Source organism: Muscardinus avellanarius (assembly GCF_963383645.1).
Source record: "Muscardinus avellanarius genome assembly, chromosome: 4".
In the NCBI taxonomy this organism is placed as follows: Eukaryota; Metazoa; Chordata; class Mammalia; order Rodentia; family Gliridae; genus Muscardinus; species Muscardinus avellanarius.
The window spans coordinates 126,915,786-127,021,290 of record NC_137789.1 but is presented as its reverse complement, the minus strand read 5'-3'; the positions used below and the strand labels follow the sequence as shown (position 1 = coordinate 127,021,290).

At 41.0% G+C, this 105,505-nt stretch overlaps 2 protein-coding genes across 4 annotated transcripts; one reads left to right on the top strand and one right to left on the bottom strand.

The window, feature by feature from the left end:
- Positions 1-7,862: 7,862 nt before the first annotated feature.
- On the top strand, positions 7,863-38,618 carry LOC308262053 (protein FRA10AC1; the record flags this gene model as incomplete). 3 transcript variants are annotated; one of them, XM_080694384.1, is made up of 13 exons in its annotated part: positions 7,863-7,939; positions 9,476-9,571; positions 9,696-9,741; positions 12,579-12,655; positions 13,622-13,705; positions 14,258-14,342; positions 20,153-20,198; positions 23,760-23,873; positions 25,322-25,364; positions 28,789-28,907; positions 32,212-32,247; positions 36,951-37,026; positions 38,576-38,618. In XM_080694384.1, the coding sequence occupies 13 exons, from the start codon at positions 7,863-7,865 to the stop codon at positions 38,616-38,618; spliced, it is 942 nt and encodes a 313-aa protein (XP_080550510.1). The 3 variants fall into 3 exon arrangements, with proteins under 3 accessions (XP_080550510.1, XP_080550509.1, XP_080550511.1); XM_080694383.1 differs by having other exon boundaries at positions 36,948-37,026; XM_080694385.1 differs by lacking the exon at positions 32,212-32,247 and having other exon boundaries at positions 36,948-37,026.
- Positions 38,619-42,140: 3,522 nt separating this feature from the next.
- On the bottom strand, positions 42,141-92,368 carry PDE6C (phosphodiesterase 6C; the record flags this gene model as incomplete). Its single annotated transcript, XM_080693685.1, has 22 exons — positions 42,141-42,202; positions 44,217-44,373; positions 44,744-44,827; positions 44,942-45,016; positions 47,093-47,156; positions 47,243-47,350; positions 50,754-50,854; positions 58,083-58,170; positions 62,452-62,561; positions 62,946-63,053; positions 63,294-63,440; positions 68,130-68,198; positions 69,432-69,575; positions 70,511-70,660; positions 75,697-75,744; positions 77,752-77,818; positions 78,153-78,217; positions 79,340-79,414; positions 82,625-82,765; positions 83,156-83,245; positions 83,348-83,500; positions 91,889-92,368. 22 exons carry the CDS (start codon positions 92,366-92,368, stop codon positions 42,141-42,143), a joined length of 2,586 nt encoding a protein of 861 aa, XP_080549811.1.
- Positions 92,369-105,505: the final 13,137 nt, after the last annotated feature.

The window sequence follows — 105,505 nt, the reverse complement described above, 5'->3', positions numbered from 1 at the left end:
CAAATATGAGGTTCTTGCTTATACCCTATGTTGGAGGAGCTGTTAGGGAGTCCCAAGAAGACATTCACAAACTCCCCATCCTTTAGATGCAAAGTCAGCACAATGTGGAGCAGGTTTAAACCCTGTAGTTTAAGCATTTTGAACAGAAAGTTGTCTATTTCTTTTTTTCTTTTTCTTTCTTCCTTCCTTCCTTCCTTCCTTTCTTTCTTTCTTTTCTTTTGGTACTGGGAATGGAACCCTGGGGCATTCTACCTCCAAGCTACATCCTGAGCCCTATTTTTTATTCTTTATTTTGAAACAGGATCTCACTGAGTTGCAAAGGGCCTCACTAAGTAGCTGAGGCTGGCCATGAACTGTTATCCTCCTGTCTCAGCCTCCCGAATGCAGGGGTTAAAAGCATGGGTCACCATGCTTGGCTTAAAAGTTGTCTATTTCTGAAGTACTCTGGTCTCCCTCTTTCAGGATTAAGGCCCCTTACTGGTATTCCCCAAGCCATTTGGGCCCATTCCTATTACTGTCCACTCCACTGTATTGTAATCATGTCTGAGTTCCCCCTAGGGGTGACTTAATGTTGGAGATTATGGTTTTTTCATGATTATAGCCCCAGGCCCAACAGCCCTTGAGTAAATATCAGAGACACAGCACCCATAACTCTTCATTACTATAGTAGTTCTCTCCCCCTTGCAGTTCCTGAGTGAGGCATTTGATCTTTATAGAATATATTATATAACAAGAAAAAATCAGCACATCAGTTTTCCGGTGACATTTAGTATTGCTGGTTTCTGCCTCACATCTTATCTGTCCATTAAGTGTCTCCCTATCTCTTCATCACAAGGCTCCTACCCACAATTGTCTCAAAGAAAGATTTTATAGACAGCCTGTCTCTGTTCTTGACTCCAGGGAGCAGGTGTAAAAATGACAATCAGTTCATTTGGCTAATTGGTATACTGCTGTCTCTCCATTTTGCCCTCCAATGTCTATTCCAATTATAGTATTTGTTCAGTGCACCGTCTCTGGCATCTTATCCAAGCTTCCATACAAGCATGCCCTCAGCCTTTGGCTAGATTGCAAAAGATAGATTCTGGACTGTGCCTCTCTCTGTCCAAGGGCCGAGCTTTTCCATGGAGATGTGTACCTGCTTTCTTCAAGGTCTGGGCTTAGAAATGGGCAGGAAGTACAGGCTGACCTTGCCAAGTGTTCAAGGCCTGGGCACTTCCAGTCCTTTGGAAACTGACCAGAGTCTTTCTCAGCACTTACAGAGCCCCACCTGCCTCTGCCTCCGTGCCTATGTAAGCACTTATGTGGTATGATTTCTGAGGCCCCAGGAAACTCTACCTATCTACTATCTGATCTCTTCTTTCATGTCTGAAATCATTTTAAGGGTTTTATTCTTTTTGGTACTGGGGGATGAACTCAGGGGCATTCTACCTGAGTTCCACCCTCCTGGCTCTATTTTATTTTTATTTTGAAACAGGTTCATACTAAATTGCTCAGAACCTTGCTAGGTTGCTGATGCTGGCCTTGAGCCTGCCATCCTCCCATCTCAGCTTCTCAAGTACTGTGTTCACAGGTATGTGCCACCATACCTGGCTTGCGTCAAAGTTTTTAAAACCCTTAGGAGCAATTAAATTTTAAAAAAGTTTAAACTTATAAAATACAACACATATACATAAAAGTGTACAAATCATAGCCACTCACATAGTGGAGAGCAGGATAAGAAGCAGGGCATTATCATTTCCCAGAAGCCCCTGAATTCTGCCTTGGGCCCCTTCTGTCACTTTCCCTCTCCCCCACCACAGAAACCACTATCCTGGCTTAGAACAAGATAGATTGCATTTGTTGTTTAAATCCATGAATAAAATTTATGCACTTATTATGATATATTGCATGTACAATGTCTAATGACTAAATTTAGCGAATTAGCATATGTATTATCTCACACAGTTATTATATTCACTTGTTTTTGTCCTTTATGTAAGTGGGATCACGTACAAAGTCTTTGCATGTACAATCCTGCTTTTCCTCAGCATTCTGTTTTTGAGATTCATCTATACAGCTGCACACAGTTCCAGCTTGTTCGTGTTCCTTACTGTACAGTATCCCAATGTGCAAATAAACCACAATTTCCTTAACTGTTCTGATGCTGATGGACATTCCTATTGCTTCCCATCATTTCCTTACAAAGAGAGTGGGGATGAGCATTCCAGTTCAGGTCTTTCAGTAAACATATGGACACATCTGCCGGCGACATGCTGAGGAGGGGAATATATGCACATAAGATATGTATATTCAGTGTTAGTAGGTACTATTAAACATGTTTTCAAAGATGACTGGAAAACACTTTATACTCCCACCATCAGCATATGAAAGTAAAAGTTCTACCACATCATTGCCCACACTGAACCTGTCTTCTCACTTAGCCCTTGTGGGGGGCATGGAGCAGTGTGCACTGTGTTCTTAATGAGCATTTCTCTCCTGATCACAGCAAAGATGAGCATTTGTTTTCTACCATTGCCAGTTTAGATATCTTTGTTGTGAATGGTCTGTTCATGTCTTTTGCCAATTTTTCTATTGGGTTTCTGCACTTTGTACGTGGATTTTACAAGTTCTGTGTATGTTCTGATATTGCAAAATTTTTTTCTACTCGGTGGCTTAACTTCTTTCTAAATAAAAAGTCTTTAAAATGAATAGAAGTTCTCTTTTAACTTAGGCAGGCCGTATCACATAGGTACTATTATTAACCAATTTTATAAATAAGGAAATTAAGACTCAGAGAATTAAATAACTTGCTCAAAGTCTCCTAGCTAGCGAGTGACAGGAACGCAACACCAATGCAAGTCTGGTTGACTTTGAATCAGAGCAGCTTTTGATGGGGAAAAGGGGGCAAAAATGTTGTGTTGGAAGGAGTGATATACCGAGAGGGACCCACAATAACATGAACAGATAGAGAAAGACCAGGCAGTAGAGAGTATCTAAAACAAAGTATACAAACATCATAATTTGAGGAAGAGGTATTTTAGTCTTTTGTATGTTTTGCTATAGTTGTAAATAAATGCCCATCCAAATCCAACCTATGCTTCCAGTAAGAAGATGTCATTGTTTAGTTACTGCCTCCATTTGGATTAGGGAACTTTGTTCTTTCAATATCCTCAGCTTTGGAAGCACCTTTCACTTTTCTAGGCCCAAATGAGTCACAACTTCTATCATTTATTTTTTAAACTCACTTTTAAAGTCTTCATCTCCAATCCCAACAATTGTGCTTTCTGTTCTCATAAACCTCTTCCCTGCCTCTCTGTATCCAGCTGCTCTTGCATTTCTACATTTCATTAGCAGGATTTATTTATTTACTGGAGATTAAAGCCAGAACCTCACACATGCTAGGAAAGCACTCTATCCCTGAGCTACACACCCAGCCTTTTGTTGCTATTGTTTTTTGTTTACTTGTTTGATACTGAGACTGAATTAAGGGACATTTTACCTTCAAGCTATATCCCAGTGCTTATAATTTTTTTTTTTACTTATTTGGAAATAGTCCCACTAATTTGCTGAGACTGGTCTCAAGCCTGCGATCCACCTGTATCAGCCTCCCAAGCGGGGATTACATGTGTGCACCACCAGGCCTGGCTCCCAGTCATTGTATTTTATCTATTTTATTTTGCTGAGACAGGGTCTCACTAAGTTGCCCAGGTCAGCCTCAAACATGCAATCTTCCTGCCTCAGCTTCCAAAGTAACTGGGCCTGCAGGGACCACGTGCCACATGCGGGGCTCAGTACTGTTTAAAATTCAGATCGTGTGATCTATCTTTAACGTATAGTTTCTACTTAATTCCTTTCGACAGCTGCTGTCTCAAAGTGAAAACTGGAAATCTTTGCTTGAATGGACTGGTAGCAAAATATATGACATTCTTAGAAATGTTGGAACCAGAAGTGACTTCCCACACAAACTTTGAGTGGGGGTAGAGGGAAGCTGGAGCTGGTAGAGACAAGTACTGACATTCTAAAGCCTTACCACATTTGTGGCTTTCGGTTCTGTGCCTCTCTTCATCATGCTTCCTTCTTCTCCATTAAAGAAATGGGGACAATAACAGCAGCACAGGGTTGTTGGAAGAGTGAAATGAAGCAACAGATAAGATACTAGGAATGGAAGGGAAGTGCTAATAAATGTCAAATATTGGTAAAAAAAAAATTGGATGCCAGGTACAGATGAGTTTGGGTTTATTAGCAATAAGTAAAACAAAGTATTTTTGGATATTTACCTAAAAGGTTTATGATATACTATAACATTAAATTTTGAAGCTTCTGATTGCTTTAAATTTCGGAGCAAGCATTTTTTGTATTAAAGTATAATCCAACTGCATTATGAAATAATGGAATTTATAATCATTTCACTTACCTTACAGTTTTGCAAGATCACATTAACTGAACTGGGTAGAGCTGAGTGTATCTATAATTCATTGTCAGGGACAGAAGGAGACTTGAACTGATAAGGATATTGTTATCTACTGTTTAGGATAAAAGATGTAAAATGAACGTGCATCAAGTCCTAAGGTTTTTTTTTTTTTTTTCTAAAAAGGGCCCGCTGCAAAAGCCAGAGGCATGACAATTCAATTCAGCAAATATTTAATTAGTGCTTGTGATTTCTAATGGATGGTGTTGGGTACTGAAGAGGAAGCAAAGATGAATAAAAGCTGATGCCAGAGGGAGACAAGTCCTGAATCCATGAATTAGAATGGAAAGCAGAATGGGACGTCATGATGCAGGGGAAGGCGTGATGCAGGAAGAACCTGGTGGAGCTTAAAATAATTTAACTTTAGTTTCTTCCCTTTTATTTTTTTAAGGTTCTATTTTGGATCCCTTTTCGCACGTGCCAGGTCGCTGGTTGGCAGAAAATCGCGACCCTGTGAAATCTTCTCGCTGCTCCCTCTTCTTTCTTTCCTCACAAATTTCATGAGCTCTTCTGCCACCAGCACTGCATTTGGAACAAAACCTATTGTGTGGGAGGTGAAACGATGGGAAGTTATTTTTGTTCTAATTATGAGAACTGTTTTGGGGGGAGAGAGGAAAGAGAGAGGCTGATCTGAGGCTGAGATGCTGGGCGAGGATGCTCTGAGGAGGCGTTACTAAGGTTACTAGAGAGAGGACGGCAAGTGATAGGCAAGCTGGGTTTTTTCTAAAGCAAAATGCATTTTCAAAAGAAAGGCGTGGGCTGAGCTGCGGGCAGTGCCACACAGTACTACATGTTGGATTCCCTAGAGGGGAAAGGAAGGAGGCCCGGAGGGTGGGGTGGGGGGAATTAGGAACTGCGACTTCGCGAAATCAGTTTTTGCTTCCCCTTCCGGACCTTTTCTCTTGCTAATCTTGTTTCCCGGAGCTGTTCTGCCTGTTGCACACGGTCCGCGTATCCGGGGACGGCGCCTTTTAGGTGTGACGCGCGTTCGAGTCGGACCGGAAGTGGCTCGCCTTCGGGACCCGTAGGGAGAGGCGGGAGCGGGAAGGCGGCGATTCAGGGCTGCGCGGCCCCGGGGTGGGCCTTGCAGCGGCCCTCTCAGCTCTTGGGTGGTCGCTGCAGCTGCCACGATTCACAGGCGAACTTGGCAGAACTGGGAGGAAGGGAAGGGGTATTTCAGAAGGGCCGTAGGCATATTGGCTGTCGGAAAGAAGGACCTCAAAACTTGTTCCTCCTACCAGTTGCTGGTGACTATTTGGAGGCAAGGGGCGGGTACCAGATCCTGGAGACACCCGAGGTCTCCGTTCTGGAGCTTTCCCTGGTCTTTCTCAGTTTGTTCGTAACCTGATGTGAGCGAGAGCTTTTATTGAGTTAAGGTGGGTATGGGGTACACGAAACGTCAGAAGTAAAAGGACCGGGAGGGTGGGAGCCAGGGTTCGCGGGTGAGGGAACGAGATTCTGACGCGCACAGTTAACATTTTCAGGGCTTACGCCAACAGACACTCTTCTGAAACCCTTTAGATGTGCTAGCTCGTTTAATCCTATGAAGTCAGCGCTCAGCCTCATTTTATAAATAGGGGAATTGAGGCTCAGAGAGGGGTTAAGGAACATGCCCAAAAAAAGACAAATGAAAAGCGCAGAGCCAGTCTTTGAATTTTGGTAAGCTGATTTTAGAACATATCTCCAAGCTCTGTTCGATGGTCTCTTACCATCAAGAAATGAGGATGTAGGACCAGAACAGATGTGGTAAGATCACCCTAGCCAGAAACCGAACTAGTAAAGGGTGTAAAATCCAGATAGGTAAGGCAGTGATTGATGTAAGCCAGGGTAGGGTTGGAACTTTGGACTTCTAATATTTATCTCTAGTCTTGGCTGGAGTCTTCCACTCTATAGAATTCAGTGGGGCAGGGAAAAGACCTGAGTTTGAAAATGGAATTACAGAAAGATCACTGACTCAAAATTTGAGGATTATTTGGTGTAGCTATCTTATTTAACAGGTGAAGCTCAAAGGGGGGGATGATTTAGTAAGGCACATAAAGACAAAAAATCTTAATGTTCTTAATCTAAATTAATGTCCTAGGTCCAATGTGTGAAGTTCAGGGAGTTCTTTTTCCTGCTATACTGTCATGAATCTTAAAGTAAAAAAAAAAAAAAAAAAGTTAAGTCATTTGATCTGGACTGGTTCTTTTCAGTTATGTGAGTTGAGTGTTTATGACATCATCTTTACCCCTTAAAGTGTGTCCCAAATTCAATGCAGTGCTGGAACCAGGAGCTTCCTCCAACAGAACTGTGTGACTGCTGTGGTCTTTCAGCATTTCTAAGACTGTCAATTTAAAAATGAATTGAAACAAAACTAAGCCAAAGGGAAGGTTACTTACCTTGAAGAAAATTAAAGAAAAATGGGTATCTTTACATAGGTTGAAAGAGATATCAGGAAAACTTTCACCAATTAATAGGGCATCTTTCACAAAAACTGTAATTCTGATGGGATAGAGTTAATCGTATTTGAGAGAGGTAGTCTGGAATAGTTGAAACTGCGTGTAAGAATTGAATCAGTTTAGATGCTTATTTTCATTGTATGGCTGATTTACTTAGGTTCTCTTAATTTGCTTTTTTTTTTCCTCCCTAAAATGGAGATAACCATTCCTAATTTGCAGAATCACAGGCATTGTTTGTAAAGTGTGAAGCACAATGTCTGGGATAAAGTTAGTGATACGTATAGTCATCCACTGTTTAATGATAGGGACACTTTCTGAGAAAATCCTTGTTTCATCATTGTATACACATCACGGTATACTGACATAAACCTAAATGGCATAATCTACTACATGCCTGGGCTGTATGATCACATATATAGTATATATGGTAGGCTTCAAATCTGTATAGCATGCCACTACTTAATGCTATAAGCAGTTGTAATACAGTGGCATTTGTGTGCCTAGACATAGAGAAGGTACAGTAAAAATACTAAGCAGTAGGAATTTTCTAGCTGCATTATAATCTTCTTGGACCACTGTTATATATGTGGTCTGCTGTTGACTGAAACAGTTATGGGATGCATGACTATACACAGTAACTATTCCTGTGAGTCAAATAAAAGTGAAGCACTGCTAAACCCTGTATGCAGTCACTTTGCACTTCTAGACCTGATTTTCAATAGAAAGGCCAAAGGGTAACCTCCTTTGTTCCCCAAATGGTCATTAAAGGTAGAAAATAATGCATTATCTGAAGGGCAAGTCTGTTATTTCAAAGTGATCGAAAGTTTAGATGGCTGGATAGCCCGTGGACAATGCTCTTTCTACCACAGTTCTTAAAATTATTGCGGTGATATAAGATCTTTTACTTTCTAACCTTTCTGTTTCCTGAGCAATTTGCAATTTAAGTTGTAAATAGCTGACATTATACTCCTTTGCAGATGCATGGTCATGGAGGCTATGACTCTGATTTTAGTGATGATGAACATGGTGGAGAATCTAGTAAAAGGAAAAAAAGGTAAGTAATTTTTTTTATTGATCCGTATTTTACAGCCTTTCTAGATTGCTATGAGGTATAAATAATAGAGTTTTTGGATTGGGTTTGCATGTGAAGACAACTGCTGTAGTGAATGAATATTTATGCACTAAACTATAAAAATGGAGTCAAAATTGGAGACCACTTGGAGAGAAATAAGAAGAAAGTTTGTGTTGTGAAGTTTATTGGAAGGGAAGGGGGGAAAGGGAAAGAAATGAAAAGTATCAGCTTTCTCTGTTGCAGGTATTTTCATTCAACTGTTAAGGACTGTGTCCTTGCAAATGTCATAGCTCAGAAGGGCACGGTGCTCTCTCCTTAGCACTTACCTTCAAAGCAGGGTTAGTGAGGAGGGTGAGATTATAACACAGAACAGTCCCTGTGTTTACATGAACAAGCAGGTCAAGGGAAGAAGCTCATGGAAGGTTTGATTGAATGAAGGGGAAAAGAACTGCCAGCACATACAGCCTGGGCATCATAAGGATGCTTCATTTTGTCTGAACTGATACTCTTAGGGACACTACACTCAGCTTTCTGTGCTTCGAAACTCAATTTTATCCATTAATTCAGGAGTGGTCAACTGAATCATACGAACCAACTTTTAGAAATTGGTTACTTATTTCACAGTGAGAGCAATATATTAGGCAAAACAGGGACAGAACATTTTTATAAGATATTCAGTCTTTATAGATAGCCAAAAGAATAGTAATAATTATAATAGGTTACATTTTATGGTAACTTATGTTTTCTAATTTTTTATTCAAAAATATTAATTTGTAAGAATAGAATTTGAGTAAATCTAGTTGAGCACTCTGCTCTAGGGTTATATTTATCTACATAACCAGGGCTGATGATCTTTGGTCTGTAGCCTTTTTCCATATTATTTATTACCAAAAGCTTCCTTATTCCTATTTTGCAAACAGAGAACTTAAGCAATTTACCAAATTGAGATTAAAATGTAAATGACTGAGTCAGGATTTGAATTAAAAACCTGAATGGTATGACACTTGAACTCAAGCATTTGTTAGTTTCATCTTTTCCATTTTATTGGAATTAAAGAGATGCAAAATGTCTCATGAAAGGTCATTGAGTCTTTTTTAACACTTGAATTATTTGGGCTGGAGATATGGCTCATTGATAAATGGCTTGCTAGCATGTGTAAGGTCCTTGGTTTGATCCCTAGCACAGTAAAAACAAACAAACAGTAAAAACAAACAAATAAACAAACAAAAAGAGACTTGAGGCTGGGCACAGCAGTGCAGGCCTGTAATCCTAGTACTTGAAAGGCTGAGATAGGAGAATTATAGGCTCATGGACTACCTCAGCAATTTAGCAAGATCCTGTTTCAAAATGAATGCCCCTGGATTCAGTGTCCAGTACCGCCGCCTCAAACACACATATACACACTCAACACACAACAATAACAAAAAAAAAATGCTCAATTATAAAAATATAAAGAATTAGAAAATACTTTTTGAGAAAAGTCAGTGCTTCTAATAATTTTTATTATTAATTCACCAGGACAGTTGAAGATGATTTACTGCTCAAAAAGCCATTTCAGAAAGAAAAAGATGGAAAGGTGGTCCATAAGCAAGTTGCAGCAGAATTGCTGGATAGGTATGATATTTCAATATAAATTACATTTTTGGCTTAAGATGTTTTATAAACTCAGGGATTAGGGGATTCAATTACGTTAATTAGTAAACATTTGAATTTGCTTATATAAAATTTTTTTAAACAGGGAAGAAGCAAGAAATAGAAGATTTCATCTCATATCTATGGATGCTGTATCCTTTTTAATATTTCTGGATTTCATAATTAGGATATTTTAAATTTTGATTTTTTATTTTTTTAGTCATAAAATCTTATGAAATCAAAAGGCCTTTGTATGTTTCTGATAAGTGTGTATTAATGTAGAATTTGCCATCTTGGGGGGGTATTATTCTCTTAAACACAGGAAAGATTTAAAGACAAAAGTCATAAAATATTTTTATTATTTTATTATTAATTATTATGGAGCCTGTGAACCTGCAAATTTTTTCCATCTTGCTTTTGTCAAACTTTTAACATTTCCATTTTCTATCCTTCTCTTATCTTTAATCTTATTTTAATGCATTCATTTCTTCCTAGTCCTTGGCTATTTAAGTTCTCTATAAAACTTATATTTAAAATTAATCTGTTTATGAACTGCCCTCCTCCTACATGGCTTTAATTCTCAGACATGACTGGAGGCTGTCTGTTAATTATGACTTGCTTCCCTGTTACAGTCATGTCTTTACTCAGCTTTTCAAGTAAGACCAGGGCTTGTGACACTGACTGCGACACTGGCCATGCATCTCCTGCAGGACATATTGGAGGATGAAGGAGAAGCCAAACAACACCTCAAGTATTTCTGGGCATCGATTGCTGTGGGTAGGACTGGGAGAAGGAGACAGTCTCCATTTCATATACCCCTTACCTGTGCTCATCTGTTTTACTTTGTATTCATCCTACTCCTTTTCCACTAGAGAAGTACCACTGTGTCTACTTTAGTCATTCCTCTTGCCTCCTACTTTCCCATGGACTCACCTGCCACTTGTTCCTTTGGCATCTGAACATCTGTGCGGCCTCATCTGACACCATGGGGCATTAGGGCATTTAGTTGCAGTTTGGTGAGAGTGAAGATCCATCCCTTGTCTTAAATGGATGAAGGAGGGAACCACAGGTTTTTTGGGGGGGTGTTATTGTCTAAAGTTATCCAGTTTGCTAGGCTGACTCTGGGTTAGTTGGTTAGAGAGAATCAGCTTTTGGTTGAGGCTCTTTTAGTCTGTGCCTATTGGTGTTTCCAGGTTGCCAGTTTGTCTTCCAAGTCTGGGATATAAAAGACAAAAAGAACACCTGGGAGCATACAACCTAAGGTTTCTACCTGGTGTGCCTTTTCTCCACCTTCCAAAATCTTTTTCTATCTGTTTTACATATAATTTCCAAGGTTATTGGTTGTTGTTAGTATAAGGAACAGGGAAAAATACATCTTCGTCTACTCCATTTTCCTGGAAGCAGAAGTCCCAACCACCAACAGTTTTTGTACATAAAAAAAATTGTATCGGAGCATAGCCATGCTTAGTAATTTATATGTCGTCTATGGGTGCCTTCATGCTAACCTGACATGGCTGAGTAATTGCCACAGAGGCTAAATGACTTGTGAAGCTTGCAATATTTACCATCTAGTCCTTTACAGAAAAGTTGCTGATCCTAGCTCTAATAAGGCAAGTGACTTGCTGCAGTCATGTAACCAGTTAGTTGTAATTGGGGTAGAACCCCAATATCTGGCTGGCTAGCCTGCCTGCTTGTGTGTCTGTCTGTCTGTCTGTCTCTTTCCTGAAATGTTAATGGGTTTGTTACTAGTTTTGAAAGTGTCATATTCTGATTAAACATTCTATTAGAACATGTGATCGATTAAATCACTACATATTTTAATAGGATATAGTCACAGTGTTTTAGAAGGTGAGGTCAGCTCTGCTGTGTGCACATTTGGCTCTAGACAGAGTGCTACTGAGCTTTTTAAAACACTGCTTTGAAAATAAAGGTGTTTATGTGGATTCTTTGAATACTAAAAGTAGCCGGGCGTGGTGGCGCATGCCTGTAATCCCAGCATTCAGGAGGCTGAGACCAGAGGATCGTGGTTCACGGACAGCCTCAGCTACTTAGTGAGGCCCTCTGCCACTCAGTGAGACCTGGTTTCAAAATAAAGAATAATAATTAAAAAAAAAATAGGGCAGATAGGGCAGGGGGTATAGCTCGGAGGTCAGATGTCCCTGGGTTCCATTCCCAGACCCGCAAAAACAACAACAACAACAACAACAAAAACCCTAAAAGTAGAAAAAATAACATCTGATTTCTCATATTCGCTTTTTTTGAAAGTTTAATGTTAGGACTTAATATTATGAACATTATCTTCTATTTAGAGGCTTTATCATGACTAAAACAGCTGTATTAATAATGAAAGATAATTTTTTCTATTTTTAGAAGCCATTATTTCTTTACTTTTATTTATTTGTTACTGGGGGTTGAATCCAGGAGGTTCTGCCTCTGAGCTACACCCCCAGCCCTTATATTTTAGTCTTTATTTTTAAAATGCTTGAAGGATAAGATTCAAGGCTCTCACTAAATTGCTGAGACTGGCCTAGAACCTGTGATCCTCCTATCTCAGCTTCCTAAGTACTGGGCTTACAGGTGTGTGCCACCATGCCTGGTCATCATTTCCTTATTTTCCATGTTATGATTATTAAAATAAATGGTAGTATATGGGTACATGCAGTCCAGCAGTAAATTAGGAGGCATTCTTTCTCCCTTGACAGGGATGTGTTTTATCATAGTAGTATGTGCTTGGAAAAGTATTTAGTAAAACGTGAAAGCCCTTGTAATTTACAGTCTTCATTCTTAGTGGTTTAATATATACCCCCCTAGATTTTTTTTAAATATATAAGCGTATGCGTATATTGATGTATGCATATACACATATATATGCATATTTTTAAAAGCTAAGTAGACCCATTTTAAACTTTTTTAACTTTTTTTCTCAGTAATATAATACAGTACAACTAATAAATAAAATGAATAAAATCCTTAATATTTTGCATTTCAGTATCAAAGGCATACAAAGTTTGTAAATGACTATATTTTATACTATGGTGGCAAAAGGGAAGACTTCAAGCGTTTGGGGTAAGTATCATGAAGTTTCCATAGAGGGAAAGTGTAAAGTGTGGATAACTTTTTGTGTGTGTGTGTGTGGTACTCGGGGGTGGAACCCAGGGGCTTTCTATTTCTGGGCTATATCCCCAGCCCTATTTTATAATTTATTTGGAAACAGGGTCTCACTAAGTTGCTGAGAGCCTCACTAAGTAGCTGAGGCTGGCTTTGAACCTGTGTGATCCTCCTGTCTCAGCCTCCCAAGGACTGGGATTACAAGCGTGCGCCACCACGCCTGGCGAGTGTGGATAACTTTAAAACCCCACAGCTACCGTGTTTTCCTATTCTGTCACTGTCCTTGCGTTCTTGTTCCCTCATGTTCCCTGGACATAGTAAGGTAGAGAGGCCGTCCACGGCTTCCAGCTAAAGTAGGTCTTCTGAATCCCATTTTCTCAGCAAGAGGCCTCAGCCTCCTCACCCACTGAGCCAGATACCACCCTGGCAATTAAAGGGAATGTGAGGAATATTCACATTCATGTGTCTATTGACAAAGATGTTTGAAACAATGACACCTAAGATCTTAATGCTTCGGATGGCTTTTAAAAGGTTGGGTAAACAAGAAGGCTCACTCCAGAATATCCACACATCTGAGTCTTTCCTGTATGAATGTCAAAACTTTATTGCCTTACATGGAATTTCTTCCTCTGACTTAATTTTCTGAGTTGGTATTGCCCTAAAAACTTACGACCATCTCATCTCCAAATCTGAAAGCTCATCCCCTTCACCTCTCTTCCTCTTTTACTCAGTCTTTTCAGAAACTAGTAAAATGAGGTACTTCCTATATTTCTAAAAAATTAGATCTCAGTGGAGTAGTATTAACTTTGGTTAGTTTCTGAAACTTACTTCCATGCAAATTTTCTTATTTAGTGTTTTATTTTGTTTCTCATCCTAGCTTTGATGAATTTTTTCAAATTAAATTGAAATTGCTTTATTTTCTAGGGAAAATGATAAGACAGACTTGGATGTTATACGAGAAAATCATAGATTCCTGTGGAATGAGGAGGATGAGATGGAGATGACTTGGTAATTTTAGTCTTCAGAATTGTAACGCTTAAACGCTTTAGTCCTGTCTCTCTTGTTCTTTTGTTTTCTTAGTTGTCATTTATCCAAGGCATTCAGCCCCTTCATACAACACTTCTGGAGAACATAAAATCATGTTTAGGATTCTCTAATCTGGTTTCATTCTTTTGGTAATCTTTGGCGCTTTTAACTGTCTTCTTGTTTGACTTGATCGTTAAAAGTTTTACAGTATTGTGTCCTGTTTTGTAATTTGCTATTTTAGGCTTCTTTACAATTTTTTTAAAATAATCTGGGAAAAGTAATACCAGGAAATGATTTAAAGGATAAAAAATGAAGAGTCATTTTCCTTCTCATTTCTGACAATTCTGATGTTTCCCTTCTGGAGAGAACCACTTTTAATATTTGACATCTAGAAATTCTATACATACACAAGTAATGGGTCTCTTTAAAAACATTAAGATTTATATCATATGCGTTATTTAACATCCCTTTCAAGTAGCAAACTATGGTTGGATTTCTAAATGTAGAATACTTACATTTTTCTTCTGGATTTAGGGAGAAGAAACTTGCAAAAAAATACTATGATAAATTATTCAAGGAATACTGCATAGCAGATCTCAGTAGATACAAAGAAAATAAGGTATGCCCTTTAAATATTTATAGAAAGAAGTTCTTATTCACTACAGTATTAATTTTTATTATACTGCCATGACCCACATTATTCTTTTAATGATGCTATTTCTGGTCTTAGTTGTCTGGTACCTGTGAAGTATCATTTGACTATTTAACCTCTGTAGCCATGGGACTTACAAAGGGCCCATCAATTTATAAAGGACAAGGGTGCTTTTTCTTTTGTGCTCTAAGACTTGAAAAGTCTAAAATTAAACACAAGTGGCTGCTGGATCCTGTTTGATCCTGATCCTGGTCTAGAGCCTCTGGTGATTATGATGAGTGATTTAACACCTCAGAATGATGTCTTGTTTCCCAGGTGATGTTTCCAATTGATAGGTGCTTTTTAATTGATTATATGGTAAAGTTAACTTTTCAATCAGTGCTACTTAGTGATGGCAGGTTTCCATCCCCATTTTACATTTTGCTTTACTTAGTTTTAAAGTTATTTTTATTCCTATTGCAAATTTCAAATCAGTACCTAGGTAGGTGATCCAAACAACCTCAGTTGGAAGTATGAGAGAAAAAATATTGCATAAAAATGTATGTTATGGCTGGGTGTGGTGATGCATGCTTGTAATCCTAGTACTTGGGAGGCTGAGACAAGAGGATTGCATATTCATGGTCAGCATTAACTACTTAGGCCCTTTGCAACTTAATGAGACCCTGTTTCAAGATAAAGAATAAAAAAAGAAGGCTGAGGGTGTAGCTTGGAGGTAGAATGCCTCTGGGTTCAATCCCCAGTACCGTAATAAATAAATAAATAAATTAATTAATTAATTTTTAGTAGTTATTTTAATGTGTTTTTGCTTCCCAATTTCTTATAGACAATATAAGGAATTTTTAAAATAACCCCATTTATAAGCTCATGTACTTTGTGTAGGCCAAATTTCTGTTTCTTGTAAATTATCATAGATTCTCATTACAGCTTTTATCTCTTTACCAGCTGATAACCATATCTAATCCACAAAGCACCATAACAGTTGGAGTTACTTGAGGCTACCAGGCTGCACATTGAATATGACATACTGTCTTTTTAGGAGCATTTAACAAAGCAGGTTTTTAACCCTGACTCGTTTATAAATTTTTCTTTAGTATTTTTTGAAACTGGGCCAAATATTGTGGATTATACACTGTTTCAATTATTGTAGCTTTATATGGTTTGAAATCAGAAAATATACATCTTCTAACTTTGTTCTTTTTCGAGATTGTTTTGGGCATCTAGAGTCCATACTCCATATTAGGATAGATTTTTTTTCTGAAAAATAAATATATAAATTTATGATAGTTTCACCTAAAAAAAAAAAAAGAAAAAATATTCTCTGGTAAGAAAGAAAGCAAAAAGAAATATTGAAATGTTATCTTTAAGTTATCAAAAGCTTGGTATCAGACAAATGAAACTGTTATGTGAGATTATCATTTTTAATTTTGGATAAATAGCTATAATACTAGATGTCAACCACTAAGCCAAGCATGGGAAGGAGGGATGGGGAGGGAACGGGGTGGGGATCGAGTGGGGGTTGACTGGCGATGTGTGCATGTAAGTCTACAGAAGTTTTTTTTTGTATCCCACTATGATGTATGAATACAGTGCACCAATAAAAAATTAAAAAAAAAATAAATAAGAGGTGCCCTTCTGAAAAAACTGCAGTCTAGTTGAGGGAGAAAATGTATGTAAATAAAAATCAAATACTTGAATTCTGCATTAAAAGTCATTACTGGAAATGAGTTGAAGGAGAATAATCTTGAAACAAATTGTATTTTCATATTGCATATGAGAATAAGTGCTAGTAAGAAATCAAGGATGACACAGATTTTGAGTGGCTACTGAGAGAAGTAGGGCATTTGGAGGGACATATTTTGGGGAAGGTAATAAATTTGGGTTTGGGCATACCATGTTTTAGGTGTTAGAGAAAGTTGAAGTAATGCCTTGTTTAATGTTTAATTAACTTTTCGTTAACCAACTCCTAACTTTATTCCACATATATAGCAAGTATGTTGGCCCTTTTTAGTGAACTTCTTTTTGCTCATATTCTTAATTTTCTTTGAAGAATCTTTTATCATTGAGAATATATTTGGATATTTGTGTCAATTAGGATTAGATTCAGCTGCAAAGGCCAGAACAATTAAAAAAAAAAAAAGTCCACTGATGTAAATAAGCTAAAAGTTAGTTTTCTGCCGGACATGATAGCCAGTGCCTATAATTTCAGTACTTGGGAGGCTGAGAAAGGAAGATGGCAGGTTTGAGACCAGCCTTACATAGCAAGACTCTCAGCAACCTAGTGAGACCCTGTTTCCAAACAAAAACAAAAAGAGCTGAGTATGTAGGTCAGAAGTAGAATGCCCCTGTGTTCAACCTCCAGAACCGCAAAAATAAATAAGTATATAAATACATAAATGTATGTTATTTTTCTCTCATGTAAATGTCCAAGAAAATAACCATGGGACTTTGTGTTGTCAGGAATTTCAGGTCTTCTCTCTTATTGCTTGCGTGTGCAACCTCTCTGTGATAAAGGGCAGCATGAGAAGAGGAGAGGTTTGATGTGAAACCTTGAGTAACTCTAGCTTTAATCCAATTCACCAGCAAGACATTTATGTCAGGAAGGGATATAGGAAATACACATTTGTTAACTAGAAAAATATAGTATAGTTGTTCTGTTATATTTCTTTCTTTCTTTCTTTTTTTCTTTCTTCTTTCTTTCTTTCTTTCTTTCTTTCTTTCTTTTTTTTTTTTTTTTTTGGTGGTACTGGGGTTCCTGGAAGCCCTTCTACCTCCGGTATACACTCCCAGACCTATTTTTAACATCTATGTGGAAACAGAGTCTCTTAAGCCAGCGAGGCTGGCTCCGAACCAGCGCGATCCTCCTGTTTCCACCTCCCAAGCGCAGGGATTACAAGCGTGCGCCACCACGCCCGGCTGTTATATTCTTATCCCCCCAGAAGATATAGCCTCTTGGGTGACAGACATTATTTTAATAATGCTTTTTTTTTTTTTTTTTGGTGGTACTGGGGGTGGAACCCGGAGGCTTTCTACTTCTGGGCTATACTCCCAGACCCATTTTATATTTTATTTGGAAACAGGGTCGCACTAAATTTCTGAGAACCTCACTAAGTAGCTGAGGCTGGCTTTGAACCTGCGCGATCCTCCTGTCTCAGCCTCCCAAGCGCGGGGATTATAAGCGTGTGCCACCATGCCCGGCTTAATAATGCTTTTTAATATCAATTGAATTCCAAGCCCAGTAAATAGTCACTTAATAAGTGTTTGTTGAAAAGATTAATGAATGAAAGAAAAGGTTGGAAGCTATTACTGTTATACATTTCACAGTGCAAAATATGTTTAATAGCAGCATATACATTGAATGTGTATATAGGCTTAAAATAAAAAAGTTGTTTGAACTTTATTTCTTTTTTCCCCTAGACCTGGAGGATTTTATTTTCATTGGTTTTAACCAGAATATTTTGAAACATTTTGAGCTTTTATTTGCATTTAAGATAGGAAATTGCCAAATTCAAGTAATAGGTGATTTTTAAAAAAATATTAAACAAACCCGAAGCTAACCAGGCACTAAACACTTACCTGAATTCTCTCCTAATACAACACTTCCATGAGGTTAAGATTGTCAATTTTCTCCATTTTTTTAGATTTTAGGAAAAAGAATAGTTGAATACCTTTTCCAAGGTTACGTATGGAACTAGTTAATGAACGATACACTTTCTTGAATTGGGTACCAGGCTGCAAGATTCTGGAGATGAATGGGTTCCTTTGTTTTGTTTTTGTCTTTTTAAAAATAGACTATTTCTTAGAGCATTTTTAGGTTGACAGCAAAATTGATTAGAAAATACTGAGTTCTTCCTATATTCCCACACATGCACAGCGCCCCCTACTGTCAATATCCCCCACCAGACGGGAACATTTGTTAGAATTGTCGATCTTGCATTAGCTCTTCGTTATTACTCAAAGTCCGTAGCTTACTGTAGGTTTCGCTCTGAGTGTTGTACAGGCCTTGGATTTTGGCAGATGTATAACGTGTATCCAACATTGTAGTATCACACAGAACAGTTTCACTGCCCTAAAAATTCTTAGTGTTCCTCCTCTTTCATTTTTCCCTAACTCCTGGCAACCACTGATCTTTGTACTGTCCATGGTTTTACCTTCCCTATAACGTCATGTAGTTAAAATCATGTGATATGGAACCTTTTCAGATTGGCTTCTTTCACTCAGTAGTATGCACTTATGCATATTGTGACATGCAGTTATATCTTTGCATGCCTTGATAGTGTGTTTCTCTTTAGCACTAAATAACATTACACTGTCTGGATATATCAATTTATCTGATTGCCTAATGAAGGACATTGTGGTTACTTCTGGGTTTTGCCCATTATGAATAAAGTTACTATAGACATCTTACATTTTAGTTTGGACATAATTTAGCCGTTCATTTGGGTAAATACCAACCCTGGCTCATTTATAAATTGTTCTTCAGGATTTTTTATTGTTGGGAACTGAGCTTTTAACTATTATGTTAAACTGAATAGAAGCTTAAACCTGCTACTAAAGCTGATAAGTTAGTAGATGGATATAAAATAGTTTAAAAGATCACTTTTTTTGGCAGTACAGCTAAAACAAAATTATGTTTAGGAATTCAGATGGAAGTGTAACACACCTTTTCACTTTAAGCTCCAGACTGGCTCCAGTTCCTATTTTGTTTCTGAGTGAAACTTGGCCAGTGGCACAAACCTGAATAATATTGGATTTTAGGTCAGTGAGTGACTTCTTAGATTAGGCTGCTAAGATCAGAGGTGCTGAATCCTGTGCTCTCTTGTTCTATATGGGAAATAATTTTTTATGAAGGGCCAGATAGTCATGATTTTTTACTTTGCTGGTTATGTGGTCTCTGCCACAATTATTGAACCCTAATGTTATAAAGTTAGGCATACATAAATTAATGGATGTGATTGTGTCACAGTAAAACTTATTTATAAAATTAGGGAACAGACTGTTATGCCATAGTGTGCTAATCCTTGATCTACTATGCATTAGTTACTATTCTAAGTGCTTTATATGTATTATCACATTTAATCCTCTTCACCCAGAGAGGTAGGTACTCATATCTCACTTTATATAAAAGGAAACTGAGGCCGAAAGAGATTAAATGACTTGTACAATAGTGTGCAGTTGTTACGTGGTAGACCTAAAGCATGTACCTAGATAATCTAACTCCGAAGGTCGTTTTTCTTTTCTTTTCCTTTTTTTCTTTTTACTGGGGATTGAATCCAAGGGCATTCTACCTACAAGGTACATGTCCCAGCCCTTTTTATTTTTTATTTTGAAACGAGATCTCACTAAGCTGCTGACACTGGCTTTGGCCCTGAAATCCTCCTGTCTCAGTACTAGGATTTGGGCACAGTCACACCTGGCTAAAGCTGTCCATTTCTGCTCTGTAATGTATTGGCTCTTTGCTGTACCATAACCTTTTTTTTTCTTATCAGTATCACAGAACAGTGTATATTACTTATTAACAAGTATTTTGTAACCTGGCACATAAAATTTAGGATGATTTAAAAGTAAAGAAGATTGTCCTTAACAGGTAAATAAGTATTAGTAAGTGTATTTTCCAGTATCTGTAGTCCTATGAGAAGAGAAAATGCTTTCATGATGAGAATTAAGATTTTATTTTTAGGTTGGTAAATGTCATGGTTTGTACCATGTTTACATTTATATGTAATTTAAATTTAATATCCACATTTACTTTGGCATGAATGTAATTTTTTTCTTATCAGTTTGGATTTAGGTGGCGAATAGAAAAAGAAGTAATATCAGGAAAAGGTAATTCTTTTTTTAAAATTTCACTTTTTTCATAGACTATAGCTTTTTTTTTCTTTATTTACTTTTTGTGGTACTAGGGATTGAGCCCAGAGGGATTCTACCTCTGAGCTACACCCCCAGCCCTATTTTTTATTCTTTACTTTGAAACAGGGTCTCACTGAGTAGCAGAGGGCCTCGCTAAGTAGCTGGGGCTGGCTGCAAACCTGCAATCCTCCTGTCTCAGCCTCCCAAATGCTGGGATTACGAGCATGCGCCACCATGCCCAGATAGAATGCAATATATTTTGTTACAATATTGAAGTCATTGGTTAAGATTCTTCCTAGCATATACAATAAATCATCATTCATATAAATAAAATTAGAGATGCACTTGTGATACCCTGTTAGCAAAGGTCAGAATATGTGCTTTAATATTTTTACCTTTATAATGTTGCCTTTACAACATGCAGTGGAGGATAAATAGAAAATCTTTAAAGAGTTAAAGGTTTAAACTAGTAACAAGTGAAGGCTTGATTCTTTCCCTTTACTTATATATTTGTGTGTGTGTGGCACTGGGGATTGAACTCAGGGTCATTCTACCTTTGAGCTATACCCCCAGCCCTATTTTATTTTTTTATTTTGAAACAGAATCTAACTTAGCTACGGAGAGCCTCACTAAATAGCTGACATAAACCTCCTTGTCTGAGCCTCTCAAGTATTGGTCTTACAAGTGTGTGCCACCATTCCTGGCTTTCCTTATTAATTTTGAAGTAATAAGTTGATAGTGCTGCATTCTAGCCAAGCCCACTCCCCCCATACTGGGGCATTCTACCTCTGAGCTATACCCGCAGCCCCCTATTTTATTCTTTATTTGAAACAGGATCTCACTAAGTCACAGAGGGCCTTACTAGACAGCTGAGGCTGGTGGCAAACCTGTGATCCTCCTGTCTCAGCCTCCCAAATACTGAGATTATAAGTATATACCTCCATGCCCAGCTCAAATTCACATTTTGAAAAATAGAAATTACGTATCACTTTGTACCCAATAGAATTTTTGAACAGGCTAGTTCTCATTTTGGAGTCTCTGAAGTTGAACCCAAATGTTTAGTCTAAAAGCAAAAGACTGGTTGGCAATCAGTAAATGCTTTTTTTCTTATGTATGGATTTAATCTATTCATAAAGTTTTTTATACTGTCTTACTAGCTCTTCATAGAATAATTGCATTTTATGTGTTATTATTTCTGAAAACTATCTGGAAATCATTTTAATTTTATTTTAAGATCTTCTAAACTGAAAGGAAAGGTTACTGTGTGTGTGTGTGTGTGCGCGCGCGCGCGTGTGTGCGTGTGTGCGTGTGTGTGTGTGTGTGTGTGTGTGTGTGTGTGTGTGTGTTACTGGGGGTGGAACCCAGAGGCTTTCTACCTCCTGGCTACACTCCTAGACCTGTTTTTAGTTTATTATTTGGAAGTGGTCTCATTACATTGCGGAGAGCCTTGCTAAGTGGCTGACGCTGGCTTTGAACTTGCAGTCCTCCTCTCTCAGCCTCCCAAGTACTGGGTGTACGCCACCATGCCATGCTGAAGGTTACAGTTTTAAATGATTAAACATATGTTTTATGTCAGGTATGCAACTGGAAATGCAATAAAACAAACAGTAAGATTTTTTTCCTATAATTCACAAAGGATCAACACTGAAAGTATTTAAAAGGAGAAGGAAAGAGAATAAATTTAAATCAATTTTTAGCTTTTCTTAGGGTTACATTTAGTTTATGCCTTCAGCTAAAATAACAAGAGATCCTGTAATGTCTATCAGTAAAATTTTGTGGTTTTATTGATGGGATTTTTAGGCAAGTTTAGAATGCCCCCTTTTAAAAAACTGACGGACATTCTCTAAATTCATGTAACTGAAGGAAGGATTAGTTGAGAAGGGGAAAGCAAGTTACTGTGCTAATTTTATTTATAATTCTGATGTTTCTCTTTTAACAAATATTACGAAACATGTTTAAACATTTGGAATGAATAAAAGGACTGCTTTAGAAATTGGCCTTATTTTAAACCTGGGCATGGTGGCCCACACATTTAATTCCCAGTACTTGAGATGCTGAGACAGGAGAATTGAAGGTTTGGAACTGGCCTCAGCTACTTAGTGAGGCCCTGTTTCAAAATAAAACATAGGGCTGTGAGTGTAGCTCAGAGGTAGACCACCCCTGGGTTCAACCCCCAGTACCACAAAAAATAATAATAATAAATTGGTCTTTTAGATTAATGTTCTAAGATCATTTGGGGAATTGCTTACATTTCTATAAAAATAATGTTCTGGTTGCAGATTGGCTCCTATTGGTGCCAATTATTGCAATATAAATTATTTATGTATACATAAAAGTTTGATTCCTGTCTTTTTCTGCCAAAGTAATTGTTGCATAGTTTTTTTTTCCCTCCCCCTCTTAGATCATTAGTCTTCATTTTTTTTTGGAAGTTTTAATGTAGTAGACACAATGATGTGGTAAAATCAGCAACAAGTGTTTTTAATTTGGAGTATCAGGTTTAATTTTTTTTTATTGTACTTTATATCAAAGGATAAGAATATTTATTCATTTATTTATTTATTTAGTGGTACTGAGGATTGAACCCAGGGGCAGTCTACCTTTGAGTGATACCACCAGCCCTTTCTAATTTTTTGTTTGGAGACTGTGTCTCATTAAGTTACTGAGATTCTCACTAAGTTGCTAAGATTGTCCTTGAACTTGTGATCCTCCTTTCTCAGCCTCCCAGGTACTGAGAATACAGGGTGTGCCAGCTGCAAAGTATTTGAATTTTTAAATGCGTTTTTTGTGCTCACTTATGCTAATAATTTAAATAAATAGCATTATGTTAATTATTTTATAATATTAATTCAATATTATAATGAAACATGGAAAGGATGTACTTTTGAAAAATGTACTTCTTCTTTCAGGGTTGTAATGAGTGCACTCAGTGGTCCTACTTTACAAAGTATAAAATTCCCTGACAGAGAGTCACTAAAACTCTGTAGCTACGTATAAAAGGTCAATTTCTCAACCAAGGATTCTGATTCTGTGATTTTTTTTTTTTTGTATGCTAACAGTTTTCAGCTCTTTGATTTGACGCTTATGTACACATTTGTTGAACATGCTGTAATTATTGTGGTCAGTTTTGTTTGTTTGTTTTGTTTTGTTTTGGTGGTACTGGGGTTCCTGGAAACCCTTCTATCTCTGGGCTACACTCCCAGACACCTACTTTATATATTTTTATTTGGAAACAGGGTCTCTTAAGCCAGAGAGGCTGGCTTCGAACCTACAGGATCCTCCTGTTTCCACCTCCCAAGCGTGCGCCACCACGCCTGCCGTGGTCAGTTATTTTTTAATGCTGATTTTATATAGCTTTTACTTATTTTTTTAGATAAACTTACTTTTAAATTTTTTATTATAATTAACATTAATTTTTAAAACAATTCTCACTGTGATATTTGATTTTGCATATTTTAAAAGTAAATTTTAGAGTTAATAACTAGTCATATGGATGAATACTGTTAACTACTAGAGTTAATATTCCTTTTCTTTTTGCAGGACAATTTTTTTGTGGAAACAAATATTGTGATGAAAAGGAAGGCTTGAAGAGTTGGGAAGTTAATTTTGCTTATGTGGAGCATGGTGAGAAGAGAAATGCACTTGTTAAATTACGTAAGTTGACTTTAGGAGATGAGATTTTCCCAAGTTTATCTTTTAATTTAGAATTTAAAACATATAAACTATTTAAGACTTTAAAAAGTTTTGTTTTTTTTTTTTTTTGATACTGGGGATTGAACCCAGGGGTGTTCTACCCCTGAGCTATATCCCCAGCTGTATTTTATTTTATTTTTTTGAAACAGGGTCTCACTAGGTTCCTGAGAGTCTCACTACTTGCTGAGGCTGTCTTCGAACATGAGGTCCTCCTGTCTGGAGCATCTCAAGTACTGGGATTACAGGCATGCCCAACCATACTCCACCTACCTGAGAAATTGTTAACATTTCTTCCTGGAATTAAGATCTTCCTAATGCCTCAAAGACTTTTGGCCTAAAATTGTTATATTTTTAACATTTTTGTGACATTTTAGTAAACCATTTCTAATGTCAAATGTAAGCTGTTAATTTGTAGAGTGAAGATCTCTTTCCATTAACTTGAGAATGTCACTTAAGTGACATGTCTGAGAGGCAGAGTATTAGAAAAGGCAATGTAGAGCTGGGTGTGGTAGTGCACGCTTGTAATCCCTACACTTGGGAGGCTGAGACAGGAGGATCGCATAGGTTCGAAGCCAGCCTCAGCTACTGAGTGAGGCTCTCAGCAACTTAGTGAGACTCTGTTTCCAAATAAAATATAAAATAGGGCTGGGAGCATAGCCTGATTATGTAGCCATATTTTTGCGGTGTAGATAATAAATCTACTCTCTTTGACAGGCAATAAAAAATGTTTAGGAAGGTTTTTTTTTTTTTAATATACCTGTCTTAATAGCTGCTCCTCTCCCTTGTCATGTGAATAGCCTTCAACTTGCTCTAGGTTTTAAGTAATTGCATCTTCAGAGTTTTCTGTTCACTCATGATAGAAGTCACCAATTTACTCAAATGCCATCAGTAAAGACTGGTTCTGAGTTCATTCTGGAAGTGCATATCAGGGAAGGTCAACCAGTGGGGACTGAAACAAAGGAAATGAAGAGGCCACAGTGATGGGACTATTTGAAAAGCTCCTTTCCATTTGAAAGTTCTTAGAGCACTTCAGAGTAAATAACTATACCCAAATTATTGTTAGTACATAATATATATTTGCATAACATATTATCTATCTTTGAGATGTGGTAGTGCTATCTATAGAACACAATTAAACTTACAACATTTTTAAAGTAAAGATATTTTAAATTCCACAAGCATTCTAATACATTATTATAAATATGTATATACACAAGTATATATGTGTGGGTGTATGTCTGCATTTTTGAGGTGGTAAAGGTTAAGATTGTTTTCTTCAGATTATTTGTTTCCCCATTTATATTAAAGGAATATAAAGAAGATGAGAATTTGTGATATTAAAAGTAGAGTAGCAGTAGAGCTATTCAAATTCAGTGATACGATTTGTTTGTTTGTTTGTTTGCTTTTAGGGTTGTGCCAGGAATGTTCCTTTAAGTTAAATTTTCATCACAGGTAACATTGTTTTTTAAACTGCCATTTGTCGTTTCTTAGTAATCTTGGGCATAGTCATATCTGCACTCCATGGCCTGTTCTAGGCAAGCAGTTTTAAATGTGAAGGTCTAGCTATGCGGGGTGGTAGATGAATGTTAGAATTCTTAATTTGGAGCCAAAGTTCAGGTGCCGTAGTAATATTCTTCGAAAATGTGTGATGATGCGGACTTTATGAGATGGTTCTTGTAACTTGTTTAGACAGTGTTAACTGGAGTTTGTCATTGATACCAAAGATGAATACTTATTTCAAATATTAAGATCAGTCTCCTATTGAATGAGCCTTATCTGGCATATTGAGTTGGTGGCCTATGCTGCAGTACACACGAAGTTGCTGGCTTTGAAAGCAAACCTGTTTCTGCTAGCTGCTCCACTTAGGAGCCTGCTTCTTGGGCAAGCTGCCTTAATCTCTGTGAGCCTAATTTTATTATCTGCAAAAATGAGGATACTGGGGGCATCATGGGGAGTAAATGAAAGTGCAGGTAAAATGCTTGCCACGGTGCCCGGCATAGTAAATCAAACATAGCCCTGATACTGACAGTGTTCAGACTCAGTCTGGTGACTTGATATTACTAAAGTGGTCAAGACGCATGTCCTGAATAATAGTTGAAAGTATAATGGCAGAATTCTGCAGCTTGATAAAATATGTTCATAAATGCTGTTAACCCTAAATTAGCTTTATTATAAGTGTGCCTAACCTAGAGTTTCAGCTGTTAAAAATAAATATTAATTGCCAGGCATGGTGGCTCAGACTTGTAATCCTAGTACTTGGGAGGCTGAGATAGGAGGTTCACAGGTTCGTAGCCAGCCTCAGCAACTTAGTGAGACCCTCTTTCAGAATAAAAGAATAAACCGGGCATGGTGGCACAGGCTTGTAATCCCAGCATTCGGGAGGCTGAGACCAGAGGATTGTGGTTCAAGGACAACCTCAGCTACTTACTAAAGCCCTCTGCAACTCAGTGAGACCCTATTTCAAAATAAAGAATAAAAAATAGGGCCGGGGGTGTGGCTCAGAGGTAGAATGCCCCTGGGTTCCATCCCTAGTACCGCAAAAAAAAATTATTTTTAAATTAAAAGAATAAAATAGGGCTAGGACTAGTGTAGTTTGGAGGTAGCATGCCCCTGGGTTCAATCCCCAGTACACACACACACAAAAGTACATAACAAATAAATATTAAATAACTTTTTAATTCTCAGAATTTAGCAAACTAGCTTAAACCTTTATTTCTCATTTTCTTCACTGACACTGAAAAACTGGTTAGGTTTTTTGACCTTGACTTTTGAGCTTCATTTCAAAACTGAAACAACTCTGATGACAATAACAAAAATGGTTATTGTTCTGAGTATTACAATATTTGGGCCGGGCGTGGTGGCGCACGCTTGTAATCCTCCCGCTTGGGAGGCTGAGACAGGAGGATCGCACAGGTTTGAAGCCAGCCTTAGCTACTGAGTGAGGCTCTTTTGAGACCCTGTTTCCAAATAAAATACAAAAATAGGTCTGGGAGTATAGTCCAGAGGTAGAAAGCCTCTGGGTTCTACCCCAGTACATATATATGTGTGTGTGTGTGTGTGTGTGTGTGTGTGTGTGTGTGTGTGTGTGTGTGTGTGTGTATTTGGTATAAGTACTGTAATTTGGAAGATGTGTTAAATAAGGTTTTTGTCTCTCTGTCTTCCTTGTAAATTCCAGGTTCAGAATTGCCACCTCTCTCTTTTTACTATTTATTTTTTAACCACTTAAAATTAATTGCTTGCCAACTATGGTACTGACCAACTTGTATACCTGGCCTAGAAGAGAAAAAGCTACAGCAATATGGATAAAATGTAAATGGTCCGAAGTTGACATATGAGACAACAATAAGACCTTTTCATCTTCATTTTATTATGCTTTTACTATACTACTCGTTCTTGAGAGATTAAAAATGTTCTATTTACCCGGCGTTTGGGAGGCTGAGATAGGAGGATCCCACAGTTTTGAAGCCAGCCTCAGCTACTTACGCTTTAAGCAACTTAGACCCTGTTTCCAAATAAAGTATAAAATAGGTCTGGGAGTATAGCCAGAGGTAGAAAGTCCCTGGGTCCCACCCCCAGTACCACACACACACACACACACACGTGTGTATATATATATGTATATATATGTATATATGTATGTATATGTATATATATTCTATTTATTAGTGGTTTAGAACTATTACACCAACTTTTTGTTTGCGTCTTTTCAGTGTATACAGAGATATGGATTACACGGAAGGAAAGGAAATTTGTTTTTGTAATTTGCTTGGGTTTTTTTTCGGTACTGGGGATGGAACCCAGGGACATTCTACCTCCGAGCTACACCCCCAGCCCTATTTTGTATTTTTTATTTTGAAACAGAGTCTCATTGAGTTGCAAAAGGCCTCACTAAGTAGCAGCTGAGGCTGGCTGAGAATCAGGATCCTCCTGTCTCAGCCTCCCAAATGCTGGGATTACAAGTGTGCACCACCACGCCCAGTTTATTCTTTATTTTGAGACAGAGTCTCACTGAGTTGCAAAAGAACAAAAGAAATCACTAAGTAGCTGAGGCTGACCATGAACTTGGGTCCTCCTGTCTCAGCCTCCCAAATGCTGGGATTACAACCCTGTACTACCATGCCTGGTTTGTAATTTGCTTTTTTTTTTTCAGTTCTGGGGATGGAACCCAGGGGCATTCTATCTCCAAACTATACCCTCAGCCCTATTTTTTATTCTTTATTTTGAAACAGGGCCTCACTCTCACTAAGTAGCTGAGGCTGATTGTGAATTTGCTTTTAAATGACTAAATGATAGAATATAGAAAGGAAGAATCGAAGCCGGATGTGGTAGCACACAGTTGTGATCCCAGAATTTGGGAGACTGAGACCAGAGGATCGCATATTGAGGACAACCTCAGCTACTTAGTGAGGCCCTTTGCAACTCAGTGAGACCCTGTTTCAAAATAAAGAATAAAAAATAGGGCTGGTAGTTTAGCTTGAAGGTAGAATGCCTCTGGGTTCCATCCCCAGTACCAAAAAAAAAAAAAAAAGGAAGAACTGAGTAAAATGATGATTTATATTTACTAATGTTGTGTATAGACTTAGAAATAATTCTTTGTCTCAATGTGTTTAGGTTTCACTATTGTGCATTTCTCAATATATTAGTATTTACAGATTTATTTAAAGTTCCTGATACACAAATTACCTTTAAAAATAAGTACTCTGGCCACTCTCACACTCTCTAGTTGGCTTGCATGAATCCCTTGAATGTGTGTTCTCACTTTCTTAAATAAACTTTTTTATCTCTGAAAAAATAAAAATAATTGATTTTATTTTTGTTAATTTTTTGTAAGATCAGTTGAAAAAGTTAACTTTTAATTTTTTTATTTAACATAAAGGAGAAAAGAAATTAAGTCAAAAAAAAGGAAGGCTAAAACCAAAAATGGTTGTGAAGAGTCATCACATAAAAAGTCCAGATTGTCTTCTGAAGAAGCGGACTCCAAGAAGAGGGATAAAGGTAAAAGGAAGTTAAGTTGTAATTCCTGGGAATAAAATACAATATGCCATATCTCCAGTGTAGAATTTAGTTGGTGAAACCGGGCATGTGACACATACCTGTAATTGCAGTACTTGGGAGGCTGAGACAGGAGGATCACAGGTTCATGGCCAGCCTCAGAAATTTAGGGAGACTCTCTTCAACTTAGTGAGACCCTATTTCAAAATAAAAAATAAAGTAATATAGGTTTGGGGATGTAGCCCAGAGATAGAATGCTCTTGGCTTAATCTCTGTTACTACACACACACACACACACACACACACACACACACCTTAATTGGTGAATACATTTAGAATTTTGTTTTATTGTAGTGGAAAGCAAACTGGTTGAGAATTTAGATAGGAATTGATAGAAAATTAGAGAAATTTTACAAACAGGATTGGTTTTGATTTTTTTCTTTTTCAATTTCTTTATATTTCAAAGTGCTGGAGCCTCGCACTTGCTATGCAGATGCTCTGTCATGGAACTCCGTCCCCAGCTCTGTGCTAGGATTTGTGTGTGGTGCTGAGGACTGAACCCAGAGCCTTGCCCACGTTGAACCAGCCCTCCACCACTGAGCTGCATCCCCAGTACCTTTCAATTCATTTTGACAGATAATATAACATTGCATAATATTGCAAATAACGTTTTATTTCCTGGCTTTATAAGACTTGTTACCTTGAATGAGACACTGAACTTCTTGAGCTTACTTTTCTCATGTGTGTTTGGGTAATATGAATATATGGCCTCCATACTCATCACACGTATTGTGGAGAATCAAGGCACTTTGAATGTGCTAACAGTTTATAGTCTGACAGTATAAAGTTATAATGCTATTTTTTAATATAATGGTTTGTTCAGTAATTTTATTTTATATTTTTGGGATTTAGGTTTTATTTGTTTGTTTGTTTTGTTTGTTTTTTGGCAGTATGGGGGATTGAACCTGGGGGCATTCTACCACTGAGCTTTTTATTTTTCACTGTGAGATAGAGTCTCACTAATTTGCCCAGACTTGGCTCTTGTGATTCTCCCGTCTCAGCCTCCCCAAGCTGTTGGAATTATAGGTGCGCACCACCAGGTGTTGATGAGCCTTTTGATATGAGAAAGGTTGATACATAACTGCCCTTAGAACCTAATATGGTGTTATGCACATATACTTAGTAAATAATTATCAATTCAAATCTGTCAGGTGCTTACTATTTTCCCAGCAATCCTTTAGCTCTTTATACTCCAGGTATATATATTGGTCTTGATAGCAGTACCTACCTCATAGTATTATTCAGGAGTGGAAGTGAGATCATTCTAGCTGGAACATAATTAGGTATTATGAAGTTTATTTCTAGTTACTTTTTCAGCCTATAATGGGTCAAATTGGCTGTAACTTACAGTGAATCACCTTAAAACTAGGTAGGTAATGCTAAATTGGGTTAGCATTGCCTGTGTTAATATATTAGCAATGTTAATATAATGTTCAAACAGGAGAGGGCTCCCTTGTTCCAGCTGTAAAGATCATTAGATATATTGCATTCTTACTTGCATTTTTTCTTCTTGCATAGCATGATATATTCATTATTTATAATTCAAGTATATAGTATCACCAGGTTTTAGACTTGGTAAAATTGATAGATGATAAAAGAAGATATTGTTATTCTATTGTTTACAGAGTTGACATTTAAAATAGAAAGCCTTTTCAAGCCGGGCGTGGTGGTGCACGCTTGTAATCCCCGCGCTTGGGAGGCGGAGACAGGAGGATCGCGCTGGTTCGGAGCCAGCTTCGCTGGCTTAAGAGACCCTGTTTCCACATAAAAAAGTTAAAAAATAGGTCTGGGAGTATAGCCCATGGAAGTGTAGCCCGGAGGTAGAAGGGCTTCCAGGAATCCCAGTACCACCAAAAAATAAATAAATAAATAAAATAAAATAAAATAGAAAGCCTTTTCATCTCTAGTGTCATTATTTCCCAACTCTAAAGAAATTTTAACTGACAAATGTAAAAAATCTCACTTGAGTTTTAAATTTTTTACATATCCTGTTATGCTAAGAAAATGTTTAGTGTACCATTTGAGGATTTTGTTGCACCTGTTAATGCATTTGCATCATAATTGTGTCACCATATTAATCACTGCATATACCAGATTGAAGATTTGAGCTCCACTTTGTAAAAAGTTATTCAGTACATTCAAAACAGAAGACTAGGTAGGTGGCTGGATACTCAGGATCAGAGATGAGTTGAACTCTTCAAGTTATACACGCGCGTGTGACCTTATCCATGTTTTTCCTTTAGTGTTCCATGTTTGAGTAGATGGACAGCTGTATCAATCTGAAACTAATTTTGGAAATCTGAGAATTAGCCGTAATACTCTCCTTATTCATGTTTATTATCAAGTCCTGTTACTTGTACCCCAGCGTATAGAGTTCTCAAATCATCTCTACCCTACTGTGTAACACGGTTTTTTCTCCTCAAGTCTACTGCTCCATTCTTCTGTATGGTTCCCCACTGGCTCACCATCTCCACTCTCTACCTTCCTTTCACACTCCGTAGAGCCATCTGGCCTTTGATGACGGGAACAATAGGTTTCCATGTCTTCACCCTTTAGCTCTTGCCCCCTTTTGGCCATACGCTGGCTGAAGAGACCTCCTGTCCAGAAATGTTGGAGCAATTGTTCTCTACATCTGTTACCTTTCCTGTTTTAACTCATTAGCCTTCAGAAACATTTCCCCAGAGGGCTTATTATGGGAGGCTCAACATAATGGTGATTTTTAAAGAATTACAGTAATCGGGTCTTTGGTGTTTTTCTCCTTCTGTTTCCCTCAATAACTGCTGTAGAGTAGAAGACTTGTTTTATGACATAATTGTGTGTTGTTATTGGCTTTACATGAGTGAAGTCATGTTCTCATCCATATGTGATCTTGGAAGTATTGTGGAAAACAAATAATTATTTGTAAACTGTTTTCAGATGCTGAACATCTCCACAAGTAAAAGAAATTATTACTTACATTGCAACCAGCGAGGTGTTTCTTTTTAGTAATATATTTCTTATAAGCCCTCATTATTTTTAAAGTTATGTTAGCTATTCTAGGCCAAATGAAAGCAAAACTGTGAGCCCTGCCTAGAAGGACCTAACATTTTAACTGGGGAGATAATCAAAGAAGCTGAAAAATTAGAAAACAATGAAGTGCTTATCTATAAGATTATAAGCAAACTACACTCTTGGGAAGAATTATGATTACAGCTACAACTATTGAACCACCCCAATGTGATACTTCTTAACTGTACTGTCTTTTCAGGACATTCATCAAAGAAATCAGAAGGTTCCATAAATAGTAAGTATCAAAAATTGCTTTATTAAATAGAAATAAATAGTTTGAGGTGTTTTCAGTTTGGGTTTCTCATGAATTGTATCTTGCTCTGATGTGAATTGTTTTTTGTTTAGTACTATATGAGAAAAATAATAGAAGACCCAAAATGAATGTTTATTCCCCAATTTAGAAGAATGAATGCGAGGTGTGGTGCCACAATCCCAGTACTTGGGAGGCTGAGATAGGAGGATCGCAGGTTTGAGGCCAGCTTCAGCAAGTAGTGAGATTTTTTTATCAACCTGGTGAGACCTTGTTTTAAAATAAAAATAGGGCTGGGGGTGTAGCTTGGAGCTAGAATGTCTGTGGGCTTGCTCCTTAGTAACACACACACACCAATGGAAAGTTTCTTATTTTAATTATAAAGAGCATTAAGTATTTCTCCAGCACATGCAATAGGCACATATTTCAATTTCACATTGTAAAATGTGAGGAAAGAGAGATCAAAGGTGAGGTTGGAACGGGAAGGGATTTGGGGCTGGCTAAGATTTCAGGAGAGTTACTTGTGTCACATGAGTCTGGTGATCACTTGGTGACTTTGATCGGTTGGATGAAGTGTGTGCCTTGTGCATGGAGAGGAAAATGTTGGCCGCAGGTTGCTACTGGTTAGTATTTTAATTAGTCTTAGTGATCACCCGCTTAGATGAAAATAGATCGGGTTTTATTGAATAATCGTTATAAACTCATTTTTGCTCGCAACATTTCAAAAACCTTTCACAATGAGCCGGGTGTGGGTGGCACATGCCTGTAATCCCAGTACTTGGGAGGCTGAGACCAAGAGGATTGAAGATTCAAGGCCAGCCTCTAACTTAGTGAGACCCTCAGGTACTTAGCAAGACTGTGTTTCAAAATAGAGAAATAAAAGAGGACTGGGGGGGTAGCTCAGAGATAGAGTGTTCATAGGGTCAGTCCTCAGCCCCTCCCCCCAAAATGATCACAGTGACTTACAAAAATATATGTGAGATTTCCAGAGGCACACAGATCAAATGGTCAAATGAGGTAAAACAGCAGTGTACAGAGGTACATTGAGGCTTATTTTTGGTGACAGAAAAATGCATATCAAAAACTTCCTGCATAATTCCAAAGGTAGACAACAAATTTGTCGCTGTTCTTCCTAATAACCAAACCGAAGAGTGATACCATCAGTAGAATGATTAGTAGTACCCACTAGATAATAAATAAAATTCAGTATTCAGCTTTTTTTCTGGCAGTTTTGAGAGAAGACTCTGTTTTGGGTTTATGAAAGGGGAAATCCATTTATGATAACTTACAGTCTTACGCTACGTATCAGATCTCACGAGAATCAGAGAATTTAAGTAAATTGCTCAGGGTCAAATAGTTAATGCCAAAGCTAAGATTAAATAAAAGTGTCTAATTCCAAAGTCTGCTCCTTTTTTTTTTTTTTCCCTCAGTAGAACTGTACTTTATGGAAGGGAACATAAGGAAAATCTTAAATTACATAATAATTATCCTCTGTAGAACATTTTGATATTGTAATTGAAAACAGCTGGCATTTGCTGTCAATAACTGTATCAGTGAATCAAAAGTCGGTTCCCTCTGTATACACTAGCGTTGGCAAGTGTATTATACAGATCTCCATTAATGACTTGATCTGCAACTCCTATTGTAAAATGGGTGTAAAGAGACCTACTTTGTTGGACTATTATCAGAATCAAATGAGGAAACGTGTAGTGGAAGGTTTTCTCGTTTGATTTGATTTGTGTGACAACAAAGGCAATCTTTGGTAACCTACAGCTATTATTGTTGTTAAGAGAAAAGGAAAACAAACATTAAACAGATTTGTTTTGATCCGATCAAAAGGCAAGTCTGTAAAAATCTGACCTGTACATTTGTTATCATGATTATTGGAGACATTTGCCATTTTTTCCATAGAGTGAGTTTTCAGATATAATATCCACAAAAACCAAAATGATAGGCCTGCTTTCAATCAGTGCATCTGGGAAAATTGTGTGCAGCTCTCGGCGCCACACTCGCAGGAGCACTGAAGACTTGAGGCAGGCCAGGAGGACGGCCGTGTCTCTGTGGGCTGGGAATGTGCCGTAGGGAGAGTGTTGGCAAAGGCAGGCGCTGCGTTGGAGTCAGTGGGTGTGGGCGCGGAGGTCGAGGGGAACTCTAGGTGTTTGGGAGGTGGCTGCTGTGTTGGAGACTTATTTTAGATGACCCTGGTTGGCAAAACTAGAGTCTGTCGATTTAAAAAATTGCCTGAAAACAGATTTTTGCTTCAGTTCATGGAAAAATTTGTCACTTACAAACGTCGGAGGAAATGAAGGAATTGGGCTGCCTCGGAGGTGGTGGGTCCAAGCATAGATGGGGCAGGAGTTTATTCTTTGAGATGTTACAGCGAGAGTCACTCTGAGCTGGATTAAAAGACCTCCAGCTCCCCTTCCACCTCAGAGAGCCAGTGACTTCAATTCTGACCCCCACTCACCAGTAGTTACTGCAGAGATTTTACAGTGGTGCCGTAAACATCGTTTTGTATTGACCTTTCTCCCGGTTTCTTTAGCAACACTTCTCCCTCCTCTGCAGCTCAGAGCAGTTATAGCAACGATTTTGGTGACTGTCACCTTTAGGGAACCTGAATATTTTAGATTCATAGGATTGTAAGGGACCCTCAAGATCATTTATTTCTGTCGTGTAGACTTGATTTTCTCAGGGTATTTGACCACTTTTTCAGTGGATTTTTTTTTCAAGAGAAATTATGTTATTCTAAACTGATTTTTTAAGTAAAATTGGATTGTCTGGTATCAGAAAATTGGGGTAGGAAAGCTTGCATGTGGGAAGTGCTCTTGGGAGGGAACAAAAGAGCAGACAGTGGTTAGGATTTTTTAAATTAGTTGCCCACTTTTAAGGGTCTTATAGGTTTTGTTCTTTGACATCTTACCAGTAAAACCATCGTGATAACTTCATTAGACCTAATTAGTTTTTGCTCTTGCTTCATCTCATGTTGGTGAGTTTCCATAAAAATTGAGCCAAGAAACTTTATTATTCTTACCTTGCAGTTCTAGTGATGGCTGTCACAAAACTAGAATCATCATCCCAGGACTTTATAACCATTTTTTTATAAGGCAATAGAAATACAACAACTCCCTCCATTTGCCTTTTTTGTTAAAATTGGTGCCACAACAGATTCAGTGAGGACCAAAGTTCAAATACACATATTGATTCAAGGTTAAAGTCCAACAGATAAAAGACTAGAACCACCGTGGCAAATCAATGCTGTTTTGTTTTTGTGTTGTGCTGAACTAAGGGACATTCTGTGTCGACGGGTCAAATTCAATTCCAGTATTAACTCTTATAAGGGATTATCTCTTGAAATATAGTTGTCTTTGATTTATTTTCTTCTTTTTCTTGGTCATACAAAAGATACACAAACTAAAACTTTTATAGGGAGCATATTTATATTGGGACCAGTACCTCAAGAACAGTTCTTTTTAGAGTAATGGTCATTACTGAAGAAGAATTATTTACTACTCTAATTACTTCATTGAATATGAATTTATTACCTGATAATACATTTTTCAGTATTTAATAATTTTTAGTTGACTGATAAAAGTTAACTCACTTGAAATATGTCTGTTTCATTACATTTTCAAAATGGAAGCATCTTTATATTTGTCCTGATATTAAAAGTAATACATACTCATTGTCTAAAACACAAACAGTGTGGAAATATTTGAAGTAGAAAGTAAAAGTATCCTAGGCCCACAGGTGATATAATTACTGGTAGGTTTAGTTGGTTCTTATAAACCTATACAAATATTAACTTGCATGTAGGTATTTAATATATATATAATGCTTTTCACATAGACTATACTTTCAGCATATTTTCTGTAACTTTTTGAACTATGGATATTTTTACTGGTAATACATACAAATATGCTAAGGGTTTTAAAACAGCTGTATACATTTAATGATTCCTTAATCCCTAATTGGTAGGGATTTGGGTTGTTTGTTATTATACAGTGTACTTACATATCTGATGGGCTTATTTATTTTAAGTAAATAATCAAATTCCTGAAAGCAGCATTGCTGGTCAAAAGCTTTAAACTGCTCTGCATTGCAAAATTTACATTGTCAGATTTTCCTCAAGAGAAAATGTGATAGAATTTTCATTGATCAATATGTGAATACCTGTTTCTTTGCCAAAAGTGGCTTTTTCTAAGTAATTAACAAGCATTAGTTTTATAAGATATCTGACAAGTATTTTCTCACAACTGGCTTGTCTTAATAGCAGCTCAGTTCTTCAGGGTCAAGTCCTAGTATGAAAATGCTGTTTTGTGTATCCTCTTCTACCCAAGAAAAAGAAGAAACTAAATCAAAGGCAACTATATTGTAAGAAGTAATCCCCTAATAAGAGTTAGTGTTGGAATTGCTGCTTTCACTCCAATGACCTATAGAAATTTTTCATAAGACATTAAATCTTTAGCCTTTTTGCTGAGACTCTGGTATTTCTCAGATTATTTATTTGTTAAAATAATTTATTGTACATGAAAGGGCGAACTAAATTTTGAGAGAATCATAAAAGTTAAAGATGAATTATAGTTAAATTCAAAGGTAATTTAATTGCATTGGTGAGTCATTCAAAATATTTTTTTCAAAATGTGTTTTAAATATAATACATTTAAAAAAAACTATCTTTTAAACAGGAGACTCTGATGATGAAGAAAGTGCTTCAGAATCTGAGCTCTGGAAGGGTCCACTGCCAGAGACAGATGAAAAATCACAGTAAGTGCTGACATTTGTACAGGCCCTGTGAATCAGTTAGATAGCTAATGTCCACAACCATTCTTGGTAATGTTTAATAAGAGAGGCTTCACATCAAGGAGGTCTCTTTAATGCCAAGGACTACCTAGCTGGTAAGAAGAGAGTTTATTTCCAGCCATTGTTTGTGGCCATAAACAGCCAACATGGCCGGCTTCCTCCTGGTAAACAGGCCTTTCATATCTCATCTGAACAGTTAAGCCTCTGGTCCTTGCTTGGATTCCTTCAGAGAGGGCTCTTAGTAGCTTGCAGGTAAGTCTGGTTCCTGTTGTCATAGACCCATGTTAAGGAGCTCCATTTGGTGCATAAGTATACTTAACCCCCAAAAGACAGAGAACTTAGTGCACTCAGTGTTCATTGCCGTGAGGTGGAAAAGGGAACACTGTTTGGGTCTGGGCTGGTATGTTTGCCACTCTTGCCAAATACTTGGCTATTCACCATTTGAATTTTATCTGTTGAAACAAGATAAATACCTAAATTTTTACATTAAACATAGAGTTGTAAAAAATTAAATTGAATACCTAAATGTAAGTGCGTGTGAGTATCATGCTAACTTAAAGGCAGCATATGGAGAATTCCAAATTACAGGTGATTTCTTAATCAACTGCATTTGATTGCATAATTTTTTTCTTTATATTTGAATGTAGTTGTGATGGCTTTATGCATTCTCAATTATTTAAAGCCAAATGATGGAGTCCTAAGGTGAATATCTGACCTAAAAGACTGTTTAATACTTATTATTCATCTTGATTCCCTGTTCCTAGAAGAAGAAAAGCAACTGCTATTCATTTTATTCTTATGACAACTCTTAAGAGAGAGGATAAATTATCTTCACAGAGTGAAGTAACTTGCTGGACTCATTGCTCTGCAGCTCAAAAGCCTGCGCTCTTTCCATGGGCTTATGCTGCCCCCCCCCCCCACCGACTTTTACTCAGGACTTTATACTTTTCATAGTATTTTATACATTGTTATCTTATTTAATATCCCTTTCAGAGTTCTAGTGTATTCTTTGTTTTAGATAGAACCTTACTGCTACAAATCCATAAATATTTGCTGTTCTCCGAATAATAAACTACAGCAGCCTAAGCGTATCTTCCCCGTTCCTTGGAGTAAAGACTTGTATATTTCCTTAAAAAAAAATTCTCTTTTATTCATTTCTTGAGCAGACTATAGTTTGAAATGATAATGATCTGAGAAGATATAATGTAAACCAAAAAAGTAAAGAGAACCAATGACATTCCACTTAAGCAAACTTTTAGGTAACACATTTTGGGAGAGATGCCAACATGTAAATTATTTTAATTTAATCAATCTGAATATAGTTTTTAGATTATTCTAGAAACTAGGAATTATTTTATGGTTGAATCATGGAAATTATTGATATATAAAACAATTAGCTAGTACATTTAATTAAAATATTTTATTTGTATTAATCTCATGTAAAGTGTCAGCTAATAATTTTTTGTTATAGTCATTGATTTTAATCAATATGTATCCTTTTAATTTTAAATAGGGAAGAAGAATTTGATGAGTATTTTCAAGATTTGTTTCTGTGAGATGGAAGAAAGCAAGCCTGCATTCCTTAATGTGACTCTGAAATTTCATAAAAGTTTTTTTCTACAGTTGAAGCTTGAGTGGTTTATCCTTGGAAATAAAAATCCAGCCATTCCCGGGATGTTTGATACTTTGGAAGTTTATCAGGTGTGTTAGAAACACTTTTCATTTCCTTGTCAGTTGTTTATCTGCAGTTCTGTTTCATCCATGGCTCCTTAAAATACAATATACTATTTTAAATGACATTTAAACATAAAATGATTAGCCGGGCGTGGTGACGCACGCTTGTAATCCCAGCACTTGGGAGGTTGAGGCAGGAGGATCGCACAGGTTCGAAGCCAGCCTCAGCTACTTAGTGAGACCCTGTTTCCAAATAAAGTATAAAAATAGGTCTGGGAGTATAGCCTGGAGATAAAAAAGCCCTTGGGTTCCACCCCCAGTACCAATAAATAAATAAATAACATGGAATCATTGGCATTAAACTGCAATATAAGTAATTAAGTGTCTTTGTGTGTGTGTGTGTCTGTGTCTGTGTGTGTGTATGTGTGTGTGTTACTGAGGATTGAACCCAGGGGCATTCTAAACCCCCATCTCTATTTTATTTTTATTTTGAAACAGGAGCTCGCTGGGTTGATGAATCTCACTATTTGCCAGTGCTGTCCTCAAACCTGCAATCCTCATGTCTCAGCCTCTCAAGAACTGGGATTACAGGTGTGGGCCACCCTGCCCAGCTTAGTGTCTTATTTTAAAATGGTTAGTATCAGAGACTTTTCTAAAATAGTTGTTATTCATTAATCCACAAATATTCATCAGGTTTCTGTTATGTATGAAACACTGTTCACTGTCTAGGAAATAGTATGCAATCATTTCTGTACTTGGGTCAGAAAATATATTTATGTGGTACTGGGGATTGAACTCAGAGGCATTCTGCCTTTGAGCTATCCCAGCTTGATTTTATTTCTTATTTGGAAACAGGGTCTTACTAGGTTGATGAGAGTTTCACTGCTTGCTGAGGCTGTCCTTGAACCTGTGATCCTCCTGTCTCAGCCTCCCAAGTACTGGGATTACAGGTGTGTGCCACCACACCTGGCTACTAGGGGTAATATTTTTAAGGAGTATTTGTAAAGCCTTCCAAGATGATGAGTTTAAACATTAGTTTTCCTGCATACCTGTCACAAACTTTGCCTCACTGTGGTCAGCGGCAGTCAGAGGACCCTAGGTCTGGAAGGCTTGAAGTTACACTTTCTTGCACTTGCTCCGAAGCAAAGTTCATGTATTTGGAGACCTTCAATGGCCTCACATCGCACCCTCAATTCAGTTTCTGGTGACTAAGAAGGGGAAGTTGTTTGAGCTGATTTGATGTTTAGGAGTCAAAATTTAAAAGTAATTTTAAAAGGGACAGAGTTACTGTGTGGTTCCTAAATTAATAATCCTGGAAGCAGACTCTCAAAATCATTTTAAGTATGGACATAAGAGCACAGGCGCTGCTTGCCCATAGTGATGCTTTAGTCACTCCCCATTCACACCTGTTTGTTGTAACATCTACTCACAGCACCATCCATTCATAGCAGGGTCCACCGTGGGTCAGGCATTATTCTGGATGCTAAGATAAAGTTGTGAGACAAAAATCTTCCTCATGAACTTTACATTCTAATGTGAGCGAAAAAGTCTCTGACTTGTGAAGGTATAATCAATGATGATTTATTTCACGGCTGCTCAGAATTGAAATTATGTATAACAAGATACAGATTAAGTTCATATATCTTCAATGTATTATAATTTAGATTTTTTACAAATTGTGGCAAAGTAAATGGCATTTGTTGTTGTTCTCTAATTTTGTATGTGACTCTAGATAAATAAAAGAAGAAATCTTAAATTTCTTGGCTATCCAGACATTTAGCATGTAGTAGATGTAGTTGGTTATCCATAGTTTTTCTTGACAACTTAGTATTTAGACCGCCTGGTAGATAGTTTAGTAATCATTTTAAAGAAGTGATCTCATTGAAGTCTTTCCAGATTGATTTTATAATGAAATTCTTAGATAATCAAAAACAAGTTTCTTAATAATGCTAAATATTTATTAACTGATTTAATTTATATTAGGATTACCCAGATAGTGTCTTATAAGTGGATAATTCTTTAGAATAGTTATGAATATTAAAATATTCCCCATTGTAAATAGCAGTTACTGATTTTAAGACTTCAAATTAGGGGCTATATAATAAGTTATATTTTATAAGCTACTAAGAATGGTGTGATTTTCTTTTTATTTATGATTTTTAACTGCCTTTAAGACATATTTACAAAGAGAGATACCAAATAGTAACAAATGTCTCCACATTACTTTGGTTTTTATTGTGGTCCTGGGAATTGAACCCAGGGTTCTTGCACATGGGAGGCAAATGCTCTCTCACTAACTACGTCCCCTGGTGTGGTCTCCATCGTTCTGTTATCAAGAGTAAAAAAGTAAGGAGATGATAACCATTTCAGATGGAATAATACTTGATATCCTTTTGCCTTTGTTTCCTGAATTTACAGGTATTACACTAGTTCTAAAATGTAAATGCTCTTAAATTAAGACAAGTTGAAAGATTTTTAGTTTAGGAAGTGTTTAAGGTATGAATCACAGTTACTGAATGTTCTGAGATGAATACCCCCCACACTACCACCAGTCATTTGTTGAGGTCCTAGGCCCCAGTTCCACATACTGAGGAGGGTGGTTAATGAGCTAATTAAGATTAAATTGAGGTTATATGAGTGGGCCTAAATCTAGTAGCACTGGTCTCCTTTTAAGAAGAGGAAGCTAAACTGGATGTGGTGGCGCACGCTTGTAATCCCAGCGCTTGGGAGGCTGAGACAGGAGGATTGCACAGGTTCAAAGTCAGCCTCAGCTACTTAGTGAGGCTCTCAGCAACTTAGTGAGACCCTGTTTCCAAATAAAATATAAAATAGGTCTGGGGGTGTGGCCCAGAGGTAAAAGGCCCCTGGGTTCCATCCCCAGTACCACCAAAAAGAAAAGAAAAAAAAGAAGAAGAAGAGGAGAAGGAAACTAGGACACAGAGGGACAACCATATGTGAAAACACAGGAAAAAATAGCCACCTACAAGCCAGGCTGAGGGGCCTCACGAGAAACCAGCCCTGCCAGCACTGTGACCTTGTGCTTCTGGGTTCTGGCATCCAAAATTGTGAGAAAGTCTTTGTTCTGACAGCCTTAGCAAACAAATAGAGTTAATAACATTTAAAATGTTTGTGACTAGTTTCAGAATGACATATTTTTTAATTTAAAATAAATCGGCACCAAAAATGCACCTCTTATCTAATTTTGCGCTTGAGTTAAACTTTATTTTTCTCAGCGTTTTTAGGCCAGCAGTATATATTTTCTTGGGAGTCACAGGATAGTTTTTCTGAAGATCCTCTTACTGTTACTTGATGGCTTGTTGAATGATAATTGCTGAAGTTATTTTAAATTTTTTTCTTTTATTGAAACTAAGATGATATTTGAAATTTAGACCAATTGTCTTATCTTACAACATTAAGCATGTTTTGGACTTTTTGTCATCAATGCCACCTCCCGAGTCTTCAGCAGCTAATAAAAAAAATGAGAAAAGGAGTTAGGGGAAAATTATACTGTAAATACAGTCCTTTTACTCTATTATTCTCTGATTTGCACACATTGTAGTCTAATTGGTAATGTAAACCTGTAGCCTGGGCTAAGGGTTTAGCCACTTAAAACTCACTTTTGTTCATAATTGGTTCATTTAAAAATATATAATCTAATAAGTTGTTAATCTGTCAGTTTCTCCCTGAGACTATGCAGGATGGGAATGAGCTTGATGCACAAAGGTTGATGCCTAGGAATACAAAAGAATGTTCTTAGTACACAAAGAATTCTGTATGTACTAGAAAAAAATCCCAAAATTTTTATACAAATAAAATAGAGATGATCTATATCCAGTATATTGAAGAATAAAATGTCTTTATTCAAGAGCCACTTAAAGGACCAGTTTCTTTATCATAAAATTGAGATAAATGTAAAATTTAATAGTATTAAGAAATACCCTTGCAAGTGTAAGTCACACCTCACCGTTCTCCTGGACCACTCTCCTGACCGGAAGTCGGTGGCCAGGTCTCCGGCTTTGCACACAGCTGCCTGTGCTGCTGGGGTCAGCTGCTCCCTTGGCCTCCTTACTCTTTAGACTCCAGCTATACCAGTTTTCAAATTCTTCAGCTACACTAAGCTGCTTCCCACTTCGGCCTTTTTGCATATTATATTTTTCTCTCCTCCACCACCTTTTCCTTTTTGTTGGAGCCAGCTGACTGGAAACTTCAGCCTAGGCCTCCTTCAGGAAAGCCTTCCTCGTGTCCCACGCACACACCCACCCTCTCCGGAGCCTCGAGGTTAATTATGCACGGATTGCTTAATATCAGGCTTTGCCTCCAGATGGTGAGCTCCTGGAGATAAGGCCCCCAACTTTCTGCAGGGCTTGCTGAAACCAGGGCCTTTTACAGAACAGACATCCTGTGGATACATCAGTGAATGGGATCCAGAGTCAGAACTCTTGCTTTTACTCTGTTGAAAGGTCTCTAACCTTGTTGAGGAAAATATTCTTGGCCTCTATCCATTGTTTAAGTTGCCACCAAGCACAACACAACCATCTCAAATGTATCCCCTTTCCACACATAGCATTTCTTTAGCACTAAAAAATCCTTACAAAACCTGTAGAGTGCTAAGTTTTTAAGACAGCCTTCCACTTTCAAGATGACATTTCAATCTTTTGACAAAATTAATAGTTTGATCCTAAACTTTTTTTTTTCCAGTACTGAGGATTGAACCCAGGGGTATTCTGCCTCCAAGATACACACACAGCCCCAGCCCTATTTTTATTTTTTTATTTTTGAAACAGGATCTCACTGAGTTTCAGAGGGCTTCACTCAGTAGCTGAGGCTGACTGCAAACCTGCGATTCTCCTGTCTCAGCCTCCCAAGTACTGGGATTACAAGCGTGCGCCCCTACACCTGGCTAGATCCTAAGCATTTTAACAGGCTTTCTGCAAATAATGTTAAACCTGGTGAGTGACTACAGGAGCAGAAGTTTCAGGCCAGGAAAAGTAGCATCATGTGGAGGCATTGAGGGAACAAGCGTCTTGGAGTATCCATCAAGTCACTCCACTGGGCTTTCCAGCTTTACCTGTAGCCTTTTTATTATATGGAGAAAATTAATAAGCTCTGAGATGCTAAGCAAATTGTCCAGTGTCTTACAGCTGATGCAGTGTCAGGCTAGAGCTGTATTCTTATCCATTCCTGAATCTACAGACTGTGTGGTTTTCTTCTAGTTCCTACAAATCCAGTGGTCTGCAGAGGATGTCAGGCACCACTTTGTAGAGGGATGAAAACACCTAGCTCCAACCTGTGTTTCAACTAGACTAGACTAGTCAATTCTATCTGGAGATACACGTAAGGCTTTGTTTGGGATGGAGGAGAACCCTGAAAGCCACTAATTAATTTCTCCTCATTATCTGCTGGGAAAGCAGGTTTCCTGCTTGCATTGACTCTGAGTCTGACTGCTCCCCTGGGGCGGAGCTGCAGCAGGTGCCCCTCACCTTCTGCAGCCAAGGTCCCTTCCTCCTGCTTTCTCTCCTCCTCTTCCAGTGCCTTCATCTTCGCATCGTACTCATCGGCCAGGGATTTCCACTCCACCCTGTTGTTCTGAAGGCCATTCAGCATAGGTGTGATTTCTTCGTGAAACCGTGAGAATTCCTGCAGAGAATTTTACACTGGAAGCCACTTGAATCAGACAAAGCTGGTTTTGAGTATTTCTCACATGCGGACAGAGCTGCTAGGCATTCTGCAGTGCTCTGGCTGCGAGGCTGAGCGGCCCTGCTGCCTGCCTGCCTGCCTGCCTGCTAAGTACGTCTGTCCCTGTGGCTCGCAGCTGAGTTCTTGCACATTTTATTCCTCCCTGAATGAGATTAGAGAGTCATGCCTCACACTACAATGGAGAAACAGTGATAGATACTTGTCATTGTTTCCCCCAAGGGTGACTTTTTCACTCTGGTCACGATTTGAAAAAGAAAATTCTCTAGAGCTAAATGATTATACAGCTCATTTGAATAATTGTTTTACTTACCTTATATACAAAAGTACAAACAAAATCAATAAAACCGACTTGAAGTTTAGGTAGCTCATCTTTCTTGTTTCTGTCCATCATTGGCTAGAAAAATAAATAGGTGCTTTTAAGATATTTTTGCTAGAGTTGGGGAACAAAATAGACCAATTTGCACGGACGGATTTTACTGAGTAGTGCACTTTAAGCCAAGGCCTTTACAATTGGTTGTTGCTGCAGCACTGTTCTCTCCAGATCTCCTTGTTCCCAAAATTCATTTGCAACCAGAAGTGCCACCTGCAGAGGAGAAGGCTCGGTTCACTACAGCCACCCAGTAACAGAGGACTTGCGCCCTATTAGCTTGTGTGGCGTTCAGGCGCAGGATTTGCAGCCATTGCTTGAGGTTTATCAAACTATATGCTCTACGTTTTAAGAATATGTATCACATTAAAATGAGAAAGGAGAACTTTTTCTTCCTGTGTCAGTGCTTTAGACGAATTCTTGGAGTGTCTTTGCCATATTAACATTGCACCACTTCTCAGCAGTAAAGTTTAGTTCCATAACACACCATGCCTCAAACTCCAACACGTCCCACCTCCGTTTTTGTCCTACTTACCTGTAAGCATCTAGCACATCTGTGTGTACGTGGGTACACACACACAGATTAGTCCTTCCAGCACTGGGCTGGAAGCTTGAATTGGCTCCCAGCCAATGGCTTTTACTCTTGGAGCCCTGGATTTCCTCTGAAGTACAGGAGGGACCCATGAAGGTAGAGGCCAAGGGAGAGCGAAGCTAAAGTAACTTCGTGTTTCTTTTGTAAATCTATTTTTGTACAAGTTTTTTTATTTTTTCTTTTTGAGGGGAGGAGATGAACTTATTTTTTTAAAAGGGTAGAAATTTTAACAGTGGGGATTTTAGGTAGCTTTTAAGTGATGGAGTGGCTGAACAGAGCTCTGAATAATGCCACAGCAGGTCAGAGGGTGGCCTGGGGCATTAGCGAGAGGCCATTTGGGAGGCTGCCACTAGACGTCTGATCAAAGCCTGGGTCAAGGCATTTGAGGCCATAGCAAGCGAGCCAGAAATGATTTTGAATTGGAGAAGATAATCAAGACCCTAGGTTTCTGCCTTGGGTAATGCAGAAATAAAGAATATAGGAGGAAGAGCAGGCATGTGAGTGTTTGGTAAGGTAAGTGTTTGGCTCTGGACTTGCTGGTGATGGAGTTCAGGGCATGCTGTCCCAAAAGATTTGAAGCTGAAATAATCTGAGAAAACTGCAGAAGCAGGAAGGTGACTCTTCCCCTCCACCCTGAATCAGGTCATAACACCTAGGAAGGATTGCTTGGCTCTTAAAGCCAATCGTAGCACCCTTATTAAGACCCCACACACACATCTGAAGAAGAGAAGTCAATGACGAGTATAAGAAGAGTGTGAATGAACATGCTTTTCTAAACACCCTAGTTACTTTCTAAAGTAACTTCGTGTTTCTTATACTTATGCTTATGCTTATACTTATACTTTTCTTATACTTATGCTTTTATAACACCCTAGCTGGTCACCATCAGCCCACCCCGCCGCTGTCCAGTCCTGTGCCCCAGGACTCCACCCTTCCTCAAGCCAGACACAAAACTCAAAACCTTAACCGTTTTTTCTTTGATACCAGGGATAGAACTTGGGCCTCACCCATTGCTAGACAAGTGCTCTACCACTGAGTAATCCCCTAATTCTTCATTTTCTTATTAAAAAAAAAAAAGGTTATTCTGTTACAAAGAAATTTCTATGCTTCTCTTTTTAATCTGTCTTTTGTTTTAGGGGCCTCAGCCATAAACCTAGGATGGGTGAGAAAAAGGTATTTTTCTCCCTACAATGAGTTCCAATTACTCTACTGATGCAGAACCTATTTATAGTCGAAACAACTACTCAGGAGTACACATTTGTAGTGTTTTGTTTCGGTAAGGAACAATTTGTCCTGGTCTGGTTCTGACTTTCTTCCTTTACTAAAACACTCAGACATGTTCTGAATAAGTTTATATAATCTTTATTGCCTGCTCCGTGAAAAGGAATTTTTTCAAGAAAGCATTTTCTTTTCAAAGTTTCCTGTATTTGCTATATTCTGGGGCCTGATCAGGTGACTCATTGTCTTACTAATGTTTATAATTTGTCAGAATAGAGTCCTGATCCAGACGCTGAGACAGAAGGATTGCGTTTCTCAGAGAGTCTCAGCTACTTAGGCCCTTTGCAACTCAGTGAGACTGTTTCAAAATAAAGAATAAAAAATAGGGCTGGGGATGTAGCTCGGAGTTCCATTCCCAGACCTGAAAAAAAAAAAATAGAATCCTGAGAGTGGTGGGGGAGGGGCAATGCAGCTGGACTTGCCTGACTTTGGACCTCCCAGGGCTTGGTTATAGCAGACAAGTCACACGCAGTCATCATCATTGCCCTTGGGAAGAAAAATAAAAATGTCAAAAGAGAAAGAAATACAGTATACATGCTCACACCAAGTGACGTGCAGTTCTGACAACTCACATGATGACCTCTTTTTTGGTTGGGTCAATGGTCACATACTTGGTGGCCTCCTCTTCTGTTTTCATTTGCTGACAGGCATCTACAATCTTTTGAAACATGGTCCTCTTCCTAAAAAAAAAAGATACAGCTGTGCAACAATTTTGCCATATAAAAGCAGAGGGAAAAAAGTGCCTTAGTATGTGCTCTGCACATCTCCTGTTCCCACTTTCATTGGGATATCCACATAGCCATGTTTAAGGGGCCACAGGATAAGGGAACAGACAATGGCTAACTTTAGCACAGAAAAGGCTGAAGACAAAGCACAAATCATAAAGGGGGGATATAAGTTTGAAGGCATTAAACTAAATTAACCCAGTGGGGTAGAACAGTCTTGTAATCCCAGTACTTGGGAGGATGAGAAGGGGGATCACAGGTTCACAACCAGCCTCAGTAACTTAAACCCTCCACAACTTAATGAGACCCTGTTTCCAAGTAAAAATCAGTTAAATAGGGTTGGGTGTAGCTCAAAGGTAGAATGCCCCTGGGTTCTATCCGTAGTACCACAAACAAAACAAAACAAAAAAACTGTTAGAAAAAAAGAAAAACATAGAGCCGAGCATAGTGGCACACACTTGTAATCCCAGCATTCGGGAGGCTGAGCCCAGAGGATTGTAGTTTGTAGACAGCCTTAGCTACTTAGTGAGGCCCTCCACAACATAGTGAGACCCTGTTTCAAAATAAAGAATAAAAAATAGGGCAGGGGGTGTAGCTCTGAGGTCAAATGCCCCTGGGTTCCATCCATAGACCCACCCAAAAAAATTATATTTCTAAGCCAATAACTGAGCGCTAAATATTTTTCCAGTACACTGGAAAAATGAAGAGGCAAAAAGTTAAGTTATAGCCAGGTGTGGTGACACATGCTTGTAATCCCAGCATTTGGGAGGCTGAGACAGGAGGATCGTGGTTTGCGAAAGCCTTAGCTACTTAGGCCCTTTGCAATTCACTAAGACCCTGTTTCAAAAATAAAGAATAAAAAATAGGGCTGGGGGTGTACCAGGGTAGAATGTCCCTGGGTTCCATCCCCAGTACTGAAAAAAAAAAGTTATAAATGAAAAGAGAGACCATAAGATAAACATAACATGCCACAGACTGTATTAAGATACCACAACAGATTATAACCCCAAGTGCATGGTCTCATTGGTAATCAAAGAAATATAAAATTGAACAAAATATCATTTCATACAGCAGTGGATTAGCAAAGATTCAATATGCTCAGGTCCAGAGTGTATCTGATACAGGTCACTGGGCCTCTTGTGCACTGCTTCTGGGAATGTAAATGGCACAACTACTCAAGAGTACAGTTTCACAAAGTAGCAGACTGGGCTCCCAAAGCCGACATCACTCCCATTTCTAGGTGCGGAGATATACAATGTGACATCATAGGAAATGATGAAAATTTGGAAATAATATAAATGTCCAAAACCTGGTGTGTGGCAGTGCACACCTGTAATCCTAGTACTTGGGAGGTTGAGGCAAAAGGATCCCGACTGGTGGACAGCCTCAGCTACTTAGGCCCTCTGCAACTTAGTGAGACCTTGTTTCAAAATACAAAAGGTTAGCTGGGCCTGGCGCACCCTTGGGAGGCTGAGACGGGAGGAGTGCGCAGGTTCGAAGCCAGCCTCTACTACTGAGTGAGGCTCTCAGAAACTTAGTGAGACCCTGTTTCCAAATAAAGTATAAAATAGGTCTGGGAGGATAGCCTGGAGGTAGAAAAGCCCCTGGGTTCCACCCCTAGTACCAAAAAAATAAATAATAATAATAATAATAATAATAATAATAATAATAATAAATAGGGCTGGGGGTGTAGCTCGAAAGTAGAATGCCCCTGGGTTCCATCCCCAGCACCACACACACACACAAAAAAAAATCCATGCATAAAGAAATGGGTAGATTAATTATATATTCAACAGTCTAGTGCTCTGTACAAGTGAGTACTAGAGTCTATCACATAACGGACTTATCTTTTATTACTAAGAGTAAATGTTTAAAACAGTGTTGAATGAAAAAAGCAAATTGCACAAAGGTGTATATACACACTAACGAAACCATATATGGAAGAATATGAAGCACAAGAAGCCATCAGGAACATGATTGGGAAAGATGAACGCACAGCGTGCGGTCGTGATGTCTCTGGAAGAAGGGAAGGAATTTTCATGGTTGAATAGGGACAGGCTGCTTTAGCTGCATCATTCATCTTTTTCTCCTTAAAAAATTCTGAGGCAAATATGGCAGAACTTAATATTCATTGAATCTCTGCTATGGGCAGTTGTGTATTAACTTTGTAGTGTTCAATTTTCTCTTCATTTATGAACTACTTAATAGTTAAATTTTGAATTAAGAACCGGAAAGACAAAATTGGACAATGCACAAGTCATTGAATATTTAGAAGTTCTATACTTTGCTTACCCGGTTCTAATTAATGTCCACGAAGCAACTGTATATTTCACTTATATGAAAATGTTCAGATACTTGGAGTATTTTCTTCTTGGCAATGTTTTTGTTATAAGTAGGCTTTGCTAAATATACCTCCGTTTTGTGAGTTTGATTCATGTGTGTCAGAATCACCAAGACTATTCAGCTCCCAGATTCTGACAGTATCAAAATTTTGAGCTTGAAACACCAGCCACCAGATTTTAGTACATGGTGAATTCACCAAAACAAAAAAACCCCTGTGATGGTTAGTCTGGATCACCAACTTAATTGGATCATGAAACACCCAAGATTATGTGACTTTGGATATACTGAGATGACTGACTTATGTAATGGCGGATTGACGGGGAAATCCTGCCCTGAATGCAGATAGCACTGTTCTGACAGGTGCGGGACCTGGATCAAAGGAGAAGCCAGGTGAAGGCAGGCGTGGTTCTTCCTGAAGAAAGCACGTCTGATCTCATCTGAGATACTGGCCTCTAACTCTTTGAACTGGAACTTCACCATCGTTTCTCCAGAGTCTACCAGCCTTTTCCATCTTGGACTAGGATTGAATTGGTCTCTCCGTTCTGAGACTCCTGCTTTCAGACCCCTTGACCAGCTGCTGGCTCCTCTGGATCTCCTGATGCAGTCGGGAACTTGGGACTACCCTGCTTCTGTAAACTGATTTGAAAAATCCCCTTTTACCATGTATGTGTCCGGTGAGTTCCGTTCCTCTAGTGAACCCCGACTAGGACAGCCCGGTGTGAGGTGCGTGGCATTACTCTCTGGTAATGCACACACTTCATTGCATAGGCCTCAAATTTCTTCAGATAACAAACAGGAATAAACATGAGGGGCTTAAGGTTTTCTAAATATATTTCCAGATGTCTAGAAAATTCACTATCAGGCATCTATATCAAGGATTTTAGAATTGATATTGCAAATGGAAAACAGATATTGATGTGCATCTACATAAACAAATGCCTTTCAACTTTAATGCAACAGATGATTCGTGGAAGGCAGGACCACACACGGTTCTGTTGTGCAGTTATGTACTTACTTGAAGTATAAAGCCAGATCAGTTGCTATTATTGCAACCTCAAACAAATGAATAACTGTTTCAAACTGCCGCTTATTTAGGTTCTGGAAGATGTTTAAACTCTGTAAGATAAAAAACAAATCCATAATAAAGCACAATCGTTATTTTTTCTTTGGTTTAATGAAGAAACTATGCCTAATGAGAAGAAATCTGAGGTCTTCCAACCTTTTATTGCTTCCTGTTTTTATGGATTAAATAAACCTCCCTGCTGTACTTTAAGTAAGGAAACTTAAACTATTAAGTAGATACTACTAGAAAATAGTCAGGAAGTCAAGGTATATGTTTTAAGAGTAAACAAAGTTGTTTCTTCCAATAAGATCATTTAGAACATAATAACAGATCGAAATGTTGCTTGTATATATTGAGGTAATTTAATAGCAAATTTCTGGGGGATGTCCACTTCTTAGACACTTTTTCATCATCTACCAGGAAATTTTAGAGTGACCATAGAAACCATTGGTCTTTCAAAAACTGCAAAGTACACTAGTACTCATATATGTGTAGGAAAAATAATGAAATCCTCCCATGTTATTCTTAAAATGTTTTCTTGCAATCATATTTTACAGAGACTTAACAGGGCCTCAGAATTATCTAGTCTAGCCCCCTCTGTTTACAGTAGAGGAGAAGAGGCAGCTCGAGGCCACACTGAGGATGTATGGCCTAGTGAATTAGAACTCAGGCCCTTTCCTGGCCCCGGGAGGAGGTGAGAAGCCAGGACAAGAAACCATTGCAGGGCCCACCAGGCTCGACACTAACACACGTGCCTGCCCACTTCTTGAGCTCTTAGGGAGCCCCGCCTCTAGCTACTCAGCGGCCCTTGGGACCGTCTCATCCACGAGCCCCTGCAGCCAGTTTCTCCTTCTTAGACACTCTGCCCCCTCATTTGCTTCTCTCTGGCTGACACCGGGTTCCCTCTGAATTCTGAGTTCCATGAAACTATTCTGCTCTTTCTAGTGCTCGGGAAAACCAGAGTACAAAACTTAAGAATGGTTATTAAAAACCCCAATACTTCCAGCAGGCCAATTCAGTTATTCAGGCTGAAGGACAGATGGGCAGTGGTGTTGCTAAATGAAATAAAGACAAAATCCAGAAAAATTCCACTGAAAAGAAAAAGGCACCAGTATGCCAAACTATCTAAAGATAAAGGTACCATAATGTAGAAAAACAGTGGCCTAAACACCAAATGATAATAGCAAACACTTAGTTCTCAGTATCTACCAGGTTCTAAATGTATTGTGAATACTCTTCATCTCAGGACAAAACACAGCACAGAGGGGTTAAGTAACTTGCTTAAGGTGAAACATGTAGAACAGGGCAGGCCAGTGTCTAAATCCATGCAGGATGCCTCCAGAGTGTGCTCTCGGTCTCTACGCTACCTCTCAACAAGGAGCCCAGAGTCGGTTCCAGGGCTCAATACTTGGTAAGTGTATAATTTCGGACACTGTCATTAACATCTGTGAGTATTTGTGTTCTCAGAGGGAGATGATGACCGCTGCCCTCCCTAGCACTTAATATGTGCTCAAAACAGATCTGGAGGATGTTGACTCAAACGAAACAATCATTAGGAGTGCATTTAGAAAATGCAAATTGCTATAAAACTGAATTATTACTACATCATTACTGTTAGGCCATTTTTTGAGGATGCTCTAGGTTGAAATAGAATTGCAAATCAAAGACCAAGTGTGGCTCTCAGTCCTTCCTGGAAACTGAAATATTAGACAGGAATAATTGGACAAGAACTCAAGTTTTAGATATTCTGCTATGCAATGTATAACTCTTTATGTAAGTCATATAACATTTTCTAGGATGAGAAAATGGTATTTTGCAGAGCATAGGTAAGTAATAGAAAAGAAAACTGTGATTATTTTGTTCAATGAGTTCATAATAGCAGCTCTAGTTTTTTTTATTGACAGAGTAAATCCATGGGTATTAAACACTAGAAATTATAATCAACCAAAATTGTCTTGATTAAAATCAGTTTCTTACTTGGAATGATCCATAACAGCCCCATTAAGCATATCAGTGCAGAATCTCTGAACCCAATCTCCTGGATCAAGTGATTTTTAATTTGGTCTGTATTGGCCAAGGAAAAGAAAAGAAAAGGAAGTGGGGCATTTGTCCTTTTGATCCCGCTTAACCTGCCCCTGATTGGGTATGATGGTGGCCTTCCCTTTGGACTGGTGGTGACCCAGTGGCACATTTACATCAGTAAATCTTTGTCCTTATTTGTTCACTGATGTACGTTGCTGTATTCTAGAAGTAATGTGTATCATGTGATTCAGACATGGACTTTGCAGAGTCAATAAGACTTAAAGCCAATCTTGATAGCTGTACTAGCAAAAAAAAAAAAAAAAGAATCCGGGCATGGTGGTGCACACTTGCAATCCCAGTAGTTTGGAGAATCACAGGTTCCTGGCCAGCCTCAGCTACTTAGTGAGGCCTTCTGCAACTTAGTGAGACCCTGTTTCAAAAATAAAAAATAGGACTGAGGGTGTAGCTCAGAAGTAGAATGCACCTGGCTTCAATCCCCAGTGCTGGGGGAAAAAAAGGAGGCAGAGAATGTGTGAAAGGGCCCTTACAGCACACAAAATCATTTTAGAAGCCACGCAGACTGCTGAATTCAAACACGCAGTCTCTTAAGACAGTCCCTTTTTTCTTGTTAAGCATGTATCTACCAAACATCAGGTTGCTCAGAGTACATAGTATACAACCATTCACCAAATCAATATTTATTATGCAACAATTATTTTACTGTATGTTGCTTCTCTTTGTAAGCCTGGACACTTGTTTTTGTTTGAAAAGTATACATGTGTGTGAAAGAAAAGGCCATAATATAAAGACATAGCGCCGGGTGTGGTGGTGCACGCTTGTAATCCCCACGCTTGGGAGGCAGAGACAGGAGGATCGCGCAGGTTCAAAGCCAGCCACGCGCGCTGGCTTAGGAGACCCTGTTTCCAAATAAAAATGTAAAAATAGGTCTGGGAGTGTAGTCCAGAGGTAGAAGGGCTTCCAGGAACCCCAGTACCACCAAAAAAAAAAAAAATATATATATATATATATATATATATATATGTATATGTATATATATATATATATGTATATGTATATATATATATATATATATGTATATGTATATATATATATATATATATATATATATATATAGAGAGAGAGAGAGAGAGAGAGAGAGGGAGAGGGCGAGAGCGAGCATGGACACATCACAAATGATGGTTCTCACTGTATGACCACACTTATTAAAATACAGAAAATGCAGACTAACCTATAGGGGCTGCACACACTTCAGTGGTCGCCTAGGCTGGGAGAGGAAGGAGAGGTGAATTGTAAGGGGCACAGGCAATCATCTGGCTGAGGGAAATGTCCTGTATCTTGATGGTGGTGGAGGTTTCCCAGGCATATGAAATGGTAAAAACTCATAGAACTATGCACTTTAAAAGGATTCAGTCTATCACGTGTGTGTGTGTGTGTGTGTGTGTGTGTATAAAATACTTCAACAAAGTTGATTTAAAAACATAACTCTGACTTTAAGAAATAGCTTGCAGTGTGATCTTGTTTTCAAAATTGTTTCTCTCCAAGCTCCACAGAGTGACCGCAGTGGAGTTATCAAATGTTAACGATATACCTATTCCTGGGTTATGGGACTTAAAGTGTTGTCTTTTCTTTTTCTATTTGTCTTTGACATTTTCTCTGTTGCTTGAATTTTTATAGTGGGCAGATACAGATTTTACAACTTTTAAGTCACTAATTAGGAAAAAAACAGAAGACTTTTTTTCTAGTTAGTGCCCTAATTAACAGCCCCACCCCACCCCCCAGCACTGTGCCCGCTAAAACAAGATTGGGCAGGGGGGCTGTTCCCTACCGCCTTCCAGCCAGGCCGGCTCAACCGTCTCAGCTGCTTTCACTAGTTCACAAAAAAAGTCTATTTTTGTTCTCCCCTGACTATTAAAATGGTAATAAAAATATGAAATCCATGTAGCACAGCAAGACAGACAGACAGGGCTTTGGTTCCTTCTGAGGGGGGCGCCTGGGTTCGGGGAAGCCTGAAGAACACAGGCTGTTCTGCTCCTCATTTCTACACCCATGACACTCACCAGGGAATGATGCCAAAGCATTCTGGCCTCGCTGAGACTGTACACACAGTCCATGATTTCTTCTTTGCTACTTTTTTGTATAAAATGGAACAGGCCGACAAGGTAAGTATGAAGGAAGAAGTGTAAGTGAAATTATATACCTCATAAAGAGAGGCTCTGAGTAATAACAGGGCTCTGCTATTTATGCTGAGCAATTTGTTTTCTCATTTCTACTGTGAATTTTAGTTTTAAAACTTAAAACTAAGCCAGGCATGGTGGCACATACCTGTAATCCCAGTACTTGAGAGGCTGAGACAGGAGAATCACAGGTTTGCGGCCAGCCTCAGCAACTTAGTGAGGCTCTGTTTCTAAATAAAAAACTAAAATATGGCTGGGGGTATAGCTCAGAGAACACACCTGGGTTCAATCCCCAGTAACCCCCCCAAAAAAAACCCCCAAAAAACCCAGCAACAACAAAAAACTAAAATTTAAGGCTGGGGTTATAGGGTCTGGGATGGAACCCGGGGGCATTCTACCTCCGAGCTACATCCCCAGACCTATTTTTTATTCTTTATTTTGAAACAGGGTCTCACTGAGTTGCAGAGGGCCTCACTAAGTAGCTGAGGCTGTCTGCAAACCGTGATCCTCCTGTCTCAGCCTCCCAAATGCTGGGATTACAAACCACACCCGGCGAAAGTGCCTTTTTTTTTTTTTTTAAAGTGAGCAATTCACTCATAAACAGGCTTGTGTAACTGCATTGCCTAGCGACTCTATTGACAAGGCTTTAAATGTCTGCAATTAGGAGGTGGAATAGCGCTATAGACAGGTCCTTGAAAAGATGGTATGGATTACCAAGAGGTAATAGTCCTTTTTAGAAAGAATAATAAGCCTTTCTATAGCCATCAAAGCCAGTTTAGACTGCAGAATAAATAACATAAAAATTAATATGGGAGACCATAACTCTGTTATAAACTGTCAAAGCTCAGGAGGAAAAACAGATGCCAGGAGCCTTCCAATGTTGAGCACTTAGATGAGTTTGTTAAATGTATGTTGTTTTAATAGGTAAAGTATAATTAAGTGATCGATTATGCCTGACACTGCTCACTGTGGTATCATAGAAACAGTGATATATGCAGAAAATTCTTACTCAGAAACCAAAGGTTGTCCCACAAGCAAAACAGACTCCTAACAAAGGAGGTATGACAATTAAATCTTCCTGAATTGCCTCCAGTCCTACTTTCTTTCACTGTCATAGAACTGATATTACCTATGCTAGGAATGCTACCTCAGGGAGAGAGATTCTGTCAACTCCAGAAAACCTGGTCAGTAAGTGGGAAACGGGGCCCTGGATCAGCATTGTTATAAACCCAAGTGAACATGTGCATACACACACACGCGCGCGCACACACACACACACACACACACACACACACACACACACACAATAAACTGAGGATTCTGAAGCAGCCCAGGTGCCCATGTCTGAGAACCACCATCTAGAAGCACACAGGGTGCTATGGTTGGAATATGGTTTGTCACCCCTGAAACTCATGTTGAAATTCGATGCCGAATGTAAGGGTGTTGAGAAGTGATGAGGTCATTGAGGGGATTAATGCCCTTTGTGGGGGGGGGGTTCGTTTTCACCAAAGTATAAAGCCAAACAGATGTTCGTGTTTGGTCTCTTCCGCACATACACACTCGCCCTTGTACCCTGAGGTCCTCACCAGAAGTTGAGCATAGTACAATCTTGTACTATGCAGCTTCCAGAAGTGTGAGCCCAAAATAAACTTCTATTCTTTATATATATTTCCCAGTGTCTGGTATCTGATATTTTGTTATGGCAACAGAAAACAGACTAAGACCCAATCCTGGTGCTTTGCCAAGAGCGCTATAGATTGAGAAAAGCCACCGCAGGTTTGAATGGGCGTGGCATTGGGTGCTGTAGCGATTGCGATGATTAAACCCACTCAGATCATTTCCTTCTTTCCCCGGTTTCTGCCCAGTCACTCTACAGGATGTTCCCACTTGGCTTGTATGGACCAACTTGGCTTTTCGTTACCTAAAAGAACTTTGTTTTGTGTCTAAACTAGTATATTTTTGTATATTCCTTCTCTGACCCTTTATTAAAGATTATTCCTGAAGGTAAGAAAAGCCCCAACTTCCGGAGGGTGTATTCATCCTAAAGAGTGTATAATTCTAAATAAGTTCTCTGCCTGTGAAAAATAGTGTTTTTCCTCAATCTAATAAGACTTATTTGAGTTGGTGGTATGGAACTTTCTTAAGAAAATGTAATTAGGTTACACCTGCAACTTTCCCACTTGATTATATGACTCTTAAATAAAATTGTTTAAAGGGAGTCGTGGGTGTGGTGGTGCACACTTGTAATCCCAGCATTTGGGAGGCGGAGACCGGAGGATCATGGTTCACGGACAGCCCCAGCTACTTAGCGAAACCCTTTGCAACTCAGTGAGACCCTGTTTCAAAAAATATAAAGACTAAAAAAAATAGGACTAGGGGTGTAGCTCGGAGGTGTAATGCTCCTGAGTTCCATCCCCAGTACTACAAAAAAAAAAAAATAAGCAAAGAAGAAAAGAAAAATTGTTAAAGGGAAAAAGAATGAGTATCCCCGATGGGAGGTTAGTACACAATATATGCCAATCCTAAGGAATTCAAGAGGCCTAAAGCCCCTTCCTGCCTGAGGCCATCTCTTTCCTTGTACCCTTCTCCCAGGAATGAGGTCTCTCTCTGGAACCCAGAGCATGACTCAGAACCACTCTGGGGGCAGCTGTCTGACTCTGTCTTATATGCTAGACCATGTCTAGCTCCACTCCCAAAGCCTGGCTCTCTCTGAGGTACACCCCGGGCTCCACAGTGCGCGTCCTCTGAGTGATAAGAGTACTAGTGCCCGGGTAGCCTCGTTCCTCTTTACATGGATGTATATACGTTGCAGGGCGCACAGAGCCCTTTCACACCCGCCATATGTTTTCTCTTCTCTCCCCGCCGACCCACAGAGATTCTGTTGATTTTCCATCGTTCTTTCTCCTCTGTCTCAGCTACTTCCAGCGTGATGGTTCAAAAATGACTGCGGTACAGCCACGCTGTGAATTGACTTGATCTCAGGCCCTCCCTCTTTCTAAGCATTTTCCCCGGGCTGATACCTTGATCTGGACTTTGTGAGCTGCCCCATAGAGAGGTCACGTACCTCATCCTGCAGGAGAGTCTTGCTGTACTCCAGGTGGTGCCTCTCCAGAACAGAAGACCCGTGAAGCTTTGCTAGCGGAGACGTGGATCTGAGAGGAGAGGATACCACAACTCAGCTGCTTAAACCTTACATGGGAGTCCATATAATACAAGGGTCTTTACTGACTTGGGATTCTTTCTTCATGTCTCCTCTCTCCCTCCCACTTGTTTTCTGTGAAATGCTCAAAAATAGCATATCGGACCCAGGTGTGGTGGTGCACGCCAGTAATCCCAGTACCTAGGAGGCTGAGATGGGAGAATCGCAGGTTCGAGAACAGCCTCAGCAAGTAGTGAGACCCTGTATCAAAATAAAAATAAAATAGGGCTGAGGGTGTATAATGACCCTGGGTTTAATCCCCAGTAACACACACATACACACACACACACACACACACACACACACACAGGAAAAGATTCTTCAGTTTTAGCAGAGAAGGCTATGCTATTTTGAGGGGGAAAATTATTGAATGCATAAATGACTGAATTGTTTAAACGAAGAAGTTTGGTTCATCCCCATACCTAAAACTTTTAAGTTCACTGGAACTTATGATGGTTGACTGACTTACCAAACCTGCAGCAAACCTGTGGATAGCTACCGATGATCTGCATAGAAACTGCTCAGTATACATTTCCCAGGACCAAGGTGAAAGTCACTATAAAGTAACAATTTCTTCCTCCCCAGGATAGTGATGTGCATTTAAAGCTCTCCTTTGTTGGGGTGATCACAACTATCGGTAAGTGAGGACCTCAACCTTTGGTTCTGTGTTTCTTCAATCCCTTCCTATGCTGGGAAGGGAAGCTATACTGTAAACAAAAAGATGAGAGGAAGAAAGGCTGGGAAGAGGCTGAAGCCAAAGGTCTACAGATTGTGAGAAGAATTTGTCATGGAGATATAGAAAATATAATTTTAAGACAGGAAGAAATCGGAAGTATGAGTGAGGGCTCAGTAGTTTCGTTTTACTGCCCAGGAAACAGAACGTGGGGAGAAGAGCCATGGTTGGTTACTGATGGGTGTGGTAAACCGAACACTCATAGATTGGGGAACAATTAGACTGTGCCCAATCAATATAATAATATAATAATAATTTTAATAAATATTTTAATGCCTACACTGTGTTAGCATTGCAAATCATTAAAAAGTGAATCAGGCTTAGTTCCACTTAGAAGGGAATGAAGTCTTTAGGTTTAAAAACATCAATCGAATATGTTATTTGGAGAGCTAGGTATCCACATGATCTCAAAATAACACTTCACATATTGCTCATAAAAGAGAATATATTTATTTACTTATTTATTTATTTAATTTTTGCGGTACTGGGGATGGAACCCAGGGGCATTCTACCTCCGAGCTACACCCCCAGCCCTATTTTTTTTTTAAATTTTGAAACAGGGTCTCACTGAGGGCCTCACTAAGTAGCTGAGGCTGTCTGCAAACTGCAGTCCTCCTGTCTCAGCCTCCCAAATGATGGGATTACAAGTGTGCGCCACCATACCCAGCTGAAGATGTTTTTTTAGACCAAGAGATCTGCCATCTGCCAGGCATCAGCCATAGTTTAACTTAGCTTCATAGCCAGTGGAAGAAATTGCTTATCATGGGCCTGAGAAGGCCACATAATCATCGTTAAAGAATTTCCACCAAAATACTTACCCTGGATTTACCAATCAGGAAACAGTTGGAAAACCCAAATTAAGAGATAGCCTACAAAACAATTGGCCTCGACACTTCTAAAATATCAGTGTCCTGAAAGACACAGGAAGGTTGACGTACTACTCCAGATTCAAGATATACTTGGCAAATAAATGCAACTATATCCTGAGCCAGAGGGAGGAAAAAAGCTAAGTAAGACACTGTTGGATAATTGGAAAAGTTTGAGAAAATATCAGATAGGTAGATGGATGGATAAGATAATAGTATTTTAGCAATGTGAAATTTTCTAAAGATAGACATTGCATTGTGGTTATGTAGGTATCTTTCCCCCATGTCCTTTGAAAATATATGCTGAAATATTTAGGAATATAATGTCCTGATGTCTGCAACTGCCTTACAAATGGTCCTGTGAAAAAAGAATTAACTTATATACTCACTCAGAAGCGCGCGCGCACACACACACACACACACACACACACATCAGGGAGAAGCCAGGCGTGATGATGCACGTCTGTAATCCCAGTATTTAGGAGGCTGAGACAGGAGGATTTCAGGTTCAAGACCAGCCTCAGCACTTAGTTAGATTCTCAGCATCCTAACCCTGTTTCAAAACAAAACAAATTTAAAGGTGGGGGCACTATGGGGGGTGTAGCTTGGAGGTAGAATGCCTTGGGTTTGATCCCCAGTACTATACAACACACACACATGTGTACACACACACATACATATATGCTATGCACACATACACAGATACATAGGTACATATATATATGTATGTATGATATATGTCTATGTATATTAGAAAAATAAATCTAGCTTGGCAAGCTGTTTTGTTAGAAAAAGTAATTTGCAGAGAAGTTTTTAAAGGTTTCAAGTGAGATATTAAGGAAAAAAGAGAAGCATGGCCCTAATTAGTAATTTTTTACATTTAGAATGTCTGGCAACAGCAAGCTTGCCAAAGATTGCCCCTGAGAGTTTAGGGGAGCTTCCAGAAGGATGTCAGATTCATGTGAAGGCCGAAGAAGACAGGCCTGTCCAAGTCTGCAGTCAAGAAATGTGTCTATTACTATCTATACCCATGACCTCAGTTAATTCTTTATACATTCCTGCTGTCCAGTTTGCAGAAGAGAAGTGGCTTGAGGACAGCAACGGACCCCAGAGCAGAGGCCAATGCAGAGGTCTGGGGATGGGGGCTGCATCCTCCCTGCGAACCTACAGCCGAGAGGACGCACCCAGTCCTGCTACTTCCTGCTCCTAACACAAGTCTGACTTCCTCCTTTTGAGTTGGTTTCCTCTTCCATCAGAGAGGGATGATAGCACCTCCCACGTGGGGATGCTGTGCGGATTACCCGGTGCAAGGCTGACAAGCTCTTAGCTCAGTCTCCAGCCCATATGTTGGTTCCTTTGGAACTGAATTCACTAATCGCCTGCTGGTCGGAGGGAGGAAGAAAACTCCAGTGACTGGGAGACTTGAGTACAGGACCTTCTGCAGGTGAAGACATCCTTGCCCCGAGCTTCAGTGGAGACCCTCCTTTCATGTGAAACCTACCAGGTAGAATTGCTGGAGGTGAGAAGCCACTGTTTACAAGGTGCTTTTCATTCACTGAGTCTGTTTGTCTTGAGCATCAACTATGTAGGTTTCACATATATAATTTTATATGATTCACGTCACAATCCGTGTGTTTGAAACAAGTTCTCACTAAGTTGCAGAGGGCCTCACTAAGTTCCTGAGACTGGCTGAGAACTTGAGATCCTCCTGTCTCAGCCTCCCAAATTCTGGGATTACAAGCGTGCGCCAACATGCCCTGCTTCTAATATTCATTAACAGCTAAGAGCCTACTCTGAGCTGAGGGCTTTATATGTATAATTTCATTTAATCTTCTCAATGACCTTACATGTTATAGATCATTATTATAATTCCTATGTTTCAGATGAGGAAATCAAGACTTAGAAAAGTTAAATAACTTGTGAAGCCAAATCTACGTGACCCGAGCTTGCACTCTTAGTATTGTACTTCCTTTCTGGGGCAAGAAAGGAAGATGATTCTGATGTTAGGAGGGAAGAACAGCTGGAAGAGGGTTGGGCAAAAGCCAGAGGATGAGGAAGTGAAGGTTATGAGGCCCAGGAAGATGTGTTCTCTAGCCTGAGCTCGTGCCCTAGGTGTGACTAGGGTAAGCCTAAGAGTAATGCTGTATTATTTTTATTTTTTTATTTTTGGCACTGGGGATTAAACACAGAAGCATTCTACCACTGAGCTATATCCTCAAGCCCTTCTTAATTTTTTTATAACAGGGTCTCAATAAGTTTCCAGAGGCTGGCCTCAAATCGGCACCCGCTCTTGCTTCAGCCTTTCAAGTGTCTGGGATTACAGGTGTGCGCCACTGCACCCAGCAGATTAAGGCACCTTAATACTTAAATTCGATACTCTGACTAAGCAAAGCTTTAAGAAGAGAAGATACAGGCATATGCAAATACAGGAGACGCACATTTAAAAGGAGAGACAGAAAGGAAAGAGGGACAGGAGCGCCTAGGGAGGGAGAGAGGTGTTATCGTGAAGCCGGAGCGTGGAGGCTGGAACATGGCCCTGAGGGTCTCAACATGGTGAAGAAATCCCCGGGGCTAAGGGGCAGGAGGGCGTTTTCTTCTCCCGCAGGCACCTTCACCGACACATGTGTTCACTTACTTCATCTGGTACAAATTATTGGTGCCTCTGTGGTCAATGTCATGGCAGAAAGCGGCAGCGAGCATGGCAAACGCTTCCAGGTCTGTGTAGTATTTCTTTAGTCTTCCTGTCTAAAATAACATACAAATTTACATGGGCCAACACACCTCCCAGCAAGGCCTGCAAGCAGTGGAGAAGGGGAGCCACGTGTTTCTACAGCAAGTGTGTGTGTGTGTGTGTGTGTGTAGTGTTCTGGGCAATTGTGAAACTTAGCAGGTGACTGATATTTCCTTTAAGAAGGTCAATGTGTGAATGTCTGAGTGCCGATCCGGCCCATGGCCAGGATATTCCCGTCCTTGTGGTCACGTGCAGGGGGGTGGGGTTGGTGGGACTGTGCCCAAGAATCTCAAAACGACAGGTCTGACATGATGGACCACATCCATCTCTCACCACGCACAAGGGGGAAACACACAGCTCCCAAGGAATTCTAGCGACTTCCAGCACAGCGTACCTACCATCAGCAGAGTGAACATGGTCTGCCCCACGTTGAATCCGTGTCGCCAGTTGTGGTAGGTGACCGAGCGGTACCCTTTTCTCACCGTGTACATCCATCTGGTAAGAACCTGTTACCCAGAGACGACAGCACCAGTCACACTTTGGAATGGGATTCTAAAGGTTAGACGGTCTGTGACAATCTTATCTAAAAAGATGTGTGGGTCTTATTGACAGAGTTTAAGCTGATGTATTAACAAAGTTAATGATAATTTAAATTCCAAACCAGGTTAATCTTTGGAACCACCGAAAACATTCGTGAAGCATGGCGACAGAATCATGGAGTATTTTTTGATGAAATACCATCTGACCTCTACCGGCACTTTGAATTTCTCTACCACATTTATTTCAAAAAACAGTCGCAGTCCACATTTGATCAGTTCGTGCTCTGTAATGGGGAAGTCGCTGAAGCGGAATTCGTACAGGCCAGCTGCCTTTGGGTCCGGCAAGTCCTCTTTCTGTTAAAAAGAGATTGTTTTAGATTCCATTCACCTTTTATTCTTTTACATTCACTTACCCAAGATTAAATATAAAAGAAAATTATAAGCTGGGAGTGGTGGCATACCCTGTAATCCGAGACTTGTGAGGCCGAGACAGGGTGATCTCAGGTTCATAGGCAGCCTTAGCAACTTAGCAAGACCCGCTGCAACTTAGCTAGACTCTCTTTCGAAATAAAATAGGGCTGTGAGTATAGCTACTCAGATGTAGAATGCCCCTGGGTTCAATCCTCAGTAACACACACATGCTCTCACACACACACACACACACACACACACACACACACACACACACACACATATACACACACACACAATTTTTATTTTATTTTAGTGGTACTGGGGATGAAACCCAGGGGCATTCTACCTCTGAGCAACACCCCTAGCCCTATTTTTTATTCTTTATTTTGAAACAGGGTCTCATTGAGTTGCAGAGGGCCTCACTAAGTAGCCGAGGCTGGCCGTGAACTGTGATCCTTTTGTCTCAGCCTCCCAAATGCTGATATTATAAGCGTGCACCACCACACACAGCTACAATTTTTTAAATTAAAAAATTACAATAAGTAACAGCACAGGCAGTTCACTGAGCCACTATGTGCCAGTACTGAGTTGTACAATTTGCATAATTCACCCTCACTACAAACCTCCACAATTATCCTCATTTTACAGATGGTAAAAATGAGACTCAACCACATTTTGAAACTAAGATGAGATTCGATTTCTATTCTTCTATCAATGCCTATTTTCTTTCTACAGTGCAGAATAAAATGGCTAGTTCTAGCAGTCTTATCCATTTTCAACATTTCACTTCTATTTTGTCCTAGTCGGGAAGCAGTCTGTGAACAATAGATCCTTGCTTAATTTTCCCTCTTGTGTTTTCTTCCTTGGTTCAGTGATAATTTTCCACTAGAGAGTGAGCTCCGCAAGAGAGCTGCCATATCTCAGAGCCGGCAGCGCCATCCCAGGAGGGTGATCAGGAGATGTTTCTTGAATGAATGAATGAATGAATGAATGAATGAATGAATGAATACCCACACGGCATAGGTATGCTTGCAAACATTTCTTTTAACCCACATCTCATTGGGATTTAAGAGTATGTGAAAAACCAGTGAAGTAGGCACATAAGCATTGATTGGCATGACTTGCAAAATAAAAATATGGATCTTGCCTGTCCAGGAATTAACTTATTGAAGCAGTCATAAAATACTCCAGTGAAAGGTGATCTTAGAATAATCAGAGAGCAGCCAGGCATGGTGGTGAAGGCCTATAATCCCAGTACTTGGAAGGCTGAAACAGGAAGGTTGCAGGTTCAGAGCCAGTCTCAGAAATTTAGTGAGACCTTGTTTCAAAAGAAGGGCTGGGGGGTGAGGGTGGAATATGGCTGGATTCAATCCTCAGTACTACAAAAACCAACCAACCAACCAACCAACAAACCAACCAACCAACCAACCAACCAACCAACAAACAAACAAACAAAAGAGAGCATAGAATCCACTGCTCAGTTCTTTGAGAGAAATGGAGTGCCTGAGGGCAGGCTGGGTCCCCATTAATTAAATGGGGAGAGGTCCAAGAGGGGCACCTATTAAGCTGAGCTGGTAGAAGGAAGGAAGGAGAGGATAAGAGAGGATTTCTTGGGAGAAGTAAAGGGGGAGAAAGTGGCCAGAGACCAGAGTTGGCCATGGCTACTGGGTCTACCAGATGGACCAGCAGTAGCATCCACTTTGACCAGGATGCTGTGCTGGGGAGGACCGCAAAGGAGGGAAAGGAGGTTCACTACCTTCAGTAAGTTTGAGGCTTATTCATTTATTATTTATTTATTCACAAATATTCGTTGGTACCTATATGTGTTCCAGGCAGTGATTGAAGACCGTGCACACTGTCCCTGAAACATGGGCTCTCGTGTAGAGAGACAGACCTACACACATCTTGTAAGAATCAGTGTGGGAAAGCCGGGCGTGGTGGTGCATGCTTGTAATCCCAGCATTCGAGAGGCTGAGACCAGAGGATCGCGGTTCTCGGACATCCTCAGCTACTTAGTGAGGCCCTCTGCAACTCAGCGAGACTCAGTTTCAAAATAAAAGAATAAAAAATAGGGCAGGGGGTATAGCTGGGAGGCAGAATGCTCCTGGGGTTCATCCCCAGACCCATTAAAAAAAAAGAATCAGTGTGGGAGGAGGAAATTAACTGGGGGGCCAGGGGTGGGGGAGCTCACAAGCCACATGGCCCCCTGCAGGACTGTGTTAGGCCCACAGTTCTCAGAAAGTTTTGTAAAGATAAGAGGCCAAAACACTTCTGATGGGACGGCACGTGGCAGATCAGTCACACTGAAGTGTGAATCGTAGCAAGAAACAAAAACGCTCTCAGAAGCATGACTTCCCAGAGGCCTCATTGGTGGTCACAAGCCACCAATGAGACAATAAAATCGACTAAACAGAAAACAGGTTTTAAAGAACCAAAGCTTTTATTTATTTATTTATTTATTTATTTATTTATTTATTTATTTTGGGGGGGTATTGGAACTGATCTCAGAGGCATTCTACCTCCACACTATGCCTCCAGCCCTTTCAATTTTTTATTTTGAAGCAGGGTCTCACTAAGTTGCTGTGGATGGTCTGGAACCTGCTACCCTCCTGCCTCAGCCTTCCAAGTACTAGGATTATAGGCCTACGCCACCACAGTTTTTTAAGTCTGTGATGCATGGAGAGTGATAAAAGCAGAGACTTTTTATTGATCTGATAAGGAGGTACTCTGCTCCGTGGAGTGGATTTCCTCCTCTGCAGGAATCACCCAGCAGGGGTCTAATAGTGGACCTTCACTATTATTATTATTAATTATTGTAAAGTGCTCACTTTAATAACCAAATCACCTCTAAGTCTGATGCTACTGTCTATTTTTCCACTTAATTTTTTTCCATAATAGTATTTGTTTGGTTGTTTGGTTTTATATTGATTTGGGAAGAAGAAGAAGGAGAAGGAGAAGAAGAAGGAAGAAGAAGAAGGAAGAAGAAGAAGAAGAAGAAGAAGAAGAAGAAGAAGGAGGAGGAGGAGGAGGAGGAGGAGGAGGAGGAGGAGGAGGAGGAGGAGGAGGAGGAGGAGGAGGGAGGATGTGGCCAGCAGGACGCTGGCCTGCCTGGCCACAGGCTGGCTCTCCACTAGGTCTCCTGCCAGGGAAGTGGAGAAGGAGGGGGAGCCCCGGGCAACACAACAACACAGAGAGCACGAACTGAGCCCTCAACAAGGTCAAAGACCAGTAGTCTCCACAACACAGCAAAAGGCCAGGATGGGAGGACAGAGACCATAAAAAGGGAGGGGTCAGATGGAATAGTATGTCTTCATTTAAAAAGACACTTACATTACAGACTGGAAAGTGGAGAACAGAGTGAGGCAGGGCCAGGAGGAATTACATGTGATATTCTTTCAATTTCAGCCTGATGGAATTCAAGCCTCTGACATTGTGGTAAATATCCCAGGAGCTCATGGGATTGCAAAAGAACCTCACTCTAGAAATAGAGGAGCCACCCTGGTAAGGGAGAAACTGAAGACCATCCCTACAGAATCTAAAAGCAACTCTACATCTGCCAGAAGAAAATTTAACCCTCTTTGCAGAAAGATACTATCACTCAGAGTCCCTACAAGTTTTATTCACACTATCTGCTTTTTAATTTAGAAATTATGAAGCATGTGCTGAATGTGGTGGTACTTGTTTGTAATCCCAGGATTTGGGAGGCTGAGACAGGGGGATCACAGGTTCGAGGTCAGCTTCAGCAACTTATCAAGATCCTGTCTAAAAGTAAATAAATAAAAGAGGCTAGGAGCATAGCTCGGAGGTAGAGTCCTCTGGGTTCAATCCTCAGTAACCCCACCACCACCACCAAATCATAAAGCATGCTTTAAAACAGAACCAAATGACTAAAATCCAAATAAATATAAAACCAAACAAACAAAATTATTGCGGAAAAAAATTAAGTGGAAAAATAGTACAATCAGACTTAGAGGTGACTTAGGTATTAAAATGAGCACTTTACAATAATTATGTTCAATAATTGTTTTAAAATAGTGGAAAAGACAGTTGAAATAGAAAAAAATGAGAAATTTCAATGCAGTTGGAACCTTAAGAAAATAATTGAATTACATTCTAGAACTAAAGAAGACAGGCCCTAGTAATAAGAGCTTATTGAGTGGGTTTAACAGTACTCCAGACACAACAAAAGACAGGATGAGGGAGCGGAAGGAAAGTCGACTTCAGTCAGAAGCAACAGGGGTGAGCAAATGACAGCCAGAGGAAAGTGCTGCCCCCCTCCACACTCCAGAGCAGAAGCTGGACAGGGTGGGTGGACGTGGTGTCTGGAAGGCTCTGCACATCCTCTGCAGTGGCCACGGCACAATCCTACCTACTAAAGTCAGCTTGGCCACGGCAGCCCTAGATTCTGTGCCTGAGGTCCCTTGGGCAGCCATCTAGTTGAGCCGTGGGCTGAGTGGACAAAAATGAAGAGATGTAGGAAAGCAAGAATCAGTCTTTGGGAGGACATCTCCTTACCTTTTAGCCTTGAAAAATATCAAGAAAGAGAAAAGCCTGTGTTTACTTGAAAAACCAGAAAGTACATCCTAATATATTGTCTTAAAAGGACGTCAGGGATAGAAGAACACTTACCAAAATTGTGATGAGCTGTTTTTCTTCACAGTCTTCAATTACATCCATATTTAACTTCTCTTTACATTTCTAAAGTGTAAACACAATTGAGGTGTGAAATTCCTATGAAGGAGAAGATTTCTACTGGATCCACAGTACTAAAACCAGTTAAGATATATTTAAAATGTGCTATAGGTTCCATGAGAATGATGCATTCTGGATATAAAGAAGACCTATAGCACTGGATTATAAAGAGTTGTACCAATGAAATAACCTAATATAACTGATTTGTCTAGTACTTGAAAATGTAACAGTAGCCATGGAGAGAGAAAAAGAGAGGGAGGGAGGGAGGGAGGGAGGGAGAGAGAGAGAAAGAGAGAGAGAGAGAAAGAGAGAGAGAAAGAGAGAGGAGGGAGAGAGAGAGAGAAGAGGGAGAGAGTTATGAATATGTAGGTAAGAAAGAGAAAAATGAGTATCTTACATCTGTTTTTCTAATAACTGGTGGCAATTTACCACAATTCTCTCTAGACCGTCTCATACACTCAAATCAAATATCTTTTAACTCTCAAACCCATCAGCAAAACAAAAAAACTAGACCTATACACACACTAAAAGCTAGTGAAAGGCAAGCAATAGAGATAGTGGGTACATGATGCTTTCCCTTGATTTTGTGATGATTAGAAGACTATTAGCAAAGGTCCATGGGCTCCCACATGACCCATGGTGTTGGTTTTGGTCACATGACTGGCTTTGGCCAATGAGAATTATAGCGACTGTGATGTGTTGCAGGGATTTGTATGCTTGCATCACTTCTGCATCACTGAGAAGAATATTTACCAGGTTGCTGCTGGTCCATGAGAGAAGAGGGTCACATATAGCAAACTAAGCTCACAGCTTGGAGCTGCACTCAACCCAGGTCAATCAAAGCTTGGTCAACCCATAAAGGCATGAGTGGGAGCTAGATGCTTATTACCTTGTGCCACCAAGATATTATGGTTGTTGTTATGCAGCATTACATGATAATAGCTGACTGATACATTGTCCTTCCTATGCGCACTTGAATCTAGTTGTCACTATTTCAGCTCCTCTAAACTCAGGAGCTGTTTAACAAAGTGCTATTGCAGCCAAACCACCTAGATATCCAGTAAGGGTGTGTATAATCTACGCCACCAGGATTTTTCTCCAACCCTCCTCCTCTGTTTTCCCTTCCTTAACCTAGAACTAACCCTATTTTTCTTTGTCAATCTTCCAGGTAATTTGGTGATTTCCAGAAGCTGAGGATAAATACCACCTACTGTCTATTGGCCTGAACTACCCACTTACCAAAATAGACTTAACTTCTTCAGGAGTGGCTTTGATCTGGTTCATGAGCATTTCCTGAGCAATGTCCTTTCTGTTCTCCAGCTTATTCATTTTCTCATAGGTGTCAGTATTTAGAAGAGACCATCCAAGGAACTGTGTGAGGGTCTGAAATGGATAAAAGATGATCCAGAGTCTCTCAAGTTGAAGGAAAGTTGATTTGGAGGCAGCATTCTGCAGGTTTTCCTATCAACCAGTCCCCCTTTCACCACCAAGAACCCAGTTGCTTATTCTAATAGAAGAAGAAAAACAGGAATATTCAGCCCTGACAATGAAATTGGCTAAGCCCTAGATTTTCAATTGCACTAATCTATTGCAGGAGGGGACTTACAAACACCAGTAGAATGAAGCAGGACCTAAAAATTAGAGACTGGGAATGAGCATCAAAATGAGAGAATGGAAAGGAGGAGGAGGAAGCAGGGTACAGTGGCACATGCCTGTAATCCCAGCACTTGGGAGGCTGAGACCGGAGGATCTCAGGTTTGAAGCCAGCCTTAGCAGCTTAGGGAGACCCTCCATAACATAGCAAGATCCTGTTTCAAAATAAAAAGATATGGGTATGTAGCTCAAAAGTAGAATGCTCCTGGGGCCAATCCCCAGTACCAGTAAAGAAAAAGAAAGGGGGAAAGATATTTCACTACAATTAGAAAGAATTTTGGTTAAGTCAAAACTTTAACAGAAAACCTTAAAGTTGATAGAAGTTAGGAAATAAAAATGCCAGAATAATAGCATTTTTATTACAACCACGTTTGACTCCTGCCCTTCAAAACATCATCCTAATTCCGGGCGTGGTAGCGCATGCTTATTATCCCTCCGCTTGGGAGGCTGAGACAGGAGGATCACGCAGGTTCGAAGCCAGCCTTAGCTGGCTTAAGAGACCCTGTTTCCAAATAAAATAGTAAATAGGTCTGGGAGTATAGCCCGGAGGTAGAAGGCCCCTGGGATCCATCCCCCAGTACCACCAAAAAAAAAAAAAAAATCATCCTAGACTCACAACACCTCAGATTCATGAATTTCACCACGCCATGACTGCCCGCCCCTACCTCAGTGAGGTGCTCATCCTGCTCATCGAAGGCCTTGCCGTCCTTCCTGTTGTAAAACGTAGCCACCCCCACAATGTCCTCTTTCTTGTTGACGATAGGTAGGGACAAGACATTTTTAATCACCCAACCGGTTTCATCTACAGGTCCTTTCTAGAAAAAATAAGGGAACTTAGGTTATTATTATTATTTTACTTTTTAATTTGAAAGAGTTGTAGATATACAGGGTGTTGCAAAAAATGGAGAGAGAGAGAGAGAGAGAGAGAGAGAGAGAGAGAGAGAGAGAGAGAGAGAGAGCCGGCCCATGGACCCTCATCCAGTTTCTGCCAGTGGTGGCAACTTGCGGAGTTTGGACTCGGTGCCTGTAGCGTACAGCCCACATGGTTTATCTGCATCTCCCCAGGTACACATGGACTCATTTCTGCATGTGTGTGTGGTTTCAGTTCTACCCAAATTTATTCCATGTGTAGATTTTCAACCACCATTCAAGATACAAAACGATTCTATCACCTCCTGGTTCCCCTGAGTCACCCCATGAAAACCACCACCCACCACCCAACACTTAGTTTATCTTTAAGTAAACCTCGTAACATGTGCAATTCCTGCTTGGTGTCAGAGCATGGCTCGGATTGTACGGCTATTGTAAGTGCTCTAGAACAGCCATCGGCTGGACCAGAACTAGAGTCAAGTGTCTGCTCTACAACCCTATCCTTTTCCTTTGGTCTCCACTCCTAGGGATGGGAAGAGCTTCTTACCCGTGTGTCACCTCACTGTCCCTTTTTACCTTTTCTGTCCTGCAATACCTGTTCAGCTAAAAACAAACTGTTTTTGTTTTTTTTTTTTTGAACTGGGAATTCAGCCCAGACCTCAAGCCTCTATCTCCCTTCCTTCTTCTTTCCTTTTCCTTTCTACTTTTCTTTTATTTCCTTCTTTTCTTTTCTTTCCTGGAGACTGAACCCAGAAGTGCTCTACCACTGAGCTATATCCCCAAACATTATTATCATCATCATTAGTAGCAGTATTAGTATCAGTATTTCATTTTGAAACAGGGTCTAAGCTGCTGAGGCTGGCCTCAAACTTGTGATCCTCCTGCCTCCGCCTCCCAAGTAGCTGGAATTACAGGTGTACACCACCACACCCTGCTGCTAATTTCTTTTATTAAATTCTCTCCACTGAAATACCTAACATGATTTCTGTTTTCCTGATGAATCCACCAAGATGGTTTTTTTTGTCTTATGGTACATTGAGTTTAGCAAACATCTGTCATGCCCCTCTAATGGGCCAAGAACTGGGCTAGTTGTTGGGATTTACAAAGGTGAATAAATCACAGGCCCTACCCCCCACCACCACCACCACAGATGCTTACAGCCTAGTGGGAAGGATCTGCCAAAATTTGAGAATTCTGGAGTGTTTCTCACAGTGCGGTTCAGGAACCATATGCAACAGATTATTTGGAATTTGGGAGTTTGTAGTTTCTGGGCATGCCTCTTAAATATGTCCCCGGGTAATTCCGATGTCCTCTCTAGTTTGAGAACCACGGTGTCACCTGTACAGTGTGTAGCTGAGGCAAAGGAGTCAAGCACCCAACACACCCGGCTGGCAGTTCTCTGCGCCTCCTGTGTCTTGTTTAGACGTGCTAGAGGCCCATGTTGTCTTGCCTCTCCCAGGAAGCTTTCTCTGACTTTTCTGGTTCAGCTTTCCAATAGCACTTATTATCTGGATCATACAATTTAGCATCTGGATATTTTCTGAACGCTTCAGAACTGTTGATTTTGGTCTCTGTGGCTATCTACTAAACTTACCAAAGGGCAGGAACTATTGCGCAACCTACTAAACTTCACAGAAAATATAACCAGCATATGAATGGTGGTACATGATGTAAATACGTAGCATAAATAATTTATCACTCATTCATAGTCTTTAGACTTGGATTAGAAAACAGACAAACCAAACTTCAGTTTCTGGGTTCTAATGATAAAACTTCAGGGGAAAAAATGCAGTCCAGTGTTTGAAAACTGAAAAATATTTACATACATATACCATCATATGGACTGGGGACAAAGTCATCAACAGAAAATATATGAGCGCAAAATAACGTCACAACCCTAAGCACCCATGTACATTTTTGAAGGTTCCAAAATAGGTTTTACTGGCTGTTTCTCGATGTTTTAGTGAGTATTTACTTGCTACCTGTTCATAGTCATGCACTTTGCTATTACTTACAGCTTTCAATAGCAAAATGATAAAAGAAACTCAAGTTTAAGAAAAATTGAAAACTGAGAATTCCTTTTTTTTAAATTCTGAATTGGGATCACTTTAATTGATGTTAAAGAAAGGATTCCTTAGTCTTTTTCTTTTTCTTTTTTTCCGTGTGTGTGTGTGTGTGTGTGTGTGTGTGTGTGTGTGTGTGTGTGTGTGTTTTACTGGGGACCTCTACATCCAAATGCCTAAAACCTATGAATATGAACCTTGCGTGGAAAAGAGGAATGGAAGTGGGAGATGGAACCAAGGCTGACAATCAGCCAATCTAGTGATAGAAAAAGCATCGCAGATTTTCTAGGTGGACCAATTGCAATTACAAGGATCCTTACATGTTAGTGAAGAGAGTCAGGATCAGAGAAAGAGATGTGGTGACAGAGCAAGGTCAGAGTGATACAAACGCTGGCTTTAAAGACAGAAGGGGCCACAGGCCAAGGAACCCCGCAGCCTCTTGGAGCTGGAGAGAAGAAGGAGACAGGCTGTCCCCTAGAGACTCCGGAGAGGGACGCAGTCTGGCCAATACTTTGATGTTAGCCCAATATGACCCATTTTGGAATTCTAACCTCTAGAACTGTGAGCTAAGACTTAGGTGCATTGTTTGGAGCTACTAAGTGGCCATTTGTTTCAGCAGCTGTAGGAAACTAAGACATTGTGCCTCCGAGGAACCCAGTTTGAGAACCACTGCCTCTGCAGGTTTGCTCTGATAATAGTGCATTTCAAATCCCTGGCTTTGCTATCAGACCTCTCAGGTGCAAAGAGGGAGTAGAGGGAATCCGGGTAGGTATGAGCAGACAGAGGAGGTGGAGCGTGAGGGCGGTGGTCTGGGGGAGCATTAGCCAGTCCTGGCTCTGCTCTGGGGAGTGGGAGGGGAGGGAACCTGAGGGGTGGGAGAGAGCCGGACACCAAGCTGACCAGCTAAGCGCAAAGGGGAGGCTGCAGGGCAGCTGGAAGCGCCTTAGAGCACAGCTGGCTCTAGGGCAGCCCGAAGGCCAAGGCCACCTGTCAGCATGAGCACTCTAGTTGCCTCCCAGGACCCGCCTGCCTGCATATTCCCATCACACTCGGTCACTGGCTGCCCTGGACAGCAGCCCTGGCGGCTGCACCCTGTCGTGGGCACCATGCTGTTTCCTAGAGAACTGGGAAATCTCCTTGGGCTGGAGGCTTATCCCATCACAGGGACTCCTGAGGCCCAGAGAGGTCCTGAGCCTCCTCTCGGGGTGACCAGAGGCTGCCTCTCCGGTGACTGCTCAGTGTGGCAGGAGAGAAAGTAACCCAGGAACCTCAGACGGCAGCATCTCCGGGGCTGGCTCTATCCCCAGACAGCTCAGACAGACCGCTCTGGGTTCAGACGCTTCAGGAAATCGCTGAGCCCCTTTCCTGCCTGTGTGTTCTAACCTGGCACCCCTTGCCATAAAAATAGAGTCAGGACTGGGCACAGCATGGTCACAAGTAGGCTCTGGCTGCGAGAGGAAGGAGCAGGCACCAAGGCAACCATATGGTGCTTGTGTGTCTCCGTGTCAGTAAGCAGAGGGACAGGCGGGGGATCCGAGGAAAGCTTCCCTGTGGCCAAGCAAGTGTGTGCTGGCCCCAAGGCCTGCTGCAGCTTGCTGCTGGAGATGTACCATTCCCTGCAGGGAGACTGGCTTTTCTTTCCAGGCATAGCTGGAGGTGTGTGTGTTGGGGGGGGAGACACATGACAGAGACAGAGAAGCAAGAAAACACACACACACACACACACATACCAGCAGCAGCAGCAGCAATGCCCCTCTCTAGTGACTGGGATTAAGGTGCTGACTGGATGCTTATTAAATAAAGGACAGAGAAGTAACAGTGAAGTGATGGTGGGCAGGAAGAAGAGGCTGCCGAGGCAAAGGCCAGCTCACCTTCCCGATCAGGGGAGGGCAGGGGGTGATGACAGGTAGAGAGGGAAGCCAGGTGGGTGAGAGGGTACTGGGTGACTGCAGATGGTAGAAATGACATGTGGGCCTTTCATTGTGCTAGATGAAGTTGGAAAGAAGAATGAGCCCCAAATCCCGTAGCCAAGTCCAAGAAGTAAGTCTTAGTCCATGTTCTGCTGATGTAACAGAATGCCACAAGACATGAAATGCCTATCTCTCGTAGCTCAGGAGGCCAGGAAGTCCAAGAGCATGCACCGTCCATTGCCTGGTGGCCTTCCTGCCGCCTCACAGCTTGGCCAGAGCATCACATGGGGAGAGCACAGGAGATGCCAGCTCAGGCCTCTCTTCCTCTCTTTATAAAGCCACCAGTGCCATCGTGGGCCCATCCTCCTGACCTCACCCTTCCTAATGACCTCCCAAAGGCCCCACTGACAAGTACCATTGCTATATAAATTTGGGGAATACATTGTCAATGCACTAATTTTAGGGGGAACAGACAGAAACTACAACAGCAGTGATGGTGGGGAGGAGTGGCGGTCTGGTTCGGGGGCCGGTCTGTGGTAAGTGAAGGTAGATTCTCCCAGAAGTGAGTCTCTGCCTGTTGGGGAAGAAGGATAAAATCCAGAGGGCCAATAAGAACATTTTCCTTTGTTGTTTATAGTTGCAATAAGCCGTAGGGAAGGACTGCAGAGAAAGCTACTCACAGGGCTGGGCTGGGCTGGGGCCATCGATGTTCACTAAGCAGCAGTGATGTGCTAGGCTCTGTTGTTGCCCCTAGAGGACCAGGAGTAGGGGATAATAGAAGCGTGCCAGGGCCCACCCCTCCCTATCCTTCTCTTCAGCCCCATCTGCCCTCACTGAAGAATCTGCTACTCAGTAGTCACTGGCCCAGCCAAGCGGGTGGGACACAGGCCCTGTGCGCACCTGCTGGCCACACTGAGCATGAGGCAGATTCTGGGGACAGAGCGAAGGGGAGCGCTTCACCTCCCACCCCAGCTCTGAGGCCCGAGGCCTGGCCGAGGATGCACTCACCTGAAATGTGAAGTATTCGTCTGCAGGGGCATTCAGCATGTTGCATATCTACAAAGCAAGAGGAGACAAGAGTCCTTCCCAAACAGCATTTGCTGGAGCCATTTTTACCCACCAAGGAGAATCAGGGGTGCGTCAGCAGTGAGGTGTCTCCCACAGCTCTTGATGGCTGGCAGGCAGATGGTCCTCACCGGGCATCGCCAGGCTGTACTTGCCAACACCTCATTACAGTTAGGTTGTCTTCTCCTAACCGAGGCCCTGGGTGACGTTGAACACTCTCCCTACGCCTTCCCAGCTCCCCAGCTTCCCAGGAAGCCTCAAGTCCAAAGCACCTAGCTAGTCAGGCACAGGGGAGGAGACAGCAGGACTGGAAGGCCATTCTGTGGGACACAGATGCTGAGATTGCTCCACCCCCTCCTTTTATTTATTTTTTTCTAAAATGGGACCTAGGGGAGCAGGATGGTGAGAGCCAGGCATCCCTTTAGTTGTACCCAAGAAAAGGTTCACTGTGATATCATTTTAATCACAAGAATTCAGAGACTACTGCTCAAATTCATTAAGAACAAGAGAGCATTCTATTCTGGGTAATTGAAATTATTGAACCCATGGTTATTCTACATCCAAGCTACACCCCCAGCCCTATTTTATGTTTTATTTGGAAACAGGTTCTCACAGAGTTGCGAAGGGCCTCACTAAGCGGCTGAGGCTGGCCGTAAACTTTCAAACCTTCCTGTCTCAGCCTCCCACGTACTGGGATTACGTGTGTGCGCTGCCATGCCCGACTTCCTTTTTATTTTTATCTTGAAACAGTTGAGAAGTTACTGAGGGTCTTGTTAAATTGCTGAGGCTGGCCTCAAACCTGCAATCCTCCTGTTTCATCTTCCCGAGGGCTGGGATTACAGGGGTGCTACACCATGCCTGGTCATATAAGAATCTTAGACTATATCTTTCTTCCCATCAAAGTTATATTAGCTACTTAAAATCATAGCATTTTAAGGCTGGAAGGGATGCTAATGAATAAGTTTAATCTTCTCTAAACTTTTAAAGATGAGAAAAATGGAAGTCCAGAAAGATTAAGTAATTTGCTCAAAGTATGGGGACAAAGTTAGAACTGCAATCTTCAGAGAGGTGCTGGTAGAATCTTTCCCCCTGGCTGGGGATGGGGAAGCCCTGGTTTATACCTGTTGCCTATTTTCCTGGTATAAATTCTCTCACCATGGGGATTTCAAGCTGCCAGCAGTTTAACAACTTGTTCACAAAATTCCTGAAAATCTTGGGTGTAGGTCTGAGGGGACCCTTCACTGCCCCACCAAATCCTAGTGCCCCATTAACCCCAAGCAAGTGTTTTATAAGAGTAGTCTGACCACGTGGACTACTTTCGTGCTACTCTTAAAAAAGATAATGTGAGATTCTTTTAAAGTTTTTATGAGCATTTATAATCTAAGAATTTAAGGAATCTTTTGTGCCATCCATTAATTTCCTAATGTGACTTGAGGGTGCCACATTGTTTGATGGGCTGAGCATCCTTCAGGTGGGGCTTAAAGAGGCAAAGAGCAGCTTCTTCCTCTCTTTTGGCCTCCCTATCAGCAGTATGTGTTACAGGCCAACATGAAAAGAACATGTACAGTTGGGTCAAGATCTGAGAGGCCCGACTCACTATTCAGAAGTCCCATACCCCAGCTGTCTGTCTGTCTGTCTGTTTCTCATGTGACAACAACAAAAAATGACCAAGATACCTGAGATAGAATTAAACCTAGCATGCATCATAGCCGGTGGCTTTGAAAGGAAGCCCCAAGTCCATGTGACTATAGAATAAGAAATTGAGGGATGGGCGGATCTTTCTCATGTTGAATAATTGTTTTCTGACAGCATTTCAACATCTCCGGTTAACCTACAAATATTTAGCTGTCAAGACTCTTTTTCTTGCGTCTCATGCCAAAGGAAACGAACATCTCACCCTTACCCAGTACATTACTGCTTTGGCACTTGTGTGTATTTCTTAGCTAATGAAGGTTTCATGAGATAGAATTGAGAAACTGATTCTGTCCGGTAACTTACAAATCCATTTTCAGCAACATATGTTGGCAACCCACTAATGAGTGTCCAGTGGTCTGCAGGAGGTGTCCTTGGAAAAATTAGAAGAAAGAAAATCATTGCTACATGGAAAAGTTTATTGTGTACAAAAAATAAAATGGCAACTCTGCGACTATCCCCCCCACCCTGTACTGAAGATTTGAAGATTCTACTTTCTACTTCCGAATTTCCCAGGAGCATTCTACCTCTGAGCTATACTCCTAACCCTATTTTTTATTCTTTATTTTGAAACAGTGTCTCACTAGGTTGCAGATAGCCTCACTAACTAGCTGATCTGTGAATCTACAATCCTCCTGTCTCAGCCTCCCAAGTGCTGGAATTACAAGCATGGGCCATCCTGAGACCTTTTTAATGACAGTACTCACGGGATGACTTTGATCTCTTCTTTTCCATGTAAAATGTAATCGATGATTTTATAAAAGATGATTTCCTAAGAGAGAAGAAGGAAGTTATAAGCATAACATTATTACCCAAAGGAAACACTTCTCACTGAAGAACAACTCATACCTTAAAACTCTTATAAATAGTACCTGCTTTCCCAGTCACTTTCTTTCTGCATAACATAAATTACTAAATTACTCATACCCAATGACAAGCTTCCAATAAGAACAGAAATGACCGATTATAGGCATTAATGTTGAACTAAATTTTATTTTTAAGAAGTTGAATTTATCCAGCTCTGGCGGGGAATCTTTGACTACCAAATCACCAGCCGATCTGTTTCTACTTTTAGCTGATCCCCTTTAGTTTCCCAGAAACACCAATAATAACTTCACTGGAGCGAATCACATAATTTCTCAGCTGTGATCAATTGTCTTTCGTATGGTAAGCACACAGCCCCTGCCAACACCATCTGAGCTTCATCTGAGCAGGTGCCTTAGAAACGGGGTTCTGTGGATTCCATGTTAAAGTTGGAAAGAACTTGGGCGCTAGTCTCTCTACTTCATGGGGCAGATGGAGAAACTGAGACCTGAACACATTCCATCCCATGAAGTTCTTTTTCCTAGGAGCTTGGAATATAGTGGTGGATAAGTAAATGTGGTTCCTGCTCCCAAGAAGCCTGTATCCAGGCAAAATTAAATGCAACCCAATCCTTCACTGTAGAGGAGATCGCACCCTAGCTCAGAAGGACACTGGCACTTCTTAAACGTTGTGCAGGAGGGCTGGGGATGTGGCTCAGAGGTGGAGCACTTGCTGAGCATGTGTAAAGCTCTGGGTTCAGTTCCCGGTGTATTACACGTGTACAAAAGGCTGTACAGGTGACTCTGATGTATCCCTCCCTGTTGAGACTCTCTGTTCTCCTAAGCCTGGCTTTATGGAAAAGGAAATGTTAAGGTTAAACAATGAGTAAACCCAGCTGTCGGGAGCAGAGCTGGGACTTGGTTCTCGCACTCCTCGTCCAGTGCCCTTTCTACACCTTAGGGTCCTGTGAGAAGTTATAGGATGAAAACCCAGGACTCCCCAGGCGAAGGCTCTTTGCTCCACACACTGCAGCCTTGGAGCTGAGCACCCGATCCCATGCAGACCACACCAAGGACGAGGCTGCCTTTACCCTGCCATCCGGTGTCTTTGGACCTTTATAAGGCTCGACTTCTCCAAGTTTCACTGGCCATTCGTCGTAGAATTCCTGGAAGCAATTATATTTCAAAATTATTAAACAGACTGTCCTGTGATTTCTGATTTTTGTGTTTGTATAATTTATATTAATCTATGTAGTTCTGGAACTTTTGACCTGAAGAGAACTGTCATTCTCCATATACTGCCATGAACTTGTGACTGTGGATAAGGAGCTTACCTTTTTTTTTTTAATTGGCAAATGGGGATCAGCAATAGAATTTATACTAGAGGGTTGTTGTGAGGATTAAGTGGATAACACATACCAAACACCTACCATGTAGTTCAAAGTACTCAACATATAGAAGCTCTTTTATGGATAACTAAATTGAGTGTAGGTTAAAACGACTGGCCAAGGTGGCTCCGAGCAGCCAGCAGTATCAGTTGACATGCCTGACATCCACTCTCCCCTCTTCTTGCTAGCAGAACCTGATCTGATTTGCATATCATGTGGGGATTTGTCCAGGGAGGGTGGGCCTGGCCAACCCAAATGTGGCCTATATGAATTGCCTGGATCTGTCTGAGGGCGGGTAGGTGGCCCAGCTTTGGCCTGAGAAGAAGGGGAAGAGCTTGCTGTGGGGCTACTGGAGAAAGGTGCTCCTTGGATGAAGGGTGATGAGCGTGACGTTTGTAGGAAATGGCCCTCAGTTTTGTCCCATCTATGTGCCATGCTTTGGGCTGCAACAAACCTTCTTGCCCCATTAGAAGAGGCTTCACACCATGCCACAGGTGGCAAAGTCCTTGCCAGAAAGAAAGAAAAAAAATGCTAGGACTACAACGACTACACGGTGCTCTGAATCAGCCGGCCCTAGAACAGCCCTACCGTGGGACTTCTAGTCATCATTTTGTTAAACATACTTTAAGCGGGGTCTCGTGTTTCTTGCAGAAAGCATCCTGATCAATGTGCTCAGCTAGAAAGTCTCAAAGTCAGGATCAGGACCCAGCTCTCCGGATGGCCCTACTTTAGTCCCCTTAGAGCAATTACTCTGGAAAAATAACTACCAGTCACAAAGATAGTAAGAAAAAGAATGGATACAGTATTCGCCATATTGAACTATCAGACCTCCCACATAATTAAGAAAAGGAAAGAATATCACATTGTGAATAATATTAAAATTTCATCATTCCTACTTTAGAATAATTAAAAAATTTTCAGAATACAAAATTTCAAAATAGTAATGATATCATTGATTATGTACCTATTGTGTAGTAGATGTTATATTGATGAATATATATATATATATATAAATTATAAACATATATCAAATCTTCACAACAAATAAAGAGATGATCTCGTATTTTCAAGTAAGAAACCAAAAATTGGGGGAGGGTGTTAAAAGATTTCTGAAAAGAAGAAAAAATTCAGAGAACTGACACTACCTGGCTTCCAGACTTAGCATAAAGCAATAATAATCACAATGGTTTGGTATTGGCTAAAGAATGGACAAACAGATCAGTGGAAGAGATTGGACAGCCCAGAAATAGAACTACACAGATAGGATCAACTGATCTTTAACAAAAGAGCAAAGACCAAGGAGAAAGGCTAGTCTTTTCAGCAAATTGTATTGGAGCAACTGGGCATACACACTTTAAAAAAATAAACAACAAAAAAGAATCTAACTCAAACCCAATACCTTTCATAAAAATCTCAAAATGAATTATTGGCCCAAATGTAAAAAACAAAACTAAAATTTTTAGAATACGACATAGAAAACCTAGGTGAAGCCAGGCTTGGTGACGCATGCCTATAATCCCTGTACTTGTGAGGCTTAGATAGAAAGATCACAGGCTCAAGGACAGCCTCAGCAGTTCACTGAGTTACTCAGCAACTTAGCTAGACTCTGTTTCCAAATAAAAAATAGAAAGTACTGGGGCTGTAAGTTGGAGGTTGAGTGCCCCTGGGTTTCATCCCCAGCCCTATTTTGTTACTTTTTATTTTGAAACAGGATCTTGCTAGGTTACTGATTGTTTCACCAATAAATTATTATTACAAGGGGAGAAAATATTTGCAAAACACATATTCAATAAAAAGACCTGTGTTCTAAATATTCAAAGAACAGTATTTCACTATCTTGTCCAGGCTGGTCTTGAACTGCTGAGCTCAAGCAATCCTTGTGTGGGAAACTCTTCTAAGGCTAAAAAGTATTGGTTAAAGGATTTATGAGCTTCTTGCTTACTGTGGCAGAAGCCTGTCTTTTCTGAGGGAACTGAAGACTGTGACCTCCATGCATCTCTGCTATCTAAGCTGCTGCATTCTGCTCTGTAATTGTTTGGGCTTGCTATGCCCTAAGGAGAAAGCTGCAGGCAGGGATCTCTGAGGCCCTTGCAAAACTGCCAGACAAAAATTTACCTTCCGAAACATCTCTAACATGATGCTCCACTTCTACAGCTAGAGACAACCAAGAACTTGACGACCTGATCATAACCTTGTAAGCATGAAGTAAAAGGAAGAGCTGAGTTTTGTTCGGGGAGTTGGCTTTCTGCCATCTCCTCGACTCTTTGAGACCAAACTTAAGGTCTCAGGTGCCTCTTCCATTGTGTCATCTGAGCGCTGCTGGCACAGAGCCTAGCACTCTCATCTCAGACCCTCAGACCATTGAAGGTTTAGAATACAGGGGTGCACTACTGTTCCTGTCCTAAAAAGTTCAATCCCTAGTACCAAAAAGAAAGAAGCTGGCATGGTGGTGCACACCTGTAATCCTAGTACTTGAGAGGCTGAGACAGAATGATCTCGGGTTCAAGGCCATCCCCAGCAAATTAGCAAGACCCTTTTCCAAAATTAAAAAAAAAAAATAGGGCAGAACATGTAGCTCAGAGATGGAATGCCCCTGGGTTCAATCCCCAGTACCCCTCTCCACCACACACAAAGATGTTAACAGTAGTGGTGGGGAAAGTGTTTATGGGAACTCTATGCTTTCTGCTCAATTTTCCACAAACTTAAAACGGATCTAAAAATTAAGGGCAATTAATTTTTAAAAAGAAAAAAGTCTTGCTGAAGATACATATAGCTGGGAGTGGAAGAGCCAAAACTAAAGCCTACATCGTCTTTGCTCCCAGATGCACACTTTGGACCTCGGTACCATTCCCTGTCGGCTTGGTTCTCGTGCCCTATCATGACTGATCATTTGCATAGTGTTTCCATTTCTCAACGGATCCCGTTTCATGTGGTATGTATTTTTAAAGATGCTCGTGGGTGAGATGAGATGTATGGAGCAGCGAGGACCTTCTCCTTGGTCATGTCCAGCAGTCCGATGGAGTACCGCTCGCAGTTGAGATACGTTCTCACTGTGTACAGCGCTTTGTGAAACTGTCGCTCAACATCCGTGAGCTCTTCAAACACTTTATTGGCTGACCACATAAGAATCTGCAAGTGGGCATTAAAAGAAAACAGAGCACAATAGCATATATCTCTTTGAATTTCAAATGAATAGCTTTACTGTGACCCAGCAACTGCTAGGAATGTCATGTGAGTCCTCAGGACCATCTAATAGTTACAACAACCCTATGAAGTAGGTGCCGTAATTATCATTGTCATCTGCTGGACGGGGAAACAAAAGCCACCCGGGATGTGGGCTGGGAAAGCCCCACCAGTTGTATATAGGAAAAGAGGGTTGGGGATGGGGACACTTGGGCTTTTGAGGATCTGCTCTATGTGGCTTAGGCCCCTGCGAGGGAGAGGAGGGATCTGGGCTGCTGCCTCTGGGTGGCTTTTGGAACAAGTCAGAATGGAGTAACAAAGTCACCTTCCCTTTACCTGGCTTCTTCGGGATTCGACGGTGTACAGGTAGTTGGTATGATGAAGCTTCAGGATGACAGAAACGAAAGTGAGGTATTTGGAAAAGACCTAAAGGTGGCAAAGAAGAGCAAATATGGCAGTGACGCCTTTCTTTTGGGCATCCAACAAACCTCTTCTGCCCCTCTGAGAGGCTGCTGGGGCGCACCTCACCTCTTCGTCCTGTTTGGAAAACTCAGGTGCATTTGCCTTGTTCAGTGCCATAATCACAGCAAGGACCTCCTTGCCCATCACGACTGGGGCTGCCAGCAGGTTCCTAGTGACATACCCACTTTGCTTGTCCATGAAGTCAGAAAAATGACTGTTCTGAAAAACATATGTGTATGTTTGAAAAAGGGCACAGAGTTATAAAGCAGTAGATCTAAGACATTCTCCCCAAAATAGATGGTACTGACAGGTAACTACCTCCACCCCCACCCACCCAGAGATCGCAAACTGACATTCCCACACACCTGTCACTCAACACATTACTAGAGCTGCACAGAACGAAATCCCCCATTTCAAAAGGGCGACTTCAATTTCTGCCTGAGCCGTGGCTCATCTAAGTTGGGCTGAGGTTGGGCCCGGAGGCAAGTGGTGATGTTGTGACCTGGAGAAAAGTGGGGCTCAAAGAGGAAATGAGGAGAAGGCACAGGTGGCAGCAGACAGAAGGCGTGTATGGGGAGAAGTGCAAGTTGGATCCCGGACATCGCTCTCTGGTTACAGAAGAAACATGCACACTCGGCATCAGTCGCTCCCTACATCGCAATGTAAAGAAAAAGTCAGCCTCCTAAACTCTTTCCAGTCTCATCTGCTTGGGGAAATCAGTGTCAGTTGCTTCGTGTGTCTATGTCTTTCTCTGTGCTTGGACAAAGTTTTGTTTTCTTTTCTTTTCTATTTTAAGTTATGTTTCCTTTTTTGGTTTGAGAAGATAGTTGCATCACTTAACAATGTCTTGTGGACTTCCCTCCAGACTAATACGTATGGATGTATGCTTGCCTCTTATATTCTTGCACCGTGCACACAAAACGGATGCTCTGTGGTTCATGTGACCATCTTCTACTGATTCTGTCTCTTTAGTTTTCTTCACTACAACCAATACTGCACCAATCATTCTTGCTTTTGTTTTTACATGGTGGGTTCTCAAAGTTAAAAAAAAATCCTTTTGCTCAATCAGCAGGTTATATGCAGTTTTCATTTATGCAGATTACTTCTATGAAAGCTTAAAATCCATACTTCCACCGACCCCATGTGAGACCACCTTGTTGCCAGCCTCTGATATTTACCAGGTATGCAATGTTCTAGCAAGCTAATTTTTTTCCATTAATTTTTAAAATTTCTTTCTTTGGGAGAGAGGAAAGAGATCTTCCCAGATATAAGCCTCCCATAAGCTATGCCAGAGGTGATTCTGACAGCCTGGCTGTGGCGGGCACTGAGTGATGAGCTTGGGCCACTATACCAAGGGAGGGTTGAGAAGAGGGCCGGGGAAGACAGTGACGGGACTGGCTATAACCTCAGAGACGGTCCATTCCCGATGGATGTAGACCCAGCCCTCCCTGAGTTCTGAGTTTCTTTCCTTTGGAGTTGAGTCTTTTTCAGTTAGCACTGAGCTTCCAGCCTGACTCTAAGAGTCATTTGTCAAAGTTAACGTGATGTTCCTTTCATAAATTGTACTACTTCCATTCTCCTATGTGGTTGGGGCTGGATTCTGTTCAGTTTCGGGAAAAATGTGAGAGCCCACTTGTGTGTGATTTTCAGGGGACGAGGATCGTTTGGCCCGTAGAAGTAGGGCCTGAACTCAGAGGAGGAGGTCTGAGCTGTGCCTCAGAATCCCCAGCAAAGAGGTCAGAGTCCAGGACCTCACCACAGACCCTTGGGTGCTGATCTCCCGAAGCAGAGTCTCTATTCCACAGGGATCTGAACTTCTATGTGCTGCTGCTGATTCTAATGTTGAACCCAAGGATCAATCACTTCTGGGAAGGATTCCTAGAAATGGATCTGATCATTCACAAAACAAATGGGCAATGCTGGTAGAGTCAGATGAAGCCCTTTACCTCAATTCTCTCGTATTCTCCTCCCAAAGGGAAACACCCAAACCAACTATTTCTTTGAGAGGCAACAGCTAAGGAAGGAGGGGCTTCTGGAGTCAGACTTCTCTGGCTAAAACCAGGTCTCAGTTTACGAGCTGTGTGATTCTGGCCATTACTTTTTCTCTGCGTTCTTGTTTTCTAATCTGAAAAGTGGGTGACGATACTACCTAGAGTCCATGATGTGCAGATAGAATCACGGAGTGTGGATTGAGAGCTCAAAAGTGTCGGAAGCATACAAGATGCTCAATAAATCCTGGAAAGAGAAACACTGGGCTTTTGGGGAGCGCCTGCATGGATGTAATTCTCTTCTGCCATTACTACGGCTTCTAGTTCTAGTTTCTCTAAGCAGTCCTGGTCACTAATGGAGTCAGATGCCCTCAGAGGATATAACACTCCCATTCCTGGGAACACCCTTCCTCCGAGGGCCAGCACCCTGCCCCATGCCATTTATAGCCCCATTTCTTTCCTGACCACTTTACCTTCTACTTCTCTCTGCTTCATGGAGCATCCTTACCCTCGGGCCAGGATGTCTCCAGTCTTCTTTAGAGTCTTTCTCTTAATCTACTGCTTGCCGGGGGAGGGTCAGCTTGCATTCTGTTTTCTCTCTGCCCTTTTGTCAATTATAGATTGTGGTCACCTTCACTTACACAGCAGGCCTGTGCACTAAAAAAAAAAAAATTATGAAATGCCAGAGACACACACCCCAGGCTGGGGTCCAGGGGCATTTCTTTCCAAAACACATTTAACTCCGCAGCTTCAAAACCTGGTGCCATGACTCTACGTTGTCACTTCTCAAGCTTTAACTTAACATATGCTGCTTTTATATTTAGAAATAAACGAAATGGCAGCAAATGAAAGTAAAGGTTCTCAAATGAATGAAATTCTGCAAGGTAAAGTCTTCCTCGGTTTGGTTAATTGGATGAGTTGCAGCTTTTGGAATGAACAGCAGTTGGACTCGCCCTCTCGTGCTCTATACTAATGGTACGCACTGACAGAGGAGCCCAGAAGATGCATCTGCAAGAATCTTTGTGCCTCTCACTACTGTCCCGGGGCACGGCTGTCTCGATGGTTCACTTAGGTTTATGTTTGGATGTTGCACAAGTAACTATCAAATGTGAAATACAAGTGTCCAAAGGAATGAACTATTTATTGTAATTTTTGTTTAAATTTAAGACAAGAGGCTGCTAGCCTGGCTTCTACTTTTTTAAATATCACTCTTTTTCTTCATTAACAAACAAGGAAGCATAATAAAACAACAAACTATTTTGCTTTATATATTTTTCTCACAATTAATTTGAAGTTTATTAGCTTAGAACCTTAAGAGTACTTTAAAAAATCATCTTTGGTTAATTAGTGACTCATTATAGATCTGTATAATTCAAACTTAATTTTACTTGTTGGCTTTAATGAAATTTTAAAAAAATCTTTTAGAATGACTAATCAGATTTAATAATGGTCATGTATTAGATAATTTAAGTAAAATAACTTCCAAATAAGATTAATTTTCATCTAACTAAAATAAGGCAGACCGTCTAGTTTGGTGGAGAAGGGAATGAGAATTACTTGTGGTTTTTTTTTTTTTTATATTGTTCTTATTTCCAGACCAAGATTTGAAGTGGCTTTTTACATTATGTTGTGAAATTAGATAATGTTCATGGAAAATATATAGTCTTAAAAAATTTTGCTTTGAAGTTTTAGCATGAAAAAAGGCAAAGATATACATATGCTGAGTCATGTTATTTTTATTTGGGACCTAAAAAAGCTGGTAGAAAAATTGATGAAATGGTTCTACTAAATATATGATGTTCAATGAAAGAACTGGATTTAGTGTTGTGATACCTGAGTAGATTTGTAAGCTTCTTCAATAATCATTTTTGTCTTATGTTAAAGAAAAAACCTGATGCTGTTTCATTCTTGATTCCAAATGCAAGGATGTGTTCTCAAGTTCCACTGGCCATTTTGTGAAAGTGGCTTCTAAGTTTCAAAATGTAGTATGTGCTTATTATCTCATCGGAAAGCCCTGGGGAAACCACCCATCAAATTACACTGTAAGGGGAGGTATAGCTTTCTAATTCTTTATTTCCACGAGCTCAGTCCTTAGTGAAGTTCCCTGGAGTGATCCCTGTGCTTCTAGGACTCCTGAATTCTCTTGATGGTCTTTTTTGAAAGAAGCTCCTGAAGGCAACTGGAGAATATTGTTTAGAGCAGCCAAAGGCCTGATCCCTCCCGATCGCAGTATGGTTAAATCTTGATTAAACACCATTAACCTTTGGGATCGGGAGGCAGGAGAGGCAGAAGGAGGAGAGAGGGGGAGGCCGGGGAGCTCTAAGAATCCAGTTAATTATTGAAAACTTCAACCTTCTACAGCTTTCTTTTAAGCCACAGTCAGCTTCGGGATAACCCCTGTTGTTAATGAACAGCCTTCCCAAAGAGAAAAAGAAACAATTAGCACTAAAAGAAATATTTCTCCGTTTCCTGTTGTTAAGTTTCCTCACCTTTAACCTGTTTTCAAACAGGCAATAATGACTGACCCTTTTTTGGCCATCCATACCCAGCTCCCAGACTCCTGCTGGATTCGTGATAATCATCTCACAGCTCTCACTGATTGAGCATCTACTAAGAGCCAGGCACCTTATGTACATTTAACTTGTACATCTAGTTAGTTCCATTTCTCAGGGCTGGAAATGCAATCCATCACACAGCTACTGAGCCTTAGGCTTGTATCTGCACCCAGTTTTGTCTGATACCACTGGGCTTTTTGCCTGTACCACTGGGCTTCCCTGTTCCCATGTTCATGGACCCCTGAGGTCAGGAGCAGCTGATTCTACACCATCAGCTACATGTGCAAAACCTTTTCCCTCACCTGTGCACACACTGCTAACCAGAGTGAAGTCATGCATGGCCAGCAGTGTGGTAGAAAGAGGGAGGACTTGGACATCCCAGTCATTGCTCCAGACCTGACACCTCCTGCCTACCTGAGCCTAAGCAGCTTTGGCTCCATAGATGGAAATACAGATGACGGTCCCTGTCTTCTGCACCAGGTCTTCGACAGCCAAATCAAGAATGTGGGGATGCCTTATAAAATGGCAAGTGCCCCGGAAAGGTAGAAAACCGACCAGAAATCATTTAAAACATTAACTTCCACCTCCTCTCTTGTTGCAGCTCTTGCTGCTGAGGCTAAAGCATGATGAAACTGAGGTGATGCAGGGGAGGGGAGAGAGCACTGGCCACTGAGTCCGGAGGCTGCTGTTCTAGCCGTGAGTACACACATACCGTAGACTCTGGAGGAGATGTGACTCCCTGACCTCAACTTTCCATCTACCATAAAACAGAGTTGGAGCAAAGATTGTCGAGCCCCTTCCAGGTATTATACCGTATTCCATAGTTGATTCGACGTTCTTCTCCTCCTCTTTCTTCTCTGTCTGCTCACCCAATAGACCAGTGAGGCTTTTTTTTAAAAAAAAAAAAAAAAAAACATTGGCTGCATATCACCTGGAGAGCTTTTAAAAAATACCAGTGACTGTGCCCCAACCGAAGAGTTTGATGTAATCAGCCTGCCAAATATCTCAGACATCAGGATATTGTTTAACTTTATCAATTTGGCCGGGCGTGGTGGCACATGCTTGTAATCCCCGCGCTTGGGAGGCGGAGACAGGAGGATCACGCAGATTCAAAGCCAGCCGCGCTGGCTTAAGAGACCCTGTTTCCAAATAAAAAAGTATAAAAATGGGTCTGGGAGTGTAGCCTGGACATAGAAGGGTTTCGAGGAGCCCCAGTACCACCAAAAAAAAAAAAGTTATCAATTTGATTTTAAAGTACAGACAGAGCAGGGCATGGTGGTGCACACCTGTAATTTCAGTACTTGGGAGGCTGAGACACGAGGATTGCAGGTTTAATTAAGGTTGAGTGACAAGACTTTCAACAACCTAGTGAGACCCTGTTTCAAAGCAAAAAATAAAATGGGCTGGGGTGTCACTTGGAGATAGAATGCCTCTGGGTTCAATTCCTAGTACCACACACACACACACACACACATACACACACACACACAGAGAGAGAGAGAGAGAGAGAGAGAGAGAGAGAGAGAGAGAGAGAGAGAGAGAGAGAGAGAAATCTGACAATTCAAAAGCACTACCCTAGTAGGAAAATATTACTTGGAAGTGGCAAAAATGGAAAGCAGATGTGACCTTTGTCTCCCCTTTGAGCTTAGGAGGGCCTCTGTCTTGCCAACACTCTTCTATCCCACACAGAGCAGCCCCAGTTTTGGGGAGAAGGGAAGATACCCCCTTCACTCCCCAGGGATGACCCTGTCCATGCAGCAACACTCACCATGGTCAAGGACAGGCCATTGTTCCTGTGTCTTTTTTTTTCTTTTTTTCTTTTTCTTTACTTTCTTTTCTTCTTTTTTTCTTTTTTTCAGTACTGGGGATGGAATCCAGGGACATTCTACCTCTGAGTGACACCCCCCCCCAGCCCTAATTTTTGTTATTTATTTTGAAACAGGGTCTCGCTGAGTTGCAAAGGGCCTAAGTAACTGAGGTTGGCTTTGAACGTGCATGATCCTCCTGTCTCAGCTTCCCAAATGCTGGGATTACAGCCCCTGTGTCTTTTAAATAGCTCTATTTTGTTATTTTCTCCTCATTGTGGAAAAATGAGCTCATTAAAGCATTATAGTAAAAATCATTTTACTTACTTATATACTCTCCTTTTTAAAAAGTCTCAGAAAAGCTGGGCCTGGTGGCCTCATGTCTATAATCCAAACTACTTGGGAGGCTAAAGTAAGAGGATGGCAAGTTCAAGGCCAGCCTGGGAAACTTAGCAACAGCCTGTCTCAAAATAAAATAAAAAGGTCTAGCCAGGCGTGGTGGTGCACGCCTGTAATCCCCGCGCTTGGGAGGCTGAGACAGGAGGATCGCACGGGTTTGAAGCCGGCCTCAGCTACTTAGTGAGGCTTTCAGAAGCTTAGTGAGACCCTGTTTCCAAATAAAATATAAAATAGGTCTGGGAGTATAGCCCGGAGGTAGACAGCCTCTGGGTTCTACCCCCAGTACCACCAAAAAAAAAAAAAGGTCTGGGGATATAGTTCAGTGGTAGAGTGCCTCCGGGTTCAATCCCCAGTACCACAATTAATTAATTAACTACAGCTTAGAAAAATGATTGAATGTCAATTTCTTCTTTTTTGGATTTTACATCTTGTAAATATACTTTTATTGGTGCATTGTGAGATCATATATCAGAGTCAAATTCAGAGTGATAGGGACATCCATGTATACAATTAATTAATTAAATCTCAGAAAAAAAATGCTTGTCAGATTCCTGAAGTTTGATGTCCTAGTGATTTTGGAGATGGGCTCAGCTGGAGACTGTGAAGGATCATATTCCCAAGAGAAAACCTCAGGGCACGGGGACAGAGCCTGCTAGCTGGGGTCAAGGGAAACTTGTCTTAATGCCATGTCTCTGCTTAGTCACCTGAAGCAGCCACAGAAGGCTCACAAGAAAACTGTAACTTATACCTCTGAAGAAAGGGAAATAAAGAACAGAGGATGCTGAGCGAGCCCATCACAGCATCCCTGGCACTGGAGGGGCGTCCTGCAGTTGTCTGCCAAGTGCTGGTAATGTTTGATAAGCTGCTTCTCCAGATCTGTGCTGGCCTCCTCCTGTGATCAGTTTCAGGGGCCTCTAGGGGATTATCCTCCTGCCCTGGCCACACACCGGAGGGGCTGCTCCTTCCCATTCAGCTGGGTTGCATCACAATCTACCTTTCCCCTTTTGTTAATAGTAAATTGTAACAACATCCTGCCAGGAGGAACTCCAGGCCAGAACTCATGATTGTTGCCAAGTGAAGGGATTCTGGATGTTTACTACCTTATAATTTTTCTAAAATGAATACTATTGCAGTGGTCAGAAGAAGGTGTTAATTTCTCTGTTTTTATAAAGGGCATAATAATGCCTTGTTTAGCGCAGTGTGCATGTGCTCCTCAGGAGAGCCACATGTCCCATTTATATGACTGGAATTCATTCTGGATAGATTTATGAGGGGAGGCGGATCAACTGTGCCTAATTCTCATCTAAATTCCCATTGTCATGATCCAAACAAAACACCTGAACTTTCAAGAGTATTTCTATGTTTCTTTTTGCACATTTGGTCTATAGATGGAAGAATGAGAATACAAGTCAATTATCCCAAAGAACTGCAGGTCCCTGCGGGCTGTGGGTGAGAGGTCCAGGAGCAGGTCCCTAGGCTGGGCATCAAATGCTGGCTGATCTCCTGGTGCCATTTGGCTGGTGATGTTCAGAAAGAAAATCCCCTGAGCAGTGGAGGAAGTAGAGAAGTGGGCACAGAACACACCAGACAGATAGAAGCCTTTGATAAAATGTCAAACATGCATGGGACATACTACTGAAAAAGTCTTCATTGTTCATCTAAATTTAAGTGTAACTGGGTGCCTTGTATTTTTATTTGCTATATCTGGCATAGCTAGGCCTGGGAACTCGTCTTCCCCACTGCCCGCCCTTCCAGATTTTAGCCAGATGGATGCCACAGAGACAGCGCCATCTTTTTTTCCCATCAGCCCCTCCCTTACCCTTCCCAGACCTCGGCCCCCACTGTCACAAGGCCACCTACCTTTTTCACATCTGGGACATTAAGGGTTTTCTTCGTGTGAGCAACCCAACCCACAATCCCAATGTCCAATGGAAATACAACCTCTCTGTCAGGGACCACCAGGTTATCCTCGAACTTGGAGATTGGAGTGACATCCAGAAGCTTGGAGGCCACCTCAGGGGTGCCGTTGCGGGCCCGGCACAGGAACATGCTGCAGCGGTCAGCCCACAGCAGCTGAGCCAGCCTCTGCAGGACATGGTGCACCGCCAGCTCCGCGCTGCCCGCCTCCTCCTGCACCGACCGCAGCAGCTCCAGGCACAGGGCCGCCTCCTCCACCTGCGTCAGCTCGGGGAGCGACAGGCTGGCCGGCACCGGTGCCAGGCCATCTTTGATGATTTCTCCCAGAGCCTCCACTCGCAGCTTCTTGTTGAAATAGTCCTTGGCAAATCCAGGGTTCTCCTTCAGGTATTTCTCCACCGATTCTTGGCTAATCTCGCCCATGGCGTGACTTGCTTAGCTGCTGTGGTTCAGAAAGGAAACCCTCAGAGTGCTCCCTGAGGCAGAGTGGCCAGAAGGAAATGCATCCTGGTCAAAAGGACTGCAGAAACTCTCGGTGGTCCCTCACAGACCCCCACAGCTGGAGCTGAGGGGTTGCTCAGCTGAGCTGTCAAACTGCCTGTAACTTCTGGGAAGTGACAGAAGGCCCTGGCTTATGCTGGGCTTCAGGAAGCAGAGGATTAAAGAATTCTTCAGGACACTAAACCCCTGAGCACTATTAGCCTCCAAGTCTTCAGAGAATCCTCAGAGCTTCTCGGATCAGCCAGGCAATGTCAAGTTGATGTGTTTATTCCAGAAAAATAACTAAGCTGCTGCAGTCCACAGGAAGAAGGAATCATCGACATGTCTCCCAATCGTAACGCACTTGCATCGATAGACAATGTGATTTGTTCTCATGTGATAGTTATGGGAACTGCTTTTGAGTGTTTGTTTGATTTTTTAGGCAGCAACTTTATAATCTTGAGGGGAGATAAAAAAGGGTTTATGTCTGGCGTAGTGGCGCACGCTTATAATCCCAGCATTTGGGAGGCTGAGACCTGGAGAATCGCAGTTCGCGGACAGCCTCAGCTACTTAGTGAGGCCCTCTGCAACTCAGTGAGACCCGCTTTCAAAATAAAGAATAAAGCCGGGCGTGGTGGCACACGCTTGTAATCCTAGCATTCGGGAGGCTTGAGACTGGAGGATCGTGGTTCACGGACAACCTCAGCTTCTTAGGCCCTCTGCAACTCAGTGAGACCCGGTTTCAAAATAAAGAATAAAAAATAGGGCAGGAGTTGTAGCTCGGAGGTTGAATGCCTCTGGGTTCCATCCCCAGACCCACAAAAAAAGGGGGGGGGTTAGCACCAACACAACATAAAAGCGAATACTAATGTCTCTTTTTAAACAGCTCTTTGATTGCCCTGGTTGTCTGAACTACTTTTTCTATAAAATCTTCACCTCTCAATAGCCATTGCTTTAGAAAGCTTGACCTCGGAAATGTTTTAAAGGAACAAACCTTGGGCTTATCACTAAAGAGGCAAAAAAAATCCACCTACAAACCAAGCCTAATCAAGGTCCAAATTGAACAATAAACCTTATTATGAGAGATGATTACAAAAAAGCCATCTGTGTAGGGCTAACGGGGCTTTCATAAACATACTAGATTGGATTTTGTTTTTGATAGTAGTAGCCAGACATCAAACATTTTGCTCCAGGGTACAGTCTATTAATCTACTGGACATTAGCTATCTTGTCTGTTGCTAGGATCCATGACATCTCAGGGGCTACTGGCCTTGAAAGAACACTTACCACTACTTAGCTTTGTTTAGTGTTCAGTTTATTAGGCTTTTACATCGATTAAGCATGTTTTCCCAAACATTTAAACACTATTATGCAACTAATAAGTCATTATGTAGCTCATAAGCCAGTTTTCTTGAATATTTAAATGCTGATTTCAAGCTTAGCGAGTCTTTTAAACAAATCTCAAAACCAAGTACCACAGATTCTCTTAAATGAAACACACGTTGTAGTGATTCTCAAAACAACTGTATCCACATTTAAGTTGGCTTCGAAAAGAGCAACCATATGAGTTTCATTTCCTTCCCTAAACTCACAGCTTGCTCTAACGACGATAACTTTATCGATCGCAAAAGAAAAGGAGAGGCCGAGCTCACGAGTTTAGGTCTTAGATTGAGACTCTTAGTAGCAACGTGGTTTTCCCGGGAGAACGGGCCATGGATTTGCATTAATCGAGTTATTTCATTCTTGTCGTTGAGATCCGCCTGCCACCGCATGGTGTCTTGTCAGATGCACACATTTTTGGGTACCTCCCCATAAACCTTCCCCGTCGCTCCTGCAATGGAGACGTCATGTTCCCCTTACATGATTCTTCTTCCCTCCCAATTACACGAAAAGATTATTCTTTGCCTCTTCTCCTCTAGTAGAGCTATATGACTATTTCTGGCCAATGGGTCATGGGCAGAAATGTGTTTGGATAGAAACAATTAATTTCAATGTGCGATTCTCCAGCTTTCTGTTTCTTGTGTTGCCACATTAATTTCCAATGGATTCACTCCTGGATCCCAGAGTGAGGATGTCAGGAAACTGAGGGTATTAACAAATAATCTAAAAATGTGTATAGGCATTGGCCCCGTAATCCTGGTTTTATGAGTTTATCTTTTAAAATAATTAAGAATATATGTGATTAATGTAATTATAAGGGTACTGATAAAAAGCATGCTTATACAAGTAAAAGATTAGAAATAGCCTAGATATTTAATTATAGAAAGTTGAGTAAATAAATGGCATCATATTCATGAAATAAAGAACTATAAGCTGGACATGGTGGCGCACGCTTGTAATGCCAGCATTTGGGAGGCTGAGACAAGAGGATCACAGATCATGGCCAGCCTCAGCTACTTAGTGAGGCCCTTTGCAACTCAGTGAAACCTGGTTTCAAAATAAGGAATAAAAAATAGGGCTGGGGTGTAGCTTGGAGGTATAATGCTCCTGAGTTCCATCCCCAATACAGAAAGAAAGGAAGAAAGAAAGAAAGAACTATGGCGCTAATAATAACAAGAACTGTAAAGTCTTTTTATTGATATGAATAAATATCTGATACACAATTTACTATAGATTAGTATCACAGTATGGTTTCATTCACACACACACATGTATGTATATATATATGTAATCAATTAATTTCAGAGGAGTAAGATTTAGGGTAATTTTCTCCTTTTTGCTTACCTGAGTTTTTCTACCATGTCTATAATAAGCTTATTTATTTAATTAAGAAACTTATTCAGTAGTAAACCAAGTTTTTAAGGCCAGGATGCTTGGTAATGAAAAGGGAAAGAACAAATTGAGACCCGATCCAGGCCAACAATCAAAAGGACTAGGACTAGTCAGTAAAAGCAAAAAGAAAGGAGGTGGTGCCTCCTTCCATAGTGAGGTGGTGTCAGGAGGTGGGGCTCTGGGAGGTGACTGGGTCCTGACAGCCGGGCCTTGTGAATAGGGCTGGTGTTCTTTTCAAAGGGATCCCCCCCAGCCCTCCAGCCCTTTGGGGACTGAGGAGGGATGGCAGCCTGGGCTCTGGAGGAGGAAGCCTTCCCAGGACACACCCAGCCAGGAACCCACAAGTAAACTTCTGTTGTTTATAAGCCCCCCCCCCCCCGGATCTGTGCTGGCTCCTTAAAACTCCCTGAACTAAGATAAATGGCATGGTATTAGGCAAAGGTTTTCAAATGGGGACCCTGGAAGCCTGCCTCTTGCAGGCACACAAACATCCTTTCCTTCCCTCTTGTCCTTGACTGAGCCCCCTTCCTTCGCCCGCCCTTCCTCCTGGGGAGTCCTCAGCAGAGCTTCTGGCCCAGGCTGGCAAGATCTTTGTGTCTTTTATTGGCTGTTCATGCCTAGGCACTCTAAAACAGAGCCAATTTAAGAAAATGTCATATTTTAAAATAAAAAATTATCAAACTGCTTAGGATGGACTTATTTTACTTATTTATTTTGTGGAACTGAGGATTGAAGCTGGAGGTGGAGGCATTCTACCTCTAAGCTACACCTCCCAGCCTTTCTTATTTGTGTTTTAAACAGAGTCTTGCTAGGTTGCTGAGAGTCTCAATAAGTTGCTGAGGCTGGCCTCGAACCTCTAATCCTGTCTCACCCTCCCAAATACTGGGATTACAGGCATGCACCACCACACCTGGCCCCTAGGATGGATTTTTTTTTTTTTCCTCTGTGTGTGTGGTACTGGGAATGGAAACCGGAGCATTCTACCATTCTACCTCCAAACTACATCCCCAGCCCTATTTTTTTATTATTTATTTTGAAACAGAATCACACTGAGTTGCAAAGGGCCTCACTAAGGAAGGAAAAGAAAGTAAGTTAGTTACATGGTAATGATAAGAGTTAACATAAATAACATTTGCCAGTTATTCTTCTAGGGCTCTTACACATATCATCTCATTTAATTCTTACAACAATATTATGAGGTAGATATTATTATTAGCTATATTTTACAGGTGAGAACTTGAAGCACAGAGAAATTGAGTAACTTGCCCAAGGTAACACAGTCATTAAGTGATAATAACTTATCCTAAAACTACACTTCATATCAGTTACTAAATGGGAATATTCAGAAACCCTTTCTTAAGGAATTTAAAATCTAAACAAATAACATAATATATTGTTACTAATACAGGAGTTACATTTTTAAAAAATCCAGGCAATTCTTTTGAAAACCTATGGATAGCTGGGCGTGGTGGCGCACACTTATAATCCCCGCACTTGGGAGGTGGAGACAAGAGGATCGCGCAGGTTTGAAGCCAGCCGTGCTGGCTTAAGAGACCCTGTTTCCAAATAAAACATAAAATAGGAGGACTTCCGGGAAGATGGCGACCGAGAAAAGCGGGGCTTAAGAGCCCCGCTAACAACCAATCTCCATTACCACAAAACCAGCGCCTTTCATAGCCAGAAAACACCATCACCAGAAAAACAAAAAAACCACCAGGCTCCAGAGAGAAAGCGGACTGAGAACAGAGCTCAGAGCCAAAGAGGAGATACACGCGCCCGAGACGCGGCAGCAGCGCCATACTGCCGGTGGCAGCGGCAAACTCACCGGACGGCTACAGCAAGTCAAGGTGAGCCGCTGCGGAACAGCCAGGCGGGATCTTTCGGCGCAGAGAGCATTTAGAGCTCCCAGTGGCTGAGCTCAGCACACGCTGCAGGAACTCAAAGTGGAACTCAAAACCAGAGAAGAAAAAATACGCCAGCCTCACGGCCGAGGGCGTGGCAGCGGCGCCATATTGCCACCAGCAGCAGCAGCAGTGAATTCACCGAGTCCAGTACAGCTACATCTGCGTACTCAAGAACAGTGAGTCAAATTGTGGGCCACAGAGGAGAAATCCCAGTACTGTACCCCCTGGGACTTGACCCAGTGAGGGAGTGGGGGTGGCAGAGATATCACACCATAGGAGAACGTGCAACCTGGCACCCCCCATAGTTTAAAGCAGCCTCTATCGACTCCCTGGGTCGGAGACTCTGTGATACAACCCAGTAAAGGAGTAGTGGGGTCTGAGATACTACAGACTCGAGATCCAGAGCACCTTAAGTGAATTCATAGTGACCCAAGGGAAAAACCCAGAGAAGGCACAAACCTCCGAAATCATGGGAAAGAGGAATAACACTGGGGCAATGAATGCCCACAACCCCACAACATCAGAACCTGATAAAACAGAAAATCAGAGATTTCTAGAAGATCAAATCAGGAAAATAACTGTAGAAATAATAGAGGTGCTTCGAAAAGAACTCAGAGAGAGCCAAAAAGAGATAAAGGATGCAATTAATGAAGTAAAGGCCTCAATTCAAAGCACAAACAACCGATTAGACCACATGGAGAACAGAATCTCGCTCTTAGAAGATGAGCAATCCAAAAATGAACGCATAGTTTCTAATCTAGAAAAAAATATACAACAGCAGGAATCTGACATTGAAGAAATATGGGCCCATCTTAAGAGAGCTAACCTAAGAATAATTGGAATAGAGGAGGGAAAAGAAAGTGAAACCAAAGGGATCAACAATCTCTTCAAGGAAGTAATAGCAGAAAATTTTCCAAACATAGAGCAAGAGGTTGATACACAGGTCCAGGAAACTTATAGAACTCCCTTTAGACAGGATCAGAGAAGAGGATCCCCACGCCATACAATTGTCAAAATGACCAATGTGGAAGCCAAGCAGAGAATCTTAAAGGCAACAAAAACAAAGGGCCAAGTGACATTCAGAGGCAAACCAATTAGAATCACTCCAGACTTCCCAAACCAAGTCATGAGAGCCAGAAGGGCTTGGAGTAACATATTCCAAACTCTGAAAGAAAACAACTTCCAGCCAAAAATGTCCTACCCAGCAAAACTTTCTATCAAATTAGATGGAGAAATAAGAAGCTTCCATGACAAACAGAAACTGAAGGAATTTATGTCTTCAAAACCAGCGCTAGAGAAAATACTCAAAGAGATTAACTACAAAGAAGAAATAGGTAACACTCACCAGAACCAGAGAAACAAGACTTTCCATCCAACAGACAACTAAGATTGGTTATCTGTGGAGATTCATTATTTATGTTAGTCTTTTACCTATCTCTAAATTGTATTGTTTGCCTTTATTGTTGTTAATTTTTAGGATTTCTAGTTGGAATATTAATATACCTTCAGATATAGCATTTGGAAATATTTTATCCAATTCTATTAGTAACTTTTAACTCTGTTTACATTGTCTTTGGATATACAATATTTTTTTATTATTTTTTAGGGAGTTTGTATATTCTTCTGTTGCCTGTGCCATTGAAATCATATCCAAGAAATCACTGCCAATTTCAATGTTGCGAGGTTTTATGACCCAGATTTTCTTCTAAAAGTTTATAGTCTTAAGATATATATTTAGGTCTTTTATCTATTTTGAGTTAATACTTGTATGTGGGATTAGGTAAGGGTCCAATTTTATTCTTTTCCATGTAATTATTATTTTTCAACAATATTTAATTAAAAGATTATTATTTCCACCACAAAAAAAAAACATAAAATAGGTCTGGGAGTGTAGCCCAGAGGTAGAAGGGTTCCATCCCCAGTACCACATAAATAAATAAATAAATAAATAAATAAATAAATAAATAAATAATAAAAATCTATGGATATACTAGAAAATGATTTAACTTCTTTAAACTAACTTTCAGTTAAATAGTTGTATTCTACATAAATGAGCACATGTCATATTTAGTGCCATCTTTACTAAAATCTCCCATTGTAGCTAACTATTTCTCCAGGAACTTGTGTTCAGAGTGTACACTGGAGGTTGAAGTTCCAACAGCAATATCGGGGTTAACTCAGCACGCTGGGATCTTTAGGTTGAACCCACTCTCCAGCCTTACCTTAGCCAGATGCTCTGTCTGTGCCATTATTCATCACAGACAGGGCTTCCAACACATCCTGGCAGCCCGCCGGGAAGGGCCCTCTCCTGCACACTGCTCCCAGGAGAGCCCCTACCTAATCAGTGGGTGTGGCCAACATCCTGAAACCATTCAGCAGGCGGTCCCCATAGTATTGGCATCTACACTGATGAGATTGACTGATGGCTTTGCAACCACTGAAAAAACCTTGAAGGAAAAAAAAACAAAAACGAGTTTGACGCTTTTACCTGAAAACATCGGCTATACCGGCCTTTTCGTTTTCAACCCATGATTTTTGGCATCTTTAAAATGCCAGAAGAGAACTGCTGCCCAGTTTCCTTGTTTTTCATTTTTCTTGGCTTCTCTGTTCCGTTGGGATGTGGCTGTAAATGTCAGTTGGTACAAAATAGAGTGGTTGAAAATGCTTAATTTGTTCGAGGGTAAGAAATATGTTGCATTACCTCTTCTCTCAAGGATAGTGAAAACTTTTCGATATTTTCTAGCGGCCAGTGGCTTGTTTGCTTCTGTTAGTGTTAACGTTCAGTTCTGTTACAGATAATCCCTCCAATCTCGGTAGTTTAAACCTGCGAGCTCTCTTCTCTCATTTTTATACATTCAATCACCAAAGCAGCCAGGCTGCTGGAGGCTCCACCAACAGCAGAGGAGAGGAGAGAAGAAAGGAGAACACGGATGATCCGACGGGCAGCTTTTCGGAACCCTGTCTGGGAGAGGGAAAGGCAAGAAAAATATTCTCAAAGAAAATATTTTTGGTTTTCTGTGAAACATTTTCCCTATAGAATTTTTGTGTGTGGGGGGGGGGGGCACTGGGGTTCCTGGAAGCCCTTCTACCTCCGGGAAACACTCCCGTGTGTGTGTGGCACTGGGGTTCCTGGAAGCCCTTCTACCTCCGGGAAACACTCCCAGACCTATTTTATACTTTTTTATTTGGAAACAGGGTCTCTTAAACCAGCGCGGCTGGCTTCGAACTTGTGGGATCCTCCTGTCTCTGCCTCCCAAGCGCGGGGATTACAAGCGTGCACCACCACACCCGGCTCCCTATAGAAAAATTTAAAAATATACATTCCATTGTCCAGAATTGAGGCTTGTAGCTTTATAGAGCTTTGGGAAGAGAGGGGGACAGGGGCGGCGAGGGCAGGCAGATGCAGTTCCCAAGTTTACACCACTCTCCAGGGCAGATGCTTTGGTGAAAAGACATGTGGCCGCCTCGGCTAATGTGCTAAATCCTGAAAGGTAAACAGTAGTCAAGGTGACACCCGACCAGGTCTTTTAGAACAAATTATAAAGCTTATGCAAAGTGATTAATTCCACTAAAAACAAAATCAATAACTATTGATTGAGCACATACGACATGTGTCTCCTGAGGTCTCCCCTGGAAAAGTGTGTGTGTGTGTGGTGGTGGGGGGGGGAGTTGATAACAAAATAAATGGAACATGATCTGTCTCTCCATAAAGCATGTCTAGGAAACGAGAGTGTATTATATGTGATCCATAAGATGCGACTAAATTCATAAATCTACTTACAGAAAATTTTTTAAAATGTTCTCAAAAATATTGTTTTTTCACTTAAACATTTCCCTTATAGTGTGTGTGTGTGTGTGTGTGTGTGTGTGTGTGTGTGTGTGTGTGTTACTGGGGATGGAACCCAGGGGCCTTTTACCTCTGGGCTACACTCCCAGACCTATTTTATGTTTTTTATTTGGAAACAGGGTCTCTTAAGCCAGCGGAGGCTGACTTTGAACCTGCGCGATCCTCTTGTCTTAGCCTCCCAAGCGCAGGAATTACAACCGTGTGCCACCACGCCTGGCTTCCTTATAGGTATTTTAAAAATACAAAAAGATACCCCCAAAAAACTTTAAATGCCTCTAATTCTGTAATACCGAGGTAGCCGCTGTGAACATTTTTTCCTTTTGATATTATACCTATATGTATTATCTGAAAGGTTATTTTATGAGGATCAGTTTCAAAGCAATGAAGTTAAAAACATCAGTTGACCTGAATTCATGTATTTGTAATCATGAAGAAACCAGGGAAAGAATGCCAAAATAAACTGTTTTGTTTGCTGTATCTAAAACACCAAAGTTCGTGATGTTTTATTAGTAAGAGAGAAAGAAAGAAGAGAAGAGGAGAGGAGAAGAGAGGTTACACTGGAGTGTGTGTGTGTGTGTGTGTGTGTGTGTGTGTGTGTGTGTGTGTTTTAGTAACTGAGGGTTGAACCCAGGGGCATTCTACCTCTGGGCCAAACCCCCAGCCCTTTTTATTTTTTGTTTTGAAATAGGGTCTCACTAGGTCCCTGACAATCTCACTACATTACTCAGGCTGTCCTCAAACCTACAATCCTCCTGTCTCAGCATCCCAAGTACTAGGATTACAGGTGTGTGCCACCATGCCCAGTTCACACCAGCTTTTAAATACCTAAGAATAAATAAGTGTTGCTGCAAAAGCAATCACCACACAAATGCATTAAAATTTCCTGCATATACAGGGTGCCCAAGGAACACCCGGATATGTTCTAGGGAGGAGGTATAAAGAACAGGCAGGATTAAGACATCTTTTCTGGCAGTAAGAACCATCCAAAGGTAACTATGCCAAGCCAGGAGCTGTCTATCACTGGAGGAGTCGGAGCAGAAACAGGAAGACCTCTGCCCTGGAATGCTGAAGAGGCAATCCAAGCACTGGATGAGGGATACAGAGGTCCCCTGAAGTCCTTTCTCAGGCAGGGTACACAGAAACGTATATGGTCAAATACACGGTTCCTGCAGGAGGGCTCTGGAGCTTGCCTTATGTGAGTTGTCTGGGATTAAAATCAGCTCTCCTTATCCATGGGCTCCACATCTCCAGATTCAACCAATAACAGATAGAAAATATTCAAAGAAAACAATCCAGAATGATCCAAAAAGAAGACCTTGAATTAGCTGCACGCCAAGCACATGCTGGATTGGTGGAATGAGGTGCTGTCTCCGCACACGCTGCTGTGGGGTCTTCAGCCTCCCTCCCGCCCTCGTCGTTGAGTGCCGTTCTCCTCCAGTCTTGTTGTGCACTATGTAGTGAGGCCTATGTTACTTGCTTCTCTACTGGCTTTTTTTTTCCCCTTTTGTCATCATTCCCTAAAAAAATCGAGTTAACTATTTACATGGCAATATATTATAATTGGGTTTGTACTGAACATGTACAGACTTTTTCCTTGCCTTTATTCCCTAAACAATACAATTTAACCACTACTTACATAGCATTTATGTCGTAGTAGGTATTAGACATTATCTAGAGATGAAATAAAGCTGGCAGGAGGATATACACAGGTTATAGGCAAATATTACGCTATTGGATAAGGGACTTGAGCATCCCTGAATTTTGGTACCCTCAGGGGGCCTGGAGGTAATGCTCTAGAGATCCTGAGAGATGATCATATATATCTTTTGGTTAAAAAAAAATCATCTAATTGGCCAGAAACAGACTTTCCTAACTTTGGGGTAGCAATGAGTTCAATGCATCATAGTTGGCACCCCAGAAAAAGTGGGGACTCAGATGGGTCCAAGAGCAGAAAGGAAGGTGGAAAATGAGAGCAGAGAACAGGCAGCCACGTATCCAAAACGTCACAGTGAGCTGAAGGACGCCACTGCGTGTTCCAAAGGGGTTCAGAGGCAGCTGAAGGGGATCCCAGTACTTGGGAGGCTAGACAGGAAGACTGTGGTTCTCGGACAGCCTCAGCTACTTAGTGAGGCCCTCTGCAATTTAGTGAAACCCTGTTTCAAAATAAAGAATAAAAAATAGGTCTGGGGGTGTAGCTCAGAGGTATAATGCCCCTGGGTTCCATCCCCAGTAACCAAAACAAAGGAGGAGGAGGAGGAGGAGGAGGAGGAGGAGGAGGAGGAGGAGGAGGAGGAGGAGCTGATGGGCTGGTTTTGGAACCAATCAACTCCTGTTCTCTGTTTGACAACCCCCCCCCACTTCTCTTATTTCAGGCCTGGGAGCAGCAAAATGATCCAGATTCATCCTAGTTTCTTCCAATTTGAGCCAAGGGGACAGGACTGATATTGTACGGGAAGAATCCCAAGGAAAGAGATATCTTTGCCCTATTACCAGTTCTTATCAAAATCTACATTCTGGCTGCTTTGATGAGATTAATGGAACTCTTCAACTATGATGGAAAGAGAAAAATACATGAGTGCCTAGTCCTGTGATGAAGGTAAAATGCCTTGGTGAGCCCTTGGACTTAGACCAGTGACCTTGTTATTACTCTCCTTCACTCTGCTCCTCAACCAACTCCCTTTGTTGTTTCAACAACAAAAAATGCATCAAAAGCTTCCAAAGCGCAGGAAATTAAAGCAAGAATTAATAAGTGGAATCTCTTCAAACTAAAAAGCTTCTTCTCATCAAAGGAAACCATCAAGAACCTAAAGAAGAAGCCTACAGAATGGGAGATCTTTACCAGCCACCACTCTGATAGGGGGCTAATATCCAGAATATACAAAGAGCTCAAAAGACTCTACACTAGCAAAACAAACAACCCAATCAAGAAATGGGCAACTGAAATGAATAGACACTTCACAAAAGAAGAGATACAAAGGGCCAATAGATACATAAAAAGATGTTCAACATCACTAGCCATCAGGGAGATGCAAATCAAAACTACGCTGAGATTCCATCTAACCCCAATCAGAGTGGCAAACATAAAAAAGTCAAACAACAACAATTGCTGGTGAGGATGTGGGGAAAGAGGAACTCTTTTACACTGTTGGTGGGAGTGCAAAGTAGTTCAGCCACTATGGAGATCAGTATGGAGATTCCTTAGAAAACTGTGAATAGATCCACCATATGATCCGGCTCTACTACTCCTGGGTGTCTTTCCAAAGGGGTTGAAATCAGAGAACTACAGTAACATATGCAATACCCATGTTCATAGCAGCACAGTTTGTAATAGCCAAAATATGGAACCGACCTAGATCTCCATCAACAGATGAGTGGATTGCAAAATTATGGGAAATACACACAATGGAATTCTATTCAGCTATAAGGAAAAATAAAATAATAGCATTTGCAAGAACATGGAAGGAGCTAGAGAACATTATGTTAAGTGAGATTAGTTAAGCACAGAAAGAGAAGGGGCATAGTTTTTTCTAATATGCCCAAGCTAGGGAGTAGCTGTAATACCAGAGGGACTCCAGATGATGGAGGGGAAATCTCAGTAAAGCTTGAATGGAAGGATAGGAGAGGAAGAATGCTGAGGTTGTTCAATGGAGGAGCTACATACGAATATGTGTAATAGCATAAATACAACGTGATTAACCTGGACACTCTCTATTGGGGGGGAAGAGAGGGGGAAGGGCATGAAGCACAATGTAAATGTACACCACTCTCAATATGTTCCACTTATAAAAAAAATAAAAATTAGCTGGGCGTGGTGACGCATGCTTGTAATCCCCCACTTGGGAGGCAGAGACAGGAGGATTGCACTGGTTTGAAGCCAGCCGCCGTGCTGGCTTACGAGACCCTGTTTCAAAATAAAAAAGTATAAAAAATAGGTCTGGGAGTGTAATCTGAGGCAGAAGGGTTTCCAGGAACCCCAGTACCACCACCACCACCACTAATAATAATAATAATAATAATAATATAAAAAGCAATTGCTAGGTGTGTGCGTGTCAAAGTGGGTTCAGGGGAAATGTAGACAACCAACCACTTGACCACCAAAGCTCCTGGAATATTTCCTGTCCTGACCAGAGTCGTGTTTCTAGAGAATATTTAACAGGGAGCATTTTAATGCTCCTAAAGATGTTGAAACTAAAGAGCAAATATTGACTCGGAGGGCACCGCAACTCTCCTCAAAGAGTAAAATGCATCTTTTATAAAAGGAAAAAGCCCTTGGCCAACATTTCCCCAAACCCCTGCACAACTGGCCCTTAGAAGGCAGAGGGGCCCCCCTGGCACAGCCGGGCCGGGCACCGGCGCCCCGGGGAGCATCGCGGGCCCCCCCTCGCCCTCGGGTGTCCCCGGCAGGCGGCCCTGAGCCTGCAGCCAGGCGCGGGAACCCCGGGCGCCGTCGGCACGGGGGCTGGGTACCGGGCCAGGGCTGGGCCCCGCGCCGCGGCCGGAGAGCTGGGCCGAGCCGCCCCGCGGCAGGCAGCCCCGCGAGCCGTGCCTGGAGGTGGC